Source organism: Apium graveolens, chromosome 4 (genome assembly GCF_009905375.1).
Source record: "Apium graveolens cultivar Ventura chromosome 4, ASM990537v1, whole genome shotgun sequence".
NCBI classification, from domain to species: Eukaryota; Viridiplantae; Streptophyta; class Magnoliopsida; order Apiales; family Apiaceae; genus Apium; species Apium graveolens.
This window is the reverse complement of record NC_133650.1, coordinates 86,606,292-86,750,470: the sequence shown is the minus strand read 5'-3', so window position 1 is coordinate 86,750,470 and position 144,179 is coordinate 86,606,292. Positions and strand designations below refer to the sequence as shown.

Sequence of the window (144,179 nt, the reverse complement as noted above, 5' to 3'; positions counted from 1 at the left end):
GACAATCGGTATGACTATCAGATTGTCATACCAGTTATAATGTTAATACTCATTCAGTTATTTATTTTTATTTGTATTTGTTTTATTTTCCTTCTTTTGCCTGGTATGACAATCGGTATGACAATCCCAGATTGTCATACCAGCTGTTATATAAGGCTTTTGCTGTGTTGTGTTAAATCATTTTCAACATAACAGTTCATTTTCAAGAATTTTGAACAGTTTTTCACTCTCTTTTTCTCTCTTCTCTCTCCTCGAACAAGAACCAAACCATCAATCCTGTTAATTCCTTGCTCGAGTTTTTACTCAGCACACTAAATCATCACTTTGTGATATATACATACAAGTATATACATAAAGAGGTGCTGCTGAAATTTTCTTAAAAATAAAACTTATTATAAAAAAACGCAAAAAATCAAATTAAAATCAGTTTGCCCCTTCAAATTCCATTTTAATTTTAATTTCTTATTTGTGTCTTTTGGTGTGTCAAAACTGTGTGAGTGATTTAAGAATTTTAACGAGATACATTTCTGTCTAAATTTTTCGATTATAATTAATTTAATTCGAATTATTAATTTAATTTAATTAATTCGAATTTTCTTAATATTATTCTTAAAATTCTGAAAAGCTTGTGTCTTATTATTATTCTTTAAAAATGGCTCTCAATTTCCAAATTGTCGCGCATAATCAGGTTGGTTATTTTAATCCGGAAAAATGTGATGTTGAAAAATTTAAGCCATGGATTAGATTTTTAAATGATCATTCGATTGTTAGCTCTGCTATTAAATCAAATGTGATTTTAAACGTCGATCTTCTTAGACTGATTTGCACAACTTCTACTGTGGCCGATGATTCAAAATCTTTTTCATTCACCATCGCAAACACACAGTATGTAGTTGATGAAACAGTCGTCAATCGTGCTTTAAATTTTCCACTAGACAATTTCTGTAATTTACCCTCTGAAAATGATATCACAAATTTTTTCAATGCCATTCACTATCAGGGGGTGATCAATTTAACCAAACTTTCTAAATCGAATTTGGTGTCTGAATGGGATATATTCTTCGATACACTTTCCAAAGTGTTTGCCAACTGCACAAAATCTAATTTTCATAACATTACTTCCACCCTGCAGTATATTGGTCTTGCGGTTGTTTTCAATCAAAGGATCAATTTTGGCAAACTACTTTTTCCCATTCTCTTGAGACGTCTAACTTCTGCTTTACGTGATCATTCTAGAAATCGTAGGGTATCATGTTACTATGCTCGTTTTCTTATGCTCATAGCAGATCATCTACTCACCCCTGAACACAAAGCACTTTTTGCTAACTCTGCTGTAACCGAACCCCCATCAGTTAGCAAAAAGATTTACACTCGCCAAGACACAACCTTCAAATTTATGCAAGTACCAGTACTTGTATCTGCTTTCATGGCCAATTATATTCCCTTGCCTATTTTTAATCTTCCCGGCCATGAACAGCAACCTCAACCTCCAGTGGTTCAAGCCACCCAGGCTCTTCCATTACAGGTAGTAACTCCTCACTCTCACTCTCTTCCTTCTTCTGTTAACAGACCCTCAGTGGTTGATAGGGCTGACCATGAAGTTGTAGAACCACAGCTTCAATCCCAGGTCATAGAGCCAAACACAGAGTCTCATTCTATCTCACCCTCTCCCCCACTGTCTAAAATGTTACCCAGAAGATTACTTGGAAGTAGTACAATGTCAAATATGAGTGAACCCTCAGCTCTGCCTCCTCCTAAGAAAAGAAAAACCTATTCTGAGGCATCTGAAAGCCCATCCTTGTCCTCCCAACAGGACATGGACTTTGAAATGGCCAATGAACAGTTTCTAGAGGCATTCTCTCAACAGGATGCATCTATTGAAATTCGCCATAGGGCCATGGCATCTTGTACTGAGTCAAGCACAATTCCATTACTCACAATGGAACCATACACTTCCCCAGATAATACTCAGGACACCCAGCGAGGAGTGCACGTAGAGTCGGTTACAGTGCCTGCCATAGTTACGGCAGAAGAGCAGTCACATGCTTCAGAGGGAAAATCTGACTCTCCGCCATCTTTAATAGAGTCATTTTCTCCCCTCCCAGATCCAACAACTCTGGCTCCCTTATGGGATTCTCCACTCGCAGATTTATCTGGAGAAAGTGGAGGGCAACTCGGTCAATCTATCCCTGAAGCAATTCAGACATCTATTCCAAAAGATTTGATAGCATTGACTGAGGATCGGGACTCGCGAATTCCCATTGCACCACCACTGACCTCTCTTGAAGAGGCTAGGGTGATTTTTAATGCAGGTACACAAGAACAGCAATTGGAAGACTCCTCACGAGCAATCATATTGAGAGAAACACATGCATGTGAGATGAGTGAACCAAACACGAGTGAACTTCAGGTGAGAGCACACACAGACACTGATACTGTCAACCTGTTAGCTCAGATTGCTGCCCTGAAAGAAGAACTTGCTAAAAGTCAAGCTGAAGCTCAAGCATTCAAAGCACAAGTGGTTGAACGGTCTTCTTCTTCCACCTCTGTCGACAATCAGCTTGCAATCATAAGGAATGACATCTCAGATTTAAAGACTGCTGTAATACCAAAGCTCAATTCTATTCAGGACACTCCAAATTTATCAGCTGATGACATATCCAACTTCTGCTCCCTACATACAAGAATGACTTCTCTTGAAGACCTCGTTGAGATGAATCATTCACTGGACAACTCAAGATTTCTAAAGATAGAGACGGGCATGGAACATCTAAATGAAGGCATGAAGCACTTATATTACATGATCAAGAATTCTCATTGCCCTAATGAAGAACAAAGAGCTTATTTTGAAGGACCGTTTGGTGGAGGATCAGGCTCTGGAAGTGGTGGAGGTTTCAAAGGAAAGTCTGTAGAGGATCCCTCAACTAAGGGGGAGAAGAAAGGAGGGAGTAGTTCCAAAGGGAAAGAAAAAGATACTTCTGCTGGAGATAAAGGAAAGGCTGATGATGCCTACTACAGTGGAGAACAGGATGACTTCGATATTTTTGACATTCCCACTGATCCAGTTCAGGAAGATAAAGATGGGTTATTTGAAGCTGAAGAAGAAAGTGATTTTGAAGATTGGGAAGAAGAAGATACAGTGGATCCTAGGTTTGAGAAAGAATTTCAGAAAGAGCAGTCAGAGATGCAAAGAAAAGAGGCTGAACTCAAGAAGGTCTCACAGATCATTGATAGGAGAAAAGACATACAAAGAACAGAAACTCTTCAAAAGCAACATCTTCATGACATTAAAGCTCAAGAAAGGAGAAGAGATGTCAGACTAAAGATTGGTGGAAAGTGGGATGAAGCTAGGAGAGTACTCGATATGCCTCAGCTATGCACTAACAATGATAGGCAGTTCTTACATCTTCTTGACAAGCTGGAAATCTCAAATCCTAACAATGACATGTACATGAATGCTATCAAGACTGAAGTCTCAAGGATCACAGCTGCTTTTGATAGATCCCTAAATGAGATGAGCATTTTTGTATACTGTCAGAGTGAAGGATCATTCAAGGTGTCACTTCATCTATTTGAGAATCGTTCGTTGTCAGAGATTTGGGTTCTTTTAAACAAAGTGAAAAGAAGCTCAGAGTTGAATGAAGTTCTTCGGGAAAGGCTTAAAGAGTTTGCCAGCAGGGCTAGTCCTCAAGTGGTCAACAATCCTCATCAAGTGAGATTCTTTAAGTCTGATTGTCTTCAAATCTGTCAGCTCGATGTACAATCTCTTAAAGACTACTCAGCTAAGCATCTGGTCTGGATGGAACATCATTTGAGAACTGCTGGATATTTATCCATGTTGAAGACTCAAGCTGCTGACTTGATTCAAGCTTATTGTGAGAAGAATGTTAAAAGGTACAATCAACTCAAGAATAAGTTGAAGACAGTTGGAGTTCAACCAGTCAGACCTGCAAGCTTCACTTCAGAAAAAGATCGTATCTTTGACAAGGAATTGCTTCAAGATTTAGAAGAAGGTGAAGTCAGAAGAGAAGACAACTAAAGTCAATTAGCTCAAAACTCAATGTAATATGATTAGAGCGTTATGAATCAAGATAGTCTAATGTAGTTATATGTTCAGGCTAGAGGAACATCTATCTTGTATTCACTTGTAAATTTCATTTGGAATCTGGAAAATGTTAAATATAATCCAGAACTTTTCTGCTATTTACTATACATTACTGTTTATATCTTTTTCTTATTTGTTAGTTGAGTTATCCTCTAGATATTTGTTGTTATTGTCTAACAAGCAAATAGGGGGAGATTGAAAGGCATATGTCATAGCCTACTCGTTTATTCGAGTATTTAACTCAACTCAAATAAGAATGTAATAAGTAAATAGTGGATCAAGCATCAGAGAGATCTCACAAAGTAACATATGTCAAAGAATAAAGAAACATTGTTCATCTGCAGACTAGAAGATTCACTGGAAGAAGTTCAAGAATTTGATCATGCCTCAGTGATATAAATCAAGATCGTGGATTTAATCAAGTGACAGAGATCTCGTCAAGGTATCATTTATTACAAGGATTCAATCAGAACAACAAAGTCAAGACATGAAGAAACGTCACGAAAGTTAGTCACTCATGAACCAGACAGTACATCGAGTGTCAGCATTGAAGTGACGGAATTGATTCATAAGTCTCAGAGACTTTCAGAAGATTGTCAGAAGAATGGATGCTGCTCAGGGATAGTATTAATTCTCTATTAATTAATTAAGTCATATAATTTAATTAAGAGAATAAATTAAATCTGCAAGGATTAATTTATTGATTAATTGAATTAAATTGATTAATTAATTTAGAATTAATAATGAGGATTTTCAGAATGTTAATTGATTAAAATCTGTGATAATTCTAAAAAGACAACTGATTGTACTAGTATGACAATCGGTATGACAATTGATAGTCATACCGAATGTCTTGCTAATTCAGTTGATTGTATTGATAGAATTTTCAATTAGATTAAAATCAATTATGTATTCAGAAAAACAATTTCAATTGTACTACTATGACAATCGGTATGACAATTAATAGTCATACCGAAAGTCTTGCTAGTTCATTTTAATTGTCTTCCTAGCTCTAATAAATTGTCTCACCGAAAGTCTTTCAAGCTAAAAAGGATTGTCATTCCAGTTCTTTTTCTCTCGGTTGGATTGTTAAAAACAGAAGCAGCAGCAGCAATTCAAATATCATCAATCATACAGAACAAGAAGAACACAGCAGAAAACAAAAGAAAATATTTCATCATTCATCTGCTTATTCAAGATCAAATATTCTAGTTTGTTAATGTTAAATCCAAACCACTAGAATTACTTATCTTGTTCTTGTATATCAATCTAGCGGATTAAAATCCCTAGAACTTAATCTCAAATCGTTTTTAGCATTTGATCTTTTAATTACAAAAATAGAAAAGGTTCATGTCGAATTTATTCTAAATTTGTAATAATTGATTTGAGATTAATCCCTTGTAACCGATACCGTAGTTGTAACACCTTTCAAGTTTAATAAAAGTTTTATTTAACTTGAATTTTGTTTCACAATTTTATTCCGCATTTTATTCGACGAAACGGTATTGTTTGCATTCAACCCCCCCTTCTACAAACAAATTGGGACCTAACACCCTTAAAATCGTCAAATTCCACTCAAAAAAGGCCTTTTCAGCGAAATCAGCGACCAGCCGCGCCCTGAGCGGCCGCTCAGCTCTCCTGAGTGGGTGCTCAGCTCTGCTGAGCGGGCGCTCAGCTACTGACTGGGAAAATATTCTGATGAATCTTGTTTTGGCCATAACTTGAGTTCTACTCGTCAGAATTAGGCGATTCAACTGCCCACGCAAAGCTAACGAGATTATCTACAACTTGATAATGGCCTTGGATTCCAAATATGATCACTTTATCATATTTCCTTTAAAAGCTCTTTTCTTCATTTAACTGATACCTGAAATGCAATAACACAAAAACACATCAAAATACCAACAACTTGAGTCCAAAACACCAATTTAAGCTTGTAATAAAGCGTTCCAAGTGGATATAAAATCCACTTATCAGTGCATGAGTGAAAACATTAAATCTGTCCAGCAGGGGACAGTTTCGTTACAACTTAGAAATGAAGAGTTTTGACCATGTCATGGGTAGGCCCTCACTAGACCTTGGTTAGCCCTAGTTAGAGGGAGTGTCAGAGGATTTTTTACATCCATATTTAATAGGAATTGAGTTAGAATCATGTGTCATAAGTTAGTGCAAATCAGGACACTTTTCTGTCCAGAAAACAGGGGAACATTGGACTTTCAGCTCAGGGCCAGATAGGCCCAAGCTAGGCCCTTAAGCCACACCAAGTTTAGGAGTTGCCTTATGATCAGAAGAGTCTAGTGTAAAAGTTTGGGAGGTAAACTTGAAGTGTAAGGGTGTCAATTGTACTAAAAAACCCATTGGTGTCATCCTGAAATCACTATAATGAACACAATCACTTAACCTTTAGTTTTAGGGCACTTACGAGTGAGGCCTAGGTTGACCATCATAGTTATAAGATAGTATGAGGTCATTAGAGTTTAAGGCCTAAGTCAGGGCCCATAAGAACTTGATGGTTTAGAAAAGGCACTTCGAGTTATGAGGTCGATATTAAGAGTTTTGACTAGTTTAGCATAACTAAGTGGCGTGAGCAAGTGGAGTAAGATCATCCAAGCCTAGTGATGCAATATAGTGTGTGGATATATTATTATGTACTTAAATGTGTTATATTAACATGTGTGGCAATGTGAACTATTATTCTTATAAGGTAATTATAAGCGTGTATGTGTATATAGGCCTAAGTGCCGATGTGCGTAATTTTGGTTTATAATTAGGTCGAGTTAGTGAGTATATATTATAATGAGGTTATTATTATTTTATGTAGGATCTCGAGATGAGGGTAAGCTTGCCATTAAATTAGAGTGAAGCTCCAGTTGCTTTCACCTGCCAGTCAAGTCAAGCCTTTCTCAAGGCAAGTATTTCAATCGACCTTTTTGTTTACACTGCAAGTGTGTGATAACCCAGTTCTTATATATGATGTGAGTTTTCTAATTCACCTTGATATATCTAATCCAAGTTGTTCCGAATCTATCTGTCGTATTATATGCAAGTGCCATGAACCCTCAAGTATTTATTGCAAGTAGTTTAACTTTACTTGAAGATTTCTATGCAAGTAAATCAAAAGTCATACCATGCTAGTATACCAAAGTAATTATGATGTTGAACCCTGTGCAAGTTATACTCAGTAACCTTATCTTGATACCTAAAACTCAGTTATTCCTTAAAGTTGTTCATGATTGCTTGATAACCCTATCCTTACCCCTAAAACATGATACCTTGTTATACTTTGAACTGATGCTCACCTTCTTTATATTATAATACCTATGTCTTTTATGGAACCATTACCTTGAACCTAGTTTGACTTAGTTCCTTTATACTATCCAACAACCCTGTGAAACCTTATTGTTAGATTCCTTGTGAATAGAAACTTTGCAATTCCATTTGATAAGGTATCAGTCTAGTTGATCATGACTTTAAATTTGATCAAGAACCCTTGATAAAGATGTTCATTATTTATTAGTTTAACCGTCACTTGGCATCAAATAAATTTTTATAATGAAAAAGTTAAAAAGTGGATTTTCAGTCCCAAATGGGGACAAATATTTTCTTTAAATAGTGGATCTGGACTGAGACGGAAGTCATTTCCGCTCTTAATTTGTAGGCTTAAAGGTTGCCTAGGGATCCCATTAATGTTTTAGAACCCAGCGAGGTTCAGGATTACTTCGCGGCTGATCACCGGCTGTAAACCGTAGCGTCATAAAATGGTTTTTGATAAAGAAATGGTTTTGAATTGTTTTATTACAAGAAAAGATGCCATCACCCTGAAAGTTTATCTCTTGATACTATATTATTGAATCTTTCATTTCCATTGTTATTCTTTCATTCTTGTTTATGTATATTAGCGCTTGTTGAGCATTTGGCTCACTACTTGCTTTCACCCTGATATTACAGCTAACAGATATGGTTAGATTCAAGCAGACAGCGCGTAAGACTTGTGATGCTGATTCGTGTGTTCGAGCTCAGGTAGAATAAGTGATCGTTTTGTGTGAGGACTCGATATTAAAAATCAGGTTGGAATAGTTAATAGTATTGGGCTGTTCCAAACCCTAAATTATAAGATCTTGGATTAAGATGTATTTATTTCCTTTTGTTAACTATTGTAATGATTTGTATAATATTTATTGTTAAGTTGGGGTGTGACAGGTTTTGGTATCAGAGCCACGGTTTAGAGTCCTTGGACAGCCCAAATAGGTTATATATGTATATTGGTTTATAGTATTATATGAGAGTGTAGGTATAGGTTATTCAAGTCATCTGCTAATAATTCTCTTATATATATATCTATGCATTGTTTGGTAACAAAGGGCGCATTCCTCATCATCCTCTGAACCGTCCGACATAATTGCTTTCTCCGTGTATGCTGAGTTGAGGCGTGAATTCGACATGCTTCAGGGCAAGTACGATCGACTGTTAGAGCGATTGAAGAACGTGTATCCGGACAGCCGAAATTATGGAGGAAAGCCTAAGGAGCAGATGACTGCGAGACTTGAGACCTTGGTTCAGTACGCTAACACTAAGCTTGATGAGATGCCATTGCACCAAGACCGTACCAGCCAGTATACTATCCAGATGATTGCGGACGAGCTCCAAAGTATTGTGAAGACACTTCGTGAGGAGAAGACTACCAGACCCCGATCTGATGGAGCGGAGCTTTAGTTCTTTCCATTATCTACTTCTCATGTCATTGTATTGTTGGACTTTGTCGAATTCCCTGTTGTTTTCCTTTAATTAAGCATGTTATCCCTAAGTTGAGACTCTATTCCGATCTTGATGTACCTTGACCTTAATTTCAATAATTATACACTATCGTTCTATTTGCTTTCAGTTATTCTCATGCCTTTATATGCACCATCCTTATTGTTTAATTTGAAACCCCATTGAATAAATATAATGACTTGTGACACCTTAACCTTGAAATTTTCATTATTGTTCATACCTGTTTTGATGTAACTTCCATTTCAGGATCATGCCACCTAAAAAGAAGAACCCGAAAACAACTTCTACCACATATCCTAATATTTTTCAATTACTGAAAAACTTACAACAGAAAATAAATGCTATAGCTCAAAAACAAAGAACTCTTCAACAACAATTTGAAAACCAAGATAACCGTGAACCACACCAACCACCTAATCCACAGTACCACCTCGATAAATTATTACTTTCAAAGCTTTTCAGAATGTGAATCCACCTACATATCATGATACCATTGATCCAGTAATAGCTAACACATGGATTAGGGAAATGGAAAGAGCTTTTGAATTGGTTCAGTTAGGAGAAGATCAGAAGACGCCATATGCTAATTACTTTCTGAAAGGGGAAGTCATCTATAGGTAGGATTCAATGAAAGCTATGGAGGCAAATCAGCCGGTTTCTTGGGAAAGGTTTAAGAGGTTATTCCAGGAAAAGTATTACCCTAAGTACATGCAGAATCAGATGGAGCTTAAATTTCTTGAATTGAAGAAAGGAAGTATGTTTGTATTGGAGTACGAGAAGAAGTTTACGGAGTTGTCAAGGTTTGTGACTAAGTATACCAACACTGAGGAAGAGAAAGTAAAAATATTCCAACAAGGATTAGAGCCTTGGATCAGAGATAGAGTGGCTATGTTTGAGCTTGATACTTATGCTGGAGTAGTACAGAAAGCTGCTCTGATTGAGAGTAATGGGATGCAGTCAAGGAAAGAAAAGGATAACAAGAAGAGAAATTTTCCATTTTATGGAGAGAAGTCTGAAGCCGAAAGCTCACAAGACAGGAGTTTGAAAAGGATTGGATTCCACAAAGGAGGAAATTTTCAAAAGAAGTGAAATTTGAATAAGAGACAAGATCCTAAAGGGAATAACCAGTCAAGCCAAGGATAAGTTGGAGAAAATAAATTTCAGAGACCAGAATGCAAGCATTATGGAAAAAGACATCCAGGAGTGTGTAATAAGCTGAACATGACATGATGCAACAAGAAGGGGCACTTGGCTAACAAGTGTAAGATACCGAAGCTGGGAGTTACCTGCTATAAGTGTGGAAAGGCTGGACACATAGCTAGGGAATGCAAGTCAACTGGACCAGTCAAGGCTTTAATGAACGTGGCAAGTACTAGTGCTCACATTCCAGCTGAGGTATTGGCATTACCTCCACCATCTACAACAGCTCCACAAGCAACAACAAGGACATTTGATCTAAAGATGAAGGATGCTGTTCAGAATCCTGAGGTGATAGCAGGTAAACTTTTAATGAATAATATTGAAGCTAAGGTATTGATTGATTCTAGAGCTACTAGATCTTTTATATCAAAAAATTTCGTTGATAAACTTAAATGTGATAAAATGACCCTGAACGAGGTAATAGATGTGGTAATTACGAACAAAGAGAAGATTCATGTAAGTCAATTATGTCCTAAGTGCGAGATTGATATTTCGGGGCATAAATTTTCAGCAGACTTGATACTTTTCAAGTTAGAGGAGTTTGACATAATCTTAGGCATGGATTGGTTAGGAGAGAATAATGCTAAGATATATTATATATCTAAGAAAGTGTATTTAAGGACGGAGAATGGAGAGAAAGTGGTATTTAAGGGGCAGAGGCAAGAGCGATTGTTTTTTACAATCGTCGAGGCTAAGAAATTGATTAAAAAAGGTTGCGAATTGTTCCTAGCCTATGTAGTAGATTCAAATAGAAAGAGCCTCAGCATGGAAGATATTCCCGTAGTCCACGAATTTCCAGATATATTTCCAGATGACCTACCAGGTTTACAGCCCGATTGACAAATCAAGTTTGAGATCAACCTTGCTCCAGGCACGGAACCAATTTCAAAGGCACCTTATAGAATGGCACCAACAGAAATGAAAGAGTTGGCGAGCCAGCTACAAGAATTGTTGGACAAAGGAATGATACGGCCAAGTACATCGCCATGGGGAGCACCTGTTCTGTTTGTAAAAAAAGAAGGATGAAAGCATGAGGTTATGGATAGACTAGTGCTTTTTCCAAGATTGATTTGAGATCAGGATACCATCAACTGAAGATCAAAGAAGACGACATCCCGAAGACAGCATTCAGACCAAGATACAGACATTATGAATTCTTAGTAATGCCTTTTGGGTTGACTAATGCTCCCGTAGCATTTATGGATTTGATGAATCGGGTATTTAAAAAGTATTTGGACAAGTTTGTAGTGGTATTCATTGATGATATTCTTATATACTCAAAGTCAGAAGAAGAACACATGCAGTATCTATGGATAACATTGGAGATACTCTGGCAAGAGAAGTTGTATGCCAAGTTTTCCAAGTGTGAGTTCTGGTTAAAGGAAGTTCAATTTTTGGGACATGTTATTGGAAGTGAAGGAGTCAAAGTGGATCCGGCAAAGATTGAGGCAGTTATGAGTTGGGAGAGACCAAAGACACCTACGGAAGTGCAAAGTTTTCTAGGATTGGCGGGGTATTATAGAAAGTTTGTTAAAGATTTCTCGAAAATCGGCACGCCATTGACTAAGTTGACCAGGAAGAATCAGAAATTTGAAGGGAATGCAGAATGTGAAAATAGTTTTCAAGAATTAAAACAGAGGTTGGTTACAGCTCCAGTGTTAGTATTACCAGACAATTAAGGAGACATTGTGATTTTCAGTGATGCTTCAAACAAGGGTCTGGGGTGTGTGCTAATGCAACACAAAAAGGTGATTGCGTATGCGTCGAGACAGCTAAAACCACATAAATTGAGTATCCTACACGTGACTTGGAATTAGCAGCTATAATATTTGCACTTAAGATTTGGAGACATTACCTTTACGGAGAAAGGTGTGAGATCTACACGGATCACAAGAGTTTAAAGTATATTTTCACTCAGAAGGAGCTCAACATGAGGCAAATGAGATGGTTGGAATTGATTAAGGACTATGATTGCTCGATAAATTATCATCCGGGAAAGGCGAACGTGGTAGCTGATGCTTTAAGTAGGAAGGAGAGGTTGAATATGGTAGAAATACCAAAGGAATTATCTGAAGAAATTAGGAGATTTGAATTAGAACTTTATGGATGCCGAAAAGTTGAAGAGATTTATCATACTATGACTTTTCAGCCAATATTAATGGAAAAGATAAAGAAATGTCTGGAAGAAGTGATAAAGCAGGAGAATAATCAGCTGACCGAAGAAGAGATTTGTACTCAAAGGGATGAACAAGGTATAGTAAGGTTTTCTTCAAGAATTTGGATTCCCCATATGACTGAATTGAAGAATGAGATACTGCAAGAAGCTCACAACTCTAGATTTTCAATCCATCCGGGAAGCACCAAGATATACCAGGACTTGAAGCGGAACTTTTGGTGGCTAAATATGAAGCGAGAAGTAGTAGAATAGGTTGCAAAGTGCTATACTTGTCATAAAGTGAAGGCAGAACATCAAAGACCATTCAGATTAATTCAGCCCTTAAAGATTTCATAATGGAAGTGGGAAAACATTGCCATGGACTTTATAGTAAGATTACCACGAACGAAATCCGGACATGACGCTATATGGGTTATAGTTGATCGCCTTACGAAGTCAGCACATTTTCTTCCGATTAATGAGAGGTCTTCATTGGACAGATTGGTCCATCTGTATGTGCGTGAAATTGTATTACGATATGGCGTGTCAGTATCGATAGTTTCGGACAGAGATCCCTGATTTAACTCGAGATTCTGGAAGCAATTTCAAGAAAGTCTTGGTACAAAGTTAAACATGAGTACGGCGTATCATCTGCAGACTCATGGTCAAAGCGAGAGGACAATTCAAATAATTGAAGACATGTTGCGTAGCTGTGCGATTGATTTTACAGGAAGTTGGGACAACCACTTGCCATTGGTGGAATTCTCCTATAACAACAGCTATCATACCAGTATTGGCATGCCACCATACGAAGCTTTATACGGACGGAAGTGCAGATCGCCAACCAACTGTGATGAAGTGGGAAAAAGAAAGATTCTAGGCCCAAAATTGGTACAACAAATGCACGAGATAGTCAAATTGATTCAGAAGAGATTACTTGCTGCTCAAGATAGGCAAAGAAAGTATGCAGACCCGGCACGGAAGGATATCAGATTCCATGTAGGTGAAGCCATATTACTGAAAGTATCACCAAGAAAAGGATTGTCTAGAATTTGGAAAGAAAGGGAAGTTAACACCTAGATATATTGGTCCTTTTGAAGTTTTGGGTCAAGTAGGACAGGTGGCCTATGAATTAGCTTTGCCGCCTCAGTATCAACATGTGCATAATGTATTTCATTTGTCATTACTTAAGAAGTATAATCCTGATGCCAACCATGTGATAGAGCATGAACCTATAGAGATTCAGGCAGACCTGTCATTTGTGGAGCAACCTGTCAAAATACTCGACTGGCAAAATAAGAGTCTTAGAAATAAGTTGGTCAAGTTGGTAAGAGTACTTTTGAGGAATCCCACGGTTGAAGAGTCAACGTGGGAACTAGAGTCGGATATGCATAGCCGGTATCCTCACTTATTATCCTAGATTCTGAGGACAGAATCCTTTAAGGGGGAGAGGATGTTACGACCGATATTTTTAAATCTTATATATTTATAATTGTGTATTTATAATTAAGATTTAAATTGAATGGAATTATAAATGTGAATGATCTATATGTTGAGTGCCTATAAATTAAGTGTTTAATGTATTAGTTTATATAAAAAAAATTGAAAGGAAAATCTTATCATTTAGTATTTTTAAATGATAATCAAAAGTACTTCATTTTATATGAAAAATCGATTTTAAAAATCTTTTAACAATAAATTTTCAAATCTTATATCATTAAATTTCTAAAATCATAAGCTATTTTATGGCATATATTTTGTGATTTTTGGAGGTGCATTTATATTTATAGAAATTGTTTTATATAAATTAGTTGATTTTTAATTTTCAAATTACTTAGTTGCCCATGCATGCATTTTGCTCCCAAACACAAGTTAAGGGTAAACTTGGAATTTTCAACCCTACTAACTACTAATTCACTAGCAAAATTACTACCTTATCCTTGCATGCAAAATATCACAAGTTTGCTTGAAGGTTACTCTTGTCAATTCTAAATTCCACTCACTTCTTTTAGTCAAATCAAAACAATAAAAATCAATTACAAGATGTTATAATCATCTCACTTCACTCCACACCCCACCCTCACCTCACTCTCTCCTCTCTCCACTCTCTCTTGACAAACCCCCCCTCCCCCTCTCGGCCTTTCCCTTAGCCGAAGCCCACCCCCCTCATTTTCTTCATTTTTCATTCAAACATCCATCTTCCATTTAAGTAATCTCACTCTCCATATCTTGTTCTTTAATAATCCAAAGAGTTTAGGGTGAAAAGTTTATGTTTTGATCTTGCATGCATGCATAGGTTCAACTCATGATTTTTGAAAGTTCTTGATCATTTAGTTTAATTTTTGTTAATAATCTCTAATTTTAGTTGAGTTAAGATATCAAATATGATTTGTGATCCTTGTTATGTGTTTTGATTCAGATATACTTGAAGGATTTAAGTGTTACTTTCGAATTTGAGATGACATGTAATTAGTATATTGTGTTAACTCTTGTTTTGCTGTATTGCACCTTAGGTAAGGATGATCTCCACTAAGCCAATGTTGTGTGTGGGAGTGTTAGTTCAGTAGGTTTCCTTGGTTGGGGTCTGTTTTGAGTTTTGGTTGATGTTTGGTTTGGTTTGTCAAGTGGGAAACATGGTGAAAAGGGGTACATTAGATTCTGCAGAATTTCAGTTTTGTTCCATGAGGTTTAGAGTGAGATTTGACCTTGTCATGGTAATGCACTTTGAGGCCCAAGTCACCAGAAGCTAGCACTAGGAATATACTTAAGATTTCAGGTGATTATTAGAGGTTTGTAGGTTGTTTGGTTAGGTGCACGAGTGAAAACATTAAATCTGTCCACCAGGGAACAGTTTCGTTACAACTTAGAACTGAAGAGTTTTGACCATGTCATGGGCAGGCCCTCACTAGGCCTTCATTATCCCTAGTTAGAGGGAGTGTCATAGGTGTTTTTCCATCCATATTTAATAGGAATTGAGTTAGAATCATGTGTCATAAGTTAGTGCAAATCAGGACACTTTTCTGTCTAGAAAACAGGGGAACACTGGACTTTAAGCTTAGGCCCAGGTAGGCCCAAGCTAGGCCCTTGAGCCACACCAAGCTTAGGAGTTTCCTTATGATCAGAAGAGTCTAGTGTAAAAGTTTGGGAGGTAAAACTGAAGTGTAAGGGTGTCAATTGTACTCAAAAACCCATTGGTATCATCCTGAAATCACTATAATGAGCACAATCACTTAACCTTTAGTTTTAGGGCACTAATGAGTGAGGCCTAGGTTGAATATCATAGTTGTAAGATAGTATGAGGTCATTAGAGTGTAAGGCCTAAGTCAGGGCCCATAAGAACTTGATGATTTAGAAAAGGCACTTCGAGTTATGAGGTCGATATTAAGAGTTTTGGCTAGTTTAGCATAACTAAGTGGCGTGAGCAAGTGGAGTGAGATCATCCAAACCTAGTGATGCAATATAGTGTGTGGATATATTATTATGTACTTAAATGTGTTATATGAACATGTGTGGCTATGTGAACTATTATGCTTATAAGGTAATTATAAGTGTGTATGTGTATATAGGCCTAAGTGCCAATGCGCGTAATTTTGGTTTATAATTAGGTCGAGTTGGTGAGTATATATTATAATGAGGTTATTATTATTTTGTGTAGGATCTCGAGACGAGGGTAAGCTTTCCATTAAAGTCGAGTGAAGCTCCAGTTGCTTTCACCTGCCAGTCAAGTCAAGCCTTTCTCAAGGCAAGTGTTTCAATCGACCTTTTTGTTTACACTGCAAGTGTATGATAACCCAGTTCTTATATATGATGCGAGTGTTCTAATTCACCTTGATATATATAATCCAAGTGGTTCCAAATCTATCTTTCGTATTATATGCAAGTTCCATGAACCCTCAAGTATTTATTGCAAGTAGTTTAACTTTACTTGAAGATTTCTATGCAAGTAAATCAAAAGTCATACCATGCTAGTATACCAAAGTAATTATGATGTTGAACCCTGTACAAGTTATACTCAGTAACCTTATCTTGATACCTAAAAGTTAGTTATTCCTTAAAGTTGTTCATGATTGCTTGATAACCCTATCCTTACACCTAAAACATGATACCTTGTTATACTTTGAACTAATGCTCACCTTCTTTATATTTTAATACCTATGTCTTATCTGGAACCATTACCTTGAACCTAGTTTGACTTAGTTCCTTTATACTATCCAACAACCATGTAAAACCTCATTGTCAGATTCCTTGAGAATAGAAACTTTGTGATCCCATTTGATAAGGTGTCAGTCTAGTTGATAATGGCTTTAAAGTTGATCTAGAACCCTTGATAAAGTTGTTCATTGTTTAATAGTTTAACCGTCATTTGGCATCAAATAAATTTTTAAAATGAAAAAGTTAAAAAGTGGATTTTCAGTCCCAAAAGGGGACAAATATTTTCTTTAAATAGTGGATCTAGACTGAGACGCAAGTCCTCCCCGCTCTTAATTTGTAGGCTTAAAGGTTGCCTAGGGATCCCATTAATGTTCTAGAACCCAACGAAGTTCGGGATTACTTCGCGGCTGATCACCGGCTGTAATCCGTAGCGTTATAAAATGGTTTTTGATAAAGAAATGGTTTTGAATTATTTAATTGCAAGAAAAGATTCCATCACCCTGAAAGTTTATCTCTTGATACTATATTGTTGAATCTTTCATTTCCATTGTTATTATTTCATTCTTGTTTATGTATATTAGCGCTTGTTGAGCATTTGGCTCACTACTTGCTTTCACCCTAATATTACAGCTAGCAGATATGGTTAGATTCAAGCAGACAGCGCGTAAGACTTGTGATGCCGATTCGTATGTTCGAGCTCAGGTAGAATAAGTGATTGTTTTGTGTGAGGACTCGATATTAAAAATCAGGTTGTAATAGTTAATAGTATTGGGCTGTTCCAAACCCTAAACTGTAAGATCTTGGATACAGATGTATTTATTTCCTTTTGTTAACTATTATAATGATTTGTATAATATCTATTGTTAAGTTGGGGTGTGACAATATATTCATGAATCTTCATAATTAGAACCTTGATAGCCTCATCTCTACTCATGTTGTGGCTGGTTTGATTTGTTGCTGGTGGTGGTGCGGGATTTTGTTGAACTTCTTTTTCTGCCATTAGTGATTGTTTTGTGGATCTTAAACTATTTGTGTATCAACAGCAAGCTCTGATGCCAAATACTGATTATCAAATTCTAATAGTTAAAAACTGATGTCATCAATTTCTTTTAACATATTATTTTAATATTTAATTTGACGGTTCTGATTTAACTAGTTTAAAATCTAATGGTCTTTATTTCTTGTACCGAACAATGTACCGACAACCTGAAATACCTTATTTTACATATAATAGTATAATATAAAAAGAAGCGAAACTTTGTTGTTAAGTGGTACTTTGGATTTACTATTTTTGGTTTCATCAACTTTTGGTTTCACCCTTTTTTTTGAATCATGTTATAACTCTAAAAATTTATTATTTTTATTCTTTTTGGATTCCTATATGATTTATAATTTATATTTATTTTTTACCTATTTTTTGATTCTCATGTGCCCTTATATTTATATTATTTTTTATATTGGAATTTTATCTTAATTACTTCAATCACGTTATTATAACTTTAATTTTTTTTCACAATATAACATTTATCGACTAACTAATTTTATATTTTAATTGGAAAAACAATGAAAGAAATTGAGTTCTTGCTCACGTCTTTAACCGTGAGAGCTCTTTATATAATTGTGTAAGAGAATAAAAAGAATCTTACGCCCAACAACTCCCATTTTTTTCTCGGTCGGCCCGATCATAAATTTTGTTCTAAGTCTTTTTGCATTTTTAGAGCAAGAAGCAGAACTACAAGAATAGTATAAAAAAGAATGTCTATATTTCTCCGCTATAACGAGAATAGCCTGAATAGTAATCTCCGCTACTTATATTCCTAATGAGAGAGTGATAAAAATCAGAATCCACAATTAAATTACTCTAAATAACATCATTAGGTACATTCAAAAATATTATTTTATTCTTATTTTTCACATTTATATGTATATAGAAACTTTAAATTAAAAAAGTAATTAATTAATATTTAATTCAATACAAGTGAAACTATATATATATTTAATCAAAAGATATTGAATATAATTACAATTTAATAAATATTGCAACTAAAAATATAATAATATTATAATAAAAAGAAATTAAAAATTAATATTTTAGTTTAAATTTTATTATGTTAGATTTTTTAGTACTTTTATAAATATGCAACTATATCCTAAAATAATTAATAAATTTGGTTAATAAGAAACAATTTTATACTTAATATAATATAAATTAAAATTATTAAATAAAAATATTTATATATATATATGGTCCCGATTTAATAAAAACATAATTAGTGTAGAAACTACAAATTGGCTCCAAACCAATTATTAATCACAGTTTTTACCTACAAAAATCACTAGTTTGTACATCAAAAATCACTATTTTGTATATTTTGTGTAGGGTCTTTCTAACGTGTACGTGAGGGAACAAAATAAGAATTAAACTCAATAAGTTTGAAATATTCTTTTCGAGAAATTGTTGTTATGTAGGAGATCAATCATATTTATGATTAGAAGGCCAATAAGAGTGCTCTAAATTTATGAAATTTGATACTTATTATGTGCTTTGTACAAATATTAGAAAAGCCGTAGTTTTTTTTAAAACAAATTTCTTTAATATACATACATATATATGCAATAAATATATCATCATCTTCAACTGTACTGTAATTAGGAACCTCTGGTCATCATGACGAACACCTTCTACTACTAATTACAGTCGTTTATCACCACAACTAACCACCGCTGCTTACCCCCATAACTTGCCACAACTAGACACTACTTGTCCTTGTCACCGACACACATCCTCTCTCATGAATTACTGTCACTAAGGACCTCATACAACTAAAATTTACCATCAACAATCAAGCATCAATAACTAATATAAGTAGATTTTCTCAATTACAAAAAATAAACATTGAAAATTTTAAGTGATTAATTGTGTGTAAATGGGTGATTTTATACTTATAAACGGGGATTATCAAACTATTTCTAATTTTTATTTTTAAGATATTTTTTTATTTGATCAAATGCCTATATATATATATATATAATATATATATGCACTTGCTCAAATGAGAACCCGTATTAAAATGAGATATGATATCTAATCATATCCACACATATTTTAAACTAATTTTAATGTGAGCCATTCATTTAAATCTTATCATCTTTCTTACCCATATCATTCCTCTCCCCCTCCCACCATAAGAACCACCCACCACTCAATACCGCTACACCAGCCTTTCGCCGCCTGCTACCACACGCCACCGCCAGTAACCACATGCCTGCTCATTATTATCATCATCTCTCTCTCTATATCTCACTCTCTCTTACTCTCCTTCATCAACCCCTCCAAACACCATCACTTACCCTCCATCATCACTCGCCCACGACCCATTCCGCTTCTAAAACTTCCTCCGCTCACGCTCTCAGAGTTGAAACTCCGACCCCGATTGGATTTTTCTCCGATGAAACTCTGACCAATTGAACTTAGATCTGAAACTTTTAACTCAATTTGATTTTTCTCGGATTTTAATTTCTTATTTTTTTATGATTTTATACAATTTTGTAATTACTTGATGATACGAGAATTGATCGAGTGTAATAATTTTGTAGTATAGCTGATCGAGTAATTTTCAGGAGTTTTGTTGATTTTTAGATGGTTGGCTCAATTTTGGTGATTTTGTAGGAGGTAGTGTGATATCGTTGTGTTTATAGTTTATTTGTAGTGATTTAGATTTCAATATGGTGATTTTTGTTTTCATTTTGGTAGTCGGAGTTAATAAACGGAGTTGGTGAGCCGATTAACTGGTCGTAAACAATGTTGGATGTGGTGATTTTTAATATCCGTCGGTGATTTTTCATTTTCTGGTGGTGATTTTTCATTTTTCCGGTGGTGATTTTCTATTGGCCGCCAGAAGTGGTGGTGGCCGAAAATAGTGGTCAGCAGAGGTTGGAGGTGGCAGAGATTGAACGTGCAAGTGGTGGAGTTAGAATGAATAAGATGATAAGAAATTTAATATTTAAAATCAATGTGTGGTGCGAGATTAAGATAAGGACTAAAATGAGTGGTTAAGATTATATCTCATATATCACAATAATAATGGTTCTCAAGCGCCGCCATGTATTTATATAAATATCTATGTGTATGTATGTGTGTGTGTAAGATTAGGTCTAAAGATAAAATAAAGTTGACATTAATGTTTTAGCTAATGACTCCGAATTCAACAAATATATTTAATGAGATAGAGAAAATTATAATTATTGCAAAAATGTGTTATGATTGGAGGGCTATATATATGACACATAGACTTCTTACAGGTTGTAATGTTTAGATATGCTCTAAGTCTATCATTTTTCTCTATACTTCTTATTTTTTTAACTAGTTGCTAACATGTGCTAAGCAAGGACCGGGATTATCCCCGTGTGAAGCATGCGCCCAAAATAAATGATATTTTTGGGACGGGAATAAATTATCATGAAAGGTTATCACAATAAATAGGTTTATATATGAAGGCAACAATTTAAAAAGAATCCCTTATATAGAATTTCATAGGAAATCATTATTTAAATATATAAAATATACATAAAAAATTTTTTTCATCACATATAGTTAGAAATTTATTACCAAATTAAAAAATAAAGTTGCGTTAGTTTTTTATTTAAAAAATTATTGAAAATAATGAAATAGATCAAAGTGATTGTGTGGTAGACATACACTTATTCAAAGTTATTCTACAGTAAAATCAAATTTAAAATCATTTTTACGTGTTACAATTTTTATAATATTCATATATAATTATTATTCTACATTAATGTTATGGAATAAAAACTAGAGTTTTGTTTGTATTTTATGTTAGGGTTGTTGAGTTTCGAGCTTTAATGGTTGTGCTTGTGTTCGAGACTACACGGTCCTCACAAGATGCTTATGTATCTCTGTGTCGTAGAGAATCAAGCCAAAACATAGTTTTAGGTTGAGGGGTAGAGCCCTTTATATAGATGTTGAGTCTAGGGTTAGACTTGAGTCAAGATACTTGACTGAAAAGTCTTCAACTTAAATTGTAATTAGGACTCCTCTAAACGGTGGATTCTGGATCCTTCATTGGAGGAGTCCGTTTCCATGTTGGATACGACATTGGTGTTATTGTGGACCTTGTTCTCAAGTTTTCTCGGGCTATCAAGACTACTATTGGGTCATTTCCGAGACGACCTGCTTTGGGCGTGGCGTTCACGTGCTTTAATTAGTCAACTTTAGGACATAATTATTCAGTATTAATTATGTTTTTACAGATTACTTTTGATCCATATCATTTTCCCCCCAACTTCCGTAAAAATTTCTACATTTTTTGTGGAAATTATAATGGTCTAATTGCGACTCGGGATTAGTTTCATCCCTTTTTGGGTTTAGTCATATTATGAAGTACGGAGCGACCTACACATTCACAGTGATTTATTTATTCTTAAGTGATATTTCACTTTTAGGCCTTTACGAGGCTAATTTGATAGCGTTTGGTGCTAAACTGCCTTAATCAGAGCTATATCTCAAGCGTTGATCACCTTTTAACTTTCGTCAAGGTTAATGATAAGGTGAAAGCTACTAACAAACCTTAATCGGGGCTAATAATTGAGCGATGATCACCTTTTATCCTCAAAAAAGGTTAATTGTAAGGTGATATCATATAATCAATCTCAGTCTAGGCTAATAGGCCTTAATCGGGGCTAATCATTGAGCGTAAGTTTTTAATTAACTTTAATATATGCTAATTATGAATAATTTTATGCTAATTGACCTTAATAGAGGCTAATCAGCCTTAATCGGGCCTAATTATTGAGTGTAAGTTGTTAATATGGTTGGGGTAAAAAAATGATGCAGTTTTTTCTCTCTAGCCCCCTTTCCCTTTTTGAAGATTTCTTAAAAATCCATAATTTTGCCCATTTTTTCTTTGATTTTAGTATTAATTTACATCAAGAATGTCACCCCTCAACCTCAGAATCGATTAGATAGTAAAAACTTGAATTTTGGTGGAAAAACAATGAGAACTCGAATGGAAGAAATGGTCAAAATGAGTCTCGGGATGGTTCCAGGATGAATTTGGCTTCGGTTCAATTGAAGAAGAAAGTGAATCCCAGGTATGGAGATATGGATGAAAAGCGTATTGATGGGTTAAGCCAAAACGCGGGTATAACTCTGTCATCTAGGTTTAGTCCGTATGGTCAGCCTCGATCTGCTCGTATAGAGATTGCTTCAGGTGTTTATGGTGTTAAATATGTTCAATCGAATCCTCTGTATAATCAGGAGGATAGTTTGGTGGGTGTAGATGTGGTGGGCGCCGACTCTGTAGTTGAAGGTGTGAGTAAGGAAGGTGTGGTGGTCCCGGTCGTTGTTGGGATGAAGGATGTGGTAGGGGAGATTTGCAAATGCTGGGTTCTGGGTCGCAGTTGGGTGAGGGTCAGTTCATTGTACAGAAGGTTGATGTCCTGATGGGTTTGGTTGGAGATATGGAGAAGGATGTTGGGAGTATGCAGAATTCTATCGAGTCTGACTTGCCTGGTATTGTGGATTCTTATATTTATAAGGGTGGTGTGATCGGTAATAGAGTGGATAATAGGTCTGAAGGTGTGAAGAAGCCATGGATGATGGTGGAGATTCGGTGCAAGTAAGTTTGAAGGTTGAATATCCGTGGCGTCCCTCCTGGTGCACAAAGTGCGTAAAGTTTGGTCATTTGGTACACGGCTGTCTGATTTTGGCAGGGATCAAAGAACAGGAGAACACCAGAGGTAAGAGTGGAGTTTCTGGGGAGAATTTAGCTCATAGTCAGGGTGATGGATTTACTGTGGTACAGCATCCTGGATAAGAAAAAATGGTTGAGTTTCGTGGTTCTGGCCAACAGGGGAAAAAGAAAGGTGTTCAGATGAAGCAGAATTTCCATTATGTTAATCGGGGTATTGTTATTAGAAATAAAATAGATAATAGCTTGGTTAATCCTGTGAAAATGGCGAGGAATTCAGAGAAGATTGCAGCTCCTGTAGTAGTTCATAATAGGTTTGATATTTTCGAGGATGAGTATATCGATCAGGAGATTCCTTCGGGATAAGTCTGTCTTAGCTCCGGTTACTGTTTTGGCAGGGAGTCTTGGGGGTTCTCAGGTTAATTTAGACAAGATGGTGGTAGATAAAACTACGGGTATGGGAGATTTATTTGATGCTAAGGTGCAGGAATATGTATGTAGTGAAAGTAATATGTCTGAGTCTGAGCAGAGGGTTTTGAAGCAGAAAATTGAAGAAAAGGATAAAAAAACAACTTGATGCGAGTTTCTGTGATTTCACTGAGTGTGGTATTAAAAGGAAAAAAAGATTATTACTCTGAGCCTGACGAGTCAGATTTATTTATGATGCAATGTATTGTTCAGGGGAGGGAGGATGATTTTCAAAATGGGGAGTCAACGGATGAAGGTGATCCATGAGACTTGGAGATCTAATTTCTGGTTATCTTTGTTTGGTATTGTGTGTTTTTCTTGATTTTATTTTATGGATAAAATATCTTTTTGGAATGTTCGAGGGTTTAATCAGCCCTCAAAACGTAAAGAAGTTGCTAAATTAATTCTTGATAATCAGATTGGATTGTGTGCGTTGATTGAGACTCATGTTGCTAAAGGTCGTGTAAAGAATGTTTTTGACATGTTGTTCAGAAATTGGGACCGATTTTCTAACTCTAATTATTGTCAGAAGGGTTGTAGAATTGTGGTGGGCTAGGATCCAAATTTATTTGATGTGCTAGAGATTATATCTACAGACCAAGTGATTCACTGTGTGGTTACAGACTTGGAAAGTAAGATTTCGTTTCATTGTTCTATTATGTATGCTGCAAATGAGCATGTGCCTCGTAGACAGGTTTGACATTCTCTATGTTCTTATAGTATGATGACTTCTTCCTCGCCTTGGATTGTTATGGGTGATTTTAATGCGATTTTGAGTAATGTAGAGATGCAATGAGGAGTGGATAGTCGGTCTCCAGCTACTCAGGAGTTTAGAGATTGTGTGAATTTTATAGAAGTTCAGGATATTGCTTATTCTAGTATTCAGTATACTTGGGTTGGTTCTCCTTATGGAATTGGTGTGGTGAAAAAGGTGGATAGAGTTTTGGCTAACCTGAATTTTTTAAATAAATTTGTTGGATCTTCAATCAAATTTTTTCCGCGAGGGGTTAGTGATCATAGCCCAGCAATTGTTAATTTGAATCTGAACAGAAGGACGGGTAAGTATTCTTTTAAATATAATAATTTCTTGGCCTATCGAGAGGATTTTCTTGATCTTGTTTCAGATGTGTGGAAACAGAGAGTTGGTGGGGTTAAAATGTATCAAATTACTCAGAAATTGCACATAATGAAGAACATCTTTAGATCTGAATCATGGAAGGGTGGTGATATATCTCAGTAGGGTAAAGTTCTGAAAGCCCAACTGGTTGACATTCAGACTCAATTGGATCTTTCTCCTTTTGATGAGGAGCTTCGGGGTAGGGAGCAGTCTATTGTTAGGGAGTACAAATTTTGTAAGTTGGAGGAAGAGAGACTTCTAAAGCAGAGGGCCAAGGTTCATTGGCTTAAGGCGGGGGACCAAAATTCCAAATTCTTTCATAAAAGTCTTCAGGCTAGGAGGCACAAAAAAACTATTCTGGAGATTTCCGATGAACAGGGGAATGTGTTTCAAGGGGAAGGTACGATTTCTTACTTGGTACAGTTTTATAAGAATCTATTGGGAAAAAGGGACTATTGTGACAGGTTTGTTGGTTTAGAGCCTTTTGCTAGTAGATTGGAGGTTTCTGCAGCTGGTGATTTAATTAGAGAAGTTTGTAGTGAGGAGATTAAAGAAGTCATTTTTCAAATGGGGGATGATAAAGCATCTGGTCAGAATGGTTATTCAGCTCTATTTTTTAAAAAGGCTTGGGTGGTTATTGGTGAGGATGTTTGTCAGGCTGTTAAAGAGTTTTTTTTGTGACTGGTAAGCTTCTCAAGGAGGTCAATGCTACCTTGCTGGCTCTTAATCCTAAAATGGATCATCCTACAGTGGTTGGTGAGTTTCGTCCTATAGCTCTTTGTAATTTTATTTACAAATGCATCACTAAAATAATTACTAATAGGATTAAGGTGTGCTTAGTGGGTTACTGGATGATACTCAGAATGCTTTTATTCTGGGGCGTCGTATTAGTGACAGTATTTTGCTCACTCAGGAACTTTTAAAAAATCATCATAGAAAGGTTGGTAGCCCTCAATGTGCTATCAAAGTGGACATTAAAAAAGCATACGATAGTGTTTATTGGGATTTTCTGATTGATGCTCTTCAGTTGTTTGGGTTCCCTGATAAGATGATTGGTTGGATTAGAGAATGTATTTCTTCTCCTTCTTATTCAGTTATTCTGAATGGTCAGATGCATGGTTACTTCAAAGGAGAAAAAGGGCTTTGGCAAGGGGACCCCTTGTCTTCTTAATTGTTTACCTTGGTTATGCAGGTTCTCTCTCTGATGATTAAAAAGATAATTGATGAGGAAGGCACTTTTAAATACCATCCTAAATGTGCTAAGCTTATATTACTCATCTCTCTTTCACTGATGATTTGTTTCTCTTTTGTGCTGCGAAGCCTAATTCTGTTCAGATTTTGAAAGATTGTCTTGATGAGTCTGGGAGATGTTCTGGTCTCTGACCTAATAATGATAAGAGTAATATCTTCTTCGGTAATGTGCCTAGGTCGGATAGGTTGTTAATTCAGAATATTTTGGAATTTAATATTGGTTCCTTGCCAGAAATATTTGGGGGTTCCTTTAGTCTCGTTTACTTTGTGGGTTAATGATTGTAATTCATTGGTCCAAAAAGTCCGAGATAAAATTGAGTCCTAGAAAAATAATTGGCTTAACTATGCAGGTAGGGTTTAATTAGCGTCTTCGGTTCTATTGTCTATGCAAGTGTAATGGGGGTCTATTTTTTTGTTGCCTATCACAGTTACAAAGCAAGTGGAGAAACGTATCCATAATTTCATTTGGGGTGGTAAGGAGACGTCTAAAGGGAAATCTAAAGTCTCGTGGAAGGATGTTTGTTGTCCAAAGCAGGAAGGGGGTTTGGGTCTGAGGTCATTAAGGTGTTGGTATTAAGCGCTTATGGTTTACCATATTTGGAGCTTAGTTTTCGATTCTTGTTCTTTATGGGTGAAATGGATTCACGAATATCGCCTCCGAGGTAAAAGCTTCTGGGATGTTAAAGTTTCTTGGGACGCGTCTTGGAGTTGGAAGAATATCTTGGCGCTGCGAGAGGAGATTATACCGTTTATTAAATCATTTGTGGGTAATGGTCAGGATACTCATTTTAGTTTGATACTTGGGCTTTGGAGGTCCCGTTTTCCAAGTTCTATACTCGTCGTGTTATTAGGGATTTGGGCTTGAATAAATTTAATAGGGTAGCAGACTTTATTGTTGATGGGCAGGTGGAGTGGCCGGATGGTCTGTTTTCAAAAATCGCTCGGCTTCAAGGAATGGTAGTGCGTTCCTCTGATGTTCAGGATCAAATGCAGTGGCTTTCTAAAGCTGGGAAGGTGGAAATATTTTCTGTTTTGCAGGTATGGGAGGACTTGCGTCAAAACAGGAGTAAGGTGGCTTGGTGGCACCTAGTCTGGTTCCCAAAAAGTATCCCCAAACACAATTTTACTCTGTGGCTTGCTATTCGGCAGCGTTTACTCACCCAAGACAGACTTAGAAGCTGTAAAATTTCTCAACTAGTAGTGTGTAGTTTTTATCAAAGTACTCCTGACTCAGTTGATCACCTCTGGTTCAACTGTGAGTTTAGTCGATCTGTTCTAACAGAGTTTCAAAGGAGAGTGTATTTGTTGCATTTTAAAGATGGTTGGGTAAATTTTATTCGATATGTGTCGAATTGCTGGAAGGGTAAACAGATTTATGTATTAATTAATAAACTGATTTTAGCAGCAGTGGTGTTCCATATTTGGCAAGAAAGAAACAGGAGATTATTTTAGAGGAAGAATAAGAAGAGTTGGCAAGTTATTTTAGATATAAATGACGATGTCAGGAAGAAACTTCAAGGCTTGTCTATGACTAATTCTTTGAAAGTGCGGGAGGAATTAGTGAAGTGGGGTATTTTTCTTGAGCAACCTTCAATCCAAAATAGTTAAAATGGAATTTTGTCTAGAGATTTGGTGTCGTCTGAGATTTTGGTTTGCTAAGTTCTGGGGTTGTTTTTTTCGATTTAAGCTGGTTAATTATGGTTTCTTGAGCCGGTTTTCTGGTTTTATCACGCTGCTTTTTGAAGAGGGGAGATATCAGCTATGGTTCGAAGCTGTTGGTCTGGGGATTAGTATGGGGTTGTGCAGTGTTTTTTTATGGTATCTTCCTATCTCATTCCTTTCTTGGCTGCCAGTCTTTTCCGTGGTATATGTCTGGGGGTTTAGATGTTGTTCGCTATTGTTTTGGGTTGTGTTCTTGTTAGATATATTTGATAATGTCATGGCTAATATGATTTATGTTTAGTTTTCAGATCTTACTTAAACAGGATAAATCAGTACTTACTGGAAGTCAGGACTTAAGGATATCAGTACTTATATTATCAGGAGATAATCATCAGAAGATGGATATCAGAACTTAAGTACTGAAGGACGTTCAGATAAGGACAACAGCTGATTAAAAGAAAGAAGATATGAGACAAACATAAGAAGAGATATGCATGAAGAAGGAATTCTATGAAGAATAGAATACTTGGAAGAAAAGATATGTGATTGATATATTTTAGGAAGCAGAATTATATTCCATATCAATTAGCAATTATCTTGTAACTGTGTAGTATATAAACACAGACATAGGGTTTACACTATAAGTGTTATCATTATCGAAAATATTATTCATTGTAACCCTAACAGCTTTCGTGATATTTGTTCATCACTGAGAGGTAACAGTTCCATCCTGTAACAGAGTTTATTGTTTCAATAAAGTTTGTTTTCTGTTACTTGAGTTATTAAAAGTTCGATTTGATTGTACTTTACACTGTATTCACCCCCTCTACAGTGTGTGTGTGACCTAACAAGTGGTATCAGAGCCAATCTGTTAGCGTACAAACAGTTTAAGACCCAAACACAATCATGTCTGAAACAGAAACTCCAACTAAGCCCACCAAAACTGAAGAACCTCCAAAGACACAAATTCAAAGTCGATATGAGACCATCAGAGTTCCCATATTGAGATCATCTGAATATCATATATGGAAGGTGAGGATGACCATGTTTCTGGAAGCAACAGATCCCGAATATCTTGATAGAATCAAGGAAGGGCCTCATAAACCAACCAAGCTCGCGGTTGCAGTTGCAGGTGAAGCAGCAAAGACGGTACCAAAGGAGAAGAGTGATTATACTGCTGAAGATATCGCATCAATTGCTAAGGATGCTAAGGTACGACACTTACTGCATAGTGTCATTGATAATGTAATGTCAAACAGGGTAATAAACTGCAAGACTGCAAAGGAGATATGGGATGCTCTGGAAATAAGGTGTCAGGGAACTGATACGATTAAGAAGAACAGGAAGACAATACTCACTCAAGAGTATGAACACTTTGACTCAAAAGCTAATGAGTCATTGACTGACTTATATGATAGATTTGTCAAACTCTTGAATGATCTGTCACTGGTTGATAAGGAGTATGATCTTGAAGATTCAAACCTTAAATTCCTGTTAGCTCTTCCTGAATGCTGGGATTTGAAGGCAATAATAATAAGAGACAACTACAATCTTGATGAAACAACTCTTGATGAAATCTATGAAATGCTCAAGACTCATGAACTTGAGATGGAATAAAGAAGCAAGAGGAAAGGAGGAAAGGAGGAAAGTCAAGGACAATTGCTCTTAAAGCTGAAGAAGAATCCCCCAAAGCACCTACCTCAAGGAAAGACGAGGGTAAAGCTCTTTTCACAAAGTCTGATACTGAGTCATCAAGTTCTGAAAGTGATGATGACTCAAAATCTGAAAGCCTGCCTGATACGGATGTTGATGAAGAGATGATGAAGCTGTGTGCTCTTATGGTGAAAGGGATCACAAAGATTGCATACAGAAAGTTTAGGAAGGGAAAAAAGTTTTCCAGGAAAGGCACAAGTTCTGATAAGAAGAATTTCAGAAGATCTGAGAGCAGAGGAGGAAAGTCTGACAGAGGAGATTATACAAATGTCAAATGCTACAACTGTGGTGAGAAAGGCTACATATCTCCTGATTGCAAGAAAGTGAAGAGTGACAAAGGCAAGACTCTTGTCACAAAGAAGAAAAGCTGGACAGACACCTCAGATTCTAAAAGTGAGGAGAATTATGCCTTGATGGCAAATGCTGATAAGGCAAGTGCTGAAAGCAGTTCTGAAGCTGCTGAATCAATGGTACCTCAAACCACTTATGCCTTTCATACTGATGATATTAATGAGTTGCGAAGATATCTTAAGACCATGTTTGTTAGTTATAGAGACCAAACTCTAACATGTGAAAGATTAACTTCTGAAAATCTTGCTTTTAAGAAAAGAAAAGATTTCTTAGAAAAGGAGTTAGTTATGTTCCATCAAACTCAGAAAGATAGAGATGATGCTTTTTATGTTAGGGATGAAGTAATAAAAATGAATGAATCTCTAAAAACTGAGTTAGAAAAGGAAAGAGAGTTTATCAGGACTTGGACTAACTCTGGCAGAACAACTCAGAATTTGTTAAGTAGTGAAAACTGGAAAGAGAGCTTAGGTTATGGAGAGGATAAGAATGATAAAGGAACTGTAGAAATTAAGCCTGTTGTTGTTAAGCAAAAACCAAAGTTAAAACTTGTTAAGTTTGTTGTTGTAAAGTCTGATAATGAGAAATCAGAAGTTAAAAAGGGATTAACTTCTGACAAACTAAAACAGGAAAAGACAGCTGAAGTAAACATAGGCTTAATGATAAAGAAGCAGCTTAAGCATAAGCTGAAAGATGTTAAGAATGCAAACAAGGTAAAAACACCTGAAAAAATAGGAATGGAAAGGAAGGTGTGAATAAAAGCAATGATTATAAACCTGTTCCTAAAGCTCCTAGGAAAACGTGTCATAACTGTGAAAGTTCTAACCATCTGGCTTCTTTTTGCAGGAAGAATAAGAACATAAACTCTTTACCTTCAAAGTCAGGAGTTAAGAGTCAGTCTGTTAGATATAAGCCACAAAATCCTTGTTTTCATTGTGGTAGTTTATGGCATTCCATTTATACTTGTAAGGAATATCATAGTTTGTACTATGATTATTATCAAATAAAACCTTCTTTAAAGAAAGTTTCCATTGTTCCTTCTAGTGTAAATTCTGATTCAAAGTCTGATAGTGTAAATTCTGATAAGAAAAATGTTAACATAAACTATGATGCTAAATCCGTTGCAAATGTTAACAAACTTGATAAGGCCAAAGGATCCAAGCAAGTCTGGGTCCTTAAAACTAATCATTAGTGGTCTTTGTGATTGCAGGGCAACAAGAAAAACATCCTGGTTCTGGACAGTGGATGTTCAAGACATATGACTGGAAATAAAGCCCTGCTATCAGACTTTGTGGAGAAAGCTGGCCCAAGTGTTTCTTATGGAGATGGCAACATTGGAAAAACATTGGGATATGGAAATATCAATCTTGGGAATGTCATCATTAATGAAGTAGCTCTGGTCTCAGGACTTAAACACAATCTGCTGAGTATAAGTCAAATCTGTGACAATGGTTATCATGTTGATTTCTTTGAAGAACACTGTGACGTTGTGAGTAAATCTACAGACAAAGTTGTTCTGAAAGGATACATGCGTGGTAACATTTATGAAGCCAAGCTTTCAACAAGTACTGATGGTTCTGCAATCTGCCTGATGAGTAGAGCATCAATTGAAGAAAGCTGGAATTGGCACAAGAAACTCTCTCATTTAAATTTCAACAATATAAATGAGTTGGTCAAGAAAGATTTTGTGAGAGAACTGCCAAAGTTAGTATTTGCTCCTGATGGCCTTTGTGATTCTTGTCAGAAGGCTAAACAAAGAAAATCCTCATTCAAGAGCAAGACTGAATCATCAATTCTTGAGCCTTATCACCTACTACATGTTGATCTATTTGGTCCAGTAAATGTCATGTCTATTGCAAAGAAGAAATATGTTTTGGTCATAGTGGATGAGTTCACCAGATACACATGGGTGTATTTCTTGCACACAAAAAGTGAAACTGCATCTATCTTGATTGATCATGTCAAACAACTGGATAAATTGGTCGAAGATTCTGTGAAGACAATAAGAAGTGATAATGACACTGAGTTCAAGAATTTGATAATGGAAGAGTTCTGCAAAAACCATGGAATCAAAAAGGAATTCTCTGATCCTGGAACTTCACAGCAAAATGGAGTTGTTGAAAGGAAGAATAGAACTCTCATTGAAGCTGCACGTATAATGCTTGAAGAAGCAAAGCTTCCAACCTATTTCTGGGCTGAAGCTATGCAGACTGCTTGTTTTACTCAAAATGCAGCACTCATTAACAAGCAAGGAAAGACACCATATGAGATGGTGAAGAAAAAGAAGCCAAATCTGAAGTATTTTCATGTATTTGGATGCAAGTGTTTTGTTCTTAAGACTCATCCTGAACAGCTATCCAAATTTGATCTAAAAGCTGATGAAGGAATCTTTGTTGGATATCCACTTTCCACAAAAGCCTTCAGAGTCTATAACTTGAGAACAAGAGTGGTCATGGAATCTATCAATGTCTTTTTTGATGATAAGAAGATTACTGGACTTGAAGATTTTATTGATCATGATCAGCTGAGATTTGAAAATGAAGACTCAAATTCTGATACTGAAAATCCTGACAATATAAGTCCTGATACTGCAAACTCTGATGGATTAAACTCTGATGTTATTGAAACTATGGTGACTACGTCACAGGAAGATGCACCTATGAAGGGGAGCATACTCAAGATCTTACCACATCTCAAGAAGCATCAGAACATACATCTGGCTCTTCAAGTTCTGATTTGTCAAGTTCTGATAAGCCAAGTTCTGATTGTACTAAAAATCTAAATTCTGAAGAATCCAACTCAGAGAGCACAGTTTCAGGGGGAGCATCAGAAAATGAAAATGAAGACAGCATGGATCATGGGGGAGCATCCAGTTCTAGAGAAAACCTTCCATCTGCAAGGAAGTGGACTAAATCACATACATCTGATCTGATAATTGGAAATCCTGATGCAGGTGTCAGAACTAGAACAAGTACTTCAAATGAATGTCTTTACAATTCTTTTCTTTCTCAGACTGAGCCAAAGAAAGTGGAATAAGCTCTTCAAGATGCTGATTGGGTGCAAGTAATGCAGGAAGAGTTAAATGAATTTGAAAGAAACAAAGTCTGGACCCTAGTGCCAAGACCAAAGAATAGATCTGTTGTTGGTACAAAGTGGGTATTCAGTAACAAAACTGATAGTGATGGCATAATTACAAGGAATAAGGCAAGGCTGGTTGCAAAAGGATATTCTCAACAGGAGGGAATTGATTATGATGAAACATTTGCACCAGTTGCTAGATTGAAAGCCATAAGGATATTTTTGGCTTATGCTGCTCACAAAAAGTTTACTGTCTTTCAAATGGATGTGAAACGTGCTTTTCTCGATGGAGAATTGGAGGATGAAGTATATGTTGAACAACCTCCAGGCTTTGTAGATTCCAAATATCCAGATTATGTCTACAGGCTTCATAAAGCACTTTATGGACTTAAGCAAGCTCCTAGAGCATGGTATGAGACTTTAGCTCAGTTTCTTCTGGAAAGTGGATTTAACAGAGTAACTATAGACAAAAGACTGTTTTACCTCAACCATGGAAAGAACTTACTTCTGGTCCAGATTTATGTTGATGATATCATTTTTGGGTCTACAAATGACAGACTTTGCAAGAAGTTTGCCAAACTGATGCAGTCAAGGTATCAGATGTGTATGATGGGGGAACTTAGCTATTTTATGGGCCTTCAAGTCAAGCAGAATGAAGAAGGCACTTTTATTTGTCAAACTAAGTACACCAGAAACTTGCTGAAGAAATTTGGAATGCAAGATTGTTCAAGTGCATCCACTCCCATGGCCACTGCAACAAAACTGGACAAGGATACTGGTAAATCAGTAGATATTACTGATTACAGAGGTATGATTGGCTCTCTAATCTATCTAACTGCTAGTAGACCTGATATCATGTATGCTACCTGTCTTTGTGCAAGATTTCAAGCAGATCCAAGAGAACCTCACTTAACAGCTGTAAAAAGAATATTCAAGTATCTTAAGGGAACAGCTGATCTGGGATTGTGGTATCCCAGAGAATCAGATTTTAAACTAATAGGTTACTCAGATGCAGATTTTGCAGGTTGCAAAATTGACAGGAAAAGCACAAGTGGAAGCTGCCAATTTCTTGGAGGCAGATTGGTTTCTTGGTTTAGCAAGAAACAAAAGTCAATTTCCACATCAACTGCAGAAGCAGAGTACATTACTGCAGGAAGCTGTTGTGCACAGATTCTTTGGATGAAGAATCAGTTACTGGATTATGGGTTAACATATTTCAAAATCCCTATTTATTGTGATAATCAAAGTGCTATTGCTATGACAGGTGATCTAGTTCTACACTCAATGACAAAGCACATCAATATCAGGTACCACTTCATCAGGGAACATGTGGATGAAGGTACAGTGGAATTGCACTTTGTTCCAACAGATCAACAACTAGCAGATATCTTCACCAAACTATTGTGTGAAGCTACTTTTACAAGATTGGTAAATGAACTTGGAATGGTTTCAGGTTCTTTTTCTAAATCTGCTTAGTTTTGTTCTGATGCATCAGACTTTATGATCAGTATTTACAGAAATTACTCTCTTTGTGTATTCTGTGCTTAATTGAAAACTTGCTTAAGTACTGACTGTTGTCTGATGTAACTTTCTAAACTCTGATAGTGATATGTCTGTTTATGTAACTATTCAATCCTATGAGGATCCCTGTGCTAAATGCTGACCTAATAGTCTTTAATAAACTAGGGATCCCATGTTAGAAGTAATTATTTCTGTGAAATTCTATTGACACAAGCAAATTCCGATATTGAGCCTAGTTGAGTTTACTTTGTCTATCTTATTACTAAGTCACAAACTAGAATAATGCTTCTCATCTGTTAAGTTCTGATGCTAGTAAATCTGTTGAATGTCCTAAGTGCTGATAAACCTCTCTTATCAAAAGAAAAATAAAAGAATCAAGGATTAAAATCAGGTACTCCTTTGAGATCTAGAGTAAAAATGTGGAAGGAACGACCCAAGTGCATTGCTGGTATTAAGTAAATATGCATCAGAAAAGCAAAATATTTTCTTGGTGACTTTTCACACTCTATGGTTATTGGAGAAATACTCTGATAATAGCATAAATTCTGATAAGCAGTCGTGACTCACTTACACTGAGAAGCCACTGTAAAATGGAATTTAAAAATATGCACAAAATTAGCACAAAATAGTTGAGGTGGACTCAAGCATGAACTCATTCAATAATAGGTTTCAGAATAATGACAGATTTTTAGTAAAGTTTTAGTTATGCCTTATTTCTAAGATGTACTGAAGTGAATCAGACTTTACTTTTTGTCTGATATTTAGCTTAATGCACACACTAAACACTCCATATGAATGATGAAAATTACTGTGGTGATCTATGTTATTTTAGATGAATATTTTCTGTGTCACATTACACAAATTCTGAGGACAAGTTCTGATTGCACGTTCTTATGATTAAGTTCTGAAGAATCTATATCAGAATTTGTGTGAGGACTTACTAAGATAGGCATTCATTTTTCGAGTTAAGAAATCATGTTCTGATAACTGTTAAGTTCTGATATAAATCTAAGTTCTGATATTAAAATCTGATCCTTTACTTGACTTATTTGTGGATAAAATCTAAAACAGTCTCATTTTAAATCAGAATATGTTTGGGTGGAATATTAACAGTCAATATCATTAGGGATAGTGGTTCACGTACTTACTTGTGCGCATTAAACCCTGACTTACACTTCCAATGACTGTTTTTCGTCTTCCCAGTCTAGGGAGACGAGGTAGAATTAACTCTACCTGTTAGCATTAAATTTCCTTGCGTCTCCTGCCATTATTTTGCCTATATAAACAACCACTTCACATCAGCCTTCACATCAACTCTTTTATCACAAACTCAAACTTCATCCTCAGCACCTACTGTGAAGCATTCATCTTCCAAGCCTAAGAGGACAAAGACTGTTCCTCAAACACCTCAGAAGAGAAAGAGGATTGTTTTGAGAGATGAAACTGATAGTGAGGAACAAGTTCCTACTTCAGAACCTGTTAATAAAGAAGCTGGGAAAGTTCCTTCTCAGAAGGATTCTGCAATTGGGGGATCTAAGTTTCTCAAAAGGTTTAGAAGAATGACTGTTGATGAAACTCCAAAGGAATTCATACCTTCAAAGAGATACAAGAAATAGAGGGCAAAAAGGCCAATTTCAGATGATGAGGAAGCAGCAGGTAAGGAAGGATATCACAAATCTATGATCTCACAAGAACCAGAATCTGCTAAAGCCACTGCTTCTCCATTAACTCCAACTGAGGAAGCTGCTACTGAAAAGGCCAACACACCATCTGTGTCTCCTAAAACTGTATCTCCTGTTGATTCAGGCACAAGTGCTGATATTGATATCCAGAACTTGGTTGTGCCAGACGTACTTTACTTAGAAGCTCCAACAGCAACTAATCCATCAACAACACCTGTTACTGATGCTACTCAAACTCCAGAATTCTCTACTACACCTTCTCTGCATCTAGATGCTGATGATCAGAACATAGGTGAGCATCAAGATATGGCTGTTGATCAGAACTTGGAACCAGATCAGCAATTAGAGGATGATGATGAAGCCTCCATTGCTATTCATACTGTTGTTTTATCAGAAGATACTGATTCTGTAAGTTCTGATGCTGCAAATGCTGGAGATACTGGTGATGCTGCTCCAAATGCAGATGCTGATGAAGCAGGTCCTTCAGGACATGCACCTCAACAAACTGTTCTTAAATCTAAACTTGTTAAGAATTTTATTACAAGAGAAGCACCAGTGCCTTGGAGTGAAACTCCTGCAGGACATGAGTGGACTAAGGAATAGAACTCAGTTACCTGTGCTCCAACTGCACAACATCTGGCTGAGCACTTGACAAAAGCTGATGAGATGTTAAATACTGATGATTTCAAAACACAGCTTAGAGTCACTGCATTGAGTACTAAACATTTACAAGGTCTCCATTCAACTACTCATACATAGTTACATCACTTATGGGAAGAATTAATGAAGCAAGAACAAGTTCAGAAGATTGACAAGAAAAAATTCTTCCAACCTACCATTGACAGAGTTGCTTATATTGAGAAGACTCAAGAATCACAACAAGCTCAGATTGATGATATTCTGAAAAATCAAGCTTCTCAGCTATCTTAACTTAATGAAATCCAAGCCTCAGTGGAATTGCTTGTCTCTCTTCTCTTACCTGCTGATGCCAAAAAGGGGGAGAAAGTAATTAAGTCCAAATGCAAAACTGATAAGACACTGAAGGGGAAGGATGATGAAAAGGATGATCAAGGGAACCCTGGAATGGGTAGAGGTCATAGTCAAGGTAGAGGTCTCTCATCAAGAAAAGCTGAAATCACAAGTGACACGACAAGTTCTGCTACTAGTAAAATGATAAGTTCTGATGAACTTTTAGATCTTGATGAAGAAATGTCAAGACAATTATTTCTTCAGGAAAATCCAGGAATGGACTTGGAGAGTTTAATGGAAGAAGCCAGACTTAAATCAGAAAAAGTCAAGTCTAAATCTGAAGCTTCTGGTAAAAAAAACACTTCCAAAACTCAAAGGCATTGTGATAAAAGAAAGGACAAATACTGAAACAACAATGGCTAAATCACAACCGCGGATAGATCCAAGATCCAAGGGTAAAGAAAAAGTTGGTGAACCTATCAAGGTTTATGTGCCTCCTGTGAATGAAGAAATTACTGATGAAAAGGATGATCTTGCTCTGACTTCAAGAAAAGTTTTTAAGACAACCTCTGACATGGCTCAAGTTGTTCAGAGTCAAGAGATAGTAAGTTCTAATATTTCGAAGAAGCAAGTAACCTCTGACATAGCTCAAGTTAACTTGATATCAGAAGATAAATCAAAGAAACTCCTACCAGGATTCACTAAAGCAAAACAGACTCAACCTTTGAAGACTGCTGCAAGTGGTTTTGAAGCAAGAGTGGTTACAGGAAAGGAAGCAAGAGATAAAACTGGATTGGGAAGTGCTGATGAAAGAAGAATACAGAACACTACCAATGATCCAACTTCCTTGAGTGAACCAGGTATTGGAGCAACTCCTGAGAGATTGAATCAACTGGAATCTGTACAAATGGTTTACCATACCTACTTGAAAGAACACATCTTGTTGTACTTCATGACAGATGGTAGGGTTTATCATATAAGGCAAAATGCCATTCCATTGAAGTATTTTGAAGAACTGGAGCATGTACTATTCTTACTTCAAGTGAATGACAGATTAACAGAAAGTGCTGCAAACTATTTGAAGGTTCAGATTCAGAGACAGAAAAGGCTTTATTCTGTTAAGTCTGACAGCACATATCTTCCAAAGTACAGAGATCACAAGGGTGATATAGTTGAAATGAAGCCCAACACTGCTAGGATTATAACTACCTTTCTGGGTTACAGGGCTGTGGAATTCAATCTTGAGTCTGATAAGGCATATTTGATCAGACTGGATCAAGATATAAGAAAAGCTAAGATTAATGATCTTAGGGCTGCAATCTTTTAAATTGGTAAAGATACTGCAGAACTTAAAGATGCTAAAAGGAGGATGATTGATGAACTCAGATATGCTGAGAGATGTTTGTTGAAGAACTATCTCAGAACAACTCCTGACATTAGAGAGATCAGAAGATGAAGCCAAGTCAAGATCTACAACTGCTTAAATTCTGATATTTGTACAGACTGAAGTTGTTATCAGAAGTTAAAGATTGGTAAAGCTTTAAGGACTGTAAGTTGTAGTTATCTAGTCTAATTCTCATGCATTTGTACTTAATGTTTTTGACATCATCAAATATCTGTTAAACTTGTATATTATGCTAATTTACAAGTTGGGGGAGATTGTTAGATATATTTGATAATGTCATGGCTAATATGATTTATGTTTAGTTTTCAGATCTTACTTAAACAGGATAAATCAGTACTTACTGGAAGTCAGGACTTAAGGATATCAGTACTTATATTATCAGGAGATAATCATTAGAAGATGGATATCAGAACTTAAGTACTGAAGGACGTTCAGATAAGGACAACAACTGATTAAAGGAAAGAAGATCCGAGACAAACATAAGAAGAGATATGCATGAAGAAGGAATTCTATGAAGAATAGAATACTTGGAAGAAAAGATATATGATTGATATATTTTAGGAAGCAGAATTATATTCCATATCAATTAGCAATTATCTTGTAACTGTGTAGTATATAAACACAGACATAGGGTTTACACTATAAGTGTTATCATTATCGAAAATATTATTCATTGTAACCCTATCAACTCTCGTGATATTTGTTCATCACTGAGAGGTAACAGTTCCATACTGTAACAGAGTTTATTGTTTCAATAAAATTTGTCTTCTGTTACTTGAGTTATTAAAAGTTCGATTTGATTGTACTTTACATTATATTCACCCCCTCTACAGTGTGTGTGTGACCTAACAGTTCTGGTATGTGTGTGGAGTGTGTGTGTGTGGTGTGTGTGTGTCTGTGTGGGTGTGGGTTTGGGGGTCTGCTTTTCTGGGTAGTGGTGATAGGTCTGGGTGTTGTTTGAGCGTTGATTTTGAGAAGTTTGAGCTACTGTGGGGTGGTTTTTTGGGTTTGCTGGTGGTTGGGTCTCGTTGGAGGTGGCAAGGGAGGGGGTTGTTTGTTTCGAGTTTGTGCAGATGGGGGCACTTTGGTTTGGTTCTTTTGCTATGTTGGTTTGGGGTTTTTATAGCAGGATTCTTAGGGTTTAGTCCTGGGTGTAGTTCGAAGTGGGGGTAGATTTAGTTGGTCTTGCATGTTTTTGTCTTGGTTTTTGGTGTAGGTTAAGGAGTCAAGCTGTTGGGTTCTTATTTTTCGTCCTTCCTCTGGTTTGCTGGTGTTATCTTGGTGATGGGAGTTTTATGGCAGGCTGGTGGAGTGTAGTTGGGTTAGGTGGTGGTGGTCTTTTAGGTTGTGTCTCGAATCTGTGGTGCAGCATATTAAAATTAAGGTGTAGCAGGCGAGTATTTTCCTGGATTTTTGTCTGTTTATGTGCTGCTTCTGTTTGGATTTGGTTAGGATCTCGTGAGCTGAATTTATCTTCTGGTGCTTCTTCTACCTTTGCTTGAGTCTATATCTTTGGCGTTGGTTTTGGTTCGTCTAGAGTTCAGGAGTCCAATTCGGCATCTTCTTCTTTTGTTAGTCTTCTAGGAATTTCTACAGGGAAGCTTCTTCTGGGTTTACTCCTTGTGCAGCTTATTTTGGTCGAGTCTTTGTCCTTGATTTCCAGAAGCTGGAAGTCATGTTGGGTGCCCTTAATTTTTGCTGGATTCATTGGAATTATTTTGCGAGAGTTGCTGTTTGGGATTTGGAAATTAGGCATTTATTGTCCTAATTTTTATAGTTTTATTTTTGTTTTTGGTAGTCCCTATTTAGGGTCTTTTAGTTGTATTCCTAGTTTTTTCTTTGTTCTAGGCTTTTTGTCACTTGGAGGTTGTTCTGAGTGCTGAGAAGTCTAGTTGTTGACTTTGTATATTCTCTCTCCCTTTTTATTTTATATATTTACGAGGCTTGGCCTCATTTACCGAAAAAATATACCTTAATATAGGCTAACTATAAACCATATTACGTTAATTGGCCTTAATCGCGGCTAATTGACTCTAATCGGGGCTAATCATTTAGTGTAAGTAGTTAATTAACCTAATATAGGCTATTATAAACTATATTACGCCAACTGGCCTTTATACCAGCTAATCGACCCTAATCGGGCCTAATTATTGGGCGTAAGTTGTTAAATAACCTTAATATAGGTTAATTATTAATTCTATTATGCTAATTGGCCTTAATCGCGGCTAATCGGCCCTAATCGGGGCTAATTATTGAGCATAAGTTGTTAAATAATCTTAATGTTGGCTAATTATAAACTATATTACGCTAATTGGTCCTAATCAAGCCTAGTCAGCTCTAATCGGGGCTAATCATTAAATCTGAAAATTTTCATTTTTTGACGAAAAATAATTAAAAAATTTCATCTTTATTTTTCAAAGGGAGCTAAAACTTTCGTTCGTGACCACGACGGAGGGCCGAGGGCCCCTCTGGAGCCTACTCTTCTGAGTCTACACTTCTGAGAAGTACGTCCGTGTTCGCAATGACCCACTTTACTTGTGGTCGTCACGAACTACATTGTTCATGGTCGCCACGACCCACTTTGTTCGTGGTCGCGACAGAGGGAAGAATTTCGTCTGTGACCGCGACAGAGGGAAGAATTTCGTCTGTGGACGCGATGGAGGCCGGAAGGCTTCCTCTATGAGCTTACTCGGCCTCCTCTACTCGACTAAGGAATTCATCTGTGGCCACCTACCCGGCTAGGGGCGTCATGGTGTTGGCCTACTCTTCTAAAAATATTTTTAATTTTTTTTAATTTTCGGCATTTCCGTGTCCGAGATGTTGGGCTAATAGCTCCTCTGGAGTCTACTCGGCTCACCACACTTGGCCTAGAGCTTGTGTCGAGGTCTTCTATTCGGCTGGGTGGCTTTGGTGCAGGCCTACTCCACTAATTTGCACAGATTTTTTTGGGCGTCCACGTGAGCGTGAAGGTGGGTGAGAGGCTCCTCTGGAGCCTACTTGGTTTACCTTACTCGACCAAGGAGTTCCACCTTGCCCCCCCACTTGGCTGAGGGGTGTTGGTCGTGGCTTTCTCATCCGATGTTGCAATTTTTTTTTCGTCGGTGTGTTGACGACGGTGGGCGAGAGGCTCCCCTAGATCCTACTTAGCTCACCTCACTCCTCCAGGATTTTGTGCCAAGGTCCCCTATTCGCTGGTGACCCTTGGTGCAGGTCTACTCGGCTGAATTTTCCACCCCTCTATTTTTTTCTTTTTTTTTTTGCGTATCCGTGTCGGCGACGGTGGGCGAGAGGCTCCCTTGGAGCCTACTCGGCTCACCTCACGTGCCGGGGGCTTTGTGCCAAGGTCCCCTACTCGTCTGGGGACCCTTCGTGCAGGCCTACTCGGATGAATTTTTCACTCCTTTTTTTTAGTCGCCGACTGGGCGAGAGGCTTATCCGGAGCCTACTTGACTCACCTTACTCGGAAAAGGGGCTTTATCATGCCCCTTACTCGGCTGGGGGGTTTTTGGTGGAGGCCTTCTTGGCTGGTAAAATTTTTAAAATATTCTTCAGGTGGTCGACTCCTACTCGGCTGAGAGGCTCCCCTGAAGCCTACTCGGCCTAGGGTAGTTGACCCTAAAACTTTACCTTGGTTGTGATGCTCTGTTTGGCTGAAAATCTTTAAAACAAATCCTACTATTCCGAGTCTAATTTTTCGAGTTTACTCTTATGAGATTAGGTGAGATGACATCCTACTAGGTTGAAAAGCCTTAAAAATAATCATACTTTTCCGAGTCTACTACTCCGAGAGTAAGCGATCGGACGTCCAACTAGGCTGAAAAGCTTTCAAAAATAATCATACTCTTCCGAGAGTAAACAGAGTAGGCATTCTATTCGGCTGAAAAACCTTCCAATAAGCCTATTCGATTGAGTGTAATCTTCCGGGAGTAAGCGGAGTAGGCATCTTAGTTGGCTGGAAAGTCTTCCAATGAGCCTACTCACCTGAGTCCAATCTTTCGAGAGTTTTTGTCCGTGGTCCCCATGATCCACTTTGATCGTGATGGTGTTCATGGACACTTGATCATGACCGTGGACATACTAGTATGTCGAGAACTTTTGACATGGTTGTGGTTGGCAAATAACTCGAATTTTTAGTTTCGAACTTCAGCTTTTTACTAATCTTGATGAACAATGCAGTTAATCTTTGATCAAGGTTAAACCATGAGTTATTGGACAACATGTCTCGCTCATATCCGTGACGGGCCTCGAATATGAATTACCTCATTTGTATTCGTGAGGGGCCTCGAACTTCATATAGAATTCATTTACGTTACCATAGATGCCTACTTATATCTATGGTTATATCAAATGCCATTAATGGTTACACCGGAAATATGTGTAATCAGATGTAGTTTAAATTTTTTTTAAGGCACATGTGGTCACACTTTAGCCGCTGACATTAAAAAAATGTTACAATATGCCATATATGGTGTAATGCAAGTAGTCCTCGATAGTTATAACCATTATAATCCAAAATGAAACATATTAAAGATCTAACCACAAGTTGGGAACCAAATAACAAAAACCAACCCCTAAATAAAATAAATTTTAATATAAAATGCTACACGACTCAAAAATAAGTAATTTTATTGCTAAGTAAATTTATGTCTACAAATTCAAATATTACCCTAAAACATAAAAATTCAAGAGTAATACTCCCTATAACCTTTGTACACAGTTTAGTTTTTGGACATGCGTGCATTACAAAAATAGTAAAATATAGTGTAAAGTTTTATGGAGACCACCTTTTTGTTGCACACCCGCAAACCACTTATGTTCAGCAAGTAAAATCTTGCATTAAAACATTGCAAAATTTTTTATTTTGCAAATTATGTTTTACAAAGATCATCATTTTATTTGAAATATTGAATATCATATATGTTCTGCATGTATAATATTATAAAATATATTTTTTCAATGAAACATGTTTAGTTTGCAGAATATTTGTTCAGTTTGCATAATATACATTATACTTATTAAACTTAAAGTATCTTCAACAATAGTGATTTTCGTAAAATATACTTCACAAAATAATTTATTTTATACTGTTTTGATTCCAGAATATAGGTGCTTTCCGAGGTCTCCGGTGAAACACGGTCTCCATAGAACTTTACTCAAATTTTATAATATAAAATTTGACTATTATCCACTCAGATCCACTAATTTCTTCCACTTTGATCCACAATTTTAATTATCTTATTTTTCTCTACCAAAATACACTTTTTATTAACCTTCGTGTCACGCCCCCATGCCCCATGCATACTAATTCTGTATAGCAATGGATGATAATTATGTATACCTATGAATGACCAAGAGAGTATAAATTATAGATAAATTACCTTAATGTATCTTGAATTTAAAAATGAAATATGTTCTATGGCTGAGACAAAAAAAGAATAGTTAGCTATCAGGAGTACATGAAAAAAATATTATTTAATAAAATTATTACTTTATGGATTATTGATCAAGGTACAACTCTAATTTAACTTCACATCACTTAGTAGCAAACAATATTTATTAATTTTAATTTCTTACCATGTAAATAAAATTATACTTTTTGATAATAGTACAAATCTTTTTAACTACAAAAATTTGTACTTCAAAATTTTTTTTTAGTAAAATATACATAAATGTAACTAATTATAAAGTTATAGTTTTTTATTTTTAATTTACAAACCAGGCTGAGCAAACAAGAACCAGTTTGTTTGAATCCCTGGTCCCCTGACTACATTTCTTTGTTTGTTGTGCCGAGCGAAAGAACCGGTAAAGTAATAAATCATGGTCTTATGAGGACTGTAACAAAGATGCTAGCGGATACCAGGAAGACTTTGAGAAGCCTTTCATCGAGGTGTCTGCTAGAGTCTCAATAGTTCATTGCTTGTTCTGATTGTGGGGAATATTTGAAGAAAGCTGAAACACGTCTTAATGTGGAGATTAAGAGAATGTCCCACTACTTGGACTCAAGAACTGAAGTGAAAATAACAAATATGGTGGAGAAGGAAATGATTGAAAGACATTTTTATTTAAAATTTCTGGTCTTTTCGGGTAATACCCAGACATTTTTTATTGAAAACTACAGGAGAATTGTATGAGCATTACTCCAGGCTATCACAATTGGCACTAATGAAAAGGTCAATGGAAGCAATCGGGAAGGTGTTGAGAGGTTTGATGAGCCTGAACAGAGAAAGTTTATCTTTGCTGTATCCGAGGTACTGGGAAATCTGGCTCTAGTAGACTATTGATCATAAACCTCAATATTACATTCATATTAATGCAATAAGATTGTGGCACAAGCAGCCCGATAACGAGGACTAATACAGACAACTACATCAATTCTATATCATAATCACCATATTACAATGAATCAATGAACCGTTTTTTAATAAATCAAAAAGAAAGAAAGAATGAATGAATGAATTTGTGTTAGAGAGAAATGATGAACCTTTAGGTAATTACTAATTTCTAAGTGTGACGCCCTCCAAAACCGGGTCAGAAGTTTGGGGCCCACAACACATACACACATCCTATTTAAACCTATTTATGAATATAATAATATATACAATGACCCTACTTACCATAATCAAGGATCACAACAGTTTAAAGTATGTCCACAAGCCACAATCTTATTTATTACAAACGTACCAAATCCTAAATTTATTTATCTTACATCTGAAGTCAAACTTTATTACAAACTTTTAGCACACACTAAGCCACATAACTTCCGCTAGCTTATTCCACTTCAACATGTAAACCTAGATGGCACACTCGACTGGGGATCATCGCCATTACCAGTTTCCTTCTTAACTGGAAAAGAACATCAACATATTCGTAAGAGTGAGCTAACTAGCTCAGCAAGTTATAATAACAACATTGAGAGAAAATAATGATCAATGTAAATGATATAGAAAATCAAGTTTCCTGATAAGCAATGATTAGAATTGGATATTCACTTTTATTTTAAAAAAACCAAGGTTAGGCTGCTGATCAGTCACGCACTAACCTCGAGCAAGGCTCCTAGCTTTGCTCTATATACTGGATCCAAGGCACACATTGGCCTAATATGACCACAGATCTAGTCTGACCACAGATCTAGTCTGACCACGAATCTGGTCCATATTTAAAAACAATTCAATTCTATAATAATAACATGATAAACAATGTAATTCAATAAACTGGATCATAAATAACATTTATCTTGAAGTATAAGGTGATTCACAACAATAGAAAGGTATAACAAGGTAAACAAGAAGATTGACTTTCAATTCAAGGAAAGAATCAAAGTGTAGAAGAGCAAGGTACAAAGGTTACAAGGAATGGTCTTCTGTTATACAAGGCATGAAGGTTTGTTTGATAAGCAATCTCATATCAAGGATCCGTATGTGGTAGATATGTATTTATGGGGTAGTATCGGATATGTGTGGTTCGTATCCATGAATTCAACAATCAAGGGTTTACAAGAAATCAGGCACACGGTTCAAGATCAATAAAAATCAGAGTTTAGGGTTAAGCACTAAAAAGTACTTGCAATATAGAATAGGAATTACTGGGAATAATTGTAACATAATGAAAAGAGTTCAAAAGTATTTACGAGTATTCTACAAGAAAGTTCAGGGACACTTGCCTTATCAGTTCACTTTCACTTCACTAACACTTGTCAATTGGTTCCCACTCACTAACCACTTGCTTTCCTTTTCTACATCTCGCTTCCTCTGTTAGACATCACATATACTCATCAACACTATTTCTCAACTCATTCTATTCGATACAAGCTTCTATCTACCCTTCGTTTCACCCAAATCCGACGTACGGATTAAAAGTTACAGCAGAAACAGTCAAACAATGCATAAACAATCATTTTATACCGCATTCAGGTCACATATAACACATAGCACGTAAGATATTCAATCTAAATATTTTTTCACAGAAGATTTGTGGTCAAAATGATTTTCCATGTATTTAATATGAATTTTTGAACATTTTTCAAAATTAAAATTAGACTCCGAATCATTTTATAATTAAATAATAGGGTTCGAACACCCGAATTTAACTTTAAAATAATTTTATTATAATTATCGAGTTTTGAAAATAATTTAAAATAATAATTTAAAGCTCGAAACTATTTTTCGGAATTTTTAAATTAATTTTAAATAATTAAATCCACTTAAATAATCAATTAAAATTAATTAATAACTAATCAAGTTAATTAATCAATTAATATTTAAATTAATTGACTAATTAAATAATTAATTATTAACTAAAATCAATTGATTACATAATTACGATCTATTTTGTAATTAAAAATATTTTTCCAGAATTAATTATGAATTTTTGTAAATAAAAATAGAATTTTAAAATGATTTTTAAATAAAATAAACGAGAAAAAATTTCAGAGGTTGACACTGAATTCCAGATAATCAAAACCGGGTCACGGACGGGTCAGGAACCGGGTTGCGAAGAACAGGCTTGACTCGCCGCCCCTTCCCCAGAACACGACCACCGAGTTAAAATCCGGCGAGCCAAATTCGTGTTCTGTCGCGATTTCTTGGCTATCCTCCTTGATGTTAATCAATTTCATAGCACTGCAGCATCTCAGATATGACCCCAGTTCAAGTTCACCATCCCTGGAACGCCGTTTCCGACGAACTCGCCATTAACGCCGACGAGTTCGAAGGTTTTCCGGCGGTCATGATTCAGGCGTCCAAAAACGCAGATAATTACATAAATCGTGTTATTTTTACACGATCTATTGATTAACGCACCTCAAACATACCCAGAATCAGTTAAACTGAAAATCCTAAATTTTAATTGAAATTGTTCATGAATATAAACCGTAATTTAACAATCTGAGAATCAAATCACAATTTGGACATGTTATTGAACTCCAAATTTGACATATACCAAATTGACAAAAATCACAATTATGCCATCAAATCATATCAAAAACATCAAGAACAAAAATTCATAATTTAATCCATAATTAATTCAAATTAAAATAATTAAATCAGAAAAATACCTTGATTTCTGGGCAAAAACAGATTGTTGATTCAGAAAGAGGATTTCGAGAGCTTCATTTTGATATATTGCACGCTTGAATCAGAGTTCGATAACGACTTCGTTTGTGCGATTGATTTTCAAGAATACGGTGTTTTAATAAAGTTTTCCCTGGTTTTCAGGGTTTGTACTATCTGATTATGATTTTATGCGTGAAAATAAAATAAGAAAGGGCTATTTATATTTGCAGAATATTAGTACGTTCTGGATCGTGTTGGATCGATAAATACGTTTGTTTTGGATAAACATTATCCTTTTTGGATAAACACTATCCTGTTTTGGATAAGCACTATCCTATTTTGGATACGCACTATCCTGTTTCGGATAAGTATTATCCTATATCCGATAATTATCAAAACCGGGCCTTTATAAAATGATTTATACGAAGATAATGTTATCGAAAAGGGTTAGCGTATCGAAAATATCACGTCGGGCGGCGCACAGATCAAACCGTAATCCGGATCGAAAAAGTCAAAACATGGAAAATGTCTGGAATTACCAGATTAGGTTAGGAAGGAGTTTTCGGAAGAGTTTAAGGTTATAAAAACGTAAAAGTGGTTGAGGTTGGACGATTCCCGGCTTTATAAAATATTTTTGTAATTATTCAGAAAATAATTAATAAATTCATAAATCAATACAAAATCATAGAATACTCCAAAAATTACCAGAAAATACCTTTATTTTCTATATTTTATTCTGGACATAATAAAATTAACATACCTAGGCTTTACCACATATAAATATCCACATAACCACACCAATCATCAAATAATTCACCAAAAAACACATAAAATCACATAAAAATTATTTATTGATAAAAAAATAATTGCACGTCATGTCCCAGATATTACATCCTCCCCCTTTAAAAGGATTCTGTCCTCAGAATCTCCTAAGTAAACCATTGAGGGTACTTTTCTCGCATATCACTTTCTAACTCCCAGGTTGATTCTTCAACCTTTGGGTTTCTCCACAATACTCTTACTAAATTCACAACTTTATATCTCAATACCTTCTCTCTCTTTTCTAGAATCTCTATTGGATTCTCTACATATGATAAATCTGCCCGAAGTTCTATCGGCTCATACTCAATTACATGCCTAGAGTCTGGATTATACTTCTTAAGCATTGATACGTGAAAAATATTATGAATATGCTCCATGTGCGGGGGTAACGCTAATTCGTATACTACCGTGCCAATACGTTTCAAAATTTCAAAAGGTCCAACGTATCTAGGGCTCAACTTCCCTTTCTTTCCGAACCTCAATTATCCTTTCCACAGTGACACTTTCAGTAACACTAAATTTCCTTCTTCGAATTCCATGTCCTTTCTGGATTGGTCTACATATTTCCTTTGACGATCTTGTGTTGCAATTAACCTTCTCTGAATAACCTCCATAACTTCCTTGGTTTGCTGTACTAACTCGGGTCCAAGTAGCTTACGTTCTCCGACTTCGTCCCAATATACCGGTGATTGACATTTGCATCCATAAAGAGCTTCATAGGGAGGCATTCCAATACTGGCATGATAACTGTTATTGTAAGCAAACTCCACTAAGGGCAAATGCTCATCCCAATTGCCTTTGAAATCAATGGCACACACGTAACATATCTGCGATTGTTTGGATTTTTCTCTCACTTTAACTTAGTTCCCAAACATTCTTGGAAACTTCTCCAAAATCTTGAATTGAATCGTGGATCTCGATTAGACACGATAGACACAGGGACTCCATGACGCATTACTATTTCCTTTAAATACATGTGAACCAACTAATGTAGTGAAAATCTTTCATTGATAGGCAAGAAATGCGCTGATTTGGTTAGTCTGTCCACTATAACCCAAATAGCATCATGGTTCGCTTTCGTCCCGGGTAAGCCAACTATAAAATCCATAGCAATGTGCTCCCACTTCCACTCTGGAATCTCTAGTGGTTGTAATAATCCACTTGGTCTCTGGTGCTCCACCTTAACTCTCTGACACGTGTAACATTTGTTAACCCATTCCGCAATTTCTCTCTTCATGTCTGGCCACCAATAATTTTCTTTTAAATCTCTATACATCTTGGTACTTCCCGGATGAATGAAATACCTTGAGTTGTGAGCTTCTTGTAGAATTTCATTCTTCAATGAGTTGTGAGCTTCTTGTAGAATTTCATTCTTCAATTCTGCCATCGGTGGTATCCAAATTCTGAATGAAAATTTGAGAATACCCTGATCGTCCTTATGATTGCATAATTCTTCTCCAACCAACCGATTGATATCCTGATCCATTATTTCGTCTTGGCACTTTCTTATCTTCTCTAAGAATTCTGGTTGAAAAGTCATACTGTACATCTTTACTTCATCAGGTTTGCAAATTCTGACTTCCAAGTCCAATCTCTGAAATTCCTTATATAATTCTTGAGGTATTGTCAACATGTTCAGTCTTTCCTTTCTACTTAATGAATCTGCCACCACATTCGCTTTTTCCTGGATGATAGTTAATCATGCAATCATAGTCTTTGATCAACTCCAACCATCTCCTTTGTCTCATGTTAAGCTCCTTTTGCGTGAATATATACTTCAAACTCTTATGATCCGTATAAATCTCGTACCTTTCTCCATATAAATAGTGTCTCCAAATCTTCAAGGCGAATACTATCACTGCTAGTTCCAAGTCATGAGTAGGATACTTTTCCTTATGAGGTTTCAGTTGTCTAGACGCATACGTAATGACTTTATCATGCTGCATCAAAACATAACCTAATCCCTTATGAGAAGCATCACTATAAATTACGAAATTCCCTTGATCATCTGGAAGTGACAAAACAGGTGTCGTGATCAATCTTTTCTTTAATTCCTGAAAGCTTTCTTCGCACTTCTTATTCCATATAAATTTCTAATTCTTCCTGGTAAGCTTCGTCAAAGGCGTCGCAATCTTCGAGAAATCTTGAACAAATCGTCGATAATATCCTGCCAGTCCTAAGAAAGTTCTCACCTCTGTTGGTGTTTTTGGCCTTTCCCAATTCGTAATAGCTTCAATCTATGGTGGGTCCACTTTGATCCCTTCATGACTTACCACATGTCCTAGAATTGAACTTCTTGTAACCAAAACTCACACTTCGAGAATTTGGCATATAACTTCTCCCTTCTCAAAATATCCAAAGCTGTCCTTAGATGCTCCGCATGGTCTTCCGTTGACTTTGAGTAAATCAAAATATTATCAATAAACACACTGACAAACTTGTCCAGATATTCCTTGAAAATTCTGTTCATAAAGTCCATATATGCTAGAGGGGCATTGGTCAATCCAAAAGACATCACTAAGAATTTATAATGACCGTACCTTGTTCTGAAAGCTGTCTTTGGTATATCTTCCGGTTTGATCTTCAATTGGCGATATCCGGATCTCAAATCAACCTTAGAGAAGTACTTAGCTCCTTTTAGCTGGTCAAACAAATCGTCAATTTGAGGTATGGGATACTTATTCTTGATCGTAAGCTTATTGAGTTCTCGATAGTCGATGCATAATCTCATGCTCCCGTCTTTCTTCTTAACAAATAATACCGGTGCACCCCATGGGGATACACCGGGTCTAATCACTCCTTTCTCCAACAATTCTTGTAATTGTTTTTCCAATTCCTTTATTTCCACTCGCGCCATTCTGTATGGGGCTTTGGATACTGGTTCCGTTCCAGGTGCCAAGTCGATTGCAAATTCGATCTCTCTATCTAGAGGAAGTCCTGGTAATTCATCTGGAAATACGTCTGGAAATTCATTTACCACTGGAATGTCTTCAAGCTTTGCTGGCTCCTGACTTCTATCTATCACATAGGCAATGAAATGCTCGCATCCTTGTCGTAGTAACTTCTTAGCTTGAATCATCATCAAAAACTTCTTCGCTTGTCTCTGGCCTCTAAACGTCACTACTTCCTCGTCTGGCGTCTTCAATATTACTCTTTTATTGCGACAGTCTATCTGAGCATCGTGCTTAGATAACCAATTCATTCCTAAAATAACGTCAAACTCTCCTAACTTAAATGGTATCAAGTCAACATCAAACTTATGGCTAGTAATCTCAATCTCACAGCTCTTACACACTTTGTTAACAGATACACGCTCCTAATTTTCTAATTCTACCGTCATAATCTCACTTAACAATTCACTGGACAATTAAACTTATCAACAAAACCTTGAGAAATAAATGATCGAGTTGCTCCTGAATCTACTAGCACTTTAGCACATAAGGAGTTCACAGTAAGCGTACCTGCCACAACATCAGTATCCATAATAGCATCCTTCACAGACATGTCATAAACTCTAGCTCTGGGAGATTTATTCATTGTTGGAGTAGCTCTCATGATACGCAATGTGTTGTTGACTGGAATTGGTGCCTTGCAATCCCTTGTGATATGTCCTGGCTTCCCGCACTTGAAATAAGTAAATCCAATTGCTAGAACCTTGCATGCCTGATTCTTGGTAGGCTGGTCCTTGTTGACTAGATCTCTGGCTGGCTGATTATGAAACTCCCTTGAATAGTGCCCCTTCTGGTTGCATCTGTAGCAGACCGTATTTAGCTTGTTCCAAACTCCACCATGTTTCTTCCCACAGACTTGACAGTCTGGTATAGCTAGCCTCTATTGGATGGGCTGGTTCCCAATGGCTGGGCGGTTACCTTGACCTCCGTTGCCTGTGTTCTGTCTGTTAAAATTTCTTCGGGGCTGGAGCTTGCCCTTCCTCTGATTAAAATTTGGAAACTTCCATGCTTGGGATTGTCCTTCACTTCCTTCAAACTTCCTCTTCTTACCTTCCTTCTCCTTCCGAGACATTTCACTTTCCGTTTCCGCAATCATAGCCTTCTGCACAACTCCCGCATACGTGTCCAACTCAAATATGGCCACCTTCCCTCGGATCCATGGCTTGAGTCCTTGCTGAAACCTTTTATCTTTCTTCCTATCAGTGTCCACATATGATGGCACAAACCTAGACAACTCCTCAAACTTACTTTCATAATCCCCCACTGACATATTCCCTTGTTTTAGCTCCAAAAATTTCAACTCCATTTGATACTGAAAAAACTGAGGGAAATACTTCTAAAAAAATAGCTCCTTAAATCTATCCCACGTAACATCATCCGTACCTTCCAACATCTTAACAGTTTCTCACTAGTAGGTGGCTTCTTTCTTCAAGTAGTAACTTGCAAACTCAGTCTTCTGCTCCTCCCTCACTTTAACTAAGGCAAATGCCTTCTCAATTTGCTTCAACCAGACTCCTGCCTCAATAGGATCTACAGAACCCTTAAACTCTGGTGGATTCACCGCCTGAAAGGTCTTAAAGGTTACCTGAGGGTTGGTCTGCCTCGGCTGTTATTGAGTCAGGTGAACTGTTTATTGAGCCAAGATCTGAAGAATCTGTGCCATAGTTGGGTCTACGGGACCTGGGTTGGCATTCTGGTTGTTACTGTCTTGGGTTTGTTGTTGTTGTTGTTGTTTTCTTCATTCTGGTTGGTGGAACGGGTATTTCTTCTGGTAGACATTTTCTGTAAAGAATCAAACAATTTATTTATCCTTTAAAACATACTCCTTTTTGTGAAAAGATTTTGTAAAACAGAAATATCTCTTTTTGAAAACATTTTCAATAGTTGAACTAAGTAAATTGCATGCTTCTTTACTTAATGTAAACAGTTAAGGGGAATAGAGTACATGTTATCACAAGAGTTTCATAATTGGTGCAGTAAGATAAAACAGGTATGGTAAAGTAAATGATAATGCTGGAAAGGAAAGGTACTGATATATATCAAAGTTTGGTGGTGCAAGCGCAAAACATTTTATTAAAGGCAAAGGTACAACATGTCTGTTCCTTATTCAACAGGTCTAGTTTATTCGCACTCCTACCAAAAGTCCGATAATACACACTATACACTGTTATACATATATCACTTATCACATTATTCTTGTCGTTTAACGTTATAGAAACTCTGCTCCACCAAGTCTTTCAAAATCCCCCAATGCTTCTCTAGCCCACCCCATAAGAGTATCTGGGGCTGCATACTCACAAGTGGCTCTATGAAGTCTAGTCTCATGCCACAAAATGGAATAGCTTTCAATGGTGCAACCATCACAACTGGTACTATAGCTGACACCGGCGGAAGAGAAGGGCGTGGATCAGTTGACGGTCCTCCAACTGACAGCTACAAGTAATCAGACGATCTCAAAATAAAGGAATCTGCCATCGCCGCTATATGATAATTACGCTTTTAGATAAGAATCTCGAATCTCGCCGTAAATCAAACTAAAACCTACTATTTAATCGCACTCAACCTCTCAACGTTCTATTTCTTTATTTTCTAATACTAATCTTAACCCTCTACCCATTCCCGACAATCTAGGCTTGTGACAGTGACTTTAAACCTTAGCATTGATACAAAACCTGTGACGCCCTCCAAACCCGGGTCAAAAGTTTGGGGCCCACAACACATACACATACCCTATTTAAACCTATTTATGAATATAATAATTTATGCAATGACCCTACTTACCATAATCAAGGATCACAACAGTTTAAAGTATGTCCACAAGCCACAATCTTATTTATTATAAAGTACCGAATCCTAAATTTATTTATCTTACATCTGAAGTCAAACTTTATTACAAACTTTTAGCGTACACTAAACCACACAACTTCCGCTAGCTTATTCCACTTCAACCTGTAAACCTAGTTGGCACACTCGATTGGAGATCCTCGCCATTACCAGTTTCCTTCTTAACTGGGAAAGAACATCAACAGATTCACAAGAGTGAGCTAACTAGCTCAGCAAGTTATAATGACAACACTGAGAGTAAATAATGATCAATTGAAATGATATAGGAAATCAAGTTTTTTGATAAGTAATGATTAGAATTGGATATTCACTTTTATTTAAAGAAACCAAGGTTAGGTTGCTGATCAGTCACACACTAACCCCGAGCAAGGCTCCCAGCTTTGCTCTATATACTGGATCCAAGGCACACATTGGCCTAATATGACCACGAATCTGGTCTGACCACGAATCTGGTCCATATTTAAAAACAATCCAATTCTATAATAATAACATGATAAACAATGTAATTCAATAAAATGAATCGTAAACAACATTTATCTTGAAGCATAAGGTGATTCACAACACCAGAAAGGTATAACAAGGTAAACAAGAAGATTGACTTTCAATTCAAGGAAAGAATCAAAGTTTAGAAGACCAAGGGTGCAAAGGTTACAAGGAATGGTCTTCTGTTATACAAGGCATAAAGGTTTGTTTGATAAGCAATCTCATATCAAGGATCAGTATGTGGTAGATATGTATTTGTGGAGTTGTATCGGATATGTGTGGTTTATATCCAAGAATTCAACAATCAAGGGTTTACAAGAAATCAGGTTCACGGCTTAAGATCAATAAAAATCATGGTTTAGGGTTAAGCACTTCAAAGTACTTGCAATATAGAATAGGAATTACTGGGAATAATTGCAACATAATGAAAAGAGTTCAAAAGTATTTACGAGTATACTACAAGAAAGTTCAGGGACACTTGCCTTATCAGTTCGCTTTCACTTCACTAACATTTGTCAATTGGTTCCCACTCACTAACCACTTTCTTTCCTTTTCTACGTCTCGCTTCCTCTGTTATACATCACATATACTCATTAACACTATTTCTCAACCCATTCTATTCGATACAAGCTTCCATCTATCATTCGTTTCACCCAAATCCGATGTACAGATTAAAAGTTACAGCAGAAACAGTCAAACAATGCACAAACAATCATTTTATACCGTATTCAGGTCACATATAACACATAACACGTAAGATATTCAATCCAAATAATTTTTCATAGAAGATTTGGGGTCAAAATGATTTTCCAGGTATTTAATACGAATTTTTGAACATTTTTCGGAATTAAAATTGGACTCCGAATCATTTAACTTTAAAATAATTTTATAATAATTATCGAGGTTTGAAAATAATATAAAATAATAATTTAAAGCTCAAAACTATTTTTCGGAATTTTTAAATCAATTTTAAATAATTAAATCCAATTAAATAATCAATTAAAATTAATCAATAACTAATTAAATTAATTAATCAATTAATATTTAAATTAATTAATTAATTAAATAATTAATTATCAACTAAAATCAATTGATTACATAATTAAGATCTATTTTGTAATTAAAAATAATTTTCCATAATTAATTATGAATTTTTCTAAATAAAAATAGAATTTTAAAATGATTTTTAAATAAAATAAACCAGAAATAATTTTCAGAGGTTGAAACTAAATTCCAGAGAATCAAAACCGGGTCATGGATGGGTCTGGAACCGGGTCGCGAAAAACAGGCCTGAGCCGCCCCTTCCCCAGAACACGGTCACCGGGATAAAATCCGGCGAGCCAAATTCGTGTTCTTTCGCGATTTCTTGGCTATCCTTCTTGATATTAATCGATTTCATAGCACTGCAGCATCTCAGATATGACCCCAGTTCAAGTTCACCATCCCTGGAACGCCGTTTCCGACGAACTCGCCATTAACGCCAGCGAGTTCGAAGGTTTTCCGGCGGTCATGATTCAGGCATCCAAAAACGCAGATAATTACATGAATCGTGTTGTTTTTACACAATCTATTGATTAACACACCTCAAACATACCCAGAATCAGTTAAATTGAAAATCGTAAATTTTAATTGAAATTGTTCATGAATATAAATCCTAATTTAACAATCTGAGAATCAAATCACAATTTGGACATGTTATTGAACTCCATATTTGAATATAATATACCAAATTGACTAAGAAGAAAAGATCTACATGATTATGCCATCAAATCATATCAAAAACATCAAGAACAAAAATTCATAATTTAATCCATAATTAATTTGTATTAAAATAATTAAATTAGAAAAATACCTTAGGTTATTACTAATTTCTAAGGCTACCGTGTTTAAATACGAATCTTAGGCACAAAGAGCAAGTATTCGATTCGGGGAATAGTTAGCCCAAACTGCTCAGTCATATCCAAGTCTTCAGCAGATTTGCCGTGCGGTAACTCACAATCAAAACAATGTAGAAACTGAGCCAACACTAGCAGAATGCTGAGCAACCCCAGTTGCATACCTAGACACCCTCTTCTACCACTACCTAATGGTAAGAGCTCAAAATCACGTCCTCGAAGGTCTATTTTACTCTCAGAAAACCTCTCTGGAATGAATTCTAGAGCATTGTCACCCCACACCTTAGAATCTCGTCCTATAGCCCATGCATTTACAATAATTTATGACTTCTGAGGGATATGATATCCATTAACTGCAATATCCTCCTTAGCTTCATGGGGACCAAGTAACGGTACAATAGGGTGTAGTCTCATACCTTCTCTAATAACCATGTACAGATATTCTAGTTTGGGCAAATCCGTCTCCTCCACCATTCTATCAAGTCCAACAATGGAAGTTAGCTCCTCTTGACATTTTTTCATTGCGCCTGGATGTCTCATTAGTTCTGTTAGTATCCATTCGATTGATGTAAATGAGGTGTCAATTGCTGCTGTAATGATATCGATCATGATGGACTTGATATTGGGTATGTCAATCAGTTTGGCTATCTCTTGATGGTTGATAGAAGCGTTATTTCTAGATAAAGATATAATTTTATCGAAAATGTCACGATTATTCTTAAGAGTGCCATTATTCAAATTTTGCTCATGCTCCTCAATAGTTAGCTCCAACACTGCATCAAGTTTTTTGCTTGTTGCCTCATATTTCCGTGACAATCCCTGTAGGAGGCAATGTGTAAATCATGTTAAAACTAGAAAGAGTAAAGAAGCTTAAAAATATGACATAGATGATATATAGGACCTGAATAATACTAAGTATTTTTAGGTTAATCTTGAGTTGGGTTTTGAATTCTGTTGGGCTTTATTTAGGTTTTGAATAATGTAGAAGTTATCTCTACTATGGCTGTTGTAGTAATAGTTGGGATAGCTTGATTTTAGGAAACAGATTGAGGTTGTTTTGGCTTTGAGTTTTTGTAGGGATTGCTGATATGCAAAAGTCCTGATTTTTAGCATCACAGTTGTAGTGTTTTCTATATCACTTGTTTTCATTGAATAAAGATATTAACGCTTTCAAAGTCTAGTTATATTGTTCTCTTTCCTGTAAACCTTATAGTTGTTATATATAAACAATATTTTGGTATCAGAGCTTAGGAAACATCCTGTAAACGATGAGAAGTGTTGTAATGGACATCAACAAGACCAAAGTAGGCGGATCAATAGGGTTAAGCTATCCTATGTTAACTAAGAGCAACTACACCTTTTGGGCCTTAAAGATGAAGGTGTATCTACAGGCACAAGGAGTTTGGATAGCCGTAGAACCGATAGATCCGAAGACGGCTGTTGATGATAAGGTTGACAAGGTAGATTTGGTTATGCTGTATCAAGGTCTACCTGAGGAGATGATTCTCTCGATTGCAGAGAAAGGGACTGCCAAGGAAGCATGGACAACCCTGAAGATGATGTGCCAAGGGGCAGATCGTGCTAAGAAAGCAAAGGTTCAGACACTGAGAACTGAGTTTGAATCCTTGGTGATGAAAGACAATGAAAAAATATATGAATTCTATTTAAATTTGAATGGACTTGTGACGAACATACGAGCCTTAGGTGAACCTATAACAGAGTCCTATGTTGTCAAGAAAATGCTTCGTGCAGTACTGACCAGATTTCTGCAAATTGTTTCGACATTGGAACAATTTGGTGATTTGGAAAAGATAACATTAGAAGAGATAGTGGGCTCGTTGAGAATCCACGAAGAAAGACTAGGCAGAAGTAATAAGAGTGAAACAAATGATGGACAATTGATGTTAACAGAAGAGGAATGGTAAAAACGTGAAGCCATTGATAGTAAGCTACTACTAACTCGTGAAGAATGAAAAAAGCGATCAAGCAGAAGAAACTCTGTAGGGTCTTTTCCAAACACTAGACCTCGAGAAGGGCGTGATAAGAGTAATCTAAGGTGTTACAATTGTTCAGCATTTGGACACTTTGCTACAGAATGTAAAAGACCAAGATGAAACAAAGAAGTAAAAGAGGAGATGAACATGGCAAGACTCGAGGATGATGAGCCAGCTCTACTACTTGCAAAATGTGACGACGGAGATAATAAAGAGGGCACACATTTGAATGAGAAATGAATTATTCCATCAAAATTGTCAAAGGTTCAGAATGAGTCCAATGTGTGGTACTTGGACAATGGAGCCAGTAGTCATATGACTGGCTTCAAGTCGAAATTCATGGAACTGGATGAACAGGTACGTGGCTCGGTGAGTTTTGGAGATGGATCTACAGCTCGAATTGAAGGACAGGGGACTCTAGCATTCGAATGCAAAAATGGAGAAACACATGCTCTAAAAGATGTGTATTATATTCCAACTCTTAGGAGTAACATCATTAGTTTGGGACAAATGACTGAGCAAGGAAACAGAATTGCAATAAAGGGAGAGCTACTGTGGGTATATGATGTTAAGACAGGCTTCTCATGAAAGTAAAATGATCTCCCAACAGACTTTATAAATCATGATTAACTCTGCAAAACAAATGTGTATGCTGTCTAAACAGGATGAGATGTCGAGATTGTGGTACAAACGTTTGGGTCATGTGAATTATCATGCTTTGTCTCTTATGTGTAAAGATAAAATGGTGAATGGGATGCCGAAAATTGAACTGACAAAGGAGGTATGAAGGGGTTGCCTTATGTCTAAGCAAACAAGAAAATAGTTCCCAGCAAAGTCAAACTACAGTGCAACCAAAGCTTTAGAATTGATACATGGAGATCTTTGTGGCCCAATTCAACCAGAAATAACCTCAGGAAAATGGTACTTTCTTTTACTTGTGGACGATTATAGTAGATATATTTGGGTTTACTTCTTGAAGGCAAAGAATGACGATTTGGGTGCCTTTAAAGAATTCTGCATTTTGGGTGAAAGGGGACCGGAAAGAAAAGTAAGGACTTTCAGAACTGACAGAGGAGGGGAGTTTGTGTCAAATGATTTTGAGAAATACTGCAAGGAAAATGGAATAGAAAGGCATTATACAGCACCATATACACCGTAGAAAAATGGTGTAGTGGAACGTCGAAATCGCATGGTGGTTGAAATGGCCAGGAGTTGCTTGAAAGAAACTAAGTTACCCTCGATCATGTGGGGAGAAGCTGTGAGACATTCAGTCTATCTACTAAATCATTTACCAACTCGGGGACTTACAAAAATGACTCCCTGTGAAGCTTGGAACGGAAAGAAACCACACATAGGGCACATCAAAGTCTTTGGCTGTATCGGGCACATGAAAATTCCTAGCCAACACACACGAAATCTGGACAATTGTAGCAAGCAGGTGGTAAACTTGGGAAAAGAGCCTGGGACTAAATCCTGCAGACTGTATGATCCACTCACCAACAGAGTACATGTTAGCAGGGACGTCACCTTTGAAGAAAAAGAGTCATGGCCCTGGGATCTTAGTGAAAATGAAAAACAGGATGATATGTTTACAATAGAAGGAATGAACATGGAAGAAGACTTAGACAATGGTGTAAGAGAATATCAAATGGAAGGTGGTGAAGACACCCCAAGTGATATGAGTACTCCTCGAAGTAACACTATTACTTCTCGAAGTATCAACAACAACTCAACTCAAAGTGACAATAGCTCTCAACATGGTGGTTACTCCTCATCTACATGAACAGAGATTGGCAACTCTTTTTCATTGCAGACACCAACTCAAAGTTCACAGTCATATATTAGAAATCTAAATACAGATAGCTATGATAACAGTACTGAACCAAGGAGTACCAAGAGATTATGTTAGGTCACACACACTGTAGAGGGGGGTGAATATAGTGTATAGCACAATCAAATCGAACTTCAATAACTCAAGTAACAGAAAACAAACTTTATTTAAAATAATAAACTCTGTTACAGTATGGAACTATCCTCTCTCATTGATGAACAAATATCACGAGAGTTGCTAGGGTTACAATGAATAATCTTCTCGATAACAATAACACTTATAGTGTAAACCCTATGTCTGTGTTTATATACTACACAGTTACAAGATAATCGCTAATTGATATGGAATATAATTCTGCTTCCTAAAATATAACAATCAGATATCTTTTCTTCCAAGTATTCCATTCTTCACGAAATTCCTTCTTCATGCATATCTCTTCTTACGTTTGTCTAGATCTTCTCTTCCTGTAAATCAGCTGCCTTCCTTATCTGAATATTTCCTTTAAGTCCTGATATTATCTTCTGATAAATATCTTCTGAACCTTAAGTACTGATAACTTAAGTTCTGACTTCAGTATAAGTACTGATTTCAGTTAAGTACTGATTTTTCATGTTTAAGTAAGATCTAAAAACTAAACATAAATCATATTAGACATGACATTATCTTATATATCTAACAATCTCCCCCAACTTGTAAATTAGCATAATATACAAGTTTAACAGATATTTGATGATGTCAAAAATATTAAGTACAAATGGATGAGAATTTGACTAGATAACTACAACTTACAGTCCTTAAAGCTTTACCAACTTTAACTTCTAATAACAACTTCAGTCTGTATTCATATCAGAATTTGAGCAGTTGTAGATCTTGACTTGGCTTCACTTTCTGATCTCTCTGATGTCAGGAGTTGTTCTGAGATAATTCTTTAACAAACAACTCTCAGCATATCTAAGTTCATCAATCATCCTCCTTTTAGCATCTTTAAGTTCTGCAGAATCTTCACCAGTTTGAAAGATTGCAGCCCTGAGATCATTAATTTTAGCTTTCCTTATGTCCTGATCCAGTCTAATCAAATATGCCTTGTCAGACTCAAGATTGAATTCCACAGCCTTGTAACCCAGAAAGGTAGTTATAATCTTAGCAGAGTTAGGCTTCATCTCAACAATATCACCCTTGTGATCTATGTACTTTGGAAGATATATGCTGTCAGACTTAACAAAATAAAGCCTTTTCTGTTTCTGAATTTGACTCTTCAAATAGTTTGCAGCACTTTCTGTTATTTTGTCATTCACTTGAAGTAAGAATAATACATGTTACAATTCTTCAAAATACTTCAGTGGAATGGCATTTTCCCTTATATGATAAACCCTACCATCTGTCATGAAGTACAACAAGATGTGTTCTCTTAAGTAGGTATGGTAAACCATCTGTACAGATTCTAGTTGATTCAATCTTTTAGGTGTTGCTCCAATACCTGGTTCACTTAAGGAAGTTGGATCATTGGTTGTGTTCTGTATTCTTCTTTCATCAGCACTACCCAATCCAGATTTATCTCTTGCTTCCTTTCCAGTAACCACTCTTGCTTCAAAACCACTTACAGCAGTCTTCAAAGGTTGAGTCTGTTTGGCTTTGGTAAATCCTGGTAGGAGTATCTTTGAAGGTTTAACATGAACAATGTCAGAGGTTTCCTTTAATTTATCTTCTGATATCAAGTTAACTTGAGCTATGTCAGAGGTTACTTGCTTTTTTGAGATATCAGAACTAACTATATCTTTACTATGAACAACTTGAGCCATGTCAGAGGTTGTCTTAGAAACTTTTCTTGAAGTTAGTGCAAGATCAGCATCTTCAGCAGTAATTTCTTCATCCACAAGAGGCACATAAACCTTGATAGGTTCACCAACTTTCTCTTTGCCCTTGGACCTTGGATTTATCTGCAATTGTGATTTAGCCTTGGTTGCTTCAGAACTTGTTCTTTCTTTTATCACAATGCCTTTGGCCTTTGGAAGTTTCTTTTTACCAACAGAAGCTTCAGATTTAGAATTGACATTTTCTGACTTAAGTCTTGCTTCTTCTTCCATTAGACTCTCCAAGTCCATTCCTGGATTTTCTTTCAGAAATAACTGCCTTAATATTTCTTCATCGAGATCCAAAAGTTCATCAGAACTTATCCTTTTACCAGTAGCAGAAGTAATTCTTTTTCCAACATCAGAACTTGTCCTATGACTTGTAGTTTCAGTTCTTCTAGATGAGAAACTTCTACCTTGACCATGACCTCCACCCATTCCAGATTTTCCCTGGTCATCTTTTTCATCATCCTTCCCCTTCAGTGTCTTAACAGTTTTGCATTTGGACTTAATTACTTTCTTCCCCTTTTTGGCATCAGCAGGTAAGAGAAGAGAGACAAGCAATTCTACTGAAGCTTGGATTTCATCGAGTTGAGATTGCTGAGAAGCTTGATGTTTCAAAATATCATCAATCTGAGACTGTTGCTTCTCTTGGGTCTTCTCAATGTAAGCAACTCTGTCAATGGTAGGTTGGAAGAATTTTTTCTTATCAAGTTTCCTAGTCATATCTTGCTTGAGCAATTCTTCCTTAACTTGACGTAACTCTGCATGAGTTGTTGAATGGAGACCTTGCAGATGTCTAGTACTCAATGCAGTGACTCGAAGCTGTGTCTTGAAATCATCATTAATTAACATTTCATCAGCTTTTGCCAAGTGCTCAGCAAGAATCTTTTCAGATGGAACAAAGGTAACTGAGTTCCATTCCTTAGTCCACTCCTGTCCTCTAGGAGTTTCACTCCAAGGTACTGGTGCTGCTCTTGTAACAAAATTCTTAACTAGTTCAGATTTATGAACAATTTGCTGAGATGCATGTCCTGAAGGACCAACTTCATCAGCATCTGCATTAACAGCAGCATCACCAGTATCATCAGCATTTGAAGCATCAGAACTGACAGAATCAGCATCTTCTGGTAAAACAACAGTATGAGAAGCAATTGAGGCTTCAGCATCATCCTCTAAGTGCTGATTTGTTTCCAAGTTCTGATCAACAGCCATATCCTGATGATCACCTATATTCTGATCATCATCATCTAGATGCAGAGAAGGTGTTGTAGATAATTCTGGAGTTTGAGTAACATCAGGAAAAGGTGTTGTTGATGGATTAATTGTTGTTGGAGCTTCTAAGTAGAGAACCTCAGGCACAACCAGGTTGTGAATATCAATTTTAGCACTTGTGTCTGGGTCTACAGGAGATACAGTTTTATGTACAGGAGACACAGATGGTGTGTTTTCCTAATCTGTAGCAGCTTCCTGAGTTGGGGACAATGAAGAGAGAGATGCAGTAGCTTCAGCAAATTATGGTTCTTTTAAGATCAGAGATTCCTGATCTCCTTCCTTAGCTGTTGCTTCCTCATCATCTGAAGCTGGCCTTTTAGCTCTCTGTTTCTTGTATCTCTTTGAAGGTGGGGATTCCTTGTGAGGTTCAGCAGAAGTCATTCTTCTAAGCCTTTTGAGAAGCTTAGATCCCTCAATTGCAGAATCCTTCTGAGAAGGGACCTTCTCAGCTTCTTTAACAACAGTTTTGATGCAGAAACCTGTTCCTCACTGTCTGACTCATCTCTCAGAACAATCCTCCTTCTCTTCTGTGGTGTCTGAGGAACAGTCTTTGTCCTCTTGGGCTTGGAAGATGAAGGCTTCACAGTAGGTGCTGAGGATGAAGGTTGAGCTGTCTGTGAAGGTGTGAGATATGTTTTGAGATATGTTCTGAGAGAGGGTTGAGGTATAGATGTATGTGTGGTATGTTCTGATGGTTGGTGTGGTGTTTGGGATGTGGTGGTAGGTTGAACATCAGAATAAACAGATCTATAGGTTTGAGGATCAACATTTACCAAGATCTGCTTTACAGACTGAGGTATATGTAAGGGTCTAACCACCGTTTTCTTAAGGTCAGCATTTACCAAGTCATTAAAACCCCGTTTTGCAAGTTTAAAGGGTGGAAATAAGTCAGTGGTAGGTTGAGGTTCATTAGCACAACAGAAATTATATATAAGCTGACAGAATCTAGCAAAGTAGACAACATTTCTATCCTCTGTCATCCTATCCCCTATAAAACCTATCACAACACTTGCAAAATCAAAATGAGTTTGGTTAATAATAGCATACCCGATGTGCTGACTCATTATTGGAATGGCATCAAAGTTGGAACACTTATTCCCGAAGGCTTTAGTGATGTAGTCGAAGAAAAAACTCCATTCCTTTATGATATATGCTCGTTTTAACTGTCCAAGCTTAGCCAAACTCTGCTCATACCCCAAATTGGCCATGAGCTGCTGTAGAGCCGGTTCCTCTGGTGTTGAGAAAATGCAGCCTTCTGGTAAATGTAAAGCCGTGCGAACTGTTCCAGGAGTTACCACATACTCATCATCATTGACTTCAAAAACAATGCTGGGAGTACCAGTTGCACCACCATTATCAAAATACCCAGTCCGCCAAAACGTCAGAACTTGTTGGCTTGAAAAGACTGAAGGCTGGGTCAAGGCATACCCAATTTCACTGTGTGCAAGAAGATCTTGCACAAAATGCAACTCAGATGGGGCTTCATCATGATTTAGGATTGCAGCATAGTTGTTGGGAACGAACTTGGCTCCATCTATGATCAAATCCTTAGGTGCCATGAGAAAAAGTTGAGAATTAAGGTTGCCTATAAAGTGTTTGATAAAATATCTGTATGAAAAACAACGTCAGGAGATGAGAGATAGTAGAAGTAAAGAAAGAGAGATAAAGTGTAAAAGTAAATAAAAGATTGTATAATCTTCTCTCTCTCTCTTACTTATATATGGTTAAAAAAAATAACCGTTGGACACCTGTCATACATGCAGCAATAATGAATAGTTAATGGACACGAGAAAACAGTAATCATTACTTATCACGTGGAGTGTTTCAAGGACAAAAAACATTCCACTTATCAAGTAATCTCATTAATTGAGGTAAGTCAGTTTTAATTCAAAATTTAAACTGTTCCCACTTATTTAATCATTTTCACTGCAAAACCAATATTCTGTAAAAATATTCAAGTGTGAGAATGACAAAAAAATAAATCAAGTAAACAAGTACTGATATTTTAAAATCAGAACTTAATTTATATCAGTAATTGAAATGGTCATCAGAATATGGATAAATCAGGATTTGAAAATGCAGCATAATTGAAAACATCTCAGAGACAAAATCTTGCAAAAATATAAAATTCCATTAATATATCAAGAGAATACATCCGTGAAATTGAAATTTACATCAGAACATTACAAGACTGTCCTAAGCTACTGAACCTAACATCAACAACTTTTGTCCTTGGTTAAGAAGCCGGACAAAGCTGACGATGAAGAAAAATAGGAAGAAGAAAACAAATTATTTCTTTTTCCGACTCTCTACAAAAAGAATAGCGAGTCGAATGATTCGCTCTTGGTGGCGGAAACTTCCAGCCTTTCTTCTTCCAATCGCTCTAGATGGCGATGGTAGTCCATGTAAAAGAACAGGAGGTGTGTGAGAACCTCCTGGGGAACCGAGTCCCAAAACTCATCAGGAATGACAGTTACGTGCCATTCCTGCTGCCAGTCCTCACAGGTCAACTCCATATTGAAGGTTTCATAGTTTAAAAACATATTGTAATTAACCATGATTGTGTTGTTATGAAGGAAAAGAGAGTGAGTATGTGAGAAAATAAATGATGTGTAGGCTGATGTGAGGTGATGGTTTATATAGGCAATAGAATGCCAGAAGATGCAAGGATAATTTAATGCGTACAGGTAGAAATAATTCTACCTCGTCTCCCTAGACTGGGAAGAAGAAAAACAGTCATTGGAAAAGTAAAACAGGGTTTAATGTGCACAAAAAACAAGACTGTTTCAGTCTAATTGTATTGACTGTTAATATCTTACCCGTTCATATTCTAATTTAAAATAAGACTGTTTCAGATTTTAACCACAAATAAGTCAAGTAGAGGATCAGAATTTAATATCAGCACTTAGACTTATATCAGAACTTAACAGTCATCAAAATATGTTTTTTTAACTAAAAAAAATGAATGCCTATCTCTGTGATTCTTCATACAAATTCTGATTTCGGTTCTTCAGAACTTATTTATCAGAACTTCCAGCAGAACTTGTCCTCAGAATTTATGCAATCTGACATATAAACTGTTCATCTAAAACAACATTGAACGCCACAGTAATTTTCATCATTCATATGGAGTGCAAGTGTGTGCATTAAGCAAAATATCAGACAAAGAGTAAAGTCTGATTCACTTCAGTACATCTTAGAAATAAGGCATAACTTAGAACTTTACTTAAAATCTGTCATTATTCTGAAGCCTACTTTTGAATGAGTTCATGCATGAGTCCACCTCAACTGTTGTTGTGCTTATTTTATGCATCTTTTGAAATTCCATTTTACAGTGGCTTCTCAGTGTAAGTGAGTTACGACTGCTTATCAGAATTTATGCTATTATCAGAATATTTCTCCAGTAATCATAGAGTGTGAAAAGTCACCAAGTAAAATATTTATTTTTGCTTTTTCTGATGCATATTACTTAATACCAGCAATGCACTTGGGTCGTCCCTTCCATATTTTTACTCTAGATCTCAAAGGAGTACCTGGTTTTATTCCTTGTTTCTTTTCCTTTTTCTTTTGATAAGTGAGGTTTATCAGCACTTAGTACATTCAACAGATTTACTAACATCAGAACTTAACAGATGAGAAGCATTATTCTAGTTTTTGACTTAGTAATAAGATAGACAAAGTAAACTTGACTAAGCTCAATATCAAAATTTTTTTGTGTCAATAGATTTCCACATAAATAATTACTTCTAACGTGGGATCTCTAGTATATTAAAGACTACTAGGTCAGCATCTAGCATAGTTATCCTCATAGGATTGAATAGTCACAGAAACAGTCATTTCACTATCAAAGTTTATAAATTCACATTAGACAACAATCAGTACTTAAGCAATTTTTAATTAAGCACAGAATGCACAAAGAGAGTAATATCTACAAATACTGATCATAAAGTCTGATGCATCAGAACAAAAGCTAAGCAGATTTAGAGAAAGAACCTGAAACCATTCCAAGTTCATTTACCAATCTTATAAAGGTAGCTTCACATAGTGGTTTTGTGAAGATATCTGCTTGTTGTTGATCTGTTGGAACAAAGTGCAATTCCACTGTACCTTCATCCACATGTTCCCTTATGAAGTGGTACCTAATGCTGATCTGCTTTGTCATTGAGTGTTGAACTGACCTGTCATAGCAATTACACTTTGATTATCACAGTAAATAGGGATTTTAAAATATGTTAACCCATAATCCAGTAACTGATTCTTCATCCAAAGAATCTGTGCACAACAGCTTCCTGCAGCAATGTACTCTGCTTCTGCAGTTGATGTGGAAATTGACTTTTGTTTCTTGCTAAACCAAGAAACCAATCTGCCTCCAAGAAATTGGCAGCTTCCACTTGTGCTTTTCCTGTCAATTTTGCAACCTACAAAATCTGCATCGGAGTAACCTATTAGTTTAAAATCTGATTCTCTGGGATACCACAATCCCAGACCAGCTGTTCCTTTAAGATACTTGAAAATTCTTTTCACAGCTGTTAAGTGAGGTTCTCTTGGATCTGCTTGAAATCTTGCACAAAGACAGGTAGCATACATGATATCAGGTCTACTAGCAGTTAGATAGAGTAGAGAGCCAACCATACCTCTATAATCAGTAATATCTACTGATTTACCAGTATCCTTATCCAGTTTTGTTGCAGTGGCCATGTGAGTGGATGCACTTGAACAATCTTGCATTCCAAATTTCTTCAGCAAATTTCTGGTGTACTTGGTTTGACAAATAAAAGTGCCTTCTTTATTCTGCTTGACTTGAAGGCCCAGAAAATAGCTAAGTTCCCCCTTCATACTCATTTGATATCTTGACTGCATCAGTTTGGCAAACTTCTTGCAAAGTCTGTTATTTGTAGAACCAAAGATGATATCATCAACATATATCTGAACCAGAAGTAAGTCCTTTCCATGGTTGAGGTAGAACAATGTTTTGCTTAAGGCCATACCATGCTCTTGGAGCTTGCTTAAGGCTATAAAGTGCTTTATCATGCCTGTAAACATGATTAGGATATTTGGGATCTACAAAGCCTGGAGGTTGTTCAACATATACTTCCTCCTCCAATTCTCCATTGAGAAAAGCACTTTTCACATCCATTTGAAAGACAGTAAACTTTTTGTGAGCAACATAAGCCAAAAATATCCTTATGGCTTCCAATCTAGCAACTGGTGCAAATGTTTCATCATAATCAATTCCCTCATGTTGAGAATATCCTTTTGCAACCAACCTTACCTTATTCCTTGTAATTATGCCATCACTATTAGTTTTGTTTCTGAATTCCCACTTTGTACCAACAACAGATTTGTTCTTTGGTCTTGGCACTAGGGTCCAGACTTTGTTTCTTTCAAATTCATTTAACTCTTCCTGCATTGCTTGCACCCAATCAGCATCTTGAAGAGCTTCTTCCACTTTCTTTGGTTTAGTCTGAGAAAGAAAAGAATTGTAAAGATATTCACTTGAAGTAGCTGTTCTAGTTCTGACACCTGCATCAGGATTTCCAATTATTAAGTCAGATGTATGTGATTTAGTCCATTTCCTTGCAGATGGAAGGTTTTCTCTAGAACTGGATGCTCCCCCATGATCCATTCTATCTTCATCAACATTTTCTGATGCTCCCCCTGAAACTATGCTCTCTGAGTTGGATTCTTCAGAATTTAAGTTTTCAGAATTATCAGAACTTGCCTTATCAGAACTTGACGAATCAGAACTTGAAGAGCCAGATGTATGTTCAGATGCTTCTTGAGATGTGGTTGTATCTTGAGTATGCTCCCCCTGCATAGGTGCATCTTCCTTTGGCATAGTCACCACAATTTTAATAACATCAGAGTTTAATCCATCAGAGTTTGCAGTATCAGGATTTAGACTGTCAGGATTTTCAATATCAGAATTTAAGTCTTCATTTTCAAATCTCAGCTGATCATGATCATTGAAATCTTCAAGTCCAATAATCTTCTTATCATCAAAAGAGACATTGATAGATTCCATGACCACTCTTATTCTCAAGTTATAGACTCTGAAGGCTTTTGTGGAAAGTGGATATCCAACAAAGATTCCTTCATCAGCTTTTAGATCAAATTTGGATAGCTGTTCAGGGTGGGTCTTAAGAACAAAGCATTTACATGCAAATACATGAAAATACTTCAGATTTGGCTTCTTTTTCTTCACCATCTCATATGGTGTCTTTCCTTGCTTGTTAATGAGTGTTGCATTTTGAGTAAAACAAGCAGTCTGCACACCTTCAGCCCAGAAATAGGTTGGAAGCTTTGCTTCATCAAGCATTGTATGTGCAGCTTCAATGAGAGTTCTATTCTTTCTTTCAACAACTCCATTTTGCTGTGGAGTTCCAGGAGCTGAAAATTCCTGCTTGATTCCATGGTTTTTGCAGAACTCTTCCATTATCAAATTCTTGAACTCAGTACCATTATCACTTCTTATTATCTTCACAGAATCTTTGACCAATTTATCCAGTTGCCTGCCATGATCAATCAAGATAGATGCAATTTCACTTTTTGTGTGCAAGAAATACACCCATGTGTATCTGGTGAACTCATCCACTATGACCATAGCATATTTCTTCTTTGCAATAGACATGACAGTTACTGGACCAAATAAATCAACATGTAGTAGGTGATAAGGCTTAAGAATTGATGATTCAGTCTTGCTCTTGAATGAGGATTTCCTTTGTTTAGCCTTCTGACAAGAATCACAAAGACCATCAGGAGCAAATACTGACTTTGGCAGTCCTCTCACAAGATCTTTCTTGACTAATTCATTTATATTGTTGAAATTTAAATGAGAGAGTTTCTTGTGCCAATTTTAGCTTTCTTCAAGTGATGCTCTACTCATCAGACAGATTGCAGAACCATCAGTACTTGTTGAAAGCTTGGCTTCATAAATGTTACCACGCCTGTATCCTTTCAGAACAACTTTTCCTGTAGATTTACTTACAACTTCACAATGTTCTTCAAAGAAATCCACATGATAACCTCTGTCACAGATTTGACTAACACTCAGCAGATTGTGTTTAAGTCCTGAGACTAGAGCTACTTCTTTAATGATGACATTCCCAAGATTGATATTGCCATATCCCAATGTTTTTCCAATGTTGCCATCTCCATAAGAAACACTTGGGCCAGCCTTCTACACAAAGTCTGATAGCAGGGCTTTATTTTCAGTCATATGTCCTGAACATCCACTGTCCAGAACTAGGATGTTTTTTCTGTTCCCCTGCAATCACAAAGACCACTAATGATTAGTTTTAAGGACCCAGACTTGCTTGGATCCTTTGGCCTTATTAAGTTTGTTAACATTTGCAGCGGATTTAGCATCAGAGTTTATGTTAACATTTTTCTTATCAGAATTTACACTATCAGACTTTGAATCAGAACTTACACTAAAAGGAACAATGGTAACTTTCTTTAAAGAAGGTTTTATTTGATAATAATTATAATACAAACTATGATACTCCTTACAAGTATAAATGGAATGCCATATACTACCACAATGAAAACAAGGATTTTGTGGCTTATATCTAACAAACTGACTCTTAACTCCTGACTTTGAAGGTAAAGAGTTTATGTTCTTATTCTTCCTGCAAAAAGAAGCCAGATGGTTAGAACTTCCACAATTATGACATGTTTTTCTAGGAGCATCAGGAACAGGCTTATAATCATTGCTTTTATTCACACCTTCCTTTCCATTCCTATTTTTCCTAGGTGATTTTACCATGTTTGCATTCTTAACATCTTTCAGCTTATGCTTAAGCTGCTTCTTTGTCATTAAGCCTACGTTTACTTCAGTTGTCTTTTCCTATTTTAGTTTGTCAGAAGTTAATTCCTTTTTAACTTCTGATTTCTCAGTATCAGAATTTACAGCTACAAACTTAACAGGTTTTAACTTTGGCTTTTGTTTAACAACTATAGGCTTAATATCTATAGTTCCTTTATCATTCTTATCCTCTCCATAACCTAAGCCCTCTTTCCAGTTTTCACTACTTAACAAATTCTAAGTTGTTCTGCCAGAGTTAGTCCAAGTCCTGATAATCTCTCTTTCCTTTTCTAACTGAGCTTTTAAAGATTCATTCATTTTAAGTAATTCATCCCTAACATAGAAAGCATCATCTCTATCTTTCTAAGTTTGATGGAACATGACTAACTATTTTTCTAAATAATCATTCCTCTTTTTGCAAGCAAGATTTTCAGAAGATAATCTTTCACATGTTAAAGTTTGATCTCTATAGCTAATGAACATGGTTTTAAGATATCTTCTCAACTCATTAATATCATCAGTATGAAAGGCATAAGTAGTTTGAGGTACCTTTAACTCTGCAGCTTCAGAACTGCTTTCAGCACTTGCCATATCAGCATTTGCCATCAAGGCATAATTCTCCTCACTTTCAGAATCTGAGGTGTCTGTCCAGCTTTTGTTCTTTGTGACAAGAGCCTTGCCTTTGTCACTCTTCACTTTCTTGCAATCAGGAGATATGTGGCCTTTCTCACCACAGTTGTAGCATTTGACATTTATATAATCTCCTCTGTCAGACTTTCCTCCTTTGCCCTCAGATTTTATGAAATTCTTCTTATCAGAACTCGATCCTTTCCTGGAAAACTTATTTCCCTTCCTGAACTTCCTGTATGCAATCTTTGTGATTCCTTTCACCATAAGGGCACACAGCTTCATCATCTCTTCATCAGCATCCGTCTCAGGAAAGCTTTTAGATTCTGAGTCATCATCACTATCAGAACTTGATGACTCAGTATCAGACTTTGTGAAGAGAGTTTTACCCTTGCCTTTCCTTGAGATAGCTGCCTTAGGGGATTCTTTTTCAGCCTTAAGAGCAACTGTCCTTGACTTTCCTCCTTTCCTCTTGCTTCTTTGTTCCATCTCAAGTTCATGAGTCTTGAGCATCCCATAAATTTCATCAAGAGTCATTTCATCAAGATTATAGTTGTCTCTTATTGTTGTTGCCTTCAAATCCCAGCTTTCAGGAAGAGCCAACAGGAATTTAAGGTTTGAATCTTCAAGATCATACTCCTTATCAACCAGTGATAAATCATTCAAGAGTTTGACAAATCTATCATATAAATCAGTCAATGACTCATTAGCCTTTGAGTCAAAGTGTTCATACTCTTGAGTGAGTATTGTCTTCCTGTTCTTCTTAATCGTATCAGTTCCCTGACATCTTGTTTCCAAGGCATCCCATATCTCCTTTGCAGTCTTGTAGTTTATTACCCTGTTTGACATTACATTATCAATGGCACTATGCAGTAAGTGTCGTACCTTAGCATCCTTAGCAATTGATGCGATATCTTCAGCAGTGTAGTCACTCTTCTTCTTTGGTACTGACTTTGCTGCTTCACCTGCAACTGCAACAACAAGCTTGGTTGGTTTGTGAGGCCCTTCCTTGATTCTATCAAGATATTCTGGATCTGTAGCTTCCAGAAACATGGTCATCCTCGCCTTCCATATGGGATATTCAAATGGTCTCAATATGGGAACTCTAATAGCCTCATATCGGCTATGGATTTGTGTCTTTGGAGGTTCTTCAGTTTTGGTGGGCTTAGTTGGAGTTTCTACTTCAGACATGATTGTTTTTGGATCTTAAACTGTTTGTGTGTTAACAGATAGGCTCTGATACCACTTGTTAGGTCACACACACTGTAAGGGGGGGGGATGAATACAGTGTATAGCACAATCAAATCGAACTTTAATAACTCAAGTAACAGAAAATAAACTTTATTTAAAATAATAAACTCTGTTACAGTATGGAACTGTCCTCTCTCAGTGATGAACAAATATCATGAGAGCTGCTAGGGTTACAATGAATAATCTTCTCGATAATGATAACAATTAGAGTGTAAACCCTATGTCTGTGTTTATATACTACACAGTTACAAGATAATCGCTAATTGATATGGAATATAATTCTGCTTCCTAAAATATATCAATCAGATATCTTTTCTTCTAAGTATTCCGTTCTTCACGGAATTCCTTCTTCATGCATATCTCTTCTTACATTTGTCTAGATCTTCTCTTCCTGTAAATCATCTGCCTTCCTTATCTGAATATTTCCTTTAAGTCCTGATATTTTCTTCTGATAAATATCTCCTGAACCTTAAGTACTGATGACTTAAGTTGTGACTTCAGTATAAGTACTGATTTCAGTTAGTACTGATTTGTCCTGTTTAGGTAAGATCTGAAAACTAAACATAAATCATATTAGACATGACATTATCAAATATATCTAACAGATTAGATGATATATACAATGAAACATAAGAGGTATATTTAGACGAGGAATTGTATCTTATGGGTATTCAAGAGCCAATGAATTACTCACAAGCTATAAAGGATCGAAATTGGAAGATAGGTATGGAGAAGGAAATGCAGTCAATTGAAATAAACAACACCTGGAAAATGACTGAACTGCCTCCTGTGAAGAAAGAGATAAGTCTGAAGTGGATCTACAAATTAAAGAAGGATGCTGAAGGAAATATTGTTAAGTACAAGGTGAGACTTGTTGCAAAAGGGTATGTTCAAGAACATGGAATTGATTTTGACGAAATTTTTGCCCCAGTAATGAGATTGGAGACTGTGCGTTTACTGCTGGCTTTGGCAGCAAAATATGTATGGGAAGTTCATCAAATTGATGTGAAGACAACATTTTTAAATGGTGAAATAAGAGAGGATGTTTATGTAGAGCAACCTGAGGGATTCGTGAAAGGTGGCAGGGAGAACTTGGTGTATAAATTGATGAAAGCATTATATGGTCTTTGTCAAGCTCCACGACCTTGGTACTCGAAGTTGAACTCCTACCTTGAGAGTTTGGGTTTTAAGAAATATCCCTCTGAACATGCAGTTTAAACTAGGAAGGAAGAGGAAGAAAGGTTAATTGTTGCGGTTTACGTAGATGACCTATTGGTGAGTGGGAGCAGTGTATGATTGATCGAGAAGTTCAAAATTGAGATGAACCAGCGTTTTGACATGACAGACATGGGAAAGTTGAGTTACTATCTGGGAATCGAGGTACAATAAGAGAAGGGATGCATACAGTTGAAGCAAACAGGTTATGCAAAGAAGATCATTGAGAAAGCAGGGATGAAAGGCTGTAATCCATGTAAGTATCCCATGGACCCGAAGGAGCAACTTGTTAAGGACGAAGGTGGCAAAGCAGTGAATGACACAGAGTATAAAAGTATGATTGGAGGACTGAGGTATTTAGTACACACTAGGCCAGACATTGCTTATTCAGTTGGCATAGCAAGCAGATTCATGGAGCGTCCAACTGAGTTACATCGAAATGCTGTCAAAAGGATTATTATGTATGTTCAAGGCACATTGTATTTCGGTTTGGTATACACTAAGTATAGTGGAAACAATATGTTAACAGGTTTTGCTGACAGTGATTTGGCAGGTAGCTTGGACACAGGAAGAGCACTGGAGGTATTTGTTTCTACTTGAATGAAAATCTCATTACTTGGGTATCGCAAAAACAACGCCGTGTTGCTCTTTTATCTTGAGAGGCAGAATTCATGGCTGCAACAGCAGCAGCTTGTCAAGTTATATGGATCCAGAATGTGTTGAACCAGATAACAAATGAGAAGATAGGTCCGGTTGTTTTGTGTGTTGATAACAAGTCAGCGATAGATTTGGCAAAGAATCCAGTCTTTCATGGAAGGAGCAAGCACATTTATGTTCATTATCATTTCATTAGGGAACGTGTGGAGCAAGGGGAAATCATCTTGAAACATGTTAGCAACGAATGTCAGAAGGCAGATATCCTAACAAAAGCCATGACTACACTCAAATTTGAGAAAATGAGAAGACTACTTGGAATCGAGAACTTGTCTGGGCAACTCTAAGATTAAGGGGGAGTAATGTTGGGTTAATCTTGAGTTGGGTTTTGATTTCTGTTGGGATTTATTTATGTTTTGAATAATGTAGAAGTTATCTCTACTATGTCTGTTATAGTAATAGTTGGGATAGCATGATTTTAGGAAACAGATTGAGGTTGTTTTGGCTTTGAGTTTTTGTAGGGATTGCTGATATGCAAAAGTCCTGATTTTTAGAATCACAGTTGTAGGGTTTTCTATATCACTCATTTTCATTGAATAAATATATTAACGCTTTCAAAGTCTAGTTATATTGTTCTCTTTGCTGTAAACCTTATAGTTGTTATATATAAACAATAAGTATGCCATTGTTTAACTGTACAACCAGAAATTATGAAGTTCCTTGACAATATATGTACCTGAAGGTCAAGTGGCTTTGGGGAGGGCACAAAGTCAACAAGATTAAACTGTCCAGCCAAGTAAAGGCTTCCGTCATGATGCCCTTGAGATCAAAGCGATCATCTTTGCTTCGTCCTAAAAGGAACCTAAACGTCATGTTCTCAATTAAACCCCCTACCTTATCACTAACATTCACCACCTCACCAGCCACCGCAACTTTCTTAATATCCTCCACGACTAAGCCAACCTCATCTCTTCTCATCCCTCGAAAAGAATTAACTTTTGCGGGAGCTAAAAGCTCTTGTACAACAAATTTTCTCACATGCCTCCAATACGTACCATTTGTGACGCCCTCCAAACCCGGGTCAGAGGTTTGGGGTCCACAACACAAACACAATATATAAACCAGTATATGAAATATTATTGGCAATGACTGTAATAACCCCAATTTTTGGAATCTTTGAAACACTGATGAATAGTGATTTTGCTGATTATGCTGATTAAGAAAACTTTTCATGCCACACTATGTAGTAGTTCTTTTATTGATATTCTGAGATCTTATTAGTACTCCATATGGTATATAAGTGTATGTAAAGATCGTCAGAATCCAAATTCGAACACTTTGATTTTTCCCGAAAATCCACCAGATACCGAAAGAATTGAATATAAGGTAACATCATTAAAAGGATTTAATTTCAAGGATTATAAGAGAGGACCATAAAAAGAATATGAAATATTGAGAAAGGTTTAGGGGAACCCAAGTAATGAGATCCCAGATATGATCCCTCAAACGATCAACGAGAATGAACAATAAACGAGTCGTAAAATAATTAAACGACTAAGTAATGCAAGAGGCAAGGAGGAGGGTCAATTAGTGCAAGATTAATGCACTTAGTTAACATCTTAATATAAGGGTTAAGCTTAAAAAGATGCTTCCACCACAAGGATGAGACAAGTGGCAAGGATTATGTAAGCTTGATGACATCACCATGCTTATGTCACTTTCCACTAATTTAAACAAAACAACTAGTCAAGTAAATATCCTAAAATCATTTCATTTCCACCACAAGTTCAAGTCATCACAAGCTCTCATCTTCCTCCCCCATTTCCATTGCTCTCGGCCAAAACAGAACCAGCACATTAAAACTGTTGTATCTCCTTCATTTCTCACTCAAATGTTGTGTTCTATAGCTCGTTGGAAAGGTATTGAGATGGACTACAACTCTTGTTCACAAGTCTCATCCAAATAAGAATTGTAAGACCCTCATTTTTACATTTATTTCAATCGGACTTTTAGAAACTTCAAAGCCTAACTTTGTGTTCTTAATTTCTTTGGAAAGATCAAGCTTGTAGGAGGCTCCCTAAGGATTCCGAGCAACTTAACACCTCCCAAGGAAGGTATAAACTTCAAACCCTATCCTTTACTTTGATTATTAGTGATTTTGATGGTTGGTTTTCTAAATGAGAAGCATGACCTTTGATTATTAGTAGTTTGATTTGGATTTGGAGTGATTTGGTGAATGAATCTTGTTATAGTTAATAAAACTTGATTGTGGTTGGTTGAGATGAAGAATCTGAAGAATAAGGACTGGTATAGTATTATTTAGTTGAGGTTTTGATGTGTTAATGATTGTGGGTTGTTTGGTGAGGTTTTGGTGTAGTGAGAAACTTGGAAAAACTCGTAAATATAGCCGTCGTAATGCCCATTTTTATTCAACTGCTTGTTTTTAGTGTTCAGGACAGAAAAATCAATAAACAATCTGTAACATTGCCATGTTTAGCTAGAGCGTGTCGTAAGCTTCGTTTTGATATGTGGATAACTTGGTTCCGATGTACGGTTTAGGAGAAACGACCGTTTTAAGTAACGTCATTTCGCGAACGAACCATTACCCCTCACCTTACTTTGAAACCTTGGTTAAGGCCCTTAAATGACTAATTGGTGTATAAAACAATTATGTAAAGTGGATTAGGCAGTTGGTAGGGTACTCGCGAAAGAATCGTATTAAAATTCTTAATAGTTAATTTATTAAAAATGGTGGAGCCAAGGGTACTCGAACGACTTATGTGATTCGTTAAGCGTAGAAGTGACCATAAGCAAACGTTAGGGTTCAATTGGTTAAAGTCTAGTTTTTTAAGCGACCGTGGTTTAATTCCGACTTATGTTGTTGTTCATAGGTTATCGGACCCACTCTAAGCTTAAGTCTAACCGGGAACACTCAGGCAAGTTTTCTACCCGTTATACAGTTGTTGTGATGTATATATGTATATGCATTATCTTGTGATAAGTGCATGATTATTATTAGCAAAGTCTTGCGATATATTGGAGCATGTGATATGATATTTATATGCATGCCTGTTTTGTAATCTTGATATCTAATTGTTGATTCAAAAGCTTATAAGTTGCATAATATCTATGCTAGAGATATGCAGTAGTTGCGTATACCCTTAGTATAGGGGACCCAAAGGTGAACATTTTCTAAACCGGGAGTCGATGTTCCCGAGTATATTATATATATTTATATATATATAGATATAGTTTTAAAAACTATTAATCGAATAAGGTTTATTCGATAACTTTATTTTAAATAATGAATATTAGTTGAATATTCATTCGAGGACTTATGACTCTGTTTATTTTATTTAATGAATATTATTAGTTGAATATTTATTCGAGGACTTATGACTCCGTTTATTTTATTTAATGAATATTAGTTAAATATTCATTCAAGGACTTATGACTCCGTTTATTTTATTTAATGAATATTATTAGTTGAATATTCATTCGAGGACTTATGACTCCGTTTATTTTATTTAATGAATATTATTTTGAATATTCATTTGTGGACTTATGACTCCGCTTATTTATTAAATAATATTCTTTATTTTATTAAAGAATAATATTTCGATAATCAAACTTATTTTCGATTATTCAAATAAAGATCGTACTTTCGCATAATTATATATTTGGTTATTTATTATTCATTTCAAGTATGAGTTTTAAAACTTCTACTTTAATTATTTTTTTATAAAGGTTATCCTTATGGGAATATTATTTAAATAGTAATATTCAGATATTTTCTAATATATCGGGACTGATTTATTTCATTAAATCAGCATTACTCCAAACATTCTTAAAAATGTTTTCGAGTCTTCAAAATGATTTTTAAAAGTTAGGGCGGATCCCAAAACTCATTTTTATATTTAAGATCCTCCTTTCGAAGGGGATTTAAATACTCGCTCAAAATCTGAGGGATCCGGCTCTGTGGTGTATTTTACATTCGCAACGAGGTTGCTGTTTTGAGAAAACAATTTGATTACTTGCCCAATGTTCGGGAAGTAAGCCCATCTAATTGAGTCGGCATAAGCGACAGGCCGGGGTACGGTCTATCAAAGTGTAAGTGGCTGGGTGGCAGTCCATCAACGCGTAAGAGGCCGGGTGGCGGTCCAGCACAAGGTCCTAATGCGGCCAGGGTGATGACCGGTGGGGGATTAATCCATCTACTAGTAGAAAAGGTTACTTATTGGTATCTTTGCCTGATCAGCAAGATATTGGGTTTATGCAAAAATTCTTTTCCTTTCTAAAATTCATTGGATGTTACAAACTCTGTTCATACTTTACATAACAGAGGTTTCCAGGAAATATATAAGAGATATATATGTGGATATATATATCAGGATTAAATAAAGTATCTCGTAACTTCATTTCTTTTGAATGATATTTCAAAGATTGAATCTATTCAAACCTTTTCTTATAGTCTCATCTATGTGATGAACTTTTGAAACTGATGATACCTTGAACGGTGGTAGTTCAAGTAGTATCCGGAAAAGATATAAGTATATTGGAGTATCTTGTAACTTCATCTTTTGAACTTATATCTAGTAAATGATTATCTTATGCATGTCAAAGATTTTCGGAAAAACGTTGAGACAAGGTTAGATATATGAGATCACCTTGCAACAATATTTTTATACAGTTATAAACTGGAACTCTGTGTAAATTATACATGTCAGAGGATTTCAAAGATTATGAAAAGTATATATACTTATATACTGAATATTTTGCGACTTGGTCACGTTAAGATATCAACTTGGTTCATTTCTTCTTGACCAAGACTTTCTTGAGTACTATGAGAATGCTCATATATTGTTAATTATTATACATATTATTTCGGTGGGCTTGTTGCTCACCCTTGCTTTCTTCTTTCATCACACAACAACAGATAGAAAAGATGAACATGACCAAGCTTCCAATTCGCAAGCGGTTAGGAAACGTTCCGCAGTTTTCTGGAAGCGTTGATGCCGCCGTAGCTGAGGTAGGAGCTACCAATAGGCTAGGTTTTCAACTATTGATGAACCAGACTTATGTATAATATGAATTGTAATAATGGCAAGGAATATGTAAATTATTCAGAAACCCTTTTAAGGTGTAACGGTTTATAATTGTGGAATAAAATGACTTGTGTTATTTTTAGTATTCATCTCTGAGACTATAACTTGTGGTGTGTGTGTGTGTGTGTATATTGTGGGGTCAAGGTACTCAGTAGTTGGTTGACTGTTAAGATTAAGTATTGATAAGGGAAATGGAACTCGTGACAACCCGAATCCCCGACCCCGGATTTGGGGGTGTTACAGAAATGGTATCAGAGCTAAGCGTTATAAACCTCAAAGATGATGTGACATTAAAATAATAAGTTCACTAAGATAATAAGAACTCTTGCCAAGTTCATAGTCGGACTACCTAACATAGTACTGACAGTTAAAACCCTTATGGGAACCCTTATAAATATCGTGATAGAAGCGTAGTTCATTATCCTATATGGTAGAGGGACTCCGAACCCTGAGGTTGAGGAGCAACAACGCGATGATGTTTTATTAATTATTGGAGATCAGATTGTGGATTCGATAGAGCGTCCTAACACGAGACCGGATGATGTTCATATTGAGGATGTAGTGGTTAAGGATGTTGTCCTAGAAGGGATTATTGCTGAGAAGGATCCTGTGGAGGATCCTGACAAGAATGAATAAAGGACTACTGAGGAATTGATAACCATGGTTAGGGCGACTACCAGAGGTAGGATTGGCCGGTCAGTACCGGAGGTTCGTTCAAGTTTGTAAAGATAGTAGCCCCTTTAACGCGGCTTACTCGTAAGACTGCGAAGTTCGAATGGACAGAAAAATATGAGATCAGCTTTTAAGAACTAAAGCAAAGATTGGTGACGACCCCTATTTTGGCGTTTCCGGATGGAAAAGGAGATTTTGTGATGTGTAGTGACGCTTCGCATAAGGAATTAGGGTGCTTCTTATACAGCACAGCAAGGTAATCGCGTACACATCAAGAAAATTAAGGGAATATAAAATTCGATGTCCCCACCCATGAGCTTGGGCTCGTGGCAATAGTTTTTCCCTAAAGATTGGAGGCACTACTTGTATGGAGAGAAGTGCGAGATTTACATAAGCCATAAGTGCTCTAGTGCATTTTCATGCAGAAAGAGCTCAACATGCGCCAGAAGAGGTGGTTAGAGCTAATCAAGGATTACGATTATGAGATTCTTTATCATCCAGGGAAAGCCAAAATGGTGGCTAAATGCCCTTAGTATAAAGGAGAGACTCAAGATGAAAATGTCTTTGGGAGAGTTGATAAGAGATTTTGAGAAAACGGAAATAGAAGTGAAGGTAACCGGAGCTGGTACCGAAAAGCTGTTTGAGATTGCAATACAACCTAAATTATTGGAAAAGATCATATTGTGCCAAGAAAAAGTGATGAATGAAGGCAGAGAGCCAAAAAATAGAGAAGAGATTAATACCGAGAAAGATGATAAGGGAATAATGAGGTATTCCTACAGAATTTGGGTTCCAAACGTTCAAAAGCTTAAGGATGAGATCTTAGATGAAAGCCATAGTTCGAGGAATAAGATTTAGCGCAAACCCTGAATGTGATAGTCAGGGAGGTCGCCATCAAGAAAGAAAGAACCCATAACATAATAAAATGGAAAATATGGATTTTAACGTATAAGATAACCCTGATTATGGGAGAAGGATGAAACATTCCATACTGAGAAAACAGAAGTCGAGCAAGATAGGGAGAGCTGGGATGGTACTTCTATGGGGAAATTCATGGACCTGCCTAAACAAAAATTATACTTTTATTCCCAAACACCACCCTGAGGAACCAATACGGTGGGAAATTCTTTCAGGACCTTTAAGTCACTAAGCTCTCAGAGTTCCAAGGAACAAGCTGACCTAGCCGAGGCAAGAGACTGGCCAAAGGAAATAGAGGACTGATTTTATATCCTAAATGATTGATGAAGCGCAAGAAGACTGTTTTTGTCACTTACCTTCCTAAGAGAAAGGCCACCCGTTGGTGAAAGACCAAGAAAGGCACGAAGCCAGAGGTTAGAATAAACTGATTAAAGTTCAGTCAATTGTTTTCGGGAAAGTAATTCCCAAGGTTATGGAGATAGTGTAAAAGCTTTAGAGCCAGAACAAAGGCGGACGAGTATGATGAATTATGAAGCTAAGTTGTAAAAGTTGTCAAGATTCGTTCTGATGACAAGAATCCCAGAATGACGTGATATTTGAAGTCAATGATTAGTGGGTGCGTGAAATGATTATAATAGAAAAGAAAATAAAAAGAAACTGAAGTGGAAAGGAAAATAAAGACAATAGAGTTTGAGGAATGATAAGGGAGTTGGGTATGAGGAAAACCTAAAGACTCGTAGCAATAGAAATAGAAAAGTATGTAATCGTCAGGATGAGGGTGATTCACCATGAGTTAAAGTTGATGGTTGAAGGCATAAGAGATACATATATTTTATCCCCTGTAAGTTGGGAGGATTCGAGGAAACCTTGAGATAGTTCGAAGGATAAATAATGAGACGCAGATAGACTGAGGAGACAAGAAAGTAAGAAATTAAGAAAATTGGATGAAGGAAGTGACCTTCAAGAATGTGAAGTGTAAGACCGGTGGCATGATACCCAGAAAGGGAGATGCCAGGTATGAAAGATATCCCAATATTGAGATGACTGTTAAGATAAACAACAAAAGTAAATGAGGAATTATTAAGAAGAAGTTCACGTTGAACACGACCAATATCTTCCAGAACATCCCTGTTGTCATTACCAAATTAGAAAAGAAAAGCGGGTAACCATTGTTATCTTTTGAAGGCCATATAGGTTGCCCTCAGTTTGAATAAGGATGCTATTGTGAAATTGGTATAGACTATCGAGGTGGGAATGATTGAATACGATAATCTATCAAGGATATATGACTTGATTTATCCATGGAAGGATGCAAGTACCTTTTTAAAGGTGGAATTAAGGATATAACTTCGATAACTTGAGATGAACCCTAGGGGAATGCATAAAGGTTGGCATTTCGCCCTTAATAGGGACAGTATGAGTTTTGACAGTATGAATTAGAAAGGATTAAGGTAACAACAACCTTTAAGGATCAGTGGAGAAATTTTTCAGAAGTATATAAACAATGGTTCTAGTATTAGTAAATGTTATTTTGATATGCCCTGTATCTAGGGAATACAGGAGGAACGATTCAAGGATAACCTTAGAGGTCTTACAAGGAGAACGGTAATATTCAAAGTTCTCAAGAATAGAAATTTTGATAAAGGAAATATGACATAATTATTATAATGCCAGGTGGGCACGTGTTGAACCATAAGAAAGTATAGATCGACCCAATGAAGGTCGAGATTGTTGAAAACAAGTAGGACCCAAGATAAGAGACGTCCTAAGTATGATCGAGAGTCATTCGTGACAATGTTAACCTCTAAAAGACAGAGGCAATAACTTATGGAAAAATGGTGATATATATTTTTTTTTCCTCACCAATGCTTAAGGAAGAGCATTTTCACACAAGCAGTGATTTGAAATGAGGTAGAAAATTTATTTGGAGGTGGTTAAAATGACACTGATTGTAAGGAAATTTTACTATCAGGAAAGGCCAAAGAGGTGGCCGACACTTTAAGTGTAAGAGGACAATTATAGGCGCTCGTGCCAGAGGAATACAATGATGATGGTTAAAGCCGTGAAGGTTATATTGTGGTATGGAAGATTGACATTCCTTTTGATGATTGTGTGATACTTAACCATAATAGTAGTTTGGTAAAAAAAAAATTGAATTCATGTTAATCGCCGTGAGCGGGCTATCTATCTTAGAAGGTCCTATCTTGAGAATAAGCCAGTACCATGTTTCAAAAAGGAATAAACAAACCTTTGAGTTAAGTCTTCTATTGAAGGCATATGATTAAGAATGGTATTAACCTGCTATCGTTGCTTTTATTGAAACTCTTCTGCAATTTTATCTGCTTCATGTCATATGTATGTCAAGTTCAGGAGTGTTCTCCATGAATCATGAACGGTGATCATGTTACCTCCTTAGAAGAATTCGATACGATATGTATGGACTCCGTATGGTTAGCTATTAAGACTTCATGGAAAGGGAATGACTACAGTAGGTCAGTGGTGGGCCATAGTAATGATCCAATGAGTCTATGAATAATGAGACAATGACAACGGTGAGAGTTGTATTTTAATGAATGTTGAGATTGAGTACCACTAATCGGGTCGTGATGATGTATAAGTTATAATTGAATAGACTAATTAAGTAGACTATTTACCTATTGAATATTTATTCCTCCTTATTAATAGAGGGTCGTATGACTATACGAGGAAGGTTGCGATGCAAGCATAGAATTCTAGTAACGATGATGTCTAGAATGAGATCCCAGATTCGATTTTTGATATCGAGGGAGTTTCAAAGGTGATTGTGTATAAGCTCGAGGACGAGCATGGGTCCATAGAATGATGGACGGAATAGAAAAAATATTTAGGCATGTGAAATACGATGCTATAATACTTGATGTTGATATATATACACATATGTTTTGTTCTCCTATGATAAACCTCTATAGTTCAGAGGTAGATTCTAAGCAAGATATTTGTGGCAGTATTTTTTTCATATATAATTCTCTTCAATTCGTTCTTTTCTCTCCTTTTCATTTTGTATAAGCTGAGAAGAACAACCCTTCCAGAAGGGGAGGTATTGCCGAATGACTATCTATCTGTGTGATAGAAGCCTAGTAGGATACCACATGTTGTTTAATTGCTTGTCAAGTACTAAAGGCTGACCACCTTCTGTACTAACTATGTGATATAACAAGTGTTCATGATCATAGTGATCTCTCAATAAATTCTTTTACTTCTATACGATGGATCAAGCTTTCAAAGATAGAAGCAGCTAGAAAGGAGTAGTATCAGTGCGGTGGTATTTCGAATCTAACACGTTCGTGATACTAAGGTTGACGCAATTATTAAAAGGTTATAGAATGCTAACGAGCAAAAGTGTAACCAGTATAGTATTATGTACGGAAGATAGTAATGACTACGAACTGGAAAAGAATGGGTATTGAGAAGCAAAAGCTATAATGCTAGAAGCTATGATGAGAATCTTTGCAATAGACTTGAAAGAATTTGAAATGGTCACTTAACATGGATTGAGTTTTCTTACGACAATAGATCATATGTCATTATCGAGATATCGCCTTATAAGATCCCTGAGGGAAGACAATGTCGATCTCCCTTATGATATGATGATGTTGCAGAGCGCAAGATGCTTAGACCAGCAGTGGTCAAAAGGACCAAGGATATAATAGATTTAATCAGAGGACGACTGGTAGTATCCCAAGATGGGCATACGAAGTATGTTGATTTGACACGAAAGGACAAGGAACACGAAGCAGGGAACCTAGTGCTGTTATAGGTATTCTCTTAGAAAAGATGGATGAGGTTCGGAAAGAAAGGAAAGCTAAGCCCACGAATTGTTGGACCCTTTGAGGTATTAAGACGTATTGGGAAGTTAGCATATGAGCTAGCCCTACCCCCGAACATGTAGCAAGTTCATAACATGTTCCACGTATCAATATTAAGGAAGTATAATTCGGATGCCAGACAAATAGGGGCGTATGAGTGCATAGACATGCAACCAGACATAACCTATATGGAGCAACGAGGAAGGGTTATAGATTGAAAAGGAATAAGTGCTTAGGAGAAGGTTTATCAAACTAGTCAGAGTTGGTGGTAGAACCACAATGTGGGAAAATTGACTTGAGAGTTAGAAAGTGCAATGCTAAGAAAGTATCCCTATTTATTTTCTATCTGATTCCGGGACGGAATCCTTTTAAGGAGGGGAGACTGTAATAACCCCAATTTTTGGAATCTTTGAAACACTGATGAATAGTGATTTTGCTGATTATGCTGATTAAGAAAATTTTTCATGCCACACTATGTAGGAGTTCTTTTATTGATATTCTGAGATCTTATTAGTACTCCATATGGTATATAAGTGTATGTAAAGATCGTTAGAATCCAAATTCGAAAACTTTGATTTTTCCCGAAAATCCACCAGATACCGAAAGAATTGAGTATAAGGTAACATGATTAAAAGGATTTAAATTCAAGGATTATAAGAGAGGACCATAAAAGAATATGAAATATTGAGAAAGGTTTAGGGGAACCCAAGTAATGAGATCCCAGATATGATCCCTCAAACGATCAACGAGAATGAACAATAAACGAGTCGTAAAATAATTAAACGACTAAGTAATACAAGAGGCAAGGAGGAGGGTCAATTAGTGCAAGATTAATGCACTTAGTTAACATCTTAATATAAGGGTTAAGCTTAAAAAGATGCTTCCACGACAAGGATGAGACAAGTGGCAAGGATTATGTAAGCTTGATGACATCACCATGCTTATGTCACTTTCCACTAATTTAAACAAAACAACTAGTCAAGTAATATCCTAAAATCATTTCATTTCTACCACAAGTTCAAGTCATCACAAGCTCTCATCTTCCTCCCCCATTTCCATTGCTCTCGGCCAAAACAGAACCAGCACTTTAAAACTGCTGTATCTCCTTCATTTCTTACTCAAATGTTGTGTTCTATAGCTCGTTGGAAAGGTATTGAGATGGACTACAACTCTTGTTCACAAGTCTCATCCAAATAAGCATGGTAAGACCCTCATTTTTACAGTTCTTTCAATCGGACTTTTAGAAACTTCAAAGCCTAACTTTGTGTTCTTGATTTCTTTGGAAAGATCAAGCTTGTAGGAGGCTCCCTAAGGCTTCCGAGCAACTTAACACCTCCCAAGGAAGGTATAAACTTCAAACCCTATCCTTTACTTTGATTATTAGTGATTTTGATTGTTGATTTTCTATATGAGAAGCATGACCTTTGATTATTAGTAGTTTGATTTGGATTTGGAGTGATTTGGTGAATGAATCTTGTTATAGTTAATAAAACTTGATTGTGGTTGGTTGAGATGAAGAATCTGAAGAATAAGGACTGGTATAGTATTATTTAGTTGAGGTTTTTATGTGTTAATGATTGTGGGTTGTTTGGTGAGGTTTTGGTGTAGTGAGAAACTTGGAAAACTCGTAAATATACCCGTCGTAATGCCCATTTTTATTCAACTTCTTGTTCTTGGTGTTCAGGACAGAAAACTCAATAAACAATCTGTAACATTTCCATGTTTATCTAGAGCGTGTCGTAAGCTTCGTTTTGATATGTGGATCACTTGGTTCCGATGTACGGTTTAGGGGAAACAACCGTTTTAAGTAACGTCGTTTCGCGAACGAACCATTACCCCTCGCCTTACTTTGAAACCTTGGTTAAGGCCCTTAAATGACTAATTGGAGTATGAAACAATTATGTAAAGTGGATTAGGCAGTTGGTAGGGTACTCGCGAAGAAATCACCTTAAAATTCTTAATGGTTAATTTATTAAAAATGGTGGAGCCAAGGGTACTCGAACGACTTATGTGATTCATTAAGCGTAGAAGTGACCATAAGCAAACGTTAGGGTTCAATTGGTTAAAGTCTAGTTTCTTAAGCGACCGTGGTTTAATTCTGACTTATTTTGTTGTTCATAGGTTATCGGACCCACTCTAAGCTTAAGTCTAACCGGGAACACTCAGGCAAGTTTTCTACCCGTTATACTGTTGTTGTAACACCCCCAAATCCGGGGTCGGGGATCCGGGTTGTCACGAGTTCAATTTCCTTTAGTAACACTTAATCTTAATAAACAATCAACTACTGCATACCGTGACCCCATAATATACACACATACACACCACAAGTTATAGTCTCATAGATGAATACCCAAAAATAACCCAAGTCAATTTATTCCATAATTATAAATCGTTATACCTCGAAAGGATTTCTTAATAAATTTACATTTCCTTGCCATTATTACAATTCATATAGATACATATGTCTGGAGCATCAAAAGTTGAAAGCCTAGCCTACTGGTAATTCCTACCTCAGCTACTGCGGCATCAACGCAACCAGAAAACTGCGGGATGTTTCCTAACCGCTTGCGAATTGGAAGCTTGGTCCTGTTCATCTTTTCTATCTGTTGTTGTGTGATGAAAGAAGAAAGTAAGGGTGAGCAACAAGCCTACCGAAATAATATATATAATAATTAACAATGTATGAGCATTCTCATCGTACTCATGAAAGTCTTGGTCAAGAAGAAATGAACCAAGTTTAATATCTTAACGCGACCAAGTCACAAAATATTCAGTATATATGTATATATACTTTTCAAAATCTTGGAAATCCTCTTCCATGCATCATATACACAAGGTTCCAGTTTATAGCTGTATAAAAATATCGTTGCAAGGTGATCTCATATATCTAACCTTGTCTCAACGTTTTTTTGAAAATCTTTGACATGCACAAGATAATCATTTACTAGATATAAGTTTAAAAGATGAAGTTACAAGATACTCCAATATACTTATATCTTTTCCGAATACTACTTCAACTGCCACCATTCAAGGTATAATCTGTGTCAAAAGTTCATCACATAGATGAGACTACAAGATATGATTTGAATAGATTCAATCCTTGAAATATCATTCAAAAGAAATGAAGTTACGAGATACTTCAATAAGTCCCGATATATATATCCATATATATATCTCTCATACATTTCCTGAAAACCTCTGTCATGTAAAGTATGAACAGAGTTGTAATATCCAATGAATTTGGAAAGAAAAGAATTTTGGCATAAACCTGATATCTTGCTGATCAGGCAAAGATACCAATAAGTAACCTTTTCTACTGTAGATGGATGAATTCCTCGCCGGTCATCACCCAGGCCGCATTAGGACCTCGCGCTAGACCGTTACCCGGCCACTCACGCGTAGATGTACTGTTACCCAGCCTCTTACACCTTCATAGACCGTACCCCGGCCTGTCGCTTATGCCGACTCAATCAGATGGACTTACTTCCCGAACATTGCGCAAGTAATCAAATTGTTGTCTCAAAACAGCAACCACGTTGCGAATATAAAATACACCACAGAGCCGGATCCCCAAGATTTTTGAGCGAATATTCAAGTCTCCTTCGAAAGGAAGATCTTAAATTTGAAAACGAGTTTTGGGATCCGCTCTGTGGTGTATTTTGGGAATGTTGCGGTTGAGGTTGTTATCCCAGAAGGGATTGTTGCTGAGGAGGATCCCGTGGAGGATCCTGAAGAGAATAAAGAGAGGACCGCGGAGGAATTGATGACCGTAGTCAGGGCGACTACTAGAGCCAGAATGGCCGCAAGGGTGGCACTAGAGGATGAAGAGTTACCAAGGGCACAGAGGATAATGAGGGCAGAAGGAGTGGGGCCTTCCACAGCACCAATTATACCAGTATCAGACCCTCTCCCAGAGGTTCCTGTAGACATCCACGAGGTTTCACCAATTCCTGTTCCCTCCCCTGTACAGAGCCCAGCACCTACTGAGGAAATGCCACCTTTATCTCCTGCACCATTGTCACCTGATACCGTGCTTGGTTATCCATTTGGATCCCCTGGGCCTGCACCACCTGCACCCCATGGACTTCTAGATGCTACCACTCAGGCTTCTCTTATCGCCGATTATTATATGACTTTGGGTGGCCTGTCTGAGGCCCGTAATGTTAGGAGTGATCTGTTGGATCGACTTACTGCACCGAGGATTGAGGGCGGGGTACTTCCGGTAGGACTAGCTTATAGCATGGAAATGATTGAGGCTACCACCCGAATTACAGCTAGAGGCCATCTTGAGGGTCAGGTTGATCCAGCTCTACTTGCAACTATCTTAGACCTCATCACCTCTTTGATGGAGCAGGTTAGGGATGTCGTGTGTGCCCGTATTTCTTGATCCATGGTAGTATGCAGAGCCAGAACGATCAGACAAGGGTTTCATGTAGCACCGCTTTTGGAGGATTAGCCTAAGTTATGAATGATTAGTTTAATGACTAGATGATTATCTATGGTAGTACTTTTGGGATAGAAGCGATCAGATCAAATGATGCAATTCTCTTTAATGTGTTCAGTTGTTGTACCCTCGAACAAATGGTTATGTATATATTCGTTAATTTCAGTTCAGATCAGTTTGTTTGTGATAAGTTCATATTATTAATTGCACTATTAACACTTAAGAGAGTGTCATGAAGTTTATAGAACTTAAGAATTCATAATTTGCAATCATGCAAGGACTGAACGAGGGAAAGACTTAAGCAAAGTAAGTAAGACAAATATCCAGAGATTCTCAAATTTTTTTTCCAAGCATTATGCCCCCACGAGGAATAAGATTAGGGGCAAACCTTGAATGTGATAATCAGGGAGGTCGCAATTAAGATATAAGGAACCCAGAACATAATGAAGTGGAAAACAAGGATTTTAACGTATAAGATAACTCCAAGTATGGGAGAAAGATGAAACATTTCATACGAAGGAAATAGAAGGTCGAGTAAGGAAAGGAGACCCGAGACGGTACTCCTATGTGGAAATTCATGAACCTGTCTAAAAAGAACTTAGACTATTATCCCCAACCACCGCCTGGAGGAAACAATGTGGTGTGAAATTCTTTTAGGACCTTTAAGTCGCTAAGCTCTCAGAGTTCCAAGGAAATAGCTGACCCAGTCGAGGAAAGGGCTTGGCTAAAGGAAATACAGGAATCATTTGAGATTGTAAATGATTGACGAATCATAAAAGACTGTTTCTGTCACTTACCCTCCTAAGAGAGAGACCACCCGCTGGTGAAAGTCCAAGTAAGGCACGGAGCCAGAGGTTAGAATAAACTGATTAAAGTTCAGTCAATTGTTTTCAGGAAAGTACTTCCCAAGGTTATGGAGATAGTGTAAAAGCTTTAGAGCCAGAACAAAGGCGGACGAGTATGATGAATTATGAATCTAAGTTGTAAAAGTTGTCAAGATTCGTTCTGAGGACACGAATCCAGAATGATGAGATGTTTGAAATCAATGCTTATGTTGTGTTAGTTCATGAAATAATGATAAGAGAAAGGAAAATAAAAAGAAACTGAAGTGGAAAGGAATATAAAGGCAATAGAGTTTGAGGAATAATAAGGAAGTTGGGTATGAGGAAACCCTAAAGACTCGTAGCAATAGATATAGAAAAGTAAGTAATCGTCAGGATGAGGGTGATTCACCATGAGTTAAATTGATGGTTGAAGGCATAAGATATATATATATGTTGTACCCCCTTCAAGTTGGAAGGATTCGGGAAACCTTGAGATAGTTCGAAGGATAAATAATGAGACGCGGATAGACTGAGGAGACAAGAAAGTAAGAAATTAGGAAAATTGGATGAAGGAAGTGACCTTCAAGAATGTGAAGTGTAAGACCGGTGGCTTGATACCCAGAAAGGGAGACGCCATGTATGAAAGATATCCCAATATTGAGATGACTGTTGAGATAAATAACAAAAGAAAATGAGGAATTATTAAGAAGAAGTTCACGTTGAACACGACCAATATCTTCCAGAACACCCCTGTTATCATTACCGAATCAGGCAAGAAAAGTGGATAACCGTTATTGTCTTTTGGAGGCCATATGGATTGACCTCATTTTGGATAAGGATATTATTATGAAATTAGGCATATACTATCGAGGTGGGAATGCTTGAATAAAGACACCCTCATCAGGGATATATGACTTGATTTATCCATGGAAGGATGCATGTACCTTTTTAAAGGTTGAATTAAGGATAGAATCTCGATAACTTGAGATGAATCCTAGGGGAATGCATAAAGGTTGGCATTTCGCCCTTAATAGGGATATCATGAGTTTTGGCAGTATGAATTGGAAAGGATTAAGGTAACAACAACCTTTAAGAATCAATGGAGAAATTTTTCAGAAGTATATAGACAATGATTCTAGTATTAATAAATGGTATCTTGATATGCCCTGTATCTAGGGAATACAGGAGGAACGATTCAAGGATAACCTTAGAGGTTTAAAAGGAGAAAGGAAATATTCAAAATTCTCAAGAATAAAAATGTTGATAAAGAAAACATGACATAATTATAATGATGCCAAGTGGGGCACGTGTTAAACCACGAGAAAGTATGGATCGAACCAGTAAAGGCCGAAATTGTTCAGGGCAATTAGGGCCTAAGATAAAAGATGTTCTAAGTATGATTGAGATTCAGTCGTGATAGTGATTAACCTCTAAAGACTGAGGCAATAACTTATGGAAAAATGGTGATATTTTTTACTCATCAGATTTTAAGGAAAACATCTTCACATAAGCAGTGATTGAAATAAGGTAGAAAATTTATTTGGAGGTGGTTAAAATGACATTGACTTTAAGGAAATTTTACTATCAGGAAAGGCCAAAGAGGTGGCCGACACCTTAAAGGTAAGAGGATAATTATAGGCGCTTGTGCCAGAGGAATGCAGTGATAATGGTTGAAGCCGTGAAGGTTATACTATGGTTTGGAAGATTGACCTTCCTTCTGATGACTGTGCAATACCCAACCGTAATAGTAGATTGGTAAAGGTTTAATTCGTGTAATCGCCATGAGTGGGCTATCTATCTTAGAAGGAACTATCTTGAGAATAAGCCAGGACCATGTTTCAAAAAGGACTAAACGAACCTTTGAGTTAAGTCTTCTATTGAAGGCATATGATTAAGAATGGTATTAACCTGCTATCATTGCTTTGATTGAAACTCTTCTGTAATTTTATCTGCTTCATGTCATGAATGTACGTCAGGATCTGGAATGTTCTTCATAAATTATGAATGGTGATTATGTTAACTGCTTAGAAGAATTCGATAAGGTAGGTATGGACTTTGTATGGTTAGATATTAAGATTTCATGGAAAATGAATGACGAAAGTGGGTCAGCGGTGGACCATAGTAATGCAGCAATGATTCTGCGAGTAATGAGATGATAACAACCGTGAGAGTTGTATTGTAATGGATGTTAAGATTATATACCACTAATCGGGTCGTGGTAATGTACAAGTTATCGTTGATAGGCTAATTAAGTCGATTATCTACTTATGATATATTTATTCCTTCTTATCCATAGAGAGTCGTATTACTATACGAGGAAGGTTGCGATGCAAGCATAGAATTCTAGTAACGATGATGTCTAGAATAAGATCCCAGATTCGATTTTCGATGTCGAGGGAGTTTCAAAGGTGATTGTGTATAAGCTCGAGCAAGAGCATGGGTCCATAGAGCGATGGACGGAATGGTAGATATTCAGGGACGTGTAATGCGATGTTATAGTACTTGATGTTGATATATATACATATATGTTTTGTTCTCCTATGACAAACCTCTATAGTTCGAAGGTAGATTCCAAGCCAGATATTTTGTGGCAGTATATTTTATATATATACAATTCTCTTCAATTCATTCTTTTCTCTCCTTTTCATTTTGTATAAGCTGAAAAGAACAACCCTTCCAGAAGGGGAGGTATTGCCGAATGACTATCTATCTGTGTGATAGAAGCCTAGTAGGATACCACATGTTGTTTAATTGCTTGTCAAGTACTAAAGGCTGGCCACCTTCTGTACTAACTATGCAATATAACAAGTGTTCATGATCATAGTGATCTCTCAATAAATTCTTTTACTTCTATACGATGGATCAAGCTTTCAAAGATAGAAGCAGCTAGAAAGGAGTAGTATCAGTGCGGTGGTATTCCGAATCTAACACATTCGTGATACTAAGGTTGACGTGGTTATTAAAAGGTTATAGAACGCTAACGAGCAAAAGTATAACCAGTATAGTATTATGTACGGAAGATAGTAATGACTACGAACTGGAAAAGAATGGGTATTGAGAAGCAAAAGCTATAATGCTAGAAGCTATGATGAGAGTCTGTGCAATAGACTTGAAAGAATTTGAAATGGTCACTTAACATGGATTGAGTTTTCTTACGACAATAGATCATATGTCAGTATTGAGATATCGCCTTATGAGATCCTTGAGGGAAGGCAATGTCGATCTCCCTTATGATAGGATGATGTTACAGAGCACAAGATGCTCAGACCAGTAGTGGTCCAAAGGACCAAGGATATAATACATCTAATCAGAGGGCGGCTGGTAGTAGCCCAAGATGGACATAAAAAGTATGTTGATTTGACACGAAAGGACAAGGAATAGGAAGTAGGGAACCTAGTGCTGTTATAGGTATTCCCTTGGAAAGGATGTATGAGGTTCGGAAAGAAAGGAAAGCTAAGCCCACGAATTATTAGACCCTTTGAGGTATTAAGACGTATTGGGAAGTTAGCATATGAGCTAGCCCTAGCCCTGAACATGTAGCAAGTTCATAACGTATTCCACGTATCAATATTAAGGAAGTATAATTCGGATGCCAGACAAATAGGGGCATATGAGCGCATAGACATGCAACCCGACGTAACCTAAATGGAGCAACCAGGAAGGGTTATAGATTGAAAAGGAACAAGTGCTTAGGAGAAGGGTTATCAAACTAGGCAGAGTTTTATGGTAGGACCATAATGTGGGAAAATTTACTCGAGAGTTAGAAAGTGCAATGCTAAGAAAGTATCTCTACTCATTTTCTATCTGATTCTGGGACGGAATCCTTTTAAGGAGGGGAGACTGTAATAACCCCAATTTTTGGAATTTTTGAAACCCTTATGAATAGTGTTTTGCTGAAATGCTGAATAAGAAAACTTTCCATGCCACACTATGTAGGGGTTCTTTGATTGATATTCTGAGATTTTATTAGTACTCTATATGGTATATAAGTGTATGTAAAGATCGTAAGAATCCAAATCCGAACACTTTGATTTTTCCCGAAAATCCACCAGATACCGAAAGAATTTAGTATAAGGTAACAGGATAAAAAGGATTTAAATTCAAGGATTTTAAGAGAGGATCATAAAAGGAATATTATGTATTGAGAAAGGTTAAGGGAACCCAAGTAATAAGATCCCGGGTATGATCCCTCAAACGATAAACGAGAACGAAAGTTAAGCGAACCGTATAACAGATCAACGGTCATTAGGTAAGCAATTAAGAGTTAATCAAGGAGGTTAGGGATGATGATGTCATCAAACCAACAAGAAGAGGACAAGTATGGGAGGGTGACATCACATGATGACCTAAGCATGACATAAGGGAAGGAGGTGTGGTTGATTAATAACCACACAATTTTTCATGGTTAAAAAGGTAATTAATCAAAAATAAAAGCTAGCAACCAAGCAAACAAATCACAAAACACAAAAACACAAAGTTTATTTCACTTTCTTCATCAAAGCTCCCGGCTTTCTTCTTCTTCAAAGAAAGAAAAAGTCAAAATCCTAGATCCAAGCTTTGTTAATTAGCAAGGTAATTATCTAAGGTTCCTTGTGTATAGATATAGATATCCTATAAGTTTAAGCTTCAATTTCCTTCACAATCTCTTCCAAAAAATCATGGAAGAAGAGGGTGAATAGTGTTTTTCAAGAACTTAAAATTTTGTTCTTAACTTTTTGTTTAGATTAAGCTTTGGTAAGGACATTCAAGGGTGATTCCAAGCTCCTTAGTTACTTTTACTCACCAAGGAAGGTATAACCTCATACCCTAGCCCTACTTTTGTATATTTAGAGTTTTGTGTTTTGTATGGTTCATAAGATGCTTGGTTATTGTGTATTTAGAGATGGGTTGGTGTTATAATGTGTTTGGAGTTGTAAATCTTGATAATTAGTTAAAGAACTTAAGTAAGCTTTTAGTTCATGATTAGGAAGTAGTATAAGTTGATAATATTGAGTTGTTGGGGCTGTTATGGTGAAGTATGGATGGAGTTTGGTTGTGATGTTGATTGTGGGTTGATTGTGGGTTGATTTGGAGTGGTATAAATTTGGGTAATCGCGTAAACATAGCCGTCGTAATGCCCGATTTACCTTAGACTTTTTTTGTTCTTAACATCAGAACCCTTGAACTCACTGTTAGGTTTTGACCATTTCCATGTTTAGATAGTTCATGTTACGAGCTTCATTTTGATATGTGGTTCGTTTAATTCTGATGTACGATTTAGGAGAAACGACCATTTTAAGTAACGGCGTTTCGCGAACGAAACATTTCCCCTCGCCTTACTTTGAAACCTTGGTAAAGGACCTTAAATGACAAATTGGGATATGAAACAATTATGTCAAGTGGATTAGGCAGTTGGTAAGGTACTCGCGAAAGAATCGCTTTAAAATTCTTAATGGTTAATTTATTAAAAATGGTGGAGCCGAGGGTACTCGAGCGACTTAAGTGAATCGTTAAGCGCATAAGCGAACGTTAGGGGTCTAATTGGTTAAAGTCTAGTTTCTTAAGCGACCGGGGTTTAATTCCGACTTATGTTGTTGTTCATAGGTTATCGGACCCACTCTAAGCTTAAGTCTATCCGGGAACACTCAGGCAAGTTTTCTACCTGTTATACTGTTGTTGTGATGTATATATGTATATGCATTATCTTGTGATAGATGCAGTTGGTTAATTAGCAAATTTTGCGATGTATTGAAGTATGCTGATATGGTATATATATGCATGCCTGTTTCGTAATTTTGATATTCTATTATCCATTCAATTGCTTATAAGTTGCATAATACTTATGCTAGAGATAAGCAGTAGTTGCGTATATAGGGGACCCAGAGGTGTCCCTAGTATAATATATATATATTGATATAGTTTTCAAAACTATTAATCGAATAAGGCTTTTTCGATAACTTTATTTTATTTAATGAATATTATTTTGAATATTCATTCGAGGACTTATGACTCCGCTTACTTTATTTAATGATTATTATTTTGAATATTCATCCGAGGACTTAAGACTCCGTTTATTTTATTTAATGAATATTATTTTGAATATTCATTCGAGGACTTATGACTCCGCTTACTTTATTTAATGAATATTATTTTGAATATTCATTCGAGGACTTAAGACTCCGTTTATTTTATTTAATGAATATTCATTTGAGGACTTATGACTCTATTTATTTTATTTAATGAATATTATTAGTTGAATATTCATTCGAGGACTTATGACCCCGTTTATTTTATTTATTGAATATTAGTTGAATATTCATTCGAGGACTTATGACTCCGTTTATTTTATTTAATGAATATTATTAGTTGAATATATTCATTCGAGGACTTATGACTCCGTTTATTTTATTTAATGAATATTATTTTGAATATTCATTTGTGGACTTATGACTCCGCTTATTTATTAAATAATATTCTTTATTTTATTAAAGAATAATGTTTCGATAATCAAACTTATTTTCGATTATTTAAATAAAGATCGTACTTTCGCATAAGTATATCTTTGGTTATTTATTATTCATTTCAATTATGAGTTTTAAAACTTCTATTTCAATTATTTTTTTATAAAGGTTATCCTTATGGGAATATTATTTAAATAATAATATTCAGATATTTTCTAATATATCGGGACTGATTTATTTCATTAAATCAGCATTACTCCAAACATTCTTAAAAATGTTTTCGAGTCTTCAAAATGATTTTTAAAAGTTAGGGCGGATCCCAAAACTCATTTTTATATTTAAGATCCTCCTTTCGAAGGGGATTTAAATACTCGCTCAAAATCTGAGGGATTCGGCTCTGTGGTGTATTTTACATTCGCAACGAGGTTTCTGTTTTGAGAAAACAATTTGATTATTTGCCCAATGTTCGGGAAGTAAGCCCATCTAATTGAGTCGGCATAAGCGACAGGTCGGGGTACGGTCTATCAAAGTGTAAGTGGCTGGGTGGCAGTCCATCAACGCGTAAGAGGCCGGGTGGCGGTCCAGCACAAGGTCCTAATGCGGCCAGGGTGATGACCGGTGGGGGATTCATCCATCTACTAGTAGAAAAGGTTACTTATTGGTATCTTTGCCTGATCAGCAAGATATCGGGTTTATGCCAAAATTCTTTCCTTTCCAAAATTCATTGGATGTTACAAACTCTGTTCATACTTTACATAACAGAGGTTTCCAGGAAATGTATAAGAGATATATATATATATGTGGATATATATATCGGGACTAAATAAAGTATCTCGTAACTTCATTTCTTTTGAATGATATTTCAAAGATTGAATCTATTCAAACCTTTTCTTGTAGTCTCATCTATGTGATGAACTTTTGAAACTGATGATACCTTGAACGGTGGTAGTTCAAGTAGTATCCGGAAAAGATATAAGTACATTGGAGTATCTTGTAACTTCATCTTTTGAACTTATATCTAGTAAATGATTATCTTATGCATGTCATTTTCGGAAAAACATTGAGACAAGGTTAGATAATGAGATCACCTTGCAACGATATTTTTATACAGTTATAAACTGGAACTCTGTGTATATTATACATGTCAGAGGATTTCAAAGATTATGAAAAGTATATATACTTATATACTGAATATTTTGCGACTTGGTCACGTTAAGATATCAACTTGGTTCATTTCTTCTTGACCAAGACTTTCATGAGTACTATGAGAATACTCATATATTGTTAATTATTATACATATTATTTCGGTGGGCTTGTTGCTCACCCTTGCTTTCTTCTTTCATCACACAACAACAGATAGAAAAGATGAACAGGACCAAGCTTCCAATTCGCAAGCGGTTAGGAAACGTTCCGCAGTTTTCTGGAAGCGTTGATGCCGCCGTAGCTGAGGTAGGAGCTACCAGTAGGCTAGGTTTTCAACTATTGATGAACCAGACTTATGTATAATATGAATTGTAATAATGGCAAGGAATATGTAAATTATTCAGAAACCCTTTTAAGGTGTAACGGTTTATAATTGTGGAATAAAATGACTTGTGTTATTTTTGGTATTCATCTCTGAGACTATAACTTGTGGTGTGTGTGTGTATATTGTGGGGTCAAGGTACTCAGTAGTTGGTTGACTGTTAAGATTAAGTATTGATAAGGGAAATGGAACTCGTGACAACCCGAATCCCCGACCCCGGATTTGGGGGTGTTACAGAAATGGTATCAGAGCTAAGCGTTATAAACCTCAGAGATGATATGACATTAAAATAATAAGTTCACTAAGATAATAAGAACTCTTGCCAAGTTCATAGTCGGACTACCTAACGTAGTACTGACAGTTAAAACCCTTATGGGAACCCTTATAAATATCGTGATAGAAGCGTAGTTCATTATCGTATATGGTAGCGGGACTCCGAACCCTGAGGTTGAGGAGCAACAATGCGATGATGTTTTATTAATTATTGGAGATCAGATTGTGGATTCGATAGAGCGTCCTAACACGAGACCGGATGATGTTCATATGGAGGATGTAGCGGTTAAGGATGTAGCGGTTAAGGATGTTGTCCTAGAAGGGATTATTGTTGAGATGGATCCCGTGGAGGATCCCGACAAGAAGCTCATCGCCGACTGTGATAAAATTCGCGGGTTTCCAAATACATCGGACATCCTTCGTGAATTTCATCTATTAAATTCTATAATTCTGCACAACAATCCTTTTTATTTCACAAATTGTTAATCAAATGATCTCCAAAATTAAAAGTTCAGTTAATAAATAAATGAACAATCAATTAACATAGCACGACACACGCGTATCACGCGCCAACAAGCACAGACAGCACACAGTTGGAGATAAATAGAGAACAAGCAAGTGGAGCAAAGGTAATCACCGGGAAAAAGAAAGAATAGGGCGACAACACCAACACGACACACACCTCTACACACGCGCACAACTGCGCAGACCACCCGGCCGGAAAACCCATAGGCGACAAATCAGAAAGAAACACAGGGAATCACCTGGCATACGCGGCAACACCACGGGGAAGAAACAAAAGAATCGAAGGAAATAAATCAAAGGAAGGAACATGGAACAAAGCTGTGTTCCTGTTTTTTTTGTTTTATTGTATCATATTATTATCAAAACAACAAGTAGCAACAGGGGATGGGGCACGTGGTTTCCAACTTTTTGTTGTGCAAATCCTAATACCACAAAATCTGATTTCCAGTCTCGGTTATACCTTTTATTGAGCAAAACTGCGGGTGGAAACGAGTCGAGAAAGTTCCAATGAAATATCAAAATTCTCGAAATAATTAAAAGATAATAAAATAGAAATTTCATAATTTTTTTAAAGCATTTTTGAAATACAACTCGTACCCGCATTTTATAATTAACGAACCGAGCTGCACTAGAAACAATTTCAGAAAATCACGATAATAGTCTTAAAATATTACAAATATCCCGAAGTTTATAAAAACATAAATTTTGAAATTTTAAAACAATTTTTGAAATGCTATTTATACCCGCTTTTATCAGTTAAACGAAACAACGCGCGGGTGAAATTAATCCTAAAAATTTCCAAAATAATTTTAAAATTCCCAGAATATTATAAACTTAGTAAAATATGAATTTTGTGATTTTTGAAGAATTCTGGAATTAAATATGGATTTTACAAATAAACACAATCAGAAAATCATTTAAAGAAAAATAATTAATAAAATATTAATTTCTAAATTTTATAAAATCCCAAAAATAATTATTGTAATTATAAAACCTTGAAAACAATTTTAAAGACATTTCAAATATTTATAAACATAAATTTGCATTAAATCCTCTTTTAAAAGTGAAAACAATTCAATACAATTCCATAATTAATTACGCGAACAACGTGATACACCATAAATCACACATAGATAATAATAAAACAACACCAAGCTGACAGAAGCTATACACATATTTTATTTATTTAATACTTTCAGAATTACATATTTAAATAATTCAGAAATACACAAGTCGTTATATCCTTCCCCCCTTAAAAGGATTCTGTCCTCAGAATTTGATCTAACTAAATAAGTGAGGATATTTGTCAAGCATATCTGACTCTAAATAACAAGTAGACTCTCCTACTCAAGGATTTCAAACGTACTTACTATAGATATACACTCATTTCCAAGGACTCGCCTTTAACGATCAAGAATTTGGATTAATCACTATATGCAAAACAAACTTAGACAAGAGCCCATTGGCTCCTAATCAATCACTTAATTCGAATCAGATACTTATCGCTTTAGCATTGACAGGAAAAACACACTATATGTACACACTGTTGTGACGGTAACACCAACTCATGAACAACTTTATCTATATTTATCAATACCTCGAATGGTTAACTAAATTTAAGACTCAACTTGCCCCCTCTATTCAGACTTATCCAATCTCTTTCAAGGTAAAACTTTTACTAACACTACTGATCCTACTTCTATATTCATACTCTCTCTCGACACAAATCCGCCATCTTTCTTTGACTACTCTGAGCTGCTTCAATCAATATCATTACGCCCTTGGTGTGCTGGATTAACTTATGATTTGACAACTTCCTTTTTCCCACTTTATCTTAATAAAGTGGGGACCTACACTTGCGTCCACATAAGACTTGGTAAAGTGGCATTCTAAAGATGACATCGATGATAAATTATCATCCCAGTTTTCCTTAAAACTCAACCTCTCGACATATCTTATTTTTTCTGAATCGCTTCCTCACTTTGACCCTTCGTTTAAGGATGATAGGCGGTGCTCATTTTCAACTTAGTTTCCAAACATTTAAATATATCCTATTCATTTCTATCAGTTAAGGCTGAAAAGTAATCTCAAATATTCACTTATTATCACCTTTAGGTATTTAAACTCATATTCCACTATTTCCAAATCGTTTACGTCCAATCATTTCTTTCTGCACAAGGCATCTGTTACCATACGACTTTGTTTAGGTAGTTGATAATGGATTAATCATAATCTTTTGTTAACCTCGGTCAAAATTTCATACTTGAAAACTCAACGTATAGTTGCTTCCCTTCTAATCTTTGGAGGAAAATCCTTGGGCTATCTACACAGATTTTCTTATAGACAACTGATGCACTTGTTATTTCACATAATATCACCAGAGCTTGTAATGCTCATAACTCATTTTATTCGTAATCTCTGATAGGTTCTCAGGTCAAGTCTTAAGTTAATCCCAGAGACATAACACACTTTTTGAATTAGGTCTCGTAAGTAATTAATTCTGTATAGGGGTCACTCATTTTTATTTGTTATTTTGTTAAATTCTCGATAATCAATACACAATCTCATAATTTCATCCCTGTTCTCCAACAACATCACTGGTACACTTTATGATTCGCTCCTTGTAAAACCACTCCTTGGTCTGCCTTTTCCACTAGGCTTCTGATACTTCGCCTTAATTCTTTGACATGACTAACACTTCCTAATCCATCTTGAAATTTCCTTCTTATAACTGGCTATAAATCTTCTTCTTTAAATTCTGTATATTTTGGCATTTCTTGAACGAATTAAATACTTAAGATTGTAAATTCCCTTTAGGATCTCATTCCTTAATTCTACCACTTGTAGCATCCAAGTTTTGAAAGAAATCTGAGGATACCGTGATCATTCTTTTAAGTGTATAAATTTCCTCTCATTAAACTGTTAATATCGTGATCGATTATCTTCTCTTGCTAACTGTTTAACATCGTGATCCACTATCTTTTCTTGACATCTCTTTATCTTTTCTTAACAACTCTGACTGAAAGGTTATACTACCCATCCTTGTTTCCTTTGGATTATATATCTGACTTCCAACTCCAACTTCTGAAATTCTATAGGTAATTCTTTTCAGTGCAGTCTCTATGTTTATTTTCTCCTTTTTGCTTATCATTTGCCACTACATTTGCTTTTCCTTGTGAATACATACTTTAAACTCTTATGGTCCGTATAGATCTTACACCTTTCTCCATACATATCATGGTTCCCAATCTTTCAAAGTGAATATTATTGTTGCTGTTAATTCCCAATTATGAGTAGGGTACTTCTGCTCATAAGGTTTCGGTTGTCTGGATGCATATACAATAACTTTATTGTGCTGCATCAACACACCTCCTATTCCCTTATGAGAAGTATCACTACCACCTACCAAATCTCCTTGATACTTTCAAACTGATAAAACAGGTGTTGTGACCATTCTCTCCTTTGACTTCGTAAAACTTTCTTCACACTTTACCATTTCATATAAACTCCTCGCTATTCCTAGTAAAATTCATCAAAGGTGTTGCAATCTTCTAGAACCCTTGAACAAATTTCCGATAATAATTGGCCAGTAATGAAACTTCTTACTTTTGTTGGTGCTTTTGGTCTTTCTTTATTAAAAAATAACTTTAATTTTTGCTGGATTCCCTTTGGTCTCCTTCTCACTGACTATTTATGCTAAGAATTATACTCCCTGCCATTAAAGCTCTCACCTTGTAAACTTTTCATACAACTCCTTTCTTCTTTGACTTTCCAGCTATCATTAAATAATTTGCATGGTTCTCCTTTGACCTTAAGTAACACAAATACATCTTATCCAGATCCTCCTTCAAACTTATGCTCATCAAATTTAAATATTACTGGTATATCAGTTCATCCAAATAACATTACTAGAATTTTATAACAATAGTACTTATATCCATAGGTTCAATCTTCAATTAGTAATATACCCAGTCTTAAATCAATCTTATAAAAATACTTTGCTTCTTTCATTTGATCAACAAATCATTGGTTCGAGGTAACAGATACTTGCTGTTGATAGTAAACTTTTTGAGATTCCGCTAGTCGACACATAATTTCATACTTCCATCTTTTTATTAATAATTAGTACCGGTGCACCTGATGGGGTACACTAGGTCTAATCACTCCTTCTTCTAATATTTCTTGCATTTGCTTTACTAACTCCTTCATTTTAACTGGCGTTATTCTGTGCGGGGCCTTGAACACTGGCTTCATTTCAGATGCTAAGTCAATCGCGAATTTAATTTCTCTATCTGGCGGAAATTTTGGTAATTCATCTGGAAACATACCCCGAAACTCATTAATTACTATAAAATCTTCAAATTATCTTTGCTCCTAACTTCTATTCATAATCACCAGGGTGCTTACATCTTGGTCACCGTAACCCTTTAACTTAAATCATCGCTAACAAATTCTTTACCTTCCTTTTTCCTCTAAACCTCATCATATTCTCATTTGACGTCTTCAGAATCATCTTTTCATCATGTCGGTCTATCTGGTTATCACACTTAAATAGTTAGTCCCTTTCTTAGAATAATGTCAAATTCTCCTATCTTAAATGATATCAAATCCTCACAAACTTCTTACAAGAAATCTCAATTCCATCATTGGTACTTAGTTATTTGACAATTACACATTCTTGATTTGCTAGTCTTTTTATTCATAATGTTATCAATTCAACAAGGTAATTCATCTTATCGACACAACCTGGAGAGATAAACAATCAAGTTGCTTCCATATCTTTCAATACTTTAACGCATAAGGTATTCATAATAATCATCCATGTCATCACATCCGTATTCTGAATAACATATTTTACAGATAACTCGTAAACTCTCGTTCTTGAAGACGTATTCTTTATTGGAGTAGATTCCCTGGACTCCTAGTGCATCCCTGACTGGGCTAGTGATTTGCAATTCTCACCATATGCCCTTATTTTCTTTCCATGCGTGAGAGATAGATGGAAGTTTGCCCGCTTGGTTTATAATACGTTTATTTTTGTTTGAAAAACTCTTGCAAAGAACGACAGTACGACGAAACAACTAGAAGAATTCACAATTTAGCAAAATTAGAGTTGAAAAGAAAGAAGAAGTAAGGATTTGAATATGAATGAGACAACCACATTGGAACTTAAGATGGCCAGTCTTTCGTACCATATGGCATACAGCACATGATTAGGTGGCGTCCCACCCGACTCTTCGTCATCCCGACAAAGCGTCTCACCATAACACTGTTTGTCCCAATCAGAAAGCAAAACTTAAGGGAAAATTAAATTTGAAAAAAATACAATATCCCCCTTTTTGATATCATCATAAAGAGTTTATTAAGAAAAGAAGTTCATAGATATTTAGGAATCAAAAAGGAATATACGCGGTAATATTGGAGACAAGAATGATACCATTGGTCACCATCCACATTTCACTTGTATTAATCTTTCAGGCTTGTTCAATCATATCCCAATTGTGTCATATAACAAATTTAGAAGGTACGCTGAAATGCCTTCTCAAATTAAGCATTATGGTAGATTCTTACTTATTAAGTCTTGCGTCTGCAACATCGCGCCTACACGTATAATACTTTAATAATTTGATCATAATGGCATTCTCACCAGATAACCTCGAGTGTCTTCCTTTTTAATTTAGAATAACCATGAATCATTCAACATAGTGATCCTTTTGTTAATAATATTCTCCTTTTGGAAAATTCTGGAAATCTTCCCAATCTTCTTCGGTCATGACCAGGCTTCTGTTAAATCAATGAATTCTTTGAACTCTGATAGTCCTAGTAATTGGATGAATAGATACTCTGTACGCTGATTTTGTTGTTAATTTTATCAAACAATATGTGCACCTTACTGTTAGGAATAATCAACTTCTTCATAATCGCGGGTTACTTTGTCCTCTCAATTAACAATACTAAGTCTAAAACAAGCATCCTTCCAGGTAATCCGGGTCTTTTAACAAACAAGAAACTCAAGTAGTATCTTGACAACCAAGGTTTAAAACTTATTTTATTCAAAAAGGCTTTTAGAAATTTTGTAAGGGAAAATCTTTTTTGAAAATTTCTTTTAAAAATTTTGAAAATCACAAATCTGGTTGTCCTTACTATATGAGTTGGTTGTTGTCCTTCCTACCTATAAAAAGGTACCAAATTAAAGGGACTATCACATAAAGGTCCATTCAATTCAATCTACCTTCTCTCCTTTATTGGGTCCATTTGCCTTCCTTAATCGACAAAAACTTTAGTTGTTATTGCATGTTATCTTATTCGTAGCTTCACATCAAAGCTTTCATACTGGCATTAACTTTGCATTCGTTAAGTAGAATAGGCTATCCAATGGTCAACAAGTCCGCTGATGTCACATCACATTGTTACTATAAATATATCACATCATCGTAACACTATTATTTAACTTCAAAAAGCTCCAAATCCGTAATCTTCTCTAATTCCCTTTCAAAACTTATCTAATCCATCCCACAAGCTAGTCATGGGTGGCCTAATTACTAATGGCTTCTTTTAACCTGATAATAACTATCCTCCGAAACACTTAAATCTTCTTTCTAAACTTCTTCTCACCTTTATTTATATCTCAAGTACTCACCATTTACTGTAACCCCCGAATCCATCCTTGTAGGTAGTGTTGCTTCATAGGACAAATTTTAAACTGGGGTATAGAACATGGTGTAGGGTAAACTGAAGAGATACACTCACAGTTAAAAGTACAGTAGAACATGAATAAGCATATAGAGGTTCTTGAATAGGTAGTCTCATATCAAGAGGTGGTAAAATAACGTAGAATAGTTTAAAGGGGTGCAACTATTATAATAGAAGGTAATACCATAAATACTGATGGAAGAACAAGTTGCAAATCAAATCTGAGAGAAGATGACGATTGTCGGACGGAAGACTCCGAATGATCAGATGATATAGGGAAAATAGGATCTGCCATTGCCGTTATCTGGAAATCACGTCGCAAGCTAAGAATCCCGAATCGCAACACAAACCGTGCCGGAGACCTACTATACCGTCTCACTCAAACTCATGACGTCTTATCTTTCTATTTCCTATTCCTAATCCTAACCCTCTACCTAATCCCGACAATCTAGGCTTGTTTCAAAGACTTATAACCTGCAGCTCTAATACCAACCTGTGACGCCCTCTAAACCCGGGTCAGAGGTTTGGGGTCCACAACACATACACAATATATAAACCTGTATATGAAATATTATTGGCAATGACCCTGCTTTACATAACCACGGATCGCAACAGGTTAAAGTATGAAAACAAGCCACAACCTTAACTTTTATTAAAACGTACCAAATTCCAACTAATTTAACTTAGATTTGATAATGAAATTACTCTTATAATCTTACTATCCCACTACCATAATAAGCTTCTGCTAGCCCGATCCAACTCAATCTGGAATCCTAGCTCACATATTTAATTGGGAAACCTCGCTATCAACCGTATCCTTTTTAACTATAGAATACATAAAAATATGTGCAAGAGTGAGCTAACTAGCTCAGCAAGTCGCAATAACAATAACTGAGGTTAAACAATGATCAAACAAGATGATTCAGAGGAATCAAGTTTCTTGTTAACTAATCATTAGAATTGGATATTCATTTTAAATTTTAAAACCAAGGTTAGGCTGCTGATCAGTCACGCACTAACCCCGAGCAAGGCACACAGCTCTGCTCTACGAACTGGATCCAAGGCACACATTGGCCTAATTCGACCACGAATCTGGTCTGACCACGAATCTAGTCCACATAAAGAAAACTATCCAATTTTAAAGCAGTTCAATATGATAAACAATATAACTCAATAAAACAAGATCATAATTAACAACAATAAAACATTTGTATAAGAGCATGGTGAAAATTCATAGGTACCACGAGGGTATGTCAAAGTATATAAAAGAAATGTCCTTCAGCCTATAGGAGAATCGGGTATTAGAGGAAGAATGATTTTATAAGGTTTAGTTCTTTGATGTCACAAGGTATGGTTGAGTATAAAAATTTATGTATGTTCAAATAATTCTGTTCCAGTGTTTGGTATATGATGGGTATATATTTGTGGAGTAGTATCGTATTGCTGTGGTTTAGTATCTGGAAAACCAAAAAGAAATGGTTTACAAAGAATAAGGCTTACGGCTCAAAGATCAAATGATGTGGCTCAGGTTCAAGGCTGAAGGATTCAAAGTACTTACAATATAAAACAGAGCTATTTTGAATACTTAACAATATGGCACGAGAGAATTTAGAAATATCTGCATTATTTTTTGAAAAAAGGTTTAGAAGTACTTGCCTTACAGGGATTTACAACTATTACTGATCAACTCTGAGCCGACTCTTCCGCTCAGGCTTTAACGTCCAACCACTAGATCACATTGGATTCGACTTCGACACTCAGGTTTTTCTGTTAAAACTCTACTGAGATCGTCGACTTACCACTAGGTTATCTTTAGTCCAACGTCCACTTTTGGTTTCCCGACTAGAACCTACAGGGTCGAAATACTATATGTTAAACTTCCAATTATGCTTGACATATCCTCATTAAAAATCTACCCGTATGTTAACAAAACCCGACCCGTAACACATACATTATTATACTACAGTTATTAGTTAGGGTTCACGTATTCAAAACTCAGCTTGATATTCACTTTCAGAAAATACATATACTCATTGTTTCAGAAAACGGGTTGTTAGCTTTAATTTATAAAATATATTCCTACGACACGGAGGTACATTTCACAAAATAGGGTTATTAACCATATGGCACAATATGCAGGTAGGCTCGTGCTACATTTATTTATAAGTACATAACTATATACACTCGACTGATATACCGCAATTTTACAGGATACGCTTCCGAAATTTGGATAGCGTTTCCTTTGTTTATCGGACTACCCGTCGAATAAAATCGACGTCAAATCCATAACAACAATCTGATTAAAACACAACAACCCATCACACTTGCAAATCCCAATCACCGATACAATTTTAGTTATTAATTATTATTATTCGTAGGAATCAGAAATGATTCATCACCGTCCACCGGTCGGCTCACCGAAGCTCTTCGCCGACGGTGATAAAATTCGCGGGTTTCCAAATACATCGGACATCCTTCGCAAATTTCATCGATTAAATTCTATAATTCTGCACAACAATCCTTTTTATTTCCCGATTTTTTAATCAAATGATCTGCAAAATTAAAAGTTCAGTTAATAAATAAACGAACAATCAATTAACACAGCATGACACACGCGTATCACGCGCCAACAAGCACAGACAGCACACAGTCCAAGATAAACGAAGAACAAGCAAGTGAAGCAAAGGTAATTACCGGGAAAAAGAAAAAATAGGGCGACAACACCAACACGACAAAACAACTGGTAGCAATAGGGGATGGGGTATGTGGTTTCCAACTTTCTGTTGTGCAAACACGTGTCCTAATACCACAAAATCTGATTTCCAGTCTCAGTTATACCTTTTATTGAGCAAAACTGCGGGTGGAAACGAGTCGAGAAAGTTCCAATTAAATATCAAAATTCTCGAAATAATTAAAAGATAATAAAATAGAAATTTCACAACTTTTTTAAAGCATTTTTGAAATACAACTCGTACCCGTATTTCATAATTAACGAACCGAGCTGCACTAGAAACAATTTCAAAAAATCACGATAATAGTCTTAAAATGTTACAAATATCCCAAAGTTTATGAAAACATAAATTTTGAAATTTTAAAACTGTTTTTGAAATGCAATTTATACCCGCTTTTATCAATTAAACGAAACAACGCGCGGGTGAAATTGATCCCAAAAATTTCCAAAATAATTTTAAAATTCCCAGAATATTATAAACTTAGTAAAATATGAATTTTGTGATTTTTGAAGAATTCTGGAATTAAATATGGATTTTACAAATAAATACAATCAGAAAATCATTTAAAGAAAAATAATTAATAAAATATTGATTTTTAAATTTTATAAAATCCCAAAAATAATTATTATAATTAGAAAACCTTGAAAACAATTTTTAAGACATTTCAAATATTTATAAACATAAATTTGCATTACATTCACTTTTAAAAGTGAAAACAATTCAATACAATTTCATAATTAATTACGCGAACAACCCGATACAACATAAATTACACATAGATAATAATAAAACAACACCAAGCTGACAGAAGCTATACACATATTTTATTTATTTAATACTTTCACAATTACATATTTAAATAATTCAGAAATACACGAGTCGTTATACCATTGGTAAAACTAATGCCATTGTTACCATATGACATATGTGTAACAACCTCCATTTATGTGTAGGTTTTGTAGTTGTGACAGTAGGGTATGTATATAGGTGTTTTAGGGTTTGTATATAGGGTTTATGTTTTGAAGGAAATAAAATTGAGTTGCTGCATAGCTCTAGAAATTTATATTTTTGAATTAATTAATTTTATCTAATGATTACAAATGATGTAGAATGTTCTTTATATAGATCATACAAAACATTCTAGAGAATATTTAGGGAGTTGATACATAGAATCTGTGAATGAACTTGATTACAAGATGCATGCATATATAATAAATAGATACTATGAATGTGAGACTGTACATGCAAGTGCATGAATTCCAACAGTCCCCCTTAATGCACTTATTTGACAACTCCGATGCGTTCACGTAAGTAGCAGAATTTTTCTTTGGGAAGAGCCTTAGTAAAAATGTCAGCAAGCTGTTCCTGAGTCTTGCAATATTGTAGCTTGAGCTCTCCTTCTTCAACTATATCCCTGATAAAATGATATTTAATGGCAATGTGTTTAGTCCTCTCATGAGACACTGGATTTTTAGTTATAGACATAGCTGACTTATTGTCACAGAAAAGAATAGTAGCTTCCTTTTGTTTTTCTCCAATATCTTCCAGAATCCTCCTCATCTATATTGCTTGTGATGTCGCTTTTACAGCTACTACATATTCAGCTTCTGCTGATGATTGTGCAATAACTTTTTGTTTTTTGACATCAATGAACAAATGTTTGTTCCAAGTAAAAATGCATATCCAGATGTACTCTTCATGTCATCTATGCTTCCAACCTAATCACTATCTGAGTAAGCAATAAGATTTAGGTTTTCTCCAGCTTTTTATAGGATCCCATAGTCAAGTGTTCCCTGCAAGTATCTCAAAATTCTTTTTTCTGTTCCAAAATGTGCCTGACTAGGGTTTTGCATGAATCTTAATAGTAAAGTTGCTGCAAACATTATGTCAGGCCTTATTGCTATAAGATACAACAAGCTACCCACCAAACTTCTGTAATGAGAACAATCTACCTTTGATGTTCCATCATCTTTGCATAATTTTTCACTAACAACCAAAGGTGTAGAAACTGGATTGCAATTTGGCATATTAAATTTGTCAAGAATACTTTTTGCATACCTCTTTTGTGAAATAAAAATTCCGTCAGCTCCTTGTGATACTTCAATGCCCAAGAAATCACTCATCTCATAAGACTTCATCATGTGTTCTTTAAAATTTTCCATCATTTCTTTATCATTTCCTGTAAAAATGAAATCATCAACATAGAGACAAACAATGAGGATCTTGCTTCCTTCTTTTTTCACATAGAGAGTTGCTTCATTCTTGCTTCTTTGAAATCCATTTTTCAGAAAATATGTGTCAATCTCTTTGTACCAGGTACGAGGTGATTGTTTAAGGTCGTACAGGGCCTTTATGAGTTTTTACACTTTGTTTTCTCCCCCTTCCACCAAGAAGCCTTTTGGTTGCTCAACATAAATTTCTTCATCTAGCTTTTCATTTAAGAATGTTGACTTAACATCAAGCTGAAAAATTTTCCACTTCTTTTGAGCAACGAGTGCGATCAAGGTTCTTATAGTCTCAAGTCTTGCTATTGGGGAGAATGTTTCTAAAAAATCAACAGCAGGCTTTTGAGTAAAGCCTTTAGCAACAAGTCTCGCCTTATGCCTTTGAATTTCTCCATCTTGATTTAATTTGGTCTTGTAGATCCACTTTAACCCGATAATTTCTCTACCTTCCGGATTGTCTACAAGCTCCCAAGTTTTGTTTTTCTCAATCATGTGTAGTTCTTCTTCCATTACATGCTGCCATACTTCATGTTTCTCTACTTCTTCAAAAATTTCTGGTTCACTAACCACAAAATTACAAGATTGATATATGTCACTCATTCTTCTGAATTTTCTTGGTAGAGTTTCATTATCATCCTCTGATCCAGATGTGTGAGTGTGTTGATCTTGTTCTTCTGTTTGTACAGGTTCTTCATTTTCTTCTAGAAACCTTGGTTGATTGACATGTTCCACTTATTTTGCTTTCCAATCCCAGACTGCATTTTCATAAAAAAGAACATCTCTACTAACAACCAGTTTGTTAGTTTCAACATTATACAACCTATAAACTTTAGTCTCCAGAGTATAGCCAGTAAAAATACACTTGATACTTTTTTCATCTAGTTTTGTACGTTTCTCAGCAGGTATATGTACATAACCAATGCAACCAAATATTTTGAAATAACTTACCAATAGGTTTTTCTCCACTCCGTGCTTCCATAGGTGTTATGTTTTTTATAGCTTTTGTGGGACACCTATTGAGTATGTACACTGCTGTGTTTGTAGCTTCTGCCCAGAACATCTTTGGCAGTCCTTTTTCATTCATCGTAGACCTGGCCATATCAATAATTGTTCTATTATTGCGTTCTGCAACTCCATTCTGCTGTGGACTATACCCTGCTGTGAGCTGCTTCCAAATGCCTTCATTTTTACAATAATCTTCAAATTCTTTAGAGGTGTATTCACCTCCTCTATCACTCCGTATGCATTTGATGTCACAGCCGCTTTGTTTTTCTACAAGGGCCCTGAATATTTTGAAAGTATTAAACGCTACTGATTTCTCCTTTAGAAAATAAATCCATGTCATTCTTGTAAAATCATCAATGAAAATTATAAAATACCTTTGTTGTCCCAAAGATTATGTTTTCATTGGACCACAAATGTCGGTATGTATAAGCTCCAAGCGTTCTTTTTCTCCCCATGATTTTCCTTTTGGATATGGCAGTTTGTGATGTTTTCCCATAATACAGCTTTCACATGGGTTCTTCTCACTTTGTAATTCTGGTAGACCAGTCACCATATTTCTTTCTGAGAGAAGTTTTAACCCCTGAAAATTTAGATGACAATATCTTATATGCCAGAGCCATGATTGGTCTTGAACTTCCGTCTTTAGAGCATTGCATTCAAAAACTAGTGGAAAGTTTTTCCATCTTTACTTTTGTAATGGCCTGATTCTTATTCTTTTTCTCAAAGATCTCGCATAAATTATCTTCAAATACCAGAGAATAATCATGTTCCAGAAGTTGTCCAACACTCAATAAATTTTCTTTTAAATCTGGAATTAGAAGAACATCTCATATATATTTGACTCCAGTTTTTGTGTTGATAGCAATTATTCCTTTGCCTTTTGCTTTTGCAACAGCTCAATTACCCATCTTCACCTTTGGATTTATTGCTGTATCAATATGCACAAAGATATTTTCATCTTCACACATATGATTACTGCAACCGTTGTCAATATACCAGGCTTTATTGTCTCCATGAAGGTTGTAATGATAAGCATAATATATTTGTTCTCCTTTGTTTTCCTCCTGTTCTTCTGTAAAATTTGCCTTCTCATAATTTTTAAATCTGTAGTCTCTTTCAATATGACTAAATCTTCTACAATAATTATATTGAGGCTTACCCTTGAACCAACATTTTGATGTTATATGACTGGTTCTTTTGTAGATGTTGTAAAAATATTTAGGTTTATAACTTGTACCTCTTTCATTCTGATAATTTTTATAATTGCTGTTATTGTTCTCTCTCCTGTTTCTCCAGTCTGGTTTCTTTTGTTCCTGGTTGTAAACACCCTTCTTTGCAGATTGTTGTGGCTTCACCTTTGCCTTGGACAAAAAAACACTTTCTGATTGCTCTGCCTATTTAAGCCTTCTTTTTTCATGTGCTTGAAGAGAGCCCATCAATTCTTTCACAGACAACTTGTTGAGATCTTTTGTTTCTTCAATAACAGCAACAATATATTCATATTTATCTGTTAAACTGATCAAATATTTCTCCACAACATGTTGATCAGAAATATCATCACCATAGGTTTTCATTTGATTCACAATCTCCATTACACGAGCATGATAACTTTGTATATTTTCAGGATCCTTCATTTTTAAATTCTGAAAATTGTTTTTAAGAGATTGGAGATTGATACTTCTTACCTTTTCATCTCCATGGAATTCACCTTCAAGAATTTCCCAAGCTTCTTTTGCTGTCAAAGCTCTTGAAATCCTTGTAAAGATTGGTTTTGTGACTCCCATTTGAAGCTTGCTCAATGCTCTTGCATCTTGATGCCGAGATGTTTCAATTTTCTTAAGATCTACTTTAGACAAATTAGTTTCATCATTAGGTTCTGTAAACCCTTTCTCCACAATATTCCATAAGCCTTCAGCCCTGAGAATAGTTCTTATTTTGATCTTCCAGTAGTCATAATCTTCACCATCAAAGACATGAGTTAGAGATGATTGAGAGTCTGAATTTGATGCCATGTGATCAATCCCAGATTAGAATCAAAACACTGCTCTGATGCCAATTCGTAGGTTTTGTAGTTGTGATAGTAGGGTATGTATATATGTGTTTTAGGGTTTATGTATAGGGTTTATGTTTTGAAGGAAATAAAATTGAGTTGCTGCTGTAGAGCTCTAGAAATTTATATTTTTGAATTGATTAATTTTATGTGATGATTACAAATGATGTAGAATGCTCTTTATATAGATCCTAGAGAACATTCTAGAGAATATTTAGAGAGTTGATACATAGAATCTGTGAATGAACTTGATTACAAGATGCATGCATATATAATAAATAGATACTATGAATGTGAGACTGTACATGCAAGTGCATGAATTCCAACATTGTGGTCGTGCTGCAGAAACACTATCATGAGTTTTAAGGAAAAGTTGAGCAGCCTCAGGAGACGAGACAACTATAGCTAACACTGAACCCATGCGTAAAGACATTATAGGACCATACTTCTTGGACAACTCATGGAAGGTGCGGTGGGGAAGGCTGCCCAAACTTAAAAGGATACCAATAATCGGTAATCCTCTCGGGCCTGGTGGTAGTAGCTTACGCTGCCTGGTGTCGAGTATCCACCAGAATGCAGCTCCAAGGACCAGGAACTGAAATGAAAAAGCCCAGGAAAGTGTCATCGTTGGTTAATTATTTGGAAAAGGATATTATGGTTTTTAAAGATTGAAAGTAACTCAAGTGTAGTAATGTAGTTGCTTGTATGTTGTGTGCTGTTTAAAAATGGTAGGAGTTTGGTTTTATAGCTAAATAAACTGAGCAGCGAAAAATGAACCCACCTAAACCACAAGCAGTATTTCAACTGATTTTGTACCACATGCCTAAAAAAATTAAATATAAAATAAAAATCCATGTATATGAAAGCTTCTGCTGGTTTCTTTTCCATTTTTATAAAAATGTTCCCTTCTTGTTTTTTTCTGGTAATATTTGTTTCAAGAAAACCCACATGCATGTACATGTACATCATATCTATTCAATTATTTCGGTCCTTAGTAATACATTTTTTAAATGCTTAAAGAGTGCAAGGAGTTCATAAATCTACTTTTTCTATGCCGATTCCACCTGATGGTCCTAAATATGAGCCATATTTATGTGAGGAACAATACTCTTTATTGATACTTATTTTTCCAACCCCCTCTAAGTAGGGCAATTAGTCTCTATTTATAGGGAGCCTTTAATGGGCTTTTCTCTTTACAATTGGGCCTCTATTGGGCTTTTTATTACAAGCTTATATACTAAAACTCCTATCTATAGTTCTCCCTCTTTCTTCTTTATTCTCGGGCCCAACATTTATCTCGCGCGAACATAGTTGAAATATCTTTAGATTTGTTGTTCCGATTCTTAATTACACCTGCACAAACAAAAATAAATAGTAATAATGAAAGAATGGTGTTATTTAAAAATTTAATTGATTCTTGTTGTTATTTTTATTTACACATATTTTATATTATTAATTATTATTATTATTATTCTTTAGGGGGCGAGATAGAGTATAAATAAAAAATCAGCAGTTTATACTAATTTCAATATGGGGAAGTTACTAAAGTAAAGCTACAGTATTTGAAGAGTTTCAGTTTATCTTCATTATCTCCTCAGCACCTGTAAGTCTTCTTTTTTTACCTATTTCTGTTCTCAGTTTAATCACAAGTCTTCATCTTTTAGATTATTAATTCCGTTTAGATTCTAAAGTCTTGATCATTCGGTTTTTCCATTGTTAGATAATCCGGCCAGTTCTTGATTTAACTTCCATGGCCGACCTAGGTTCCTCCTCTAAAACAAATCCTTTTCGAAATCCTAAAAATCGTCCCTTAGAAGAGGGCGATGAGGAATCGGCTATAAACTTAGATAATTTAGAGATTCCAAATTTGAATTCTTGCAAATTATTTGATTTCATGAACGAGGAAGAACTTTTTTCTGGTGTTGAGATAGCCCCTAAGGTTTCCCCACCTTTAAGTCCCCGTACTCTAGCTTATAGGGAGAGAGTTCTTGAAGAGAGTCGAGAATTGGGGATTCTTGAATTCCCTCACGGATGTAGTCTTGACTACATTAGCCACTTTTCTAATCACAAATTAAATATGACTAAGTTAGGTTCTTGGGTTGACTTAAAAAACAGGAATAGGTTGCGAATTCCAACCGCCGACGATAGAATGTGGGTGATGCTGGAATATGGGATGCACGGTGTGCCCTGATTATGTTTGAGTATGGTCTTAGGCTTCCGATGCATCCCTTCCACTTAGCCATGTACGAGGCTATAGGCTGCGGTATAGCACAATTATCATCCAACTCCGTTGCCCAGATTAGCGGCTTTATAGCCCTATGCAACGAGCGAGATCAGATCACTTCTGTAAAGTTGTTCTTTTCTATATGCTCTATTAGATATCACAATGGACAAGTGTATTTTGATACTCAAAGTAAGCATCCTAAGATCATCAGTGTTAAGTCTTCTAACTCCGGTTATCACCCTAAGTGGGTGTATATAGGTGGGAAAGATTTGGAGTTTGTTAGACCTTGTCAGAAAGTTACCCAATCGACCCTCGAGTATCTAAACAACTTTGACAAGTATGATACAACATACCTCGACGGTTTTCAGGGGTCGAGGCCCGTTTATATGCACAATGATTTGAAAGACTGTAAAATTTTAGAGGATCATCATCGTGAGGAGTTATTAGTTATAACTTTGAGGAAAAATTGTTATATTTCTTATTTCTTTCCTTCTTTCAATCCTTATTTTTAATAGTTCATCTCCCCTAACAATTAATTCTTTATTTCAGTTGTAGGCGCTTCCTTTAAATGGTTGTTAGAGAGTGGATTTTCGGTTGAGATGGATAAAGCCATGATGATGCTGGTGAAGAAGTCGAGGGCCGGTGCCATTGATATGCCGAGGGTTGAAGATAATGTTTCTTCGAGGACTATCTCCATTGAGCTTTTAGACAATCGTGGGAACAAAGTTGTTGGAGGTTCCAAGCGTGTTGCTTGCGAAGGGACTGGAAATCCTTCCCGGAAGAGATTGAGGAGCGGAGCTGTTGAGACCTATGACGTTGCTGGAAAGAAGATTTGTGAAGATATCGTGGGAAATATTGTAAAAAAAACTATAACACTAATTGGAAACCGAGGGATTATGCTCCCCACGGTCGACGCTGAGGCGTGTAAAGAGGTCATTCAAATCGAGATCCGACCCTCCGAGAGGTGGACTGACGGTTCATCGGTTCCTCTTCGGGCTTTCCAAGTTTTCAATCTTCCCCAAGTTTCTAGTGCTTACGCTAAGAGGTCCCGGAATGAACTTGTTGATCGATGCCTAGGGAGAGCTGGAAGGGTATGTATGTTATTTTCATTATCATCTTTATTATGTATTTACTTGACTTGCTTGTAGATCTGTACTTAAAAATTCTCCTTTTTCCTTATAGTTGGCTTAAATATCTTCCCTGATTTTTGTTTATATTTTGGCATTATTTGTCCGACATCATGCATATTCTTGAAGAGTATAGAACAGATGAGAGTAAGAGCTCTCCTTCGAAGGTCGAGGAGGAGCGAGACTTACTGAAAGGTGAAAAGAAGAAACTGGAGAATGACTTGATTGAAGCTAAGGGCCGTATCGTCGAGCTTTCGAAGGCGAGTTCTGGTTACCGGACCAAGGTATGTTGTTATTTGAGTTGCCTTTCAACAATTAACATATACTTTTTAGACTATCTTCCCTTATGCTTTAACATATACTTTTAAGTATATATATATATATATTATAGATGCATATCTTGCTTTGTTAAATGCAGATAAGTGAACTAGAGCTATCAAATGACTGTCTTAAGAAGGAATTAGAAGATGCGGGGTCTCGAGTGAAGAAAGTGGATGTCTCGCTGGTCGAATAGACCAAGAGGCGCGAGGCTCTAGAGGCTGAAGTTACTGCCCTTCGTGAAAAGAATGAGTCTTTGGAAACAGAAAACTTGAACTTGAAATTGGAAATAGAGAAGGGGGTTGAGGAGATAGCTAGGGCCCTAGGTGATGGATATGGGCGTTGTGTTAAAAGGATGGAGGCTACTGGCTTCGACGTGTCTGGTCATTGCTTTACGGAATACCTCCAAGATTATGCTGAGGAGCATAAAGAAGACGAAGCTGCTGGCGCACCTGTCGACCCTTGAAGGCGAGGGATGCCTCGTTAACGATGTAACATCTGGATATTGATTTTATTTGATTGAACATCTTGTGATCGTACTTTTGTGGAAATACTCAGGTCTTCGTTTCTAAATATGATGGCTTTCTATCTTACTGCTGCGAGTGTGTTCTGATTTTGTTACGACTTCTTAATTACTGTCCACGGCTTAACTTCCCCGCCTAATTTTTTTGGTGTATAAATGTCATAACTTTGTTTTTGTATCTTGAAAAACCTTTTTCAGTTTTTATATGACCTTTGTTGCTCGTCTTTGATTTGGCATTTGAATTTCATAACTTGGTGTATGCATTTCGTTGTTTTTCACAATATGTATCGAATTTTTGATATTTTGTAGAATTAGCTGGTTATGTAATAATATCGTTACTAATCCAATCTTTGTGTACAAAATGGGAGATTTGGGTTTACTATCCACTTTTTCTTTCCTTTTTAGGCAAATGTGCTTCTTTTCCTTCTTTTTATTACCATTATGTTCTTTGGTGACATAGAATGTTTTAATTTGCTGGTCCTTGTTATTTTCAGACTTAGAATTTACTCATTAAGCAACATTTTTCAATGATAAATAGCAAATGGAAGATTTTTGTTTTAACGGGGATCTCATATCAATCCCTTTTTGTTAAAACTAATTTTTATAGTCTAAAATGACTTTCTTGTTTACGTTCCCTCAACTTAAATAACTTAGCTACTGAAAATATTTCTTCAAATGGATGGCATTCCAAGCATTCTTGATTGGTATTCCCTCAAGTGCCAACATATGATAGGTTCCTGGCACAACGACCCCCGTTACTTGTTAAGGTCCTTCCCATTGGGCCTTAAACTTTCCTGTGATGGTGGGCTGTGAAGCTGCCGACTCTCGAAGAACTAGATCCCTAACCAGAAACTGCTTAACCTTTACTTTTTTTGTTAAAATAAGTTGTTGTGCGCGCTTGCTGTTGAAGGACTCTCATTTCTGCCTCGTCCCTGATTTCTTCCATAAGAACATTGGGGTCGTTCTATAGGACTATAGAACATTTGGTAACTCGTCGACCCATGGCCTTGGAAGTTCATCAACCCTTTTCTTGAGACCCTATAAAATTATCAAGTTAGACACTTCAACTTGCCCATTATCCTGGGGATATGCCATCGAGGATTTGACGTGCATGATCTTAAGTTCTGAAAGTGTTTCGGCAAATTTTTCTCCTGCAAATTGGGTTCCATTGTCAGTGACCACGATTCTGGGTACCCCAAACCTGAATACAATGTACTCCATCAGAAATTCAATCATTTCCTTCTCTCGAATCTTAGCCAGGGGTCGGGCTTCTATCCAATTTGTTTCGTAGTCCACAGCCACGATGATGTGTTGAACTTGATTTTTGGATTTTGGGAAGGGACCCACGATGTCTATACCCCATTGATAGAAAGGGCAAGGGTTGACGACCGAGATCATTTCCACCGAGGGCTGATGGGATACCGCTCCATATACTTGACATAACTTACATTTTGGCACAAAATCTTCGCAGTCTCTTCGTCTCACTATTTTAAGAGCTAAGTTCTTTCCACCCAAATGGTCTCCGCAAATTCCTGTATGGACTTCCACAATCGAGGTGTGGGACTCTTCTGGTCCCAAGCATCGAAGTAGTGGCTCCACTAGACCCTGTCGATATAATTTGTTTTCTAGCACACAATAGTTCTTTGCCTTGTACGATATGGCTCTAGCCTCACCCTTGTCTTGTGGAAACTTATTCAGTAATATGTACTCCAAAATCGGTTGACGCCAATCTACAACGGAGGAGATCTCATTAACTTTCAATATGTCGGGGTGCGGAGTATCCATATCAATAGAAGGAATACTTCGCTACTCGACGTAAATTGCCTCTGATGTTGTTACGAAGGACAATGCTAATTTAGACAAGGCGTCAGCCAATTGATTATCCTCGCTGCAAATGTTCTTCATTGTCTATGATGAAATTTTCTCCATCAGGGACCTGGCCAAATTTAAATAAGTCGACATTCGAGCATCATGTGCCTTGAATTCACCTTGTAACTGTTTGGCAACAAGTTGAGAATCGCCAAATATTTCTAAAACTTTCACTTCCAACTCGATCGCTAGGCGTAGCCCTGCTAACAAAGCTTCGCACTCAGCAACAATTTTTGTTATCGGAAATGAGAACTTCAAATTTTGTTGTATTTTGAAGCCTTTTGGACTGATTAAAATTACGCTTGCGCCCCCTGATGAAGATGTTGAGGATCCATCCACATAAAGATTCCAAGCCTTTTGTGGGTATGATGTTTCCTTAATTGTAGGATTGTCAAATTTAAATTCGACAACAAAGTCTGATAGAATTTGGGACTTCATTGCACTCCGGCGTTGATATTCGATGTGAAATTGGCTGAGTTCAACCGTCCAAGCGGCGAGACGCCCTGTCATATCCGGTTTGTGTAAGATGCGCTTCAAGGGTTGATCAGTCATAACTTTAATAAGATGGCCTTGGAAATAGTTACGGAGCTTCCTGCTTGCTACAATGAGGGCATAAACTAATTTCTCCACATGTGGGTAATGAGTTTCTGCATCTTTCAGTATATGGCTGACATAGTAAATTGGGGCTTCGCGTCCCTCAACATATTTAACCAAAACGGAGGCAACCAACCCATCAGAGGCTGATATGTATACTTTAAAGCTTCATGAGGCAGTGATCTTGCTAAAATCGGTGGGCTTGTTAAGAAAGTTTTCAGCGCTTCGAAGCTTTCTTTACATTGATCATCCCATATTAACTTCTTGCTTTTTAAAGCCTCTTTGATAATCTTGAAAAAAAGACTGCATTTTTTAGAGGCATGTGGTATGAACCTCCGAAGGGCCGCTATATATCCGGTGAGATGCTGAACCTCTTTGATGTTCGAAGGGTCTTTCATTTCAGAATTGGCTTTTATTTGCAAGGGGTCTTCCTCGATACCCCGTTGAGCGAAAAGAAATCCTAAAATTTTTCCAGATGTTAGGCCAAAAGAACACTTTAACGGATTCAATCACATGTTATTGCGATGAACGTTTTCAAAGGTTTCTCGAAGGTCGATGACATGACAGCTGGAAGATTTTGACTTTGTAATCATATCGTCGACATAAACTTCGAGGTTTCGACCCAACTGACTTTTAAATATTTCATCCATCATGCGCTGAAATGTTGCCCCGACATTGATTAAACCAAAAGGCATGTTCCGATATGTGAAGACACCTCGATAAGTGATAAACGCCGTTTGTTCCCAATCTTGATCATCCATCCTAATTTGGTTGTATCCTGACAACGCGTCCATGAAAGACAGCAGTTCATGACCAGCCGTTGCATCGATGAGTTGATCTATATGTTGGGTTTCGAGTACATAAACGCAATGGAAATAGTAATTAAAAATATAAAAAAGCAGAATTTTTGAAACCCACCATAGGATCCATGCAAAAAATAGATATTTAATCCGTAGATCAGATTGTTTATCTTAAGAAGCTTTACAAATTGGTTGACTAATGGAGATCCAAAGCGCATCCCACTCTCGCGATCTACGCTCCATCGGTATCCACACGAATGCTTCAACTCAAGGATTGGATGTGTACTAGCACAAACTCGTTTCTTCTTGCTCTCTCCATCTTCTCTCTTGGTGGCTAGGGCTTTAGTAAAAGTCTTGCTTACAAAATCAGTCACACAAGAGATATTATATAGAGAGTAGAAAAATGAATTAGAACACTGAACTAATTATGAGTTATTATTAGTTCGAAAGTCCTATTTTTATTATAATTAAGTCTCACTTAATTATTTAACAAATAAATTTCATAATTTATATTAGTAAATTCGAATATCAATATTTATCTAATTAATTAAGTCATTCTTAATTAATATTATAAATAATTCGAATTACTTTAATATAATTTAAATCCAATTTAAATTAAATAATCCTTCAAGCATTTTTAGTTTGTGACCCTATAGGTTATTATTATGTTGGTAACGAATTTTAAATCTAATTTAAAATCGTAAACAATGAGCGGCATCTAGTAATACATCATTGTTACCCAAGTAATAATAATTGAATCGGTGATCGATTAAACCATTTGTGAATAATGTACAATGTTATATAATCCCTTTAACCATATATTATAGATTAAACTAGAGGCATGTAATGTGTCATCCTCATCATAGTTTAATCCAAGTTTCCTTGATCAATGAGTAGACTATCATAACAAATCAACATTTGAGTGTGGCCACACATTTCATAGTCTAGCTCACACAAGAGGACAATAATATCACTCCTAAAATAGGAGGGTTAAATCTCATCTAGATCATTCATATTTATCATACGATTTATAATATACCCAATGTCCACTTTTATCATTACCCGGTCAAGGATAACTTTTAATGGAATCAATGTATATTAATTCTTGTATAGAAATATATTGACTTCAGGTCTAAGGACCATTACATCATTATAAGTGCGAGAATTACTTATGACACAACAGACATGTAGAATCTCACATTAGGTCTGTCCAGCACCATGTACATGTACATCTTCCTATGTTTTTGACTTTAGTATCACTATACCTATGATCAATGAGATATGATCATCAGGCAACAAACATACCAGTCTTAATGCATTATTATTGTCCCCAATAATAATACTCGACTAGGGACCTTTAGGAACATTGATACTATTCCCATAATCTCATTTCTAAGTCACGTACTTAGAGATATAGAATTGCATATCATATTCCAAGGACATTTATTAATCTAATATTTATATCGCAGTAAATTAAGAATTAATATATTATAAAGAGAATAATCGATAGAACATAAACATTAATAATCCTAATATCTTAAAATAAAACATCATAGTGTTGTCTCTTGGGCACATACACTAACAATATCCCAGTTGCACTAGAGCCAATCACCCATGTATCTAATACTCATGGAACTAGTATGACTATCGTACTTCTGCTTCGACAAAGCCTTAGTCAGTGGGTCTGCAACACTATCATTACTATGCACTTTACATTTATATCTCCTTGATCATTAATCTCATTAATAAGGTGATATTTGTCACACCCCCAACAAAATAAATATAACTATTACAATATTTAGAAGAAAGTAAACATAACCGAATCCATGATCTTACAATTTAGGGTTTGGAACAGCCCAACACTACCATCTATTACAACTGATTTTAATATCGAGTCCTCACACAAAACTATCTCTTATTCTACCTGAGCTCGGACATACGCATCAGCGTCACAGGTCTTACGTGCTGTCTGCCTGGATCTAACCATAGCTGCTAGCTGTAATATCAGGGTAAAGCAAGGAGTGAGCCAAATGCTCAACAAGTGCTAAACAATACGATACAAAATATAAATTGAGATATATATTAAAGAATGACAATGTGAAGATATAATTGATAGTAATCAGAGATGAAATTTTTGGGTGATGGCATCATTTTCTTGTATCAAAACATTTTCAAAATCATATCTTAATCAAAATCATTTTATGACGCTACGGATTACAGCCGGTGATCAGCCGCGAAGTAATCCCGAACCTCGCTGGGTTCTAAAACATTAATGGGATCCCTAGGCAACTTTTAAGCCTACACTATAAGTGTGGAAAAGACTCGCGTCTCAGTCCAGATCCACTATTCAAATAAAACATTTATCCCCCTTTGGGACTGAAAATCCACATTTTAATCATTTCAAAAACTGATACCGATTTATAACAAAATCTCTTAAGTAGTAAACATTTTTATCAAGGGAATATAGATCAACTTGAAACACTGGAAATATGTCACAAAATCTCAAGGCCATGATTCACTAGACTTTACTCTATTAGGGTAACTGAAAGGTTTCCATATACAAGAACTTGGACAAGGAAATTTGGCAAGGCTATTGGATATTATGAAAGAGTAATGCCAAACTAGACTTAAAGCAATGGTTTTCGATAAGGTACAAGTGCTAGAACATCAAGAAGATAAGCTTCATGAATACTAAGGGTGTTAAGGTATGAAGAAATGATCTTTAGCTCAAGGTATATCAGGATTGTCAAACTTTAGGGTAAGAAAGAGGGGTATCAATCAATTATGGACAACTTTGATGAATATCTGGCTTTTAGGTATCAAGGTAAAGTTTCTATAGGGGTTCAAGCATCAGGGTGAGATATCAATACTTTAGGAATCATTAGCATGTTAATCAAGAGGATCAATCAAGTATTATAACAACTCTTTATTTTATCATGGCATTCGAATTACTTTAATATACTAACGTGATAAGACCTTTAATCTACTTACAATACGTACTTGAGGGTTCATGGCATTTCTATATAATTCAAAGATAGACTTAAGAATCGCTTGGTTCAAGTATAACCAAATGACTCAGGATAATCGCATCAATATATATGAACTAATTGTTACACATTTGCAGTGAGTACAAAAGACAGGTTGAATCACTTGCCTTGAGAAAGGCTGGTCCGGTCTGGCTGGTAGGAGCAACTGGAAGCTTCACTCAACCTTTATGGCAATTTACCCTCATCTCGAGATCCTACATAAAATAATAATAATAATAATCCTCATTATAATATATTCTCACTAACTTAACCTATTTACAACACAAATGGCATTTGGGCCTATATGCACGTAATTTATATTCACCTTATAAATATATTGTACACATAGCCACATATACTCTCATATCATATTTTAATACCAAATAATATCACACACACCAAAATGCAACACTAGGCTTGGATGATCTTGATCCCCAACTTAAGTCACTTGGTCGCTAAGCTAGACAAAGTTTCCAAATTTTGGATTTCTTACTCAGTGTGCCTTTACTTAACTATCCAAAACCTATTGACCCTCACTGGGCCTTTTACTCTACCGGCTTTATACTATCTTGCAACCATAGTGGTCAACCTAGATCTCACTCCTAAGTGTTCTAAAACTATGTGATAAGTGAAAGTGCTCATTGGAGTAAATTTCAGAATGACATATATGGTTTCTTGAGTGCATTAGACACTCTTAAACTACAAGTTTAACTCCAAAGCTTTTACACTAGACTCTTCTGACCATAAGGCATCTCCCAAACTGGATGTGGCTCAAAGGCCTAGCTTGGGCCTCCTTGGGCCTAAGCTTAAAGTCCATGGTTCCCCTATTTTTCTGGGCAGAAAATGCCCTGACTTGAATTAACTTGTGACACATGGTTCTAACTCAAATTATATGAACTATGGTTGGAAAAAATCCTCTGACACTCCCTCTAACTAAGGCCCAACAGGGCCTAATGAGGGCCTACCCATGACATGGTCAAAACTTCGTATTTCTAAGTTGCAACAAAACTGTCCCCTGCTGGACAGATTTTGTGATTTCACTTGTGCACCTAACCAAACGACTTATAAACCTTCAACAAATACCTAAAACCTTTTATATATTCCTAATGCTAGCTTCTGGTGGCTTGGGCCTCAAAGTGCACAACAAATTCTCATTCGAAACTTCCCCATAAACTAGTGCACCAAATCTGGAAAAATGCAAACACTAACTAATCCCTTTCCACCTTAACTCCCACTTAATAACCAAGCATCCAACTCTTTCCAAAGCAAACCTAGTGTCTTAATGTCCTAAAATAGTGCCTCAACAGAAGGGGAGATCATCCATGCCCAAGAATCAACAACATGTAACTAAAAATATAACATGCAACTCATGGAAAACACATAACAAGATTTCGGCTAGGCATAAAGTTTAAATGCTTGCAAATTCGGCTTGTACCTATTACTCATCCTTAATAATCATGAAATATATCTTCTTTTAACTATTAATAAGAAATTTATCATTGAAACAATCTATTTTAAGCACACATATTTCGAATTTATAGATTTTTAGACATAGCAACATGATTTCAAAAAGAGTAGCATGAAAAGCATGGTTGATCATCATTTTAATGTCTTAAAACTAGCATGCATGGCTAAACATAAATATATAATAAAATTTCAGTAGAATGCAAATGATTTTAAAGCATGATATCTCCATAAAACATTTAGTTAGCACATATACAAAATATATCTCATTGAGAGCTCTTGATTTCACAAGAATCAAGAGTTTCTCTTTGGAGATCACATAAGAATTACACATGCATCCATGGAACTTCAACTTCCAAGTCACAAAACTCTTGGAAAGTATATAAGATGAATATAGGTAGAAGATTTACACTTGGGAAGATGAAGAATGAAATGAAAAATGGAAGGGGGGTAGGGGAATGATGCTTCGGCCGAGAGCAATGGTGGGAGGGGGAGGAGAGAAAAATTGTGGTGTGTTGGAGTGTGGAATGAGTGGAATGACTTCTCCCACTTTGATTTTAGTTTTATGCTTTTTGGTTGAAAAAATAATGAGTGGAAGTGAGAATGTACAAAAATGTCCTCTAACTAAAGTTAGGCCATTTTGCATGCAAGGCTAATGTGGTAATTTGGTAATTAACAAATGAGTTAGTGGGGTTGGAAAGGTCTTATTTGCCCTTTGAGAGAATAGAAGGGTGATTTGCATGCAAGGTCTTCTATGTAATTTTCTAATTAACAAATAAAATTTGTAAAGATTTATTTTTATAAAATAAAATACAAGTTCAAACATATACTACATAAAGCAAATTTAAAATGCAAAAATTTTTCATTCACACAAGGTACAACCATTAAGTATATTTACTTTCGACTTTAATATCACATAAAATCCACAGATAATATTACATAAAATGCCGGTCGTAACATCTTCTCCCCCTTAAGGGATTTTATCCCCAGAATCTAAGAGAACAGATGAGGATACCAGGAACGCATACCAGACTCTAACTCCCAAGTTGATTCTTCAACCTTGGGGTTCCTCCAAAGTACTTTCACTAACTTTACCGATTTATTCCTAAGACTCTTTACTTGCCAGTCGAGTAATTTGACAGGTTGCTCCACAAATGACAGGTCTGCCTGAATTTCTACAGGTTCATATTCTATCACATGGCTGGCGTCAGGATTGTACTTCTTAAGCAATGACATATGGAACACATTATGCACATGCTGATATTGAGGTGGTAAGGCTAACTCGTAGGCCACCTTCCCCACTTGACTCAAAATTTCAAAAGGACCTATATATCTAGGTGCTAACTTCCCTTTCTTGCCAAATCTAGACAACCTTTTTCTTGGTGACACCTTCAACAAAACGGCTTCGCCAACTTGGAATCTAACATCCTTACGCGCTGGATCCGCATACTTCCTTTGTCTATCTTGAGCAGCAAGCAACCTTTTCTGAATTAACTTGACTGTCTCATGCAACTGTTGTACCAATTCCGAGCCTAGAATCCTTCCTTCTCCTACTTCATCCCAACTTGTCGGTGATCTACATTTTCGTCCGTAGAAAGCTTCATATGGTGGCATGCCAATACTGGAGTGATAGCTGTTGTTGTAAGAGAATTCAATCAATGGCAAGTGGTCGTCCCAACTTCCTGTAAAATCGATTGCACAACTGTGCAACATGTCTTCGATTTTTTGAATTGTCCTTTCGCTCTGACCATCAGTCTGCGGGTGGTACTCCGTACTCATGTTCAACTTCGTGCCAAGACTTTCTTGAAATTGCTTCCAGAATCTCGAGTTAAATCAAGGATCTCTGTCTGAAACTATTGATACGGGTACTCCATGCCTTAGTACGATTTCACGCACGTACAGATGAACTAATTTTTCCAATGAAGAATTCTCATTAATTGGAAGGAAATGCGCCGACTTCGTAAGGCGATCAACTACAACCCATATAGAGTCATGTCCGGATTTCATTCGCGGTAGTCCCACTATAAAGTCCATAGCAATATTTTCCCATTTCCATTCTGGAATCTTTAGGGGCTGAATTAATCCGCTTGGTTGTTGATATTCTGCCTTCACTTTCTGACAAGTATAACACTTCGCAACCCATTCCGCCACGTCTCGCTTCATATTTGGCCACCAAAAGTTCTGCTTTAAGTCCCGATACATCTTGGTGCTTCTCGGGTGGATTGAAAATCTTGAATTGTGGGCTTCTTGCAGGATCTCATTCTTCAATTCAGGTACATGAGGAATCCAAATTCTTGAGGAAAACCTTAGTATACCTTGCTCATCCCTTTGAGTGCCAATCTCTTCTCCAGTTAGCTGATTCTTCTCTTTTTCCATTACTTCTTCCTGACATTTCCTTATCTTTTCCACTAGTGTTGGCTGAAAAGTCATTGCACGACAAACTTCTTCAACCATTCCATAATTACAAAGTTCTAATCCAAATTTCTTAATCTCTTCAGACAATTCCTTTGGTGTTGCCATCATATTCAATCTCTCCTTTCTGCTTAGTGCATCGGCCACAACATTCGCCTTTCCAGGATGGTAATTTATCGAGCAATCGTAGTCCTTGATCAATTCCAACCATCTCCTTTACCTCATATTGAGCTCCTTCTGAGTGAATATGTACTTTAAACTCTTGTGATCCATATAGATTTCACACTTCTCTCCGTAGAGGTAATGTCTCCAAATCTTAAGTGCGAACACTATGGCGGCTAGTTCCAAGTCATGCGTCGGGTACTTCAACTCATGCAGTTTCAACTGTCTTGACGCATACGAGATCACCTTATTGTGTTGCATTAACACACAGCCCAATCCTTTATGTGAAGCGTCGCTGAATATCACAAAGTTTCCTTGGTCATCTGGTAGTACTAACACCGGAGCTGTTACCAATCTCTGTTTCAACTCTTGAAAGCTATCCTCACATTCTGCACTCCATTCGAACTTCTGATTCTTCCTGGTTAACTTAGTCAAAGGTGTGGCGATTTTCGAAAAATCCTTAACAAATCTTCTATAGTACCCTGCCAATCCTAGAAAACTTCGCACTTCCGTAAGTGTCTTTGGCCTCTCCCAACTCATAATTGCCTCAATTTTTGCCGGATCTACTTTAACTCCTTCATTTCCAATGAAATGTCCCAAAAATTGAACTTCCTTTAACCAAAACTCACATTAGGAAAACTTGGCATACAACTTCTCTTGCCGAAGTATCTCCAATACTATCTAGAGGTGCTGCTTATGTTCTTCTTCTGACTTAGAATAAATAAGGATGTCATCAATGAATACTACTACGAACTTATCCAAATACTTTTTAAATACCCGATTCATCAGATCCATAAATGCGGCCGGGGCATTAGTCAATCCAAACGGCATTACTAAGAATTCATAATGTCTGTATCTGGTCCTGAATGCTGTCTTGGGAATATCTTCTTGCTTGATCTTTAATTGATGGTATCCTGATCTCAAGTCAATCTTTTAAAAGCACTTTGCTCCCTTCAGCTGATCAAATAGGTCATCTATTCTTGGTAGAGGGTAGCGGTTCTTGATCGTTACCTTATTCAACTCCCGATAATCTATACATAGCCGCATACTTCCATCTTTCTTCTTTACAAACAGAACAGGTGCTCCCCATGGTGACGTACTTGGCTGAATCACTCCTTTTTCCAACAATTCTTGTACCTGGCTCGCCAACTCTTTCATTTCCGCTGGTGGCATCCTATATGGGGTCTTGAAACTGGTTCTGTGCCCGGAGCAAGGTTGATTTCGAACTCGATTTGTCGATCTGGTGGTAAGCCTGGTAGTTCATCTGGAAACACATCTGGGAACTCGTTAACTACGGGGATATCTTCTATGCTGGGGTTGCTCTTTTCTGAATCCACTACATAAGCTAGGAACGACTCATAACCTTTTCTAAGTAGCTTCTTAGCCTGAACGATTGTAAGAAATAGTTGCTCTTGCCTCTGTCCCTTAAATACTACCTTCTCTCCACTCTTCATCTTTAAATACACTTTCTTGGTCTTACAATCAATCTGGGCGTTATTCTTCCCTAACCAATCCATTTCTAAAATTATATCGAACTCTTCCAACTTGAAGAGTATCAAGTCGGCTGAAAACTTATGCCCCGAAATATCAATCTCACACTTCGGACAGAATTGATTCACATGAATCTTCTCCTGGTTCGCAATTACCACATTTACTACCTCGCTCATAATCATTTTATCATATTGTAGTTTATCAACAAAAGTTTCTGATATGAAAGATCTTGTTGCTCCCGAATCAATCAATACTTTAGCTTTGACATTATTGAGTAAAAGTGTACCTGCTATCACCTCAGAGTTCTGAACAGCATCCTTCATTTTCAGATCGAATGTCCATGTTGTTTCTTGCGGAGTTGTTGTAGGTGGTGGAGGTAATGCCAATACCTCGGCTGGCACGCTTGCACTGGTACTTGCCACAATCATTAAAACTTTGACTGGTCCGGTTGCCTTGCACTCCCTAGCTATGTGTCCAGTCTTCCCACACTTGTAACATGTAACTCCTGGCTTCGGCATCTTGCACTCATTTGCCAAATGTCCCTTCTGGTTACACCTATAGCATGTCATGCTCAGCTTATTACATACTCCGGGGTGCCTTCTTCCACAGTGCTTGCATTTCGGTCTCTGGAACCTGTTTTCTCCAACTTGCCCTTGGCTTGCCTGGTTGCTCCCCTTCGATTCTTGTCTTTTGCCCAAATTCCCTTTCTTTTAAAAATTTCCACCCTTATGAAATACAATCCTCTTTACATTCCGATCTTGTGAATTCCCGGCTTCAGACTTCTCTCCATAAAATGGAACCTTTCTCTTCTTGTTATCCCTTTCATTTCTTGACTGCATCCCATTGTTCTCAATCAGAGCAGCTTTTTGTACTACTCCTGCATAAGTATCAAGCTCAAACATAGCCACTCTATCTCTAATCCAAGGCTCCAATCCTTGTTGAAATCTCTTCGTTTTTTCCTCCTCAGTGCTGGTATACTTTATCACAAACCTTGACAACTCAGTGACTTCTTCTCATACTCCAGTACAGACATATTCCCTTGCTTTAACTCAAGAAATTTAAGCTCCATCTAATTCTGCATATACTTAGGGTAATACTTTTCCAGAAACAACTTCTTAAATCTCTCCCAAGAAACCTGCTGAGTTGCTTCCATAGCTTTTACTGATTCCCACCATAGATGACTTCGCCCTTCAGGAAGTAAGTAGCATATGGGGTCTTCTGATCGTCTCCTAACTGTACCAACTCAAAAGCCCTTTCCATTTCCTTAATCCATGTGTTAGCTATTATTGGATAAGTGGTATCATGAAATGCAGGTGGATTCACATTCTGAAATGCCTTGAAAGTGACAACTTGTCGAGGTGGTACTGGTGGTTCGAGTGGTTGGTGTAGTTCACGGTTATCTTGGTTTTCAATTCGTTGTTGAAGAGTTAGTTTTTGTTGAGCTATAGCATCAATTTGCTGTTGCAAAGTTTCCAGTAATCGAAGAATATTTGGGTCTGTGGTTGTTGGGTTCTTCTTTTTGGGAGGCATGATCCTGAAATAAGAGTTATATCAAAACAGGTACGAATGATGAAATAATTCGAGGGTATTGCATGGCATTCTTATTTACATATGAGGTCAAGTTTCAAATTAAACAGATATGGTAATGCATACAAAAACGTAAAATAACAGTTAAGAGCAATTGGAACGATAGTGCATAATATTTGAAATTTAAAGGTCATAATACATAGGATTAGAACAAAGTCTGATTCTAGGAATAACATACTTATTTAAAGGAAACAACTGGGAATTTCTACGAAGTCTGATAATACAACAACATGGAAGGTAGTTAATGGAAAGAACTAAGGCTCCACTCCATCAGAACGGGGCTTGGTAGTCTTCTCCTCTCGAAGCGTCTTCATAATGCTCTGGAGCTCATCTGCCACCATCTGGATGATATACTGGCTGGTGCGGTCTCGGTGTGATGGCATCTCCTCAAACTTAGTGTTGATGTACTGAACCAAGGTCTCAAGTCTCGCAGTCATCTGCTCTTTAGGCTTCCCTTCATAGTTTCGGCTGTCCGGGTACACATTCTTCAGTCGGTCTATCAGTCGATCGTACTTGCCCTGAAGCATGTCAAACTCGCGCCTCAACTCAGCATACACGGAGAAAGCAATAGTGTCGTCCGACCCAGAGGGTGCCGAGGAATGCGCCCTTTGCTGACAAACCAATAAGAGGAGTATTAATAATAAATTTACTTAACCTACTCTCTCACATATTATCAATAACCTATACATATATCCTATAACCTATTTAGGCTGTCCAGGGACTCTAAACCGTAGCTCTGATACCAAAACCTGTCACACCCCCAACAAAATAAATATAACTATTACAATATTTAGAAGAAAGTAAACATAACCGAATCCAAGATCTTACAGTTTAGGGTTTGGAACAGCCCAACACTACCATCTATTACAACTGATTTTAATATCGAGTCCTCAGACAAAACTATCTCTTATTCTACCTGAGCTCGGACATACGCATCAGCGTCACATGTCTTACGTGCTGTCTGCTTGAATTTAACCATAGCCTCTATTTGTAATATCAGGATAAAGCAAGGAGTGAGCCAAATGCTCAACAAGTGCTAAACAATACGATACAAAACATAAATAGAGATATATATTAAAGAATGACAATGTGAAGATATAATTGATAATAATCAGAGATGAAATTTTTGGGTGATGGGATCATATGCTTGTATCAAAACATTTTCAAAATCATATCTTAATCAAAATCATTTTATGACGCTACGGATTACACCCGGTGATCAGCCGCGAAGTAATCCCGAACCTCGCTGGGTTCTAAAACATTAATGGGATTCCTAGGCAACTTTTAAGCCAACAATATACGTGTGGAAAGGACTCGCGTCTCAGTTCAGATCCACTATTCAAAGAAAACATTTGTCCCCCTTTGGGACTGAAAATCCACATTTTAATCATTTCAAAAACTGATGCCGATTTATAACAAAATATCTTAAGTAGTAAACATTTTTATCAAGGGATTATAGATCAACTTGAAACACTGGAAATATGTCACAAAATCTCAAGGCCATGATCCACTAGACTTTACTCTATTAGGGTAACTGAAAGGTTTCCATATACAAGAACTTGGACAAGGAAATTTGGCAAGGCTATTGGATATTATGAAAGAGTAATGCCAAACTAGACTTAAAGCAATGGTTTTCGACAAGGTACAAGTGCTAGAACATCAAGAAAATAAGCTTCATGAATACTACGGGTGTTAAGGTATGAAGAAATGAACTTTAGCTCAAGGTATATCAGGATTGTCAAACTTTAGGGTAAGAAAGAGGGGTATCAATCAATTATGGACAACTTTGATGAATATCTGGTTTTTAGGTATCAAGGTAAAGTTTCTATAGGGGTTCAAGCATCAGGGTGAGATATCAATACTTTAGGAATCATTAGCATGTTAATCAAGAGGATCAATCAAGTATTATAACAACTCTTTATTTTATCATGGCATTCCAATTACTTTAATATACTAACGTGATAAGACCTTTAATCTACTTGCAATACGTACTTAAGGGTTCATGGCATTTCTATATAATTCAAAGATAGATTTAAGAATCGCTTGGTTCAAGTATAACCAAATGACTCAGGATAATCGCATCAATAGATATGAACTAATTGTTACACATTTGCAGTGAGTACAAAAGACAGGTTGAATCACTTGCCTTGAGAAAGGCTGGTCTGGTCTGGCTGGTAGGAGCAACTGGAAGCTTCACTCGACCTTTATGGAAAGTTTACCCTTGTCTCGAGATCCTACATAAAATAATAATAATAATCCTCATTATAATATATTCTCACCAACTTAACCTATTTACAACACAAATGGCACTTAGGCCTATATGCACGCAATTTATATTCACCTTATAAATATAATTGTACAAATAGCCACATATACTCACATATCATATTTTAATACCAAATAATATCACACACACCAAAATGCAAAACTAGGCTTGGATGATCTCGATCCCCAACTTAAGTCACTTGGTCGCTAAGCTAGACAAAGTTTCCAAATTTTGGCTTCCTTACTCAATGTGCCTTTACTTAACTATCCAAAACCTATTGACCCTCACTTGGGCCTTTTACTCTAATAGCTTTATACTATCTTGCAACCATAGTGGTCAACCTAGATCTCACTCCTATGTGTTCTAAAACTATGTGATAAGTGAAAGTGCTCACTGGAGTAAATTTCAGAATGACATCTATGGTTTCTTGAGTGTATTAGACACTCTTAAACTACAAGTTTACCTCTAAAGCTTTTACACTAGACTCTTCTGACCATAAGGCATCTCCCAAACTGGATGTGGCTCAAGGGCCTAACTTGGGCCTCCTTGGGCCTAAGCTTAAAGTCCATGGTTCCCCTGTTTTTCTGGGCAGAAAACGCCCTGACTTGAATTAACTTGTGACACATGTTTCTAACTCAAATTCTATGAAATATGGTTGGAAAAACTCCTCTGACACTCCCTCTAACTAAGGCCCAACAGGGCCTAATGAGGGCCTACCATGACATGGTCAAAACTTCCTATTTCTAAGTTGCAACAAAACTGTCCCCTCTTGGACAGATTTTGTGATTTCACTTGTGCACCTAACCAAACGACTTATAAACCTTCAACAAACACCTAAAACCTTTTATATACTCCTAATTCTAGCTTCTGGTGACTTGGGCCTCAAAGTGCACAACAAATGCTCATTCAAAACTTTCCCATAAACTAGTGCACCAAATCTGGAAAAATGCAAACACTAACTAATCCCTTTCCACCTTAACTCCCACTTAATAACCAAGCATCCACCTCTTTCCAAAGCAAACCTACTGTCTTAATGTCCTAAAATAGTGCCTCAGTAGAAGGGGAGATCATCCATGCCCAAGAATCAACAACATGCAACTAAAAATGTAACATGCAACTCATGGAAAACACATAACAAGATTTCGGCTAGGCATAAAGTTTAAATGCTTGCAAATTCGGCTTGTACCTATTACTCATCCTTTATAATCATGAAATATATCTTCTTTTAACTATTAATAAGAAAGTTATCATGTAAACAATCTATTTTAAGCACACATATTTCAAATTTATAGATTTTTAGACATAGCAACATGATTTCAAAAAGAGTAGCATGAAAAGCATGGTTGATCATCATTTTAATGTCTTAAAACTAGCATGCATGGCTAAACATAAATATATAATGAAATTTCAGTAGCATGCAAAGGATTTTAAAGCATGATATCTCCATAAAACACTTAGTTAGCACATATATAAAATATATCTCATTGAGAGCTCTTGAATTCACAAGAATCAAGAGTTTCTCTTTGGAGATCACATAAGAATTACACATGCATCCATGGAACTTCAACTTCCAAGTCACAAAACTCTTGGAAAGTATATAAGATGAATGTATGCAGAAGATTTACACTTGGGAAGATGAAGAATGAAATGAAAAATGGAAGGGGGTAAGGGAATGATGCTTCGGCCGAGAGCAATGGTGGGAGGGGGATGAGAGAAAAATTGTGGTGTGTTGGAGTGTGGAGTGAGTGGAATGACTTCTCCCACTTTGATTTTAGTTTTATGCTTTTTGGTTGACAAAATAATGAGTGGAAGTGAGAATGTACAAAAATGTCCTCTAACTAAAGTTAGGCCATTTTACATGCAAGGCTAATGTGGTAATTTGGTAATTAACAAATGAGTTAGTGGGGTTGGAAAGGTCTTATTTGCCCTTTGAGAGAATAGAAGGGTGATTTGCATGCAAGGTCTTCTATGTAATTTGCTAATTATAACAAATAAAATTTGTAAAGATTTATTTTTATAAAATAAAATACAAGTTCAAAAATTATAAAATTTATACCATAAAATAACTTGGATTTTTAGAAATTTTATAAAATCACTTTCGAAATTTGTGAACAAAATAACTTTTAAAAGAAAATTTCTCCAAGGTTTAGAATATTCCTTATAAATCAAAAATAAGGGAAATAAATAAACTCTTGCTTTGAAAAATCATATACTACATAAAGGAAATTTAAAATGCAGAAATTTTTCATTCACACAAGGTACAACCATTAAGTATATTTACTTTCGGCTTTAATATCACATAAAATCCACATATAATATTACATAAAATGCCGGTCATAATAATATTGTCTAAGGACATGCCTAAACAATCTCCTTGGCTATTTCAAAAGTATCAATATATTCGGTTTCCATTATAGAATCATCAATATTCTTGATGTGAACCATTCCCGCTAACATAATTTATATTTAGACAAAACACAAACCAGACATTGACACATAATCATCCTTGTCTATCCATTAATTAGGTTAAGAAACTAGTATGAGTGAAACCCTTTACAACTAGTTCGCTATCTTCTCCATACACCAAAAATAAATCTTTAATCCTCTTTAAGTACCTAAGAATATTCTTGAAAACTATCCAGTGACCCTCATCTGGATTAGACTAGTATCTGATCATCATGCTCAAAGCATACGAAACATCAGGATAAATACATATCATTGTACACATTATAGATCCAATTGTTGATGCATTTGGAACTTTCTCAAACGGCCCTTATCATCTAATGATTTAGGGGGCAATTATCTTTTGAGATCACTATCCCATGAGACATCAAAACATATCCTTTCTTTGTCTCTTGCATCATAAAATTATGTAATACTTTATCAATGTATGTACTCCGACTAGGTCGATTAATCTTTTCAATCTATCTTTATAGATCTTGATCCCTAATATATAGGTAGCATTGCCTAAGTCTTTCACGAGAAACTATTTCTCAACCAAGTCTTAACAGCCTGTAGAGAAGGTATGTCATTCCATATTTGTTATATGTCATCTACATATTATACTATAAATGTCACATGGCTCCCACTTACCTTCTTGCAAACACATGGTTCATCTTCGTTTTAAATAAGGCCAAACACTTTGACCATTTTATCAAAATGAATATTCATTCTCCTTGAGGCTTGCTTCAATCTATAAATAGATAGAAGCAACTACAAACTATCTTAGCAAACTTGGGATCGACAAAACCCTCAGGTTGTATCATATATACATCATCTTCAAGGATCCCATATAAGAAAGAAGTTTTGACATCCATTTGCCAAATCTCATAGTCAAAGTAAGCAACTATTACTAACAAAATCCTGATGGACTTGACCATAGTAACCGATGACAAGGTCTCATCATAGTCTATACCATGAATTTGTTTAAAATTTTTTGCCACTAGTCGCGTCTTATAAGTCTATACTTTACCATCCATGTCAGTTTTCTTCTTGAAAACCCACTTGCACCCTATAGGTTTTACCCCTTCGAGTGGATCAACTAAAGTTAACACTTTATTTTGATACATGGATTCCATCTCGGATTTTATCGCCTCTAGCCATCTATCGGAGTCTGAACTGTTCATAGCATCTTGGTGGGTGAGAGGCTTATCATTATCCGTACGTCACCATCTTAAGTCAAAACAAATCCATAATTTCTCCCGGACTCATGGTGAATCCTACTAGATCTATGAATAACCCGAGTTTCCTAAACATGATTACTTTCAACATTTTGATTACATCCTGATCTTATTCCAACTCTGGTTCAATGTTATCATGTGGTTCTCGATCTTCATCGAGATGTATTATCCTCCCACTGATTTTCTTAGAAAGTAATTCTCCCTCAAGAAATATAGCGGCCCGAGCAACAAACACTTTGTTCTCGGAAGGATTATAAAAACTATACCCTAGTCTCACTTGGGTATCCCATAAAATAGCATCTATCTAATTTTAGTCCAAGCTTGTCAGAGGCTAAACATTTTACAAACGCTTCACGTCCCCAAATTTTCATAAATGACATGATTTGACATTTATAACTCTATATCTCATACGAAGTATTTTGAACCGCTTTAGTCGAAACTTGGTTAAGTGTATATGCAGCCGTTTCTAGAGCATAACCCTATAAACTGAATGGAAGATCCACTTGACTCATCATCGATCGCACTATATCCAACAAGGTACGATTTCTCCTCTCAGAATCTCTATTCCATTGAGGTATTTCAGAAGGAGTAAGTTATGATACACTATAACACTCCTTCAAGAAACTCTTGAAATTGAGGTTTAAGTATACTCATCCACGACCTGATCGTAAAACTTTTATACTTTTCCTCTGTTTGCTTTTCTACTTCAACCTTATATTCTTTGAACATTTCAAAAGAATCAAATTTGTTCTTCATAAGAAATACTTTTCCATACCTACTGAAATCAACAATAAATGTTATGAAGTAGTAAAAGCCACCCATTGCCATTATACACATTTGACCAAATACATCATTATGTATAAGTCCTAATCGTGCGGTGGCCCTTTCACCTGATCAGGTAAATGAAACTTTAGTCATTTTGCCAATGAGACAAGGTTCACATCTTCTGTATGATTGAAAATCAAACTTATCCAAGTATCTGTTAGGTCACACACACTATAGAAGGGGGTTGAATACAGTGTTTACTACAATAAAATCGAATATAAGAACTCAAGTAACAGAAAACAGATTTTATTCAACACAATAAACTCTGTTACAATATGGAACTGTCCTCTCTCAGTGATGAACAAATTATCACGAGAGCTGCTAGGGTTATAATGAATAATAACTTCGATAATGATAACACTTATAGTGTAAACCCTATGCCCGTGTTTATATACTACACAGTTACAAGATAATGTTCTAATTGATATGAAATATAATTCTGCTTCCTAAAATATATCAACTAGTTATCTTTTCTTCCAAGTATTCTATTCTTCATAGAATTATTTCTTCATGCATATTTCTTTCTGTCTTATTCTCGATCTTCTTTCCTTTCAATCAGCCGTCTACCTTATCTGAAATTCATCTTAAGTCCTGATATTATCTCCTGAAAATATCTTCTGATAACTTAAGTTCTGATAACTTAAGTTCTGATAACTTAAGTTCTGATATCTTAAGTTCTGTCTTCAGTATAAGTGTTGATTTCCAATTAAGTACTGATTTGTCCTGTTAAGTAAGACCTGAAAATAAAAACAAATCATATTAGCCATGATATCACAAATATATCTAACAGTATCCATCTATATGTAACTCAGAAATGCATTTCTCATTAATATGGCTTAACTACAATGCCAGAGGTAATGTTTGATTTGAGTCATATTTCAACATATAAATTGTTAACTAATTGTGCAACATTATAAGACTTATCATTAAAATAAAATAAACAACTATTGTTTATTTAATTAAAATGAAAACCTTTCTTATCCTGACAAGAAATTGATTTAATGTATCCGTTAAAGGCAGACACGTAATAACAATTTATCAAGTTCTCAATCTCACCTTATGGGCACAATTAGGTATCGAGTTTCTTCAACTAAAACAACTTTTGCTACAATTCTAACCCGATACCTGAAGCTTGACCATTGCTAGTCTTCTTCTTTAGATCTTCCAAACAAGCTCGACAATTTAACTTCCAATCATCCAATTATTTCCACAGAAGTGACAATCATCTCTTTTAGCAAAACCACTATCAGGCTTCAAAAGCCCTTTGGGATTGGACTTTGGTTTGACAACGAATAAGATCAAATCTTCACCTTGCCTATCCACTTTCCTTTCCCATTTGCATTCCATGTGTACATCATCAATATGGACATAATTCATGCCTTTACCGTGTTATTTTCAGTAGTTCTAAACATGCTTAACAACTCAGTGAGTGTTCTGTCTATCTCATTCCTTTTGTTCTTAACAAACTACGAATAGAAATTCTTCAAAGATTGTTTGATCAAATCAAGCTGAGTCTCTAGACTATTCTTGAAACCCAAAATATCAAGGTACATATACCTATCATCTTTAGAACATGTGGTCCAACCGGATATCATTCTCCCATTAATGTAAAATATGGTGCCTTATTATTAAAAAATCTTTCTGACGAGCCTATCCTTCAAACATCTTTGAAAGTGCTCAATCATATCATAAGCATCATTATGCTCTTGTTGCTTCTAAAGCTCAGCACTCATAATTACAAGCATGAGACATGAAACATCAGTTGCATAATCAATTTGCTTCTTGTAAGCATTTTGTTCAGCACATGTTTCATTCTCAGCTAGAGGAAATAAGGGAGGGGTTTGAGTGACATCCTTGAACCTGAGGACAATCCTCAAGTTCCCGTGTCAATTGAGGAAATTATTTCATGTCAGCTTGACCTTCTCAGGGACTATTACACAAAGAAGTTATTTGTGTTATTTGTCATTTGATATCTATAATAGTAAAGTGCTTAAAATGACTTAGTCTACAGATGATCATTAAATTATGTTCAAGTGATTATTCATATATATATATACACAATATATATCTCCAACTATATTTATCAAATCAATAGCCCTAACTATTAATTCGGAAAGAATATCTTCTATATTCTTTCTAGTGAGCCAAGATCCATATTTCACCATGCGTTAGGCCATCTTTGGCTTTTCTCCTAAAACATGATTATTTAGGTAGACAACATTTATTAATTATATCAACTATATAACTCTTGGATAGCATAGTGGAACAAAATTTATTCATATTTATCTAATAAATCTCGCCAAACTCCATGCCTCTAAGTTCACAATCCTATTGTGGTAACTTAGTTAAGTCAAACCCAATAGTCAAAAAGTATCAATATACTTCAACATATCTCCCACGATAGATGGGAGTACTTCACTTTGGCGAACCCACTCCTGGTCGATCTAGGGGTTAACGCATTGGAATCATTGGAAGGCATCTAATCAACTTAATATTAACTTTAGGGTTTTGTTAATTTTAAAACGATCATAATCCCATCATAAAGAGATTCCCAATTTTTTCTTGAATAAAATACTTCAAATCAATATTCGTCAATGGTTTGATTTCCATGTAGTGAGGAGTCATAGCGGTCTCGCATAAAACCCACAACCTTACAAGTTGAATGAATTTGCTTTTGACAAAATCGCCCCATGTCAGAAATAAAAATTTGTATTTTATTACGTGTTTCATAAACACGAGAATCTCATAATCATTTGTTCATTTTAAAATTTTGAATCGTTACAGATTTTATCTTGTTTAGCAAGCATGGCATGGGTGTCGTATTTAATACATACATCCTTAATCTAATTAAGCATGCATCTTTATAAACTACTCTACACATACATTCATCATATGCGCATATATATGTAAAGTGCAATAAATAAATGTGGTTGGTTATGGCTTCATCCTATATGATCTTTATCAAGCTAATTACAAAGATCTAGGTCAATCTAAGGTGGAAAATAAATACAGGCTAACTATTACATGTCTTCCTTCTTGTATTGCTTCCTTGGATAGCCTCCGTGTGGGATTAACCCTGATCTTCAAATCTTCATGTCTTCATGACATTACAAGAATGAAATATGAAAACTAATCTAATGAACTTACAAGAAGAACTCGAGTTACATTAGAGATTTAATAATTACAAGATTAAATGACATGCAGGCGGTATTTGAAAAACCAAAACCATTAACCTAAGGTCATAAGCCATAACCATCCACCATGTTCAATTAACACAAAATAACATGTTAAAACACATAATCTGATCTTAACATATCATACCCATCATGATCTAATCATAACAACCAAATATTGAAAAAAATCAGAAAATTCGAAATTAATTCTGATAACATTAAATCACAGATTACAAGGCCTAAACGACGTCGAATGCCTTACAGATCAGTCGATGATAGCTTTATCTATCAGTTACGTTCAGACGCTCAATCCCCTATAAAATAGCGTATTCGTTTGTAAAAATCAGACACCAGACACAGATTTTAGCAAATCCGCTGCATCCGATTCAGAATCATATCAAATACAATTCTTATAATAAGAACAAACACAAAACATATATATAACATTATATATGCAGATTATTAATCAGCATATGATTATACAACTCTCATGAATATCATATTTTCAAAACATATATATACATACGCATATATAAACATAACAACATGTAAAATATACAAAATCGCATACATAACAGTCTTGGAATTTTGTATACATGTTATCATCATAAAACCAGTAAACACATAAACTAATTAAAAACTTTTCGCAAGTAGCTCTGATGTCATTGTTGGGTTTCGAGCACATAAACGCAATAGAAATAGTAACTAAAAATGTGAAAAAGGACAATTTTTGAAACCCACCGCGGGATCCATGCGAAAAATAGATATTTAATCCGTAGATCAGATTGTTTACATTAAGAAGCTTTACAAATTGGTTGACTAATGGAGATCCAAAGCTTGTTCAATCACCACGCATCCCGCTCTCGCGATCTACGCTCTATCTGTGGCGCCTTCCAAACCCGGGTCAGAAGTTTGGGGTCCACAATACCAACACATTATATTAACCTGCACAAGAAATATTATTTATAATGACCCTGCTTCATAAAACCACGGATCGCAACAGGTTAAAGTATGAAAACAAGCCACAACCTTAACTTTTATTACAACGTACCAAATTTTCCTTTAATTTAACTTACAACTGATAATGAAAGTATTCTTACAATTTGACTATCTCTCTCCCAATGAAGATTCTGCTAGCTCGATCCAACTCAACTGGAACCTTAGCCCGCACTTTGGACTGAGGAACTTCACTATCATCCATATCCTTGTCAACTGTAACATATATATAAAAAGATTCGCAAGAGTGAGCTAACTAGCTCATCAAGTTATGATAACGATAACTGAGGTTAAACAATGATCAAATGAAATGATTCAAAGGAATCAAGTTTCTTTTTAACTAATCATTAGAATTGGATATTCATTTTAGGATTTAAAAACCGAGGTTAGGCTGCTGATCAGTCACCCACTAACCCCGAGCAAGCACACAGCACTGCTCTAATTACTGGATCCAAGGCACACATTGGCCTAACTTGACCATTGGTATGGCCTGACCACGAATCTGGTCCACATATATAAAAACAATCCAATCCTAAAGCAGTTCAATATGATAAACAATATAATTTTCTAACACAAGATCATAATCAATGATGATTAAACATTTGAATAAAATGTAAGGAAACTCATGAATATCATAAGGGTATATCAGGGTATGTAAAAGAAACAGCTTTTAATCTATGAAAGAATCAAGTATAAGACAAATAGTAATTTTTCGAGGTATAGTTCTTTGATGTTATAAAGAATGGCTGGAGTATAAAAGTTTCTGTGTTTTCAAACAATTTTTGCTCCAGTGTTTGGTGTTTGGTAGTTATATATTTGGGGAGTAGTATCATATTGGTGTGATTTGGTATCTTGAGGATCAACAAAGGATGGTTTACAAAGAATAAGGCTTACGGCTCAAGATCAAGAAAAATCAGGGTTCAAGGGAAAATGGTCTAAAGCACTTACAATATAAAACATGAGTTATTTTGCATAATAACGACATGTTATAAAACAGTTCGAAAATATTTGCGATGTATTTTGGAGAAAAGTTCAGAAATACTTGCCTTACAGGCTTTACAACTATTACTGATCAATTCTGGGCTGACTCTGCCGCTCAGGCTTTAACGTCCAACCACTAAATCCCATTGGATTCGACTTCGACACTCAGGTCTTTCTGTTGAAACTCTACTGAGTTCGTCGACTGACTACTAAGTCATCTTTAGTCCATCGTCCACTTTCAAGTTCCCGATTATAACCTACAGGGTCGAAATACCCTACGTTAGACGTCTAGGTATGCTTGACATATCCTCGATACTAATTCTTACCCAACGATATTCAAACTCGACTCGTAATTTTATGGATTATTATAATATAACAACACACCCAACAGTCAGGGTTCACATTCTTGAGAAATCGGTTTGGTATTCATTTTCCAAAAATACGTATACTTGTAATTTTACAAAATCTGGGTTATGGATTTTAGAAAATTATTTCATCACATCGTGCAATCAAGTTTCATATAGAA

General features: G+C 36.2%; 1 protein-coding gene, 1 long non-coding RNA gene and 1 pseudogene across 2 annotated transcripts; 1 reads left to right on the top strand and 2 right to left on the bottom strand.

Moving 5' to 3' along the window:
• Window positions 1-22,213: 22,213 nt before the first annotated feature.
• On the top strand, window positions 22,214-27,557 carry LOC141718145 (uncharacterized). Its single transcript, XR_012573914.1, has 2 exons — window positions 22,214-25,436; window positions 26,360-27,557. It is a non-coding gene; the product is annotated as an uncharacterized LOC141718145 (long non-coding RNA).
• Window positions 27,558-56,345: 28,788 nt separating this feature from the next.
• On the bottom strand, window positions 56,346-114,760 carry LOC141716843 (cytochrome P450 CYP736A12-like; annotated as a pseudogene).
• A 5,475-nt stretch (window positions 114,761-120,235) lies between these two features.
• LOC141718708 (uncharacterized) lies at window positions 120,236-120,748 on the bottom strand. Its single transcript, XM_074521087.1, has one exon. The coding sequence runs from the start codon at window positions 120,746-120,748 to the stop codon at window positions 120,236-120,238; it is 513 nt and encodes a 170-aa protein (XP_074377188.1).
• Window positions 120,749-144,179: the final 23,431 nt, after the last annotated feature.

Excerpts from the sequence above, each read along its gene's own strand:
- LOC141718708 (XM_074521087.1), bottom strand. The coding sequence starts at position 120,748 with ATGACTGATCAACCCTTGAAGCGCATCTTACACAAACCGGATATGACA.